General features: G+C 41.8%; 3 protein-coding genes across 5 annotated transcripts; 2 read left to right on the plus strand and 1 right to left on the minus strand.

Annotated features, from left to right (window-relative positions):
• The first annotated feature begins 7,906 nt into the window (after positions 1-7,906).
• Positions 7,907-22,958, plus strand: DDX18 (DEAD-box helicase 18). Of its 2 annotated transcripts, XM_063116624.1 has the most exons (14): positions 7,907-8,075; positions 9,319-9,486; positions 9,748-9,900; positions 10,212-10,347; positions 11,456-11,556; positions 11,676-11,875; positions 11,960-12,074; positions 12,597-12,736; positions 13,751-13,912; positions 17,050-17,202; positions 18,422-18,535; positions 19,481-19,537; positions 20,544-20,721; positions 22,016-22,958. In XM_063116624.1, the coding sequence occupies exons 1-14, from the start codon at positions 7,946-7,948 to the stop codon at positions 22,159-22,161; spliced, it is 1,953 nt and encodes a 650-aa protein (XP_062972694.1). In that variant the 5' UTR covers positions 7,907-7,945; the 3' UTR covers positions 22,162-22,958. The 2 variants fall into 2 exon arrangements, with proteins under 2 accessions (XP_062972694.1, XP_062972695.1); XM_063116625.1 differs by lacking the exon at positions 7,907-8,075 and having other exon boundaries at positions 9,418-9,493; positions 9,754-9,900.
• Positions 22,959-34,441: 11,483 nt separating this feature from the next.
• LOC134393287 (5-hydroxytryptamine receptor 5B-like) lies at positions 34,442-45,753 on the plus strand. The gene is made up of 2 exons (XM_063118317.1): positions 34,442-35,572; positions 45,424-45,753. Exons 1-2 carry the CDS (start codon positions 34,442-34,444, stop codon positions 45,751-45,753), a joined length of 1,461 nt encoding a protein of 486 aa, XP_062974387.1.
• Positions 45,754-47,000: 1,247 nt separating this feature from the next.
• On the minus strand, positions 47,001-98,550 carry CCDC93 (coiled-coil domain containing 93). 2 transcript variants are annotated; one of them, XM_063116622.1, is made up of 24 exons: positions 98,415-98,550; positions 94,133-94,246; positions 92,383-92,477; positions 91,075-91,186; positions 90,221-90,319; positions 88,432-88,488; positions 84,469-84,569; positions 81,378-81,392; positions 79,490-79,526; positions 77,836-77,928; positions 76,995-77,045; positions 74,819-74,905; positions 69,250-69,366; positions 67,446-67,508; positions 64,727-64,800; positions 63,693-63,774; positions 62,236-62,307; positions 60,078-60,149; positions 59,679-59,787; positions 54,778-54,860; positions 50,644-50,681; positions 49,157-49,241; positions 47,890-48,003; positions 47,001-47,362 (listed from the first exon to the last, which is right to left on the minus strand). In XM_063116622.1, the coding sequence occupies exons 1-24, from the start codon at positions 98,454-98,456 to the stop codon at positions 47,309-47,311; spliced, it is 1,866 nt and encodes a 621-aa protein (XP_062972692.1). In that variant the 5' UTR covers positions 98,457-98,550; the 3' UTR covers positions 47,001-47,308. The 2 variants fall into 2 exon arrangements, with proteins under 2 accessions (XP_062972692.1, XP_062972693.1); XM_063116623.1 differs by lacking the exon at positions 81,378-81,392 and having other exon boundaries at positions 98,415-98,548.
• Between the last annotated feature and the right edge of the window lie 45,629 nt (positions 98,551-144,179).

The following is a 144,179-nucleotide window of genomic DNA, read 5'->3' on the forward strand; positions in this document are numbered from 1 at the left end:
CATTGAGGCCAATCTCCTTCTCAGTGCAGGAATCTAGTTTAAAACATCCCTGAAAGATAGCTGTTCAGTTTCTGCTTGAATAACTCCAGCAGTGGGGAGTCCACCACTTCCATAGGCAGTTCTGACTTCCTGTAACTCCAAAGATGTCTTCTTCATAGAGTGAGGTCTACAGCAACCTGCAGTACTGTGGTAAATGCAGACCTACTTGTTTTAAACAATAACCAAGGATGTGTGATGACATAAAGACTATAACAGTAAAGATTCTTAGATGGTTTAGAAACATTTCTAGTTGAAAACAAAGTTCTCTACAAACACTCATTTAATCTCTGTACCTTGAATTTGTGACATTTTGATAATAGTTCAATAGCTATTTGTGAAATTCCTATTGTTAGTAATTATAAACCAATATTGGATAAGCAATTAGAAATGAATCTATGGGGCAGAAGTGAGACACATGCTTTTGAGGGGCTATTCTATGACTAATGACTATCTCAATTTCTGAGACAAAGAAACCTTCAGTAACATTTGAATCACAGTGCAGTCCTATACAAGTCAACTAAGAAGTAAGCCCCATTAAGTTCAATGCAGCTTACTCCCAGGTAATTGAGGATGACTATCTGCAGTGCAAATCTCTGTATGTCTGCTCAAAAGTAAACCACACTGTATCCCAGCTAGGTAAATGAATATAGGATTGCAGCCTTAGGGCCAAAATAGGGTTTACTTTAAAGACACAGATGCTTTAAAGCTGCATTTACTCTAGAGTAGGCACAGAGGGGCTTTAATCCATCCCTCTGCCACTATGGACCAAATCAAGACAGGCAACACACACTTCCAATTTCTATTGCAAAATAATAATCCATTTGCTTTATGGATTTACAAGTAATGTTGATTTTAGCTATTAGGGTTCAATCCTATGCATGTTTACACAGAAAAAAGTCCCACAACTCTCAGCATTCCTGAGCCATTCATACTGGCTATTGAATTCTGGCAGTTGTAGGACCCCCCCCCCCCTTTTAATCATATGTAGGATTGCTCCAGTTACTTAAACTTCTGTCATCAAAATACTTGAGGCTCCACTAAATATACAGGAAAATAATTTCCCACAAATATCCTCAAGCACAATCCACAATTTAGCTTCAGTTTTTTTCTGTCATGGTAATGGAGTTGCAGCCTGAGCCGGACCTCCCTGGATCTCCAGATTCTAGTAAAGTATACCCTTAAGCCCACCCGGCTGACTGTTTTGAAGAAAGCACTTTAGGAACTACTCTGGAAAATCTTTGAATATCCTGCCATAAATCAAACTGTAGATCTGATTTCTCATATCTCTTATGCCATGTTCATGTAGCAAAATATTCTGAATATCCAGTACCAGCTAGTTATACTGCTGAAAGGCCCTTACCCATATGTGTGTGTGTGTGTCAGATGATCCTACTGAAAACATCTGTGCTGTCTGAACATGTTGTTCAGACAGCACAATAACCAACAGTGGTTTAAATAGTCGATGGTTGGTTATTTAACCCACCGTGGTTTATCATGTTGTGTGCGGGAGTTTTTTAACCAACAATTGATTATTTAGCTGAAATAACCAATGCAAATAACCAACACTGTGCAAAGTTGGCAATTTGAACCACCGTTTGGTTATTGTGTTGTGTGGAGGGCACCGTTCATTATTTCCTCGGGCAGCATTGGTTATTTTGTCAGCCACAGAATGACAAGGCAAGAGTGGTCAAAATGGCAGCAGCTGCTCTAGTGCAGCCAGCAGGATACATTTTCAACAGCAGTTGCTGATGGGATACTTCTGGGAGTACTGAAAGGGGGAAGAGGGCGGAGGATGAGTGAGTCAACAGTGTGGACTATAGTCAGCTCAACTCTGATCCTAATCCACACTATGGTTGATTATCATGTTGTGTGGGGAGTACCCCCTAGATAAGCAACTGTTGAGTTGATTATTACCCCACCATTGACTGTTGTGTTGTCCGAACACACCCTAGGGATGCTTCCAATCAAGCCTTTTATTGTGACATCAGCCTGCTTTATTTTCGGGGGGATCCAAGACATCGTCATTTTCCAGTTGTAACTCTCCTGTGTTTTGTTTTCCTCCACTTTTTTTTTCTTCCCACCAAAAAATCTGTTAAGAAGAAAAAGATGGAGTAACTCCACAATGTCTTTTGACTGGTAGCACTAGAAACCATCTATTTGGAAGCACCTCAAAACAAAAATTGGACTGAAAATTGAACCATGTTTTATGCTAGCTGCTCATACTTAGCAAACCTATTCTAACTTAAAACTCCCTCAAACAATGTTTAGCAAGCATTATCCACTCTGGGGTCCTCAAAATATAAAGAAATAAAGACTGTGGTGTTTGTTTGTTGCATGTTTCAAAAAGTGGTCTGGGGGTTAGACACTGCAAGAAAGGTCAATTTCTTCAAGCCATCAAGGTTTACCAATGGGCTTACAAATCTCTCCAAAAATAGAGTCACTGCTGTAAGGCAGGCAAGGTTAAATTAGTTGACATCTTCCTGTGCTCCTCGGGGAAAGGATGCTTCAGCAAACTGTCAAGATTTAGAATCACAAATTGTGACAAGTGGTGCTTGAAATGTCTCTCTAAGCCAGATAGAATGAAGCTGCATGAAGGATTTGCACCTCCAATTAGCAGCTTCTTACCTTCAGTGACAACTTGAAATGCATTCCCAAGGTTACTCTTAAAAAGTTGTCATCTGGCAAGCCCTTATTCATTTAAGTCATCCCAAACTTTTCTCAAGTTTTTCTACAACTAAACACTGTGTTTTTCTTTAAGTCATCTTCAAAATCCTACCAGATCCAAGTTTAAATCAGTTTTCAAACATGATTTCCCCCACCCCAATGATTTTATATGTGCTCTCCCAAAGAGAAATCAAAAGTGAATGGGAACAAAAACAAATTGTATTGGGACTTCTTTAGAAGGAAGCTATATGTTCTTAGTTACAAATAAAAACCACCATCTCTCTGCACAGACAAGTGATATTATATAAAGTTCCTGGTTATAAATGGTAATAAATAAATTATTCCAATTTCAAGAAGATACTGTGTCAGTGAAAGCCTTCGAGAATAACTGTTCTCTTTGCTCCACCTACTGTTCAAAAGTGCGTGGAACATGTTTTCTAGCAGATCGATAGGACTGTGTCCTTTGAAGATGGCAACTAAAAGGAAGAAAGGTCACAGAATGTACACTGCCGAAAGAAAAGAGCAGCTGAAAAATTCAGGTGCCTGACCAAGTGGAAAGATGTCCAACTAACATCCAGGAATTCAACTCAAATGCTTAAATTGACAGTCCAATATGAACCTGGAAAATTTCCACTATAGGAGATCTGTTCATGCCGGGGCAGACAGTGAAATAGACAGAAACTCCTATCAATACACTGCAGTGAGGCACCTCTTTGCCCCTTAGTGCCATAGTTAGTGAAGTTTTAAAGCAGCAGGGAAATCTAGACTGGCATTTTTTCACACTATCTTCTGCTAATACTCAAGGCTAAAGCTAGACATTACCTGAAATATATGGCCACTGCCATTCCACATCTTTCAATAAAATCTTTCAAGAAAACAAATGACATGACTTCATTGTGTTCTGCAGTTATTGTCCTCCCCCTTTCTACACCACTTCATTGCCTGCTGCATAGGGGTGGAGGTGGCAAGGAAATCCTAAATGCAATGCAAACACATAATGCCACTGTTTCAGGTCAACTAGGTACTACAGGGAGATATGGGGGAGAGAAGTGGATCCATGACAGCCAAGCAACTTGATCAGTTATTTTTGGTAATGTTCAGTTTGGCCAATATAGAGGTTAGCATTCCAGCAGGAATCTTCCTCTCCCTCATATTTGCATAGTACTATGAAGAAGAGTTTGAAGTATTTCCCATACATTACCTCAGTAATCTTTACAACACTCTGTAAATCAGGCCAGTGTTACTATTTCCTTACTACAGATGAGGGACTGATGCTGAGAGACTGTGGCATGGTGTCACATCACTTTCTACTCACAACACCTGCCTTTAGCCACCATGCTATTAGACAATTTGTAATGCTTTCAATTTCATTTCCTAAACCTTATTCAGCAAAAATATTTGTTTCGGGTCTATTGGACTCCACGCCTTTTCAATAAAGGTTTGTCTAACTTGCATAACTGTTGGAGATGTAATTCATCTAATGCTTCTTTAACTCATATATTTTGGCAATGCCCAGTAGCTGTCCCCTTTTGGGAGGAGGTTATAATAAGGATGAACTTTGTACTGAAACGATCTATAATATGGAATAATGTATATCTCCTAAATTACCTACCAGCTTCTTGGAAGTTAACACATGGTCAGCGCAGATGGATCTCCAGAGCCCTTCACAGCCAAAAGACTTATATTATCACATTGGAAGGACAAATTCACACCTCCCATAATGCAATGCATCAAGGACCTAATAACATTATCAACTTTTGAACGAGTGTTAAATAGACGCAACTTGCAAGTGGATAAATATATGGATATTTGCTGTGCTTTTCTTGAAACCTTTGTAGAACTCTTTTTTCCCTCTTTTTTTTTGAACGGTTCATATGATGGAAATGATAATTCTATATACACAATGTATGGGGTTCCCCCCCCTCCCATTTCCACAATGTATTTGTTTTGTTTGTTGATATTCACACACAAAAAATTAAAAAATTAAATAAATTTTTTTTTCGTAAACCACCTTGTTACCATAACAAGAAGGGAAGTATATAAATATTTTATATAAATATGCTAACCCAGGGTGGAGCAAATCGGATTTCATGAAAATCTGTGAGAAGAGCAAATCCGATTTCATGAAAACACAGATTTAAACAGAATGCTGCTGCTGCGGTTTCCCCTCCTATCCCACTTTACTTGTTTAAAATTCAAATAAAACAAAAGCATTAAAATAAGAACATTAAAAGTACAACCCTATACATGTCTTCTTAGAAGTCAAGCCTTATTGAATTAAAGGGGTTGTACTCCCAGGTAAATGTGTATAAGATCGCAGCCTTAAACATCACCATGACAGTATAAAATTACATTTACTTGAATTTCCTAACAAATATGTCTACCCAGACTCATGTAGCCATTCATTTTCTTCTGGTCATGACAGTTTATAAAACACATTAAAATATTTTCACTATTTCCAGCAGTTACTTAAAATAATAAAATTAAGGTTGAAATCTTATGCAAAGTTACCTTAAAGCAAGTCCTATTGAAAACAATAGGCCTTACTTGTGAATATACATGCTTATAGCTGGGGTGTACACTAGAAACGTATGATGGATACGTTAAAGCACCTGGGCAAGAAATGGTTGAAGGCACTTCTTAAAGGTGAGAAAAGGGAAAGAAAAACAAATATCTGGAAAAAGTTATTTCCACACTGTGGAATACTCACATCAAAAACACTTTTTTAAAAAGGCACTAGGCTTACCACATGTGCTGGTTCTTTCCATATTATCTTAACACACCAGTGATCTATGAAGAATATGCCACTGGAATGCTAGTCATGTGCAAATGGGCCAGATCATGTAGTAAGTGCATTGAAATGTTACTGGGTTTGTGTGTGAAGCTTACCTGGGTGATGGCTTTCTATGCTGCTCATGTCTTCTATCCATCAGCCCTTATTTACACCCGTGCACTAGAATTAACTTTTGAAAAGCTTGTCCTGGTAACCAGTATTTTTTTCCTGGCAGACACTAATTTATCTTGTGTGTGTTTTTATTAATTGTACTTAATTGTACTTTTCCCCAAAGGAATAATATAAGTAAACCAAACAAAATGAAAACATAAATGCAAAAAAGATCAGAAAATGCAACGCTTAAATTATAACCAGAATGGCAAATTGTCTCCAATTAGAACAGATCTTTAAAGTAACAATCATACAAAAATCATAAAGAAATGTGCTACCTTCGAAAATATGTGTTGATGTGAGAAATGCTAAACTGAAGAATGCATAACAAATAAACATAAACCATCTATCAATAAATTGGTCTGGTTGTGTTTGTCCATCAAAAGCAGTTGTTTAATCCAAATATAAAGAATATTGAGATATTCAATACATGAAAGAACTCCCAGATGTGCATTTAACTAATGAAACCTTCATACTGGTCCCAAATTCCACCCTAAAGTCTCCAAGGCAGTATATATGCCTAAGTGCAACTAGGTTTGGCCCAACCACTCTCCTTGTCCCATCCTCAAATGTTTGATAATGTTGAGGCTAAGGATACAACTCCAGCTGGCTGGCAAATGCTGGAGCTGTAGGCCTGTTTTCTATCTAAACATGCATAGGATTATGACCTAAGCCTTCCTATATGACTCCAACCATCACCTTTGTTACTAGGTTTCTATGTTGTGGATAAATGGCCTTCAGGAATGGAATCCTGCAGTGTTGGATTACCTTGTCTGGTGTGTGTTTCTTGGCTAGATTATATCTACTTTATCTGTTTTTAGTAAATGACTAACAGCATAGTCCTAAGGATATCAACTCAGAACTAAGTCCCATTGATTTCAAAGGGACTTACTGCCAGGTAAGTATGTAGAAGACCGCAGCCTTAATCATAGCTTATTTCACCAATACCAACAATACCACTACAAATAAATTATTTAGTAATTTTCATTACTTCTATTAATGCAGAAACTAGGTACTTACAGCAACGGGGACAAAGTATAGAAACTTCTTCCATTGCATGCAAACAGTGAAACATACACCGTAATTCAGTAGCATACATTTGCTTTGCATGTGCACATCCAGAACTCTATCTACCCGTGTAAGTGTCCTACGAAGCAGTTATAGATTCTACAGGGGAGCTTTGTACTTAGTGTTGTCTTTGAGCCAGTTTACCTAACTCTGTGCTTTGTATGTGTGGGGGCGGTGTGTGTTTGTGTGTGCACACACTGGTGCTCTGACACATACATGGGATTTCTAAGACATAGTCCATTGGAGTAGTATATACCATAGGCAGGGAACCTCCAGCCCTTTTCTAAGATGCTCCTTTCCATTCACCTTCCCTAGTTTTTCATTTCTTCTCCCCATAAGACACAGGAGTTTTTTCCTCTCTTAAGGTTCCTCCTCCACTAAAGATTTTGTTTGTTTGTGACTTCTGCAAAGCTTGCAGGCCTGCCAATAACTTCCTCTTCTGTGCGCATGGAGCTGTTTTAACTACTTGGAGTACAAGTGCTTCTACTATATACCACATGTGGAGAGCCTTTTTGGCCAGAGGGCTGAAATGTTTCTAGGTGAGCACATGGAAGGGCTGCATGCGAGGAGGTGGGGGGCACCCTACATATCACATGTAGCCCCTATACCCATCCACACACTCATAGATACAAGCTCATGCACACATACGCATATGATGCTCGTACCAACACGCGCACACACACACACGCTATATATGTTCATACAAACAAACACACACACTCATGCATACACACACAGGCTCATATAGGGCCGGCTTCAGACATTTTGCTGTCTTGATGCGGAGCGGTAAATGGTGCCCTTATGCGCACGCTTCCCCCTCATGGAAATGCCTTCCTGCCCCACACGCCGGCAATTCGGCTTCACAAAAACCCTCCACTACCTGCCTGCCTGTTTTCATTTTGTTACAACCCCTGCTACTGAAATGCAGAAGGTAGTGAGAGAGCCGAGTTGGGCCGGGCCAGGTTACCAGCCAACCGCTCTCCGCCATCTTCTTTTGGTGCCAACAAAACAGGCGCCACGGATCCCTTTTCCTCTCGCCCCGCGCTCTGCTTCCTCCGAGGCGCCAGAGGTCGCTGCTCGCGCTACCTTCGCAGCGCCGGAAGCTACAGTGCGTCAGCTGATGTCACCATTTCCGGTCTCTCTTCCTCCTGCTCCGTCTTCTTCCTCCTCCCCACCGTACGCACACGTGGGCCTCGTTGGTCGCGTTCAGTTCGGCTCGGCAAGGGCAGGATGGCGGCGAACACCGGGAACCTGCCGATGCGGTTGCTGCGCAAGAAGCTCCACAAGCGCAACCTCAAGATACGTCAGCGCAATTTGGCCCGGCAAGGAGCGGCCGACCCACTGGCCCCGGGGCCATCCGGTACGGGGCGGGTTGGGGACGTGTGGCGAAGGGAAGCCATTACGGGATGGGGGTGGAAGATGGAGGAGGAGGAATGCCACGCGCGAGTGGTTGTTGTGAGGGAGCGGAAGGGGTTCCATAAAGTACACTAGAGTGTGAGTTTGTAGGGTAATGGTTAAGCGAAGGAGCTGCGAATCAGCCAGTTCCCGGCTTCTGTAACATCACTCTCAAGCCTACAATTGACTACAGGTCCTTGAGTGAAAGTTATCTCTCAGCCTCATTCCCTCAATGCAATATGGAGATAATGATGGTATTGACCTACTTTAATGGGGTTATTGTGAGCAGAGCTAGATTTAGGGGCAGGCGACCACCTCTTTCTTTCCAGAGTGGAATGGAGAGAATATTTATCTACCTTACATGGTTGTTGTAGGCTTGGCTGGAGTTAGGCTGTGGTTCCAGATTTGAGGATCACCCAGCTTGTCGTTCGATCATCTACTCATTTATCTAGCAACAGAAAAGAGTAGCATAAATAAAAGAAGTAAGGGCCATAGCTCAGTGTGATAGACTCATGGTTTGTATGCAGAAGGTTCCTGGTTTGATCCCCAGCTTCTCCAGGGTTCTGACACAGTATAAGGCAGCTTTCTATGGTTTGACTAGGTCCAGGTTTACCGATCCTAGTATGAACATTTAACATACAAGAGGGATAAAACATTTAACAAACTGTATCAAAGCCTTAAAATGGGCTACAAATACAGGTGGGCAGACCTCAAGTTTGTCAAGTCTGTGTTACTTTTTTTTCCCCTAGAATCCCAAGGTTCACTAACCAGAGCCGGGTGCAAAAGTCATACACTTAAATCTAAAGAACACGGTGCCTCTGAGCACATTCTGAGTCTAGGAATTTTGTTTTCAGTACAACAACTGAGCAGGGCTCTTAAGTCTTTTCACTTAAAAGTTCATTCCTGATTGTTCCAAGCTGTCTTCATTTCAGCAGCTGAGTTTAGATGAAAAATATGTGTCAATGTGACAGATATCTGATGTCATTTTAACTTAAGTCCTGTTCATTTCAGTAAGAAAACCAGTGCTACAAGGGGCTTCTTGTATTTGAAGAGAGTTGTCTTTGAGCGACTTCACGTATATGTCTAGTGCTGTCATATGGCTCTTCCAGATAGATGAGTCTGTGAACTGTCCATTAGAATTTATGTTTGTTTTAGAAAAAAAATGGGTCAAACAATGCTTGGCTTATCATTATGGTTTCCTTTGTTAGGAACAACAGCTGAGGACATCTCAGAAGCAGTGATGGAAGATAAAATAAAGGCTGTGGAGCAACCTGATGTAAAGATAAATGCTGAGGAGGCTGGATGCACACAACCTGAGCTGACGAAGAAGAAGAAGAAAAAGAAAAAAAGAAAAATAGTGAATGATACAGAAAATGGTATTACGTCTTGATTTTTACATTGTTTTGAATGAATGATCTTCAGTGTTATTTCTTTGCTGGCGTATGGTATTACTGCAGCTGCGATGCCTTCAGTATAAAATGTATGTTGAGATGGTATAAAAGAAATAGTTGTCCATAGTTTAAATGTATAAAACTAAGGATCAGTATACTGTGTTTTTTTTCTGCTTTAAAATTATCAATTATACCAGTTGATTTGGAAATATGCACTGTTGACAATACATTGCTTTCCTTGTACAGGTACAGAGACTAAAAAAGCAAAAAATGAGGAAGAGTTTGGTGATGTAGAAGAGGCCTTAAATGGAGAGCCTAAAGAAGAAAATAGTGACAGCATGGATGAGAAAGAGGTGGATGGAGATGCGGATGGACCTGTCTTGCCTCTAGGACTAACAGGCAAGCCCCCCCCCCTCTTCTATTTCTTATGTAGTGGGATTTTGTGCATTGAGATATTTCTGTTTAGATAGAATTTTCTCTTTTAAAACATATTCATTCATTTTCTAGGCAACCTTGGAAGTAAGGCTGTATAGGATTTGTGTGCTAAATTTAATATCACACATGTCATAGGGACAATTATTTTCTGTAGTCTATAGAAATTAGACTTGATAGTCAAATACCACATTGTCCCAGTTCAGACATTTCAACTCTAGTCATTGGTTTTGGGCAGACCATTGAGGGAAAAAGACTGAGATTGTTTCTCTCTTCAGGTGCTTTTGAAGATACGTCATTTGCTTCTCTTAATGGCCTTGTCAGTGAGAACACATTGAAAGGAATAGCTGAAATGGGTTTTACACACATGACAGAAATTCAGCATAAAAGTATTAAACCACTTCTGGAAGGCAGGTAAGATATGACCTTTAAAAGCAGTTGTGTCTTGTTGAAACTCTTTTCTTTTTCTTGAGACAAACTCAGTGAATAAATAAAGATAAGGTATCTTACAGTTCAGAAGGTATCTTACTGCTTGTTTTTGTTCATCTGTGTGAGTGTTTTGTGTACTAAAACTGGGAGAAAATTGCACCACCTGAATGCATTGGCCACAATCCTGCACAAACATTAGGCACACTGAAGCATGCAGACATCAGTGAAATTGAGGCTGGAATCCCTATGCATACTAACTGGGGAGCAAGTGAACACAGTCCAATATAATTTTAAAAATCACATATAGGATTAGGCTATATTTCTTTCTAACTTACTGCTGGATTGTTGTCATTAGCTTACATTAAAATCAAGTAAGCTTTCAATAGGGAATGACATAAAACAGGCAATTTAAAGTAGTCCACTGCTCCCTTTTGGAAAACAAAAGCATCCTTTGTATAATGAGTAGAGATCTTGTGAGTAGCATGTGGTTTAGCCTGCACTCTTGTGCCCACTTACCTGGAAGCAGGCTTCAGCAATATCCTCTCACCATGGTAAATATGGAGCTGCACTCTGGCAAGCAACCAGTCTTCCTTATAGTTTCAGAGGTGAGAAGAGGTCCTCTGCCAATCTCTGTCACACACACCCTCCCCCACCTCTGAAGCTTTGGTAGCTTTGTAGCTAAAGTGACTTAAGAGCTTTGGCCATGCAGGGCTAAACCAGCTGGTTTGGTGGGCTTTCAGGCAGTGGATTGTGACTCGATATATGCTCTTCTCCACCTCTTTCCCAGAAAATGCAAAACGTGAGAGAGCATTGGAAGCCACTGCTTCAAGGCACTTGGGGCTTCTTGAGGCAGTGGTTCCCAACAGCATACATTCCCTGCATCGTAGGGTTAGCTGACAGGGTGTGGGATGGCAGCAAGTACAAGCGATTATGAGAGAAACTACCATTGATTTCAATGGGACTTACCTCTGAATAGACATTTACAGGGCTGTACTGTTACCCTATGTTTTTATTTGATGTTGAGTTGTTCTGTTCCAGTTCTCCTGGTCTGCTATACCATTCCTAAACTCTGTTTTTGTTGTTGTATACGCAGAGATATTCTAGCAGCTGCAAAAACCGGCAGTGGCAAAACACTTGCATTTCTTATTCCAACAATAGAACTCATCTACAAGTTAAAATTCATGCCTAGGAATGGTGAGATTTTCTTCTTTGGTTTATCACTTGAAACTCTGAAGAACAATTTGGGGATAATGGTTTGTCATGATTTTGGCTTAATAAGCACCTTTCTAAACGCTCTCTCTCCTTCCTTTCAGGAACGGGCGTCCTCATCCTTTCCCCTACACGGGAGCTTGCCATGCAGACGTATGGTGTTCTCAAGGAACTGATGACACATCATGTCCACACCTATGGCTTAGTAATGGGAGGCAGTAATAGATCAGCTGAGGCCCAGAAACTGGCAAATGGTATAAACATCATTGTGGCAACTCCAGGCCGACTTCTAGACCACATGCAGGTAGGAAGAGCAGTACTGATTAGCATGTGATTTGTTTTGTGTGTGTTTCGATAGCTGGCTAGCAATGTTTTTAATGTCTTGCAGAATACTCCAGGGTTTATGTATAAGAACCTTCAGTGCCTGGTAATTGATGAGGCTGATAGAATTTTAGAAGTTGGGTTTGAGGAAGAAATGAAACAGATCATAAAACTTCTGCCAAGTAAGTCAAGTATTCAAGTGGTCTTCACTTTATAGTATTTAATGGTGAAAGCAGCAGTCCTTAAATACTTCAGTTTTTGTAACTCCTGCTCACTTGTTCAGTGTGTCTTGTGTATTTGTTTTTAAGCACAGTACAGAATATAAAATAAGTGTAGCTTGTACTAGTGGGCTTATTAATAGATTTACAGTGGAATCCTATGCAAATTTACTCAGAAATAAGACTTAGTATGTTTAGTGCGGTTTACTTCCAAGTAAGTATGTTTAGGATTGCAGCCTTAAAAGTGTGTTTACTTTTATTTGCAGCAGCACATGCTAATAAGTAAACATTTTTTTAATGTACTACTACTTCAGTTGTGATCTGAAATGATTTGGCTTGTAGTTGAAAAACCTTGTGAGCTACTAATTTCAGAAATGCATATTAAGCTGCTTGCATCATTTGGATATCTCGAAAGAGTGACAAGTTACCTTGTAAATGTCTGAGAAACTTGTTGCTTTGTTCCATTCCTGTTTTTCCCCCTCGCAGAGCGAAGACAGACCATGCTGTTCTCTGCTACGCAAACCCGAAAAGTTGAAGACCTGGCAAAGATTTCTCTAAAAAAGGAGCCATTGTATGTCGGGGTTGATGACAATAAGGAGACTGCAACTGTAGAGGGTCTTGAACAGGTAACTTGAGGAACAGTGATGAGGCATTAATGTCTTAGCAGAGATTGTTTTGTTATGCTTTTTATCTTCCTGCCACTGTTCTTTCCTTTCTTCATCCCTCATTTCCTAAAATTGAGATTAGTGCCCAAGTACAGATATGTGTCTCTATCTTTTTTTCAGTGTGCGCTTCAGCAAACTGATATTTGGTAGTTTTTCTTTCAAATATGCATTCATCCTTTTATCAAACGTGATTCACATTCACCTGCAGTGGCAAGGATATTGCTGCAAATGGCTTTGGCGTGGCAGGGGTTTCACTTTCTGCCTGAACATATGAATTGTGGACTATAATGTGGCCTAATTGTGTGGAATGTTCTCATGCCAAATTTAATCTATTCCTATCATAATTATACAATTGGGCTAAATTTTTATACTTCCATGCAGCTTCTTTTTATAGTCCTGGTTCATAATGTACTGTAAAATGTAGAATTGTATGAGATAGAATTGTAGTGACTTTGAGATAGCTTTCCCCAACCTTGTGCTTTGAATGTTTTGGACTACAACTCACATCAGCTCACCTAACATGACCAATGGCCAGGAATGCTAGGACTTGTATTCCAAAGGGCATCAGGTTGGGGAAGGCTGATTTAAAAGGTAAAATTTAGCTTCCGTTGAAACATTTAAACAGGTAGTGTGCCCCATTCTAAGACTGTAATTTTTGAATATCTTCACTAGTATATCTCACTGAACCTGGTTGGATTGTTGAGTAAAGTGGCGCAGGATGGAGCTGTAAGAACTGTACCTTTTTCTAGTTATACTTGTATTGCTTTTTAAAAATAAAAGCTTTGTCAATCTCTTTTCTTTAATTAACAAGAGTCATTCTCACCCCTTAAATTCTAATGAAACCCTACATAAAAGAGATCAGGAACAGGGTTATCAGAAGCTAGGTTTTTTTGCCTGATTTAGATTGACTGTGGGTTTAAATGCGTTGATTTAAAGGGCTGCATGTAGATAAACTGTTCTTCAAATAAATTTTAGGGCTATGTAGTGTGCCCTTCAGAGAAGAGGTTCCTCCTGCTGTTTACTTTTCTCAAGAAGAATCGGAAGAAGAAGCTGATGGTATTCTTCTCTTCATGTATGTCTGTGAAGTACCATTATGAACTTCTTAACTATATTGATCTGCCAGTCCTGGCCATTCATGTAAGTATGCACCTTGCAATAATCTGTTTTAAAGCTGTCATTTTTTACCCATGACTGTTTGTCAGGCGTGGGCAGTGATTTGTTTTGGGTGAGTTTATACATGTACGCCCATCCTCTGAAGAACTAGCATCTGGCAATAATACATAACGTCTTCGTTTTAACATGCCTCCTTTTTGCTGGATCGGGTTCAGTGTTTTTACTCCACTGGCTGGAGCATCCTGTGCTACCTCCAGTATCCGAGGCATTAAACCTATATGCACCAGTTGCTGGGGCACATAGGTAGAAGGGTGCTGTTGCATCATGTCCTGCTTTGTTGGTCCCTGGTCGACAGCTGGTTGGCCACTGTGTGAACAAACTGGACTAGATGGACCCTGGGTCTGATCCAGCATGGCACTTCTAAGGTTCTTAAGTGGAATTTTATTCAGAACGCTTCCACTGCTGGAAAGTGGGAAGGCAATATTGACTGATTACTCCACTACATCTTCAGCCCTCAGTAGGGCCGGGCAAAGCTGGTAGTAGGCCCGGGCCAGATGGGAAATGTAGGCCCCATTTCAAACTACTCATTAAGTATTTTTAATCAGTTCTAAATACATATGAACTAGAACGATTTATAGAAAAGGTAACGGCAAGCACTTTTATTCAAGATGTATATAAGACATCACTTCTTCACATTCAGAAATGCTTTACATGCTTTTCTTTGGGCATATTCATCATCAACAACAGAAAAATCAAGCAACTGGCCCCACTGCCCCCCCCCCCCTTCTGCCCAGCCCTGGCCCTCAGTGCCACATCAAATTTAACATATTCCTGCCATAATTACACAATTGTGTTCAATTTTTACACAGCCATGTAGATTCTCTTTATAGTCCTAGTTAAAAATGTACTTTAAAATGTAGAAGTGTAGTGCCCTCAGTGCCACGTCCTCCACTGTTTTAGAGGGTCCCCCAACCTCCAGAGCAGATTTTTGGAGGACCTAGAGGACTGCATGCATGTGGAATTGGTGAAGATGGTCTCCTCTGCCTCTTCTCTCATCCACCACTACATCAAAAGCCTCCTCTTGCTAGATCCAACACACTATCTGGTAATAAGCCATGGTTTATTTACCAATTGAGGAAATGATCCAGTGGGGAAACTCACTGTGCTAGCTACTGCACACCGGTTTCTGCTAGCGCAACCCCATTGGATCCTTCCCAGTATTTTTGGCCAGCCAAATGCCAGCCTTCACTGATAGCTGATCTCAGGCTTACTTTGCTATTATGAAGCCCACTTTTGTATCTATAGTCAGGTGTCCTAATCTGACTTCCAAACTTGAGTTATGTGTGCCGCTTTGAAGTTACTGTAAATTGCAGGTGGCCTTTATGAAGGCTGGGGATGTATAACAGGAATGTCAGCATCTCAGCAAGATTTCAGCAGTGGAGTCATAAATTAACCTTTAAATGCCATCAGGAGAACTTTTCTCTTAAAGCTGTCTTTAAAATGCTTATCTGAAGAACTGGGTTCTGTCAGCAAGGTTGAAGTTGTTTGTTAGAATGGTGTTTGCTGTCAGTTAACCATTATAAGTGGCTCCACGCTGATATGCTAAAATTATTTTTCCACTGTCCGTGATGTGGAAGAGATGAAAATTCCTTTGTTTCTGCATAAATTAACATAAAAACGAAAATTAGATGTTTATTCTGTGAGCAGATAACAGTCAAAGCTGAGTGTCCTGTTTTTCTAGAAGGTTACAAATGCTGTGGGACGATATATACCTGACCTGTAAGGCTCTGAGTAGTCTTCTTGAAATGCATCATTGTAACAAGGAGCTTTACAGAATAATGAAATAACATTTTATCAGGTGCCTCATGGCAGAGGATTTCTAGAACGCATTCCCATGAGTGGCTCCATTGTATGTGCTGCTGCTCTTTTCCCTTCTTTTCTGCTTTGTCATTATGCCTCATAATATCCAGAGCTTACTCTTTTCAGGCAATGTGGAGAACCTATGAACCAGAATGGTTTTGCCATAGGTAAACTAGAGGGGGGCATGCAGAGCAACTGGTTATGGTTCAACGCATGTGTGAGCTTTTAAGTAGTTCAGTACTTTCGAGTTACTTTCTCACGAAGATAGAATGTCCACATGCAACAGACATGAGAAGGGCTGCTACTGTCTGCATTCTGTGACCGAAGTGTGAGTGGAAGAATTATTGACAGCTGAGACCAGACTGGAATGTTGGTTGAAGTTAGTTGGAGAAAGTCATTTAGAAGGAGGATAGAAACGGAGCGAGGTCAGGGATGGAGAGAGACAACGAGAGGAATGAGGGATCAGAGCAGTTAGTTAAGGGTACAATCCAAACTCCCAGCATTCCCCAGCTAGCTGCGCTCCCCAGTTGTAGGCCATTTTTTCTGCCTAAACATGGAAAGTTAGTGAGTTGAATCGGAGACAGGTTTTCAGTGCGAAGAAAGGAAGAGAAATTATTGAAAGCAGAGGTGTAGCATTAAGTTTTTAGAATCTTTATTATGGTTATTTATCAGTTGTTCTGAATGTTGAACTGTTGGGGTGGGCGGCAAACATTTATTTATTTAACACCTATGTTCTGGCCTGAGTGGATTTGAAGAATGGCATATCTCACTCCACATACTAAGAATAGAAGAAGGAGGCTCCTGCTTCTCTCTGTAAATTAGTAGTGGGTGGCAGATAGTGTTTTGGGGAATCCTGGGAGAAATCTGGGGTCAGTGACCTCCAAGGACAAGGGCCTTATAAGGGACCGCTAGATATGTCGCATATTCCTTCACAGAAAGCCTTGGATAGTGCTGTTTTTGGATGTTATTTAATAGCTAGTAATGGATAACTTATGAACACACTGTGAGTTGAATCTAAGCTGGACCTCTGCCAGAACAGAAATCGCTGGCAGAATTGATGTCCCCTCCCTATTGCAGCCCCTCACCACTACAAGTCTTTGTGGAGGGTTGGAGGATTTGGGGTGCTGCAGGAGGAAGGTAGTCATGGGCTTATAATAATTATGTAAGCAGATAAAGATTGCAAATTACTTTGAAGTTTGCCTGATATTTGCATATTTTAAAACTGTGTTTGCTTTGAAGTTCTCTTCAAGGAATCCTGCAGTTCTTGCTGAACTTCATCTTGAGTATCTTTTTCCTTCTAGGGCAAGCAGAAACAAACGAAACGCACAACCACATTTTTCCAGTTCTGTAATGCAGATTCTGGCATACTCTTGTGCACAGACGTAGCTGCCCGAGGACTGGACATTCCTGAGGTCGACTGGATAGTTCAGTATGACCCACCAGATGATCCCAAGGTTGTACAATTTCTAGAAAGCTGTTCCATTTTATGCATTTAAGATTCTGTGTAGTTCTAAAATGTACCTGAAACTTCCATTACGTTTTGATTCGTGTTCAATGCAATTCCTGCAAACCCAGTTTAAAGTTTATTCATTACATTTATATTCAGCCTTTCCCCCTCAATGCTCTCTGCCAGGCACTGGCCCAGACAGCAACCTGCTTAGCTTCAGCAAGTTTACTCTCCTTCATGCTGTGCCCTGGCCCCCTTCGTAAAGTATTGTTTAGAGCTTTTTGTACAATATAATAGGTTTCATTAGGGGTCTAGCAATCTGGCAATTATGATGGAATCTGATATAGACTGATAATTTATGCAACTTTCTGAAGAGTTAAAAAGAGTTTTTATTTTAGCTTAGAGCTACTACAAAATCTTTTTTTTTAAAGAAGTTCTAGAAAGTCTGGTAAATGGTGGGAAGAGACATTTTACATTTTAGAATTCCTTGTTCCTTGGAATCTTCACACATTACTTTGCTCCTCCTTCTCTTCCCTCCACCACCAAATCCCTATCCCATGGTGTTCTGAAGACTGACATAGACAGAGGCACAAAACTGGTATCCTCATTGTGGATCTGTGCAGTTGTCTTGTGCCAGTACAGTAATAGCAGCATCCCAGGCAAGGCAGCTGTGGCATCGCTATCAGCGCTGCTGATTTAAATGCCATCATGGTTAGTGACTCACATTTCAGGCACACAACGTCTTAGCATTGTAACTAGCTCCAGTGGGGCCGGAAAGGTAGGTAGAGTGGCAATTAAGGGAGTAGCGACCTAAAAGGAAAGAGCAGGTTAGCAGATGTTACCATCTGCCCAAGTGAGCAATTGGTGGCAGAAGAGGAGAGTGGGTGGGTCATCAATGGGACTGTTGCAGGGTTCTATGGCCTTGGCAGCTGCCTGAGGAGATGCTAGCCCCTGAAGTTGCTTGTGGCTGATGCTGTTCCAGCTACTGCCAGTCAGAAAGAAATGCTTCCCCATGTCCAACAGCACATGCTTTTCTGAAGCTTCTGTGCTTCTGGTTTTGTTTTCCATAATTGAAGTAAGAACTTCATTTGGGGAGAAGGAAACGCTGTGTCTGGTTGCTTAGCTGTCTATCAATGGACTTCCTTGCTAAGCTTTTGTGATTACCTTAAAAATATCAACTTTCCTCAGAATGTTAATTGCTCTCACATTGTTTGGTTTTCAAAAAGGAATACATTCATCGTGTCGGTAGAACTGCCCGGGGTATAAACGGAAGAGGACACGCTCTGCTTATTTTACGACCAGAAGAATTGGGTTTCCTGCGTTACCTAAAGCAAGCCAGGGTAAGTCAGTATGGAATACTACAGCAAAGCTGCTTGTAGTTATAATGATTAATCAAATATTTCAATATTCCACTTTCTAATTGCCTAGAGAATATTTGATGGAATAAACTTTGGAGAATTTCAGAGCAGCTGCCATTATGAAACTGCATAATTAGAAAATGCTTTCCATCACGAGTGTGGAGCTTAAAGGAATATAGAGAAAATTAAACACATGCTGCTTTAAAAAGTAGTTTTTATCATTCAGTGCCCCAGTTTGAGATGCTGGTTCCACTGCTACCAGAATAGAGAGAGCTGGCTTCTGCCTCCCACGATGTCAAGAATGGTCATGAACTGACTGGAAAAATACTTCTTTGTATGTCTTTCATAGGCACGCAAAGGCCTTAATGGCAGTAATAGCACTCTGGAGATGCTGAGCAGTCCTGCTGCACATACTGGGTAGAGCCCAGGGGGGTCATTCATATAAACTTGTTTTCCCATCCTAGGATGACTCATACACATCTTTTATGGGAATTATGCAAATGTGGAAACTTTTGTGACGCATTTGCACAGGAATTCATCAGACTAATTGTCCCGTGGTGGGTATAAAATGTGAAATGCCCTTAGTTACGAGGGCACTTCTGAAAGCAATTGCAAAACAGCTGCCCATGCTGCAGGTCTACAATTGTCGTTACTCCCTGAGACATCCTCTTGTAGAGTCTGCAATCCAGATTAGAAGGCTACTCCATAAGCACTAAATTAGCTAGTATGTAGGAACAGGGCACAGAGGTGCAGAGAAGGATTGGACTCCAGAGACTATGTCAAGTTGGCCAGAGGGGTGGGGAGGCACCTTGTTCTGCTCAGATGCTTGTTTCCATTTTAGGATACAAACTCTCTGTTAGAAGCTGGTATTTAAGCAATAACTCAATAATGTTTGCATATAATACTTTTGCTTAATGATTTTTTTAGGTACCATTAAATGAATATGAATTTTCTTGGTCCAAAATTTCTGACATCCAGTCCCAGGTAAAATAGACTTCCAGTATTCTTAATCTTACTGATTTTGTGTGTCTAAGGCAGCTAGCAACATAAATATATATTAAAAAATCCATAACACAAACATTTTAAAATCACATACGGACAAAGCGCCTTAACTTTTAAGCTACAATGGATTGTGGTGGAATTAAATTTGGATGGCCTTTAATCCTGTTACATTAAGATGATTATAGCAATCTATTTTAAAAATGAGTTAGCATTGGCTGGGTTCATACAGCATGACAACCCACACTCAAGGTTGAGTATGGGTTGAATGAAAGTTGTTGTTGAACTGTGGGTTGTTGTGTTATGAACCCAGCCACACTAACAAACCATGGTTTGTAAGTATGCTGGGTTCACATAAAGCAGGAACCCACTGTTTATCAACAATCCATACTCAACCTTCAGTGTGGGTTGCTGTGTTTTGTGAACTCACCTGCTGTGTCATGAACCTTATGTCTGATGGTCTTTCCATTCTCAAGGGCATGGCCCTCATGGGTAAAATCATAGCATGTGTATGTAAACAGCTGACAGCAGGGGTTCAGGCCTGAGAGAAACTGAGAATTGTGATTTAAGAAAGCTCTGCTTCCTTAAGCAGTGTGATTTGTGATTTAAGAAAGAACCTATAGGTGGCAACATATGCAATGTGTAGTTTAAGGATTAGGGAAGATAAATGGAAGGATATTTTTGATGAAGTTCTCAAAGCCCATCTATACTAGATGGAATTCTCACATGTTATTAAACAAAGGAAGTACATAATACTCAAATTATATATTACTTAGCCTTTTTATCACAATTTTTAAAAGCCCAGTATTTTAAGGTAACTGGTTTTGTTTTGTTAAATTTTAAAAATACACTTAAATTTGTATTCTAAATGTATTTCCTTATTTGTGGAAATGATAAATGTCGGTGTCATTTGCCTGCAAAATGTTATATTTGCTAATTTATTAAGTGACAGGGTTTAATTGATGGTGCCTCTTTCCTTTTTAAATTTCAGCTGGAAAAATTGATTGAGAAAAACTACTTTCTTCACAAGTCAGCCCAAGAAGCATACAAAGCCTATATAAGAGCTTATGATTCCCATTCTCTGAAGCAGATCTACAATGTCAATAACTTGGATCTGCTCAAGGTTGCTCTGTCTTTTGGCTTCAAGGTTCCACCATTTGTGGATCTCAGTATCCTTTTATTGCAAGTTATTAACTCTTTCACGCCCACTCTTGTAATGTGTTCACTGAAATATGCTGAAGTCAACTGGTTATATATTAATCCATTTTATAGGCTGGTGAAATACTAGTAAAGCAGCTAAAATGGCATTTTTCAAGATAGAAACTGCAGCTGTAAGTTTTATTTATTTATTCATTACTTTTTTTATATACTACCCAATAGCTGAAGCTCCAACTGCTCCAACTGTGTGAACAATGGCTGGGAGTGCATGAGCTTGAAGCATGCACCTACTTATTCCTATTGCAACGTACCACAGTTTATTGTGATGTCTCAATATGGCCCTTTAATTTGTTTTATTTATTTCTGTTTATTTATTGCTATACTGATTATCTGAAACCAACCAAGGCAGTTTACAAAACTATCACAAAGTAAAAACCATAATCACATAAAAATACTGAAACATTTAATCATCAGAACCATAAAAGCAATCTAAAAAGTCAAGTTAGAAAGATGTCTTGACCCCTTCCTGTATGCAGAGAGTGTGGGTACCAGTTACAACACCAGAAATAGCACGTTCCAGAGTTTGGGAGGAACACAGGAGAAAACCTGTTCATACCTGCCCAACAAGCAGACCTCTGCAAAGGCCTCTCTTGCTAGTCTTAATAATCGAGGGGTTTGTATCCAAGAGAGGTGGTCACTCAGATAGCCATGCCCTAAGCTGGTTCGAACTTTAAAGGTTAAATTGAGCTCAGAAAGCAATTGGCAATCAACGCAGGCCTTTCAGTATTGAGGTGATGTAGTCACCTTCAACGTGGGTTAGCAGCATAGCTGCCACATTTTACACCAATGTTGCAAATGGTAGTTGGAATGAAACCAATCAGTTTTACATTGGACACAACACGATGTTGCTACTCTAGGGAAGGTCTGCCATAGCATATTTTTTGGGGGGATGTGCTGTGTTTCTTTTGTTCTCTCTTGAACTGGAAATATTTCCTCTGCGTTCTAATTTGCAAACTGTTCTGTTTAATTGGAGTAGTTGTGCTTGCCTTTGGAAGCATGACTGCTTTAATTACAAGGTTAACTTGATGGTGGCACCTAAAAGGGTAGTGAATTTGCTCCCTGTAGGAAATTCAGAGGAATGACGACCACTACTTCTCCCTTGCCACAATCGCAAGTTTATTCTGAACTGTGCATGCAATGGTTTTCACCACTCCCACCCCCGAAGTAGGCACCATCCTTAAGAATGCTAATATCGTAAGCTAGTTTTTGTTTTTATGAACCTGCATTCCTTGACACAATTCTCAGATGTAAACAGCAGCCATGGGAAGAGATTGCAAAAACGAGGTGGCGGTGGAGGGTTTGGCTACCAGAAGTCAAAGAATGTCCAGAAATCCAGAATCTTCAAGCACATTAACAAGAAAAAATCGGATAGCAGACAATTTTCCCGCTGAAGTGCTTATTTGGTTTTCAATGAAAGAAAAAAACACACATTTTTACCCCCCATACTATCCAGCAAAGTGCATTCAGCATAGAATTATGTATAGAATTTAAGATTTAGACTTCAGCATATGCACAATCCAGGCCATGGTGAGCAGGGTGCTTGCACATGGAAGATGCACATGGGTTCCCTCTCCCAGCCTCTGCTTACATAGCACATCCATAGAAATGGGAGAAGCCCTGATGTCCCATCATGGAAAACAGAAGGCCTATGCTTGTGTCCCACAGCCCCATGCCATCTTCCCAGCCTCTCTGTGCAGTGCAGAATACTGGTCCTCCTGAAACAAGGCTACATTGAATCCTCTGCAGGCAGGAGTTTGTGTTCACAGTGGAGTGGCTCAGATTTATGCACCCCTAGTGTGCTATGTTGTGCTATTTGCATTTTAAAACGTCCTATATTTCCTTCCAAAATCCTTTAAGTGATGTGCTATCTTTGGGAATCTGAACATAGTAGGCTATATGTTGCTTTTGCAGGGAATAATTAATACAATTCTTTTTTCTACTCAAATGTTTTTGTATTGCAATCTTCCCTCTGTTGCCCTACAAAGCAAAGGCAGATTTCCACTTGCTACACTATGGGATGTTCAGAAGCTCTTGAGAGGTTTGACTGACCACTGGGACCATACTTAGAAATTCTAGATGGGCTTTTTTTTTTTCCCCTTGCCTTACCAAGTGGCACTTCTTTTCCTCCAAACCTTCAAAACATTCTTTCTGCTTTTTGAAGAATAAAGGATGTTTGAAGAAGAGAGAACCTTTTATCTGAGATGGATATAAAGTAATACCTTGAAATGCTTTAAGTTTAGAAGTATTGCACTCTGTATGAATTGAGTTAAATGGTTAGACCTCAGAAGGGGAAATCAAATGGAAAAACTATGTGGTATGCATTCATGCTTTTATTGCTCTTCGCTGATACCATACCATTTCGAATGTTGGTTCTTGTCAACAAATACTTTTCTTTATCCCTTTTAAGAGAAGCTTCACACCCTGCTGCAAATATGGTCATACTTTGTTTGCATTAGGGCTATACACAGACTCCTCTTTCTGTGCATCGCCCAAATGGCAACTCTTTCTGAAAATTAAGTGTTGCACAAATGGGGACCATGAGGCCATCATGGGCCATGACTCTAGGTAAAGAGCAGAGCGTTCGCACAGGGGGGTTGCGCAACTGGTCTGACAACTGTCCTGATAAGTCTGACCAGATCCACTTTGAACCAAATCAGGCTGATCCCGACTCGCTTCGGATCTGGCCTGATTCAGTCCTAATCAGCGTATTTTGGCTTGGAATTTGGATCTGGAGTTGAAGCAGTGCTCAGCCATCTTTGAATTTTACCAGTGTGAATTGCCCTTTTGGCATTGTTGCAGTCACACAACACCCAGCAGCACAAGGCACTTGTAAAGCCAAGTAATTGTCATTTTCAGCGACATTCATGCGTTTATTTGTGGAATTTGTATACCGCTGAATATAATAAAATCAGCGGTTCACAATATTAAAATATATTAAAAACACATCATTAAAAAATAGCAGTAAGATACAACATTAAAACAGTTCCAAATTACAGTAAAAAATCAAGGAGCAGTAAAATAGAGTGGAATAATTAATTTACTTACAAACCAGGGAAAGCCTGGGTGAACGAGTACGTTTTCAGGAGGTGTTTATAAAATGTAACATTTTCTACCTCCAAACTGCATGAGGGAAGGTTTTTCTCATGGTGGGTGCTGCTACAGAGAAGTTGCTTGCATGTTCATGACTTGCTTGTAATAAGTCATGTGGGAATGAGCTGGTGTAACTTTCTAGTTAGGACAACTTCCAGCTTCCATAACCAGAGTGTCGGTTTTGAAGGCTGCAACTCTTCCTGTAAGGACTGACAAGAGTGAAGAGACAGCGGTATTTGTGCACCCAGTACCATTATGAAGAGATTAGTAATTCTTGCGATTTAAGTATTACACAAATACCCAGACTTCCAAATGGTAACATGTGAAATCCTGAATTATTCCTATTTTTATTCTCTCTGAACGTAGGTTCAGTTACCTTAAGACCAGATCTTTTTTCCTATTAAAACCCCCCACCTCTCATCCATAGAAGTCAAAAGTTAGTCTTTCCCCTCTTCTGTCCCAAGCCATCCCACACCTCAGAGGATGTAACTTACAGTAAATGTTCATAGGGGCATTCAAATCTACCTGAGGTGGACACAGGAACTTTGTCTTTCTGAATCCCCACTTGTCTCATTTCACCCCATGGCATTAGGGAAGAAAGTTGCAGGCACTACCCTTGCCAGGTGGCTCAAGCTCTGAATTTACACTTCTTGGGAACTTCTGACATGCCCAAAACCAACCCACGAAACTGCTCACTCCGCTAGGGCTGCCGTAACTTTAGCTGCCTTCGGCACTAGTGCACCCCTGAACCAAATCTGTAAGGCAGCTACCTGGTCTCATCCTATATTTGTAAAAGACTATAAGCTGGATCAACCTGTCTTAGCACAAACCGCCTTCGGACAAAGGGTTGTGGTAATCCTTGCTAAGACTCAGCCTGAGATTCTTCCCACCCTGTGTAAGTTCTGGGTCTGTGGGCATCCTATTTTGGTCCTCACACCAGACAGTGAATGCAAAGTGACATCGTGAAGCTTCATCACAGTCCTGTGTGAAGGAGGCATCAGGAATACAAGTGGGAAAAGAAGGAAAACCCCATAGGGGAGTAAAAAATAAGCGAAGGTCAAGGGCGGAACCAAGGAATCTTCTACAATAATATTGTTAGTAAAAAGTTTATTAAAGTACCTGGCACTTTAATAAACTTTTTACTAACAATATTATTGTAGAAGATTCCTTGGTTCCGCCCTTGCCATCAGGACTACACCTTAAAGTAGGCTGAGTCAGCTGAAATTTGAATGGTCATATGTACACAGTTTTGGTGAAGCATGAGCTTAGTTCTCCTACAGATTGCTGCGTCTTCTCAGAGGGTACTGCCATACATTAACATAACAAGTTGTTCTGATTTACTGAACTTGCTCCTCTATTGCAAATCTGCCTTGAACTTAACTAGGATGGAACTGGATGGGAGGAGCCACACATACAAAGACCTTAGCCACATCTTCCCTGCTTTCTTGGGTAGTGGGGCCCATTCTGGTGCCTCCTTCCCTCCAGACTAAATGAAACTTCACAGTAAATCCCAACTTTCCATTTCGGGCTATGCAGCAATAAATGATCAGCTGTTGAAACACAAACATTCTGAGTGGCAGAAGCCTTTGTTGTAAATTTACACAGAAGCCTTTTCTGGGTTTCTTATGAATCATGTCTTCCACCTTGCAAGAAGTTGGAATCGCAAATATTTTGTAATCCTAGATATGCAGCACAACTAATGCAGGCTTGTACCATGCAACAGTCTCCAGCAGAGCAAGCAGAGAAGCTCCACAAAAGTTGTGCTTGGTGTCTCACACACACCATTCAATGCCACAGATGACTAACAGACCTATGTAGACAGGCGCTGCAATTATTGTTTTTAAAGTGGGCTAATTAACTTTTGTGGGCTTTCTTTGCAAAGCTGAACCTAGTGTAAAAATTAGGGATGTGCTCCGCTTCTAATCGGACCGGCGAATTAGAAGCGGAGCGGGGTGCTTCGCCTCCCCTTAAGGCGGAGGCGAAGAGGATTGGGGGGGGCGGAGCGGGGTGAAGAGGATCGAGGTGAAGGCGGATCCTTCGCCTCAATCCGGAGCTCCACCGGAAAGGTAAGTGGGGTTTACCGGGCCCTGTCGTTGTCGCCCATGCGGCGAAAACGGCAGGGCCCGGTAACCCCCCCGCCCTCCTCTCCCTTACCTGCCTCTGTCCGTGGTCCGTTGGCTTCTTCAATTGAGCCCGCAGTTCAACCAGGAAGTCTAGGCTGCACTTGCGGCCCAGACTTCCTGGTTGAACCGCGGGCTCAATTGAAGAAGCCGACGGACCACGGACGGAGGCAGGTAAGGCCCCCCTCCCCCTTGGTCCCTTATCGGGCTCTGCCGCCGTCGCCGCACGGGTGGTGACAGTGGCAGGGCCCAGTAACCCCACCGCCCTCCTCTCCCGGCCTTACCTTGGCCACTCCCCTCCACTGCGGAGCTCCGATTCGGAGCCGGAGCTCCGCGGCAAAGAGGAGCGGAGTATGGGCGGCGCGGAGCGGAGTGGGCCGATCCGAAATTTTTGGATCGGCCCGCAGGGCGGAGCGGGGGGTCCGTGCACAACCCTAGTAAAAATATCCTTTTGTGTATTTCCCTATTTAGAAAACTGACTAGAGATATATTGATCTACAGAGTGCTTCCTGTTTGATTGTGCAGATGCTTTTGACTTGACCTCTGTATTTATTTATACGAGAGTATGAACAACTGTGATGTTAGTTCTTTGATGTGTTTTCCTTGAACAGCACTATTTCCCCTTTCTTCATAGCAAACCGTTTTTGAAATGAAGAGGAGTTTGAAAACATTTCTGCTATGGCATTTGAGGGTGGCGTGGGGGGGGGGGGTAGGTTCCGCTGGTTTTTTTTTTAAAAAAAGATCCATTTGGTTAGCGTGAGCCAAAGCAGATCTCTGGATCCCATCTAATATATACAGTTAGATTACAAACAGGATAATGGCTTAGTGTCTATTGAACATCGTCTCTCATACTAGTAGCATTACAGGAAGCTGTAATAGACTAAAAATGAATTGGAAATATAAGGTTTCCTGTGCACTTTTCCTGTTATCAATCTTCCGGGTATTTAATAGACCTCAGCCATCACACACTCAAGGCTTGTCTCATAAAGATGACTGATGGTTTGGGTACTAATACTGAATTTCTTGAGGAATTGCCTCCCACTCAGAGAACCTTGACGAGGAAATTGGACTTTGTAAGCCAGTTAAAGAGAGGTGATCGAAATGATCATGTGGGGAGATTTTAAAAACATTGCTGCTATAGACCCATAAAAGAGAAAACAGTTGCCTTCCTCCAGCTCCTAATAATAATGATGAATAAGCTAAGGATGATGCAGGCACCTCTCCTAGGAATGTTACAGTGCTCTGCTGTTTTGAGCAGACATAAAATACCAATTACTATCAAAATCATTCAAGATAAAGTGGTATAGATGGAAGATTTACTGATCACACTGTTTCATAAACTGGATTCAGTAGGGCTCTTGTCTGTACTTTCACAATAGTAACTGGGTGGTGGTGGACGTTAAGTCCCGATAGAATTATGAGATGTGATGGCTCATTTTTCCAAATGAGCAAAGTTGGCACGTTGGAAGATTTGATTATGAAGGTCACTTGTAAACTCTGAACCTTAAAAAAAAAAAAATGTTTAAACTCCGAACAAATGAGGTTTTGGCACAATGTAGTACTGATTCTTGGAGGTTGTACGATTTTCACAATATTCTCTAATATGACACTTGTTCATACCTTACACTCCATTTGCCTCTTTTTTACATGTACCTTGTAAAAGGGATACAATCCTGTACAACTAATTTGGCTCTGAAATCCCCTGCCGTCCCTCTTTGTCACTATTACCTGTCCACTTTCTCCCATCATCCCTGCTGGTGATTTTATACCTGTACATTCACATAGATCTTTTAGAACATGCATTTCATCCCAGCAGTCAGCTACTTCATGATCCATCCTCAAGGTTTCCTCAATCTCAGCCCCACCACCCCCACCCTCTGTCCTCCTTCCTCCATGTGGAGAAAAATTGCAATCTGCCATTATTTGGAGGTGGATCTAGAGAGTAGACTCATTGAAACCAATGGGACTTAAGTTAATCATGACTAAGGTTCAATTTGCTTCAATGGGTGACTAAATCTGGATTCAACCCTGTACGTTTGTATTTTATCTTGTCCTGCTGCAGGACATTACTAAAATATCTGAAATAGCTACATTCATCTGTTATTTTTCTTTTTTGGGGGGATAAAAACATTTTACCCATTATTAATGCACAGAATTCACTGCCACTTGTTTAGGTGGCTTTAAGGGATGATTAGAATAAAGATTCCTTGGAGGACGAGTCTGTCAATGGCTATTAGTCTATATGAAACCTCAGTGTTCAGAGGGGATATGCCACTGAACATCAATTCTGTGATGGGGTGGTGGAGCCGTCACAAAGATATTTGCATATTTATCCATGCACAACACATTGCAAGCATCGTAACATGTGCTCAAAGTAATTTCATTTTCCTAAATTGGATGTATCTAGCACTTGTAGATTCTGACATATCTAAGAAAAACCAAAGGCTAGGGTTACAGTTGTGTACATCGCTACAAATCTATGGCAGTTACACTAACTCAACATTGTGCATTGATTAGTATTTTAAAACCAAACAGCAAAGCAGAGAACATGTGAAATGCAATTACCTGAGACTAAGTTCCATTAAAGTTACTGCATGTGAACTATTTAAGCATCTGCCATCACTTTGGTCTTCTGTAGGTTACTGTCCTTTGCTAACCAGAAAATGAACAGGTAACAAGGAGCAAATTCATCTAGTAAAGCTGTGAATCTTCAATAGGTAGCTCTAACTGTGTTATGGGGGTCACAGTACAGAAGACAGGAATTATGAAAACAGGTGAAATGTCAGTGGAAAATACAGGTTTTGAGATATTGATGCTGACATTATATAAGTTTATCACAGTGTAATTTGAACATATATTCCTGAAAGCTTCAGCTTTTATATGGGATTCTGAACTTTTGTACAAAAGAGAAAGTGGTGGATTTGGACCATGACAGTGAGGAAAAAAAGAAAAATAATCACATGTGTTTGCAAATGAGGTAACAATTATTTTTCAACACTAACCACATCTCAGAATCTCAGTAAACTGGGGAAACAGCTCATGGTTTTGGACTCAGCCTTTCCACATGCTTTTCCGATTTCTGTTACCTTCTTTTGCCCTAAGCCTTCTCCTGTATGCACATTTTCAGTGACACACTGACAAGAGTTTTGCAAGGAGATCCCCATTTTTCATTTGCTTTGACGCTATCTCTTCCCACCTTCCCCCTACTTTATCTGGGGAAATATGGGTTCGGTAGAAGGTATGCTCATGCTATTTTGCATTCGCTGATCGCCTTACAACAAAAGAAATGATAAAAGGTAATGAAAAAGTTGATCATATCGGCTGCCAAGGCACCAGTCTTCTTGGAACAGACAGGAAATTGAAGCGAGACCATTCCACAGATTATGACTGCAGTCATCATGGAGAAGAAGTGAATTCAAACAGTAATTCTACAGTGCCGAATAAAAGGAGCATTTTGCATAACAGTAATTGCAGATATGAGAACTGCTGCTCCCCTCCCTTCTTTTACTTAACAATTGCTTTGTGGAAGAAGTAAAGCCCTCCTGATTATTTCCCCTACATTTCCGTTTAGCGGAGCAATTGTTTTCCATTACTTATACTTTATTAAAAAAAAAAAAAAAAAATCTGGAGACTTTCACCTTCATCTAATTCTGTCTTCTTTTTCTCAAAATTACAGCCTTGTCCTTGAGGTGTTGTAATGGGTTACCATAGTAACATGCAACATGATGCTCGGTGACGATAAAGGCAACTTTCTCAAAAACATTAAATTGTTATTGGGAAGAAAATAGTACCAACATTATATAAGGTGAGATGCCTCTCAAAACAGAAAACCAATCGAGGGAGGTCATTCCCCCACAGATACAAATCCTTCGTGCCATTTATGGATAGCCCTTAAATCCAACTCTGCCAACATTCTCCATTTTCCAGTAGTGCCATGTCTTGCCCATTACCAACTTCCCTACTGCTACTTTCTCAAGCCGTACAGCTGCTGCATTCATTTTATAATCCACCCCTTTAAAACTGATTTTATTGTTGTTCTCTCCAATAGCAAACTCAGTTGTTGAGTGCTGGAAGAACTGAAGTCAAAACAGAGTCGCAGAGAAACAATAGAGAGGTACCCAGAACACACTCAAGTAAATCCTGAGATTTGCCAAAGTACAAAACGTGAAAAAAAATGGGGTAGGGGAACCTCCCCAATAGACAGCCCAATAAGGGTGAAAATGCTCGGTGGTCTCCAGGAGCCATGAAATGTTGAGTGTCTGGTGGAAAACAGAAACAAGGGTGAGTAAATTGGCCATCTTAAGCCCCTTACAGCATATACTTTGTATCCCTGAGGAGGGCATGGTTGGCTTTGACAGGAATCTTGAACAGGAACAGAAAATTAAGAGTGTGATGATACTGCAACATTTTGTTGCTGTTTCCAATATTTAAAAAACCCTTAATAAACATTCATCTTCAATGTAAATATATAACTTATGGAAATCTCTAAATGTAAATGTCACCCCTCCCAAATACCAAACAAACCCATTGCCATTCCACCCAAACACTTGACATATTGAGTTTTCCAAGAGATATTTTACTGCTGGGAAATCTTATACGACAGCTTCTCACTTCAGATTCTAATAACAGAATTCTATTCCACTCGTGACTTCTGTTTCACTGGCAGATGGCAAGCACTGGATACAAGCCTGTGTTTGTGGAATCAGGAAGCTGCTGTAGCATCGTGGATTGGATCCAGACCCATTGAAATCAATGAAACATAACTTAGGCACGACTAATTTAAGGCACATTGATTTCAATGGGTCTATTCTAAGGCCTTTTCTACACCTAAGGGCCTTCGGGGAGGCAGGGGCTACGATCCCAGACTTACCTGCTTCTGGGATTGTCCCTGGGCATCTAAATGGAAGCACAATGTCCTGGAAGGGAAGAGGGACATCACACCTGCCATTTTTTTTAAAAAAATTAAATAAACAAGAGCCAGAGCACACTTGTGCTCCAGCAAAAAGTAAAAAGAAAGAAAAGAAGCCTTGATCTCCCCCCCCCCCCACCCCCCTGGACAACCTCCAACCCAGCTCCTTCCCTCTGCTGACCACCGCTAGTTGCAGGGAGGAGAGAAGAAGCCAGGACAGGCACTACCCACAGTCCTCGGGATCATCCCAGGACCATGGGTACAACAGGGATAACCGAGGTCTCGGTTATCCCGGAAAAATGGAGTGTGCCCCGCACACTCAGGACCTGTGGGAAGAAATTACTTCAGTCAGCAAAAACTAGATTAACAACTATTACTCAGACTGGGACCTTCTCTTCTGCCGCTCTGACTGTAGAATGGCCTGCCAGGAGAGATCCACCAACTCAACAGTCTTTCTGAATATAAAAAAGCAATAAACACTGATCTCTTCCGGCAGGCCTACCCAGTCGAATTTTAAGAAGTCTGGCTGTTATTTTAATAATGCATTAGTTTATATGTTTTAATCAGTTTTATGTATTTTATAGTATTTTTTTATTCTATGTTGTTCCCCGCCTCGATCCAGAGGGAGGGGCAGGTAAGAAAATTATTATTATTATTATTATTATTATTATTATTATTATTGTTGTTGTTGTTGTTGTTGTTGTCCCTGCCTGCTCTCGGGATCCCCTGTGCATCATTTGGATGCACAGGGATGATCCAGGGGAAAAGGCAGGTGTATAAAGGGCCCAAGTATGAGTAAATATGCATCCAACACACAGACTAGGGCAGCCTGCCCCTCCTGGTGCCATCCAGGGGGCAACAGCAGCAACTATGTGGGTTACCACCTATTTCACATCCTCCACAATGTCGCATCCCTTGCACCATTCCGGGGCATCGTGGGGGAAGAGAGGGAAGGTGGCCACATATAAAACTAATTGAAGTGCAGGAAGTTGAGTAGGCAGCCAGAGGTGATTGAACAATGAAAGACAGGACAGTCACACACATTCCTCAGCCACCTCATAAGTATGTTAAGCACAAGAACTCCCAAATCCAGCCCATGAGTTTCTCTGAAATTTTCTTCTCTGAATTTCTTTTCGAAAGCAATTTCTTCCTGTCACAGCACTAATAATGATACTTACCTTAATGGGTTATTGTAAGGATTCCTGAGCTAATGTATGCTAAGTGCTTCCATTACACTTAAGTGTAACATACATGCTATGTGTTATTATAATACATTTTTAAGAAATAGCTAGATAAACAGAGAAAGGACCATCTCCCTCTAGATAAAGGACCATCTCTCTCTGAAAGAGCCAGCTTGAAAACTGATAGTTTTGCTATCTGTGTCATCTTCACCAGAAATTCAAATAGCAATAGAACTGTGGAACGGTCTCTCTGCGCTAAAGACATTCCTTGTGTAGCTTAATTAGGTCGCTGACTAGCTAATCAGAAAAGCATTTGTATGTTCAGGAGTCCCCATACTTTTGCATACCAGCAAGAATTGATTAGGTTAGAGAAGTTGGCAAGAACTAATTAGAACTTCTATTTAATACTTCTTCACACGGTGCATAGTTAAATTATGGAACTCACTACCACAAGATATGGTGATGGCCACCAATTTGGATGGCTTTAAAAGGGGGTTGGATAAATTCCTGGAGGAGAAAGCTATCAATCGCTACTAGCCCTGATGGTTATGTGCTACCTCCAGTATCCCAGGCAGTAAGCCTGTGTGAACCAGTTGCTGGGAAACATGGGTGGGAGGGTGCTGTTGCACCATGTCCTGCTTTGTTGGTCCCTGGTTGACAGCTGGTTGGCCACTGTGTGAACAGAGTGCTGGACTAGATGGACCCTCGGTCTGATCCAACATGGCTCTTCTTGTGTTCTTCATCCCGATTGATCCTAAGCCTTTGCTTGTTCAGCATGGAGATTTTAGAGACAAGGGATTGCATCTCCAATCTGCTTTCCATGGATGGAAGGGCTCTGCTCGTGAAAGGCACCTCTGCCTGATTTTGGGGGAACCTTCCCTACCCCTTGCACCACAATTCATTCCATTCAGCAGAGTCCACTCTGGAGGAGAAAGCAGGCCAGGGAAATCTGCTTCCATAATCCCAGTTGGATGTGGCTAAATATAGATCCAACCTACTGTGTGGTAAAGTATACTTTCATATGGTAAAGCTGCATTTTTTGCATTTGGTTTAGAATACTGTTTTCTATGGCTGTGTATATGGTGTTAGGGGTAATGTTGGTCATTTGTAAAATTGTATTTGTCTTGTGATGTAAACTTTGGGCTTCTTGCAAAAGTGGTACATACATATTTAAATAATAAAGAGAAAAACTTTGTGATAACAGAGGGGTTTGATAGTTTGCCTGAATTGTGTGAACTGTGTTACTACAAACCAGTCAAATTTGTGGAAGTGGCTTAATGACTCTGCATGGTGTTTTCACCATAACATCTAAAATTGGTTCCAATGTATTTTCCCATCTGTTCAAAAATTTCTCATCATCCCATAAAGTGTGTGATGCAGGGCACAGATATATATTTTCTTGTATGCTGCTCTTGATACAATTGTAGAAGAGAAGATATAAGCAAACAAACAAACAACAATAATAATCCATAAATTACTGAAGGAAGAACGACGGATGGTTATTTTGAAATCCAATGAACTGGCAATATGAGCAGTTAGGATGTGAGTGAATTTAGACCAGAGAAGGGATTTTAAATTTTCAGGTTTGGTATTATCTAATGAGGTAATTATGGCCCAGTCTACGACGATGAAGGATATGGTGGATACAGAAAGTGGGTATCGTTGAAGATGAAATGTTAAAGTATATTGATAGTCACAGGCGTGTGATAAAATCTGTTCTGGGCTAATGATGAAAACTAGAACCAGGATCCCAGTTTGCGAAGTGTAACTATCACATGGGGGAAGCTCATTTGGGAGGACAGAGAATCCCTGTCCCCATCACAGACTCAGCATCGTCTTTCCATTTGTTGGCACACAGCCCTCTAAAAAACCCCACACATGATTACTTCAGTCATACTCGTTTCAACCTGCAGATGTTCATGTCTCAGGAACGACTGAAAAGATAGTCCAGATCTGGGACGCAGTGTTCCCACTTGTGCAAGAGGTAGAAGGCATTGCTTTGAGAGGATGTGCAAGATGTTGCCATTGTGCAAATAGAACTGGGTGCACTTGGGGAAGAATTCATTCAGTGGAAACCAGAAAAGTTGAAGGACGCTTGATGTTTATAGGCAGCGGTTGAGGATTCCTTGTTTGTTTGGGGCACAAAACGTCCCCGATCCAATTCCCTGGCCACATCTCCAAACAGGGCTGAGGAAATGGACGTCGTCGGGAAGCCAAGGGTAGACAATACTGAACTCGTTGCATAGGTGGACAGGGTGGGGGAGAGAGGAGGTTTCTCTCCCCCCACCCCGCCCTCCTTCCAGCTAGCCAAGCACGCCTTTGGCCCTGACCCACTCCTAGTCCTACTGGCAGTCAAAGCAGAGCGCGCCCAATGCCGACCGGCGAGCAGGGGCGGCACGTGGCAATGGCGGGAGCGGCTCTTCCGAGGGGGAGGAGCAAGCCGGCCGCCGCTGGCGCTGTGCTTTGCCGCGCGAGGCTCTCTGCAAGCATCTCGCAGGCTGGCTGGACTTTCAAAAGCAGTTTCCCCAAGAGGCAGGCGGGCGGCGGCGGCGGCAGGTGGCTTGTTTCGAGGCGCGCGGCGGAACGGAGCTGGAGGGTGGGCATTGCTGTGCACCCCGCCACTCGCGCTCGCCTCTCCCGCCGCAAGTCCTCGGCTGCGCTTAAACCCGGCGCGCCTCAGAGCTTCATGCGCGCAGCGGTGTGGGAGAGCGCGTCTTCCCGCCCGCCGGCCATGACGCTGAACGGCTCCACAGCCGCGGCGGCGACAGCGGGGGGCAACCGCTCCTTGGCGTCCTCAGGGCCGGGGAGTGGTGCCGGAGGGGCTGGCGGCGGCGGCGGCGGCAGCAACAGCGGCGAGCCCTTCACCCTCTTCAGCCTGCTGGTGCTGAGCCTCCTGGCGCTGCTGACCGTGGCCACGTTCGTGTGGAACCTGCTGGTGCTGCTGACCATCCTGCGCGTGAAGACGTTCCACCGGGTGCCCCACAACCTGGTGGCCTCCACGGCCGTGGCCGACGTGCTGGTGGCTGCGCTGGTGATGCCGCTCAGCCTGGTGAAGGAGCTGTCAGCCGGGCGGCGCTGGCGGCTGGGCCGCGAGCTGTGCCACGTGTGGGTCTCCTGCGATGTGCTCTGCTGCACGGCCAGCATCTGGAGCGTCACCGCCATCGCCCTGGACCGCTACTGGTCCATCACGCGGCACCTGGAGTACACGCTGCGCACCCGCCGCCGCGCCTCCAACGTCATGATCGGCCTGGCCTGGGCGCTGTCGGCGCTCATCGCGCTCGCGCCGCTCGTGGGCTGGGGCGGGAGCGCGTACAGCGCCGAGCAGCAGCGCTGCCAGGTCAGCCAGGAGCCCTCCTACACCGTCTTCTCCACCTGCGGCGCCTTCTACCTGCCGCTTTGCGTAGTGCTCTTCGTCTACTGGAAGATCTACAAGGCGGCCAAGTTTCGCATCGGGGGGCGTGGCAGGAGGAACGCCGTCATGCCCCTCCCAGAAACTGGCCAGGTAAACGGACAGGGGGGTGTGTGGGTGGGGTGGGGTGGAACAAGGGTTCATTGGCATCGGAGCTCTCATTAGCCCCCAATGCTGGAATCAAGCACGTGACAAAGCGGTGTGCAGAGTTTGTGCAGAAGGCACCAGAGCACAGCTTCTTAGTATACACAGGAGCAAGCCAAGTATCCAGTTGGAGAAGTTTAGCAAACCTTAGCATTATTTGGAGTAGATTCACTGAAAAGAATGGGACTTAAGTTAGACCAACATTGCATACAACCCTTCATTTTAGTCAGTACTTAACCCCAAAAGAAGGCTCACTCACCAGAGATGTGGGTTAGCATCTTTCCAATGGCACTAGCTGAACGCTTTTTATCTAGGGCTTAATTTGAACCAGGGCAGACATCAAACTTGTTTTCAGTGTCAGGCCATAGCCCCAGAACTTAAGACTGTATCAAAACAACAGAGCGTATGGAGAAACCAGGTAACTGCAAACCCCCCCACCCGCCCACAAATCTTAGGGTGGGGATGGGGTGATGGGGTTCAAGAAGCAGAGCCAGGAGTGCACATGGAAGTTTGAAGGAAGGAATGTTTCCTGTTTGGGGGGCAGGGAATGACACCCTGCCATTTGCAAATGGGAAGTTGCAAAACAGCTGCAATTAAAGAGGGAGGCACGGGAAGGTGCTTTAATTAACCACTGCTTAATTTATCAAGCTTGCTTGGAAGTTGCACTTTCTGCCTTTGGACTCCTTTTTATCCCAGATGTGTGGGGGCTGGGTGAGGTTATTCAGTGATGTACTATGATGTTCCAGGACTAATTCTTAACCTTAAGAGTTCTAACTCTGCAGAAGGACAGAAAGGTTTGGACTTACATAGCTGGGATCTGTGAGTTGGTGGATCGTTGAATAATTACAGTGGGATAGCAAGGGCCAGACTTGCACACCTGGGAGGGAAGACAGGCAAGTCAGACATTAGGCGACTGGTGTGATTTGGCAGAAATATGTACAGCTGAACTGGATATGATCTATGTCTTTTATGTTTAGGTGCATGTGCATACATTGCCTTTTTTCTGTGGTTTATCATCAAAGGCCACTTTAACTGACATTTGTTATATAAAGAAAGAAACTCATAAATAGGAAGGATTTTTTTTGCTTACATAAGTTTTAAGATGAAGCCAAAAAATAAATTTTGGAATTTTTTTGGTCCTGTTCCACAACCAAATTTTTTAAAAGAGTGAATGTTTATTTTATTTTATACACATACAGTGTATAAAACTTCCTATGCATGTTTACTCAATGCAGTGTACCTCCTATGCATGTTTACTCAGAAGTAAGCCCCACCATGTTCAGTTGGACGTACCGCCAAATAAGTGTACATTAAATTGCTAAACTCGTATACATATCTACTCAGAAATAAGCCCCACTGACTTCAGTAAATGGGAAAATGGCTTCAAGACAATTTCCAAGCCCATATCAAAGTGTTGGTGTTGACTTTAAAGACCTAAACGGCTTGGGACCAGAGTATCTAAAGGAATGTCTCCTCTCACATGTACCTGCTCAGACCCTTAGGTCATTTTTAGAGAGCCTGTTCCTGGTGCCTCCTTGTAGATAGACTGTAGGCTACAAGAGAGGGCTTTTTCAGTGGTGACTTCCCAATTATGGAACAAACTTCCAAAGAGGTTTGCTTGGTGCCTATGTTGTTATCGTTTTGGTGCTATGCAAAGACCACTTTTTTTTCTCCCAGGCATTTTAGAGTTCTAGATGTGTTTAATCAATTCCTGTGCTGTTTGTTGTTTGTCTCCTGCTCAGTTTTTGTGGCATATTTTGTAGGTTGAATGATTCTGTCATATTGCATTCATTTGTGTGTATTTGGAAACCATAACCCCTTGCTTCAGAGCAAGAAAGACCTTCTCTCGGATTCAACAACTGTTTACTCATCTATGCTTCATCATCTTCATAACTGGAGCTGGTATAATGGGGAAAAAGAATGAACTCTGCATGTTACATACAGGAGAGGCAGGCTCCTAATGGAGATAAAAAGAGCCCTGTTGGATCAGACTGAGGGTGGCATTTAGCCCAGCCTTCCTGAGTCTGTTGCCCTCCAGCTGTGTTGGACTACAACTCCCAACATGTCCCAGCCAATCCAACATATCTAGAGGGCACCAGTTAGAAGAAGGCTAATTTAGGGTGCACGGCCGGCTGGGGAATGCTGGGAGTTGTAGGACATTTTTCAGTCTGCATAAGCATTGCAGTGCGCCTTTAATGACAAAATTTTAGTCCAGCATCCCCTTTCCAACCATTGCTACCCGGATGCTTTTGGACAGAGTATGAAGGGCAGCAGCCCTCTATTGCTGCATCTCCCAGCATCTGGCATTCAAAGGCATACTGGCCCTCAGTATGAAAGTCCTATTTAATATATCTGTCCTCCATTAATTTGTGCCAAGCCTTTCTCATACCGGACACAAAGCCAATGCTACTGAAATCAGCGATGAGCTTCTCCGTGACTTGAATTGACCTGCATTGCTTGCTACATGATCTCAATTGCTTTCAGTGCAGCTTCTTTGGATTAGCTTGCTATTAGTGACTGTGTTGAATTTCAGTTTGAAATTATTCACACTGTGTTTGTGTCTCTTTTCCCTTGTGTCTCAGATCCGTTTGTTACACATCAACACACAGCCTCCTCTGTTTCCTGCGTGTGGGCTTAAATTCTCCAGAATTTATTTCTCAAGTGTCCTCCTACCACTTAATTTTTTAGGCTGTTATGGTATATCAAAGCTCAAGCTTCCTGTATTACACAGAGAAGAATATGTACTCCCTGCTTTGCTGGATAACTGATCTGTGCAAGCAACATTGCTTCATGCTGGGGTCATGGGAAGCCTCTAGTCTATTGCCACTGGTGGAACTAAGCACTTACACAGATAGTTTGAAGGAAGTGCTTTCCATTTTTTCCCCAGAATGCGTCATTTATGTTTAGGAATAACAGACATTTATGACCAAAACTGTTTTGCAGTGGTGGAGTATGCTGTTTCATCTTTGGCACGTAAATATAACAATAATCCTCAAAGAGATTACACTTTAAAGCCTTTAGGAGTGTGTATTATCTCTGTTGTGGTTCAGTGCCTAACAGTTTGCTGAAAGTTACTTTCCTAGTCATAAATATATAACAAATGCCTTGCTGAGGTTTTATCTAAGACAGATACTAAGGCTGCCATCCTATCCCCATTTCCCTTGCAGTAAGCTCCATTGAACACAGTGGGTCTTACTTCTGAGTAATCATGTATAGGATCACACTGTCACTAGCTATTCATATTCAGCCTTTTTAGAACTGTGAAAATGGAAGTTCCATAACAATGCATCCAGAAATGAGATACAGACACGCTCACAAACACATAGAAGGTAAAGGTCTGAGTTACTGATGTCTTACTTATAGGCAACAGTTTACGCTGCAGGAGGAAAATTCCCATATTTCTTACAGCAAATTTCCTTGTGATTTCAGAGGTTGTAATAATAAGTTTTCAAAATCCCGTAATTGGTATCACATTAAGTTTATAGGAGTTTGCTGATGGTTGCCAGTGGAAACAAGATCAAGCCTGTGAAAATCTGAAAATGTAGCAGGTGTTTTAAACAGCTGATAGTGGGGAAAACATACTTTGCATGAGAACTCTTCACAAAACATAACTACTATGCAAAGAGTAAAGCAAAGAAAATAAATAAATCGCAAAGAATATCCTGATACATCTTTTACTAAGAGGAATACACACTTTAGTAAGGATGGGAAAATCCCAGGCGCTCTGTTGCCCAGCAAATTTATATTAGCCTGGCAGTTTGAAATGTTGATTCAGCTCTGTGCAAGCTGAATATGCTGTGCAGTCTGTGTAGTAGTAGTAATGATTTTTAAATATTATTTGCATTCAGAAATAAAGATTAGTATTAAAATTCTTATGTAGAGAACATTGATGTAATGTGTTTATGTTGATCTTAATCTGTCATTTTCAGATGCTCTGGTTATGATGACTTTGCTAGCTTCTCTCTATCCTTTAAGCTGCTCCATGTCTCATGTTCCATTTCCCCAGTTCTGCTAGTTTCAAAATTCATTTGGTTTTGACTTTTAACAGATAATTCCCCAAACAGGGCCAGATTAAAGAATTTGTAGGCTCTGGGCACTCTCATAATGAGCTGTATGAGGGTCAATACACTGAAAGTGAATCCTGGCAAGATGGAACCCCTGTGAGTGAGTGGCTTCTGAGTCCAGGAGATAGGCTCATTGCATGTTCTGGACATGGTTGGACTCCCTCTGAAAGACCAGCTCTATGGTTTATGGTTATTCCTAAATCCATCATTGTTGCTAGAGGCCCAAGTTGTCATGGAGGCTCAAAGTGCCTTTTAGCAGCTTCGGCTGATTCACCATTTATGGCCTCTCCTGGACAAGGATAGCTTGGCCACAGTGGTAACCTCAAGCCTGGATTACTGCAATGCGCTCTAGAGGGGCTGCCTTTAAGGCTGCTCTGGCAGCTGGAGCTAGTGTAGAACGCAGTAGCTTGGCTGTTATCGAGAGCTGCCCCTTTTCCGCATGCAACTCCTTTGCTGAGCAAACTGCACTGGCTGCCTATTTGCTACCGGACCAGGTTTAAGATTTCAGTCCTAGTGTACAATGACCTAAACAACTTGGGACCAGGATACTCCCTTTCAAACCTGCTTAGCCACTGAAGTCATCAGAGGGCATGCTCTTGGTGGTTCCACATGGGCCTATGGCCCGATTGGAGACCACTCGGAGAAGTGCCAACGGTGTGGTGCCCCCCTTTCTTTGGAACTTACTGCCCCTGAAGGTCAGGCAATTGCCTACACTATGTTGTTTCTGGTGCCTCCTGAAAACAGTTGTGTTTCAGGAAGCATTCTTTAAATGCCAACCATGGTTTTTATTGGTATTATTTTTTCAAGTGTTTTAATATGGTGGTGGGTTTTTTGTTTTGTTTTTGTCTTTGTATTGTACTTCTTATGTTCACCATTCTGGAACCTGTTAGCTATGGAGCAGTATACATAAATAAACCTCATTTAGATTTATTTTTTTAGTTTCTAAGGCTATAGTATGCACACTTTGCATGAAAATAATACCCATTGAACTCATTTGGTTTTACTTATGAGTAGACATGCAAAGAAGTGCGCTGCAAGTCATTTTATTCTTTTTAGAAAATGAGTTCTGATATTTCTGAGATTTTGAAATCTCTGATTATATATGTCAGAAAATAAGATTCTATTACTTGTATCTCAGCCATGAAGTTAACATGATCGTACAATTGTAATTCTTAAAATATCTAGTGGTGCAAGTAACATATGTTACAGAGTATGGCTTGTCTGGTGATTAACTGTCAATCTGTTGTTTTGAGGATTACTCACATTCGTGTGAAGTGTTAATGTGTTAAAACAATTGCTAGTATGAATAAGATTTGCACTGTTTGTTTGTACCCCACTAGTTGAAATGATAGAAATAGCTAGAGCGTCTTGTTTATTTTTTCCCAATAACTTTTGCATAGCAAATATTGCACAACATTGAAAAACTCATTACTTCAGTAGAGAAATAATTTTATTAAGCATAATGACGTTCTTGACTAGGTGATATTTTTATAGCTACATGTGTATTCAGTGAAACAGTCTCATTTGTGGCCAGAAGAGTTGTATTATTTACTACTTCAGCCATATTCGTTACTGGAGAGAATGGAAGAAAACTGATCTGAGATCTTTAGTCAGCTGAACATGTATTTGTGCATTCTCACCTTTAAGATATAGTTGTCTGCTTTCAGATGCAGTGGGGAATTAAAAATGAGCTGATAAGAAGAAATATTGTATTGTTGGTGCAAAGTGATGGGAAGACTAATATAAAATTAGCCCTTCTTTCAGTCCCACCATCTTCACAGGCGCACTTGGTGGGAACATGGGAGAGGGCCTTCTCAGTGACTGCTCCAGTGCTTTGGAACTCTCTTCCCAGGGAAGCTAGGCTGGCTCCCTCCTTGATGTGCTTTCGGAAGTAGGCAAAAACTTGTTTGTTCCGGCAGGCCTTTGGAGAATAATCTCCATCTGTGTTAAGGACTTCTAAAATTGTCATGTATTTTAAACGTTTATTGTATTTTTTAATTTTTTTGTACATTTCTTTTCCTAGGTTTAAAATGAATATGTTTTAAATTTTGTAATGCTGCTTTGAGGCCCAGTATTGGGCAAAAGGCGGGATACAATAATAATAATAATAATAATAATAATAATAATAATAATAATAATAAAAAATATGTCTGGGTTTTTTAATATTTCAAAAAGCAATTGTTTGCAATTTTGGTTTGATACAAAGCTAACCCCGAGATCTTCTGTAATTTGCCACCAATTTCAGTGCTTCATGATTTGTTTTGAAAAGTTTGAAGCAGGATTGATATCTCACTTTGAGCCTTTGACACAGGTTATCTCATCTTCATTCAGATTCATTTTGGAACTAAAGAAATCTATATGCTTTTGATAGGTTGGCAGAGATGAACAATAGCTGTGGACTCTGCCAATGTGAAACATGACTACTGAAACAATTCCTAGAGGCCACTGTCAAGGCGAGAGTCAGATTAAACCAAACACTCAAGATAACTCCTGTGCTGTGGTGAATATAAATATTCAGGACGTTAGAGATTTATTTATTTATATTGTTATTCATTTGAAGTATTTTTATGTCACTCCTCAGCCAAAAAAGGCTCCCAGAGCAGCTTACATATAATCAATTAAACAAGACAGGTCCTGCCCATAGGCTTGCAATTTAAAAAGTCATGGCACACAAAGAAAAAGTAATGGGGAGCGATTGGGTGGTTGGGAATAATTCTTTCAGCAGGGCTAGTGGAAGGTTCCTGCTTCCTCCTCTCATTTCCCACAGTGCCCCCTGCTGGAAGGGCTGCTCGTGGTGACAGTTGAGGGTAGAGGAGCCTTCATGAGGGAGGACTTTAGCAGGCCCTGTTCTCCCTCTCATCTCCCTCAGTACAGACTGCTGGAATGGCTTTCCGATGTGGGTCTCTACATACACAAGTGAAAACAGGCAGATGCAGTGGGGGAAGGGTAGAAAAAGAAAGACAACCTGAGTGGCAGGAGATGCTGCAATAGGAGGAAGCAGGAGAACAATAGATGGATCAGACTGTTAGTGAATTCCATGGCTGTGGATTCCTCTTTACAAGTTGGCATTCACTCAATCTAATACAATTAGGGGGGACGGTCTGCAGTCACTGATTGGAAGCACACAACACCAGTGGCCATTATGTATCCTTAGTTAAACACTTATTTGAGAATTGTGAAGCATCTTCAAGGGTATCCATGCAGAGGAGGGGGAGCAGGGTGTGTGCAATGCCCTCTGATTTCTTAACCTAGGAGCTAGGCTTGCAGTTTTAAGAGATGCCTCTGTATATTCGCTCCTTCATTCTTACATTCCTTCTGTAGGAATAGACAGTGTTATCCATCCTGATGACTGATAGTTGTCGTTTGCTAAACCTAGCCTCTCTGGGGCTGCTACTCTCTTGTCATACTAAAGAGGTTCATTAGCCATTATGAAGCTTGCACAAAGGTTGCATACAAATGGAGAAAAGACAGCACCCTTGAGATAGGCAAAGCAACATTAAATGCCTATTAAATTCTCACTTCAGTGGAAGTGTGAACAGTTCTGTTTGTTTTGTTCCTTCACTGTCTAGTCCAGTAACGTAGCAAATTTGAGGATGGACAGCAGATTTTATTCAGGCCAGAACAATCTTATATAAGGGTACTTTATGCAGGAGTACTGTAGGGTCTCTACTGTTTATTTCTTTGATTTGTATCCCACCTTTCTACCAGGAAAAACAGCACTTAAGGTGGCTTTAAATCACCAATAAAATTTGATTAAAACAATAAAAACAAATGCTTTAACACACAATTAAAAACACAACAGCAGAATAAAAGCTGCATCCATTCTATGAAACCCCTTTACATGCCAAAGGCCTGCTTGATTAAAATATCTATGAATCCGACCTGTGGATTCTGCATGTTACTAACTTTTTCTGAGCCACATATACTCTGCGGAGTTTCAGACTGGTTTTTCACTTTGGGAGAGGATTTGTGGTAATGGGCACTTGTGTAAATATGTTAATCTGCATTAGTTATTGGACATTTGAGTAAACCACATTAACATTTTTGTAAACCGCCCAGAGAGCTTTGGCTATGGGGCAGTATATAAATTTAATACATAAACTAATCCGGATTAGCACATTTGCACAAATGTGCACTAGCGCTAATGTGAATAAACATAAGTAGAATGTAATTGTGGTAAATAAAAATCTGATTCCCTCAATGAACGAATGAGGAATTAAAAGACACCCGAGAATCTGTGAAACAGATGGAATGGATTTAACAAAATCTGTACATCTGTATTTGCTAGTAATCACCAGACTTTATTGGGGAAGTCCTGTAACACCATTTCTTTTTTCACACACCAAGGATACTAAATTGAGTATGTACTTAATTTTTACTTTCATCAGAGTTGGTACCACATAGGCATACAAGATTCAGAGAGAGAGAGAGAGAGAGAGAGATTATCTCACAGATTATTATTATTACTGAAGAACTTTGCAAACAGCTGCCCTGGAACTAAAAAAATTAAAGGGGGATAGGTGAGTGGGTAAGTAGATATGTTGAAATTTATGGTACAGTTGCAACTAGACCATACTGAGCCAAACACCTTGGTGGGGGACAAGGAAATGCATAACTTCTTAACTGTAGAATAGGAGGGTAGACTAAGGTAGGGTATAATTAATTTAGCATTCCCAGCTTCTTTCTATACCAGCTTTGAAATCCAGAATACTACTTTAGTCATTTAGAGTGTGTGATAAATATTGCCACTCCATTAAGAGATATTTTGTACAAGATTTTTTAATCATAAACATTTACAGCACACACCACATTGCTCATTGTAATATTAACGTTCAGTAGTTATGGGTGCTGCTGTGTGTGGCGTATCCGGTTTGTGGGATATAGTTTTGGCCAGGTGATGAGCTTCCCTGGATTAAGAGAAAGGGCCAGCTTTCCATCTCACCAGGGCTTAGCTAGGATGACCATACAAAAAGGACAGGGCTCCTGTATTGTATTGTTGTATTGAAAATGAAATTTCAGCAGGTGTCTTTTGTATATATGGGGAACCTGGTGAAATTTCCTCTTCATCACAACAGTTAAAGCTGCAGGTGCCCTGCACTCTTTTAAATCTGGTCACTCTAGTATAGCCCCTGCAGCTTTAACTGTTGTGATGAAGAGGAAATTTCACCAGGCTCTCCAAAGACACCTGCTGAAATTCCCTTTTCTATGCAACTGTTAAAGATACAGGAGCCCTGTCCTCCTTTTCATATGGTCACCTTAGCTTAGCCAAATGTTGGATCACTATCTTAATAAAGCCAAAACAATATGGTTGGGATCTTAAGAGTCCTGGGCTTACAGATGGATGTACTCATGGGGGCATTGCCAGTTTTGTTTTCTGGTATTGGCCCCTGATACTGCTCCAGATAGTTCCCAATGGTCAGGAGCAGAGGAACCTACGGCTTGAAAAGCTGCAGTGCCTACTCAAGAGGGGTTTGGCTCTTTGGCTTCCAGCCTACATGAAATGGTAGCACATGAGTAATATAGGACAACCTGAATGCTTCAGGCTTGCAAAATTCAGCATAGAAATTCACCTATTCCTTATTTATTTTTCTTCCCCACGTCTAATGCATTTATAGTGTTCAAGGACTAGAGTTTGGGTTCATGCACACATGTTCTGTTGCCATTTTAAACCATCATTTTTATTTTCATTCAAAACAAAACTCTTCATAAGAATTCCTGTTTGTCTTTTATGTCAAGGTGAAAGAATCTTCTCAGCCACAGATGGTGTTTACAGCTCGTCATGCGACTGTCACTTTTCAGACAGATGGAGAAACATGGAGGGAGCAGAAAGAAAAGAAAGCAGCTATGATGGTTGGCATTTTAATTGGTGTGTTTGTACTTTGTTGGATTCCCTTCTTTGTCACAGAACTAATAAGCCCTCTCTGTTCCTGTACCATTGCACCTATCTGGAAAAGCATCTTTCTCTGGCTTGGCTACTCCAATTCTTTCTTCAATCCTCTTATTTATACAGCATTTAACAAAAATTACAACAATGCATTCAAGAACCTTTTTGTGAAACAGAGATAAAAGGCTGCCAGAAAAGACAACAGCTATGTTTATTTTGCCGTATTAACTTAACGTATGCAAAGTTTCTTTGCTATGTGAAATGTACAACAGCATTACATATCCATGGGAATTAAGCAATAATGAAGAAGTGCTAAGGAAACGAAAGCTGAAAAGTGACTTAGCTCGCTACGATCTTGCATTGCCATGCAGAAACACAAGTCTAGAATGTTGTAGGGGGTGGGAGAATTTAATAATTGTAAAGGTCCTCCCACTCCATTAGATGCAATTCTGTTATGTAAAGTTTATGTAAATCCAAAACTCCATTTCTGGCCTCACTCCTGCATTGTTCAGATAAACATATCACATTGCTTGCTAGGTGAACAGCTATGACTTCACATTTTTGTCTCATTTCTGGGAAATCAAAAAGCTCTTTCTGAATTGTATAAAATATCTGGTTGGGTCTCATGGCAGATGGCTGCTGCATATAATGAGTTTCTGAGAAAAGATAAATGACTGGTTGGCTCTTAGAATCATTGTAATTGTATGGCAGAACTGCTATAATTTATAGTCAACAAAACCAAACAAAGATCAGTGATGCAAAATGACCCAAGGAAGTGAAATTGGATGCAGTTTCCGAAGGCTACAACAGAACAGGATTAGGACCACATTCCCATGTGGCATGAAAAACCAGGAGCCCTTCATTGAAATCCAGATTTTTTTCAGGCTTGCGTAGATATTGGCCCTGTTCAGAAGCCACCTTAAACCATAGCTTTAACCACTGTGAATAAGGCTTTTTGCCTTGTTCACTGTGGTTAAATCTGTGTTTTAAGATGCCACCTTTGAAAGCAATAGCATTTGCATTTGGTGGAGGTCTTTTCACTTGGTTAATCGATTTACTGTGGCTGCCCAGAAGGAATACATTTCAAATTCCCTTCAGTCTAAAGTTAAAACACACATTATTTCCACAGTGAACTTGACGATGATTTAGATCCTGAAGGCGCCATCCAATTCTTCAGGTTATATGTGGAAGTTTCTAGGCAGAGGTCTAGATGTGCCAAGTTGTAGCTCACCAGAGAAGTTGGCAAAACTCCATTTCCTCATTCATTGCTTTTGAACAAGAGGTTCAGATTTTTACTGTCTGAAAAAATTCTGTAATGAACATTGTATATATAAAACAAAGTGATCTAAAATGTTTCTTTTCTTATGAACTGGGGTGGGGGTTTAAAGAGCATTTTTTTAATGGTAAATTGACTAAACAAGTCTGGAACTTTTGTTCAATGCATCTTGATTTATTCTTTTTGTTTAAAACTTCATACATGTTTTCTAAAGCATGTGATTTTTACTGAAATGTTAACTAGTGCATAGGTAAATCAAAGTAAGAAAGAATGTTATTCTTTAGTGTCTTTAATACATATACACACAAAAAATCAAATAAGGTAATACTTCCCAGCTGCTACTATACTGCATTAAATCTTCACAATTAATAAATCCTAGTCACTGGATGGATCCAAATGAAAAAAAGGGTGTAGAAAACGATGAACTCAAATCATATAAAAGAACCACTATCTGAATTTCTTCAAGAACACCTGGCCTTTAACTTGGAAAGAAGCATTTCATTTTTGCGGCATTCCTGTTGATACAAAGAAACAGATGGAAGCTTTAAACATTTTTTAAAATATACTATTTAAGATGATACTAATAATGCTAAAATACATATAGCTATTCAGAAATAAAGCCCAAATAAACCCATTTTCAACAAATTCAATAGATACTGGTGAATGTAAGTAAGCGGAATCTATTGAGGAAGGGATGCAATTGAAAAGCAACAGGATATCTGAAAAGTGACACAATCTCCCTAAACTCTTTTAGCCTTCAACCCAACAATTGGTTCTTTTCATTTCCACCATCCCTGCAACTTTACAGTGCTAGAATGTGAGAAAAATGCACACAACATCCCCAAATCCTGCCGTAACCAATCCAATCCAGGATTGATCCTGGATTGGATTGATCTCCACATGTTTTAGACTTTAATTCCCAGCACCCCCTGTCAGCATCACCAATGTTAAGGAATGTTAGGAGTTGAAGTCCAAAACATCTGGAAAGCTACCTTCTGTCCACCCCTGCTGTACAGGATAACCTTCACCTTTCCCTTATTACCTCTTTAAATTCTTTGACTGTTTTGAAGTAAAGCCTCTGTTTCTCTAGTAGCTCCAGGTATTCATCATTTAATTGGTCCCTTCTCATTTTGTTTTCTTGCTTCTTCTTTTCCATCTGTTGATAACGTCAAGGGGGGAAAGAGCTGAAGTGCCATGGAATGCAGAGCAACTGCATCCAAACAAGTAATGAGCAAACACAAACTAAATCCAGTGGTTTCCCCCTTTAAAAAAACACACACCACAAACTTGCAGCACCCTGGGCGCATACTTCTTCAGATAGGGGAAGCATATTTGGAGTATATCCTAGTGAAGAGTGCACAAACATCAAGGATTAAAAAGTGATGCTGCCACAAGTCAAGTCATCACTAGAGCAATTTTGTTTACACCTCCTGCCTAAAAACCAGAAAGTCAAAAGGATCGTGAGAATTTGCCTTTCCTTTGCACTCTTGGCAAAAGGAAAAGTCATCCCTCCTACTCAAGGTTTATTAAGTAGAAATAAGTACAGAACACTTCAATACATCTAAAAGTGTCTGCTCTCCACCACTGAGTATGGAATTTCTTTGAAGAAAGACAATGGGCTGGTTTGCATGACTGAACAGCCCACTGTGAATTGTTTAAGCCACTGTGGGCTGCAGCACATGCAGGATTTGCATATTCAACAGCAACATCCATTCACTAACGCACACTGCCTGGGTTTGGATGACACAAGAAATCGTAGTGAGGCCCTGAATATGCAAATCCCACCCAGCAAATGCTGCAGCCCATTGTGGCTTAAACAACCCATGATGAACTATTTTGATCATGCAAACCAGGTCTCTGGTTTTCTGTGAATGAAGTGAAGACCAGGTAAAAGAAGAGACTTGAAGAAGTAATTGAAGGGAATTCTAGCAGAGAAAAATCCTAAATCTTGTTTAATTCCCATCTTAGCTAGAATTATGCATGTGTTTTAACAAGTGTTGTAGGAGGATGTGTTGCAGAAGAACATACATTTGCTGCATTCCAAGGCACAACTTCAGGGGAGGGAACATGAAGGCAAACTACTTCCACCACACTTGGCATGCATGTGTGTCTTTGCCCTAATAATCTGGCTCTATTTAAAATAACACAGTATTCTGGTATGTTCATATTTAGAGGAGAAAGGACAATGTAGCAGCAAGGAATGGGTATCTACCAGATGTTCAGTTATTTGCACCTTATTGCACATATTTTAAAGATTCTACTGAGGTCTCAGAAAACATCAAACGTCTGTGAAAAGGAAGTGCTCTAACCTTCATTCGATTCTGTTTAATTCCTTCTACGATCTGCTCCATCTGCCGCAGAAACTGGTCTCGAGTACTAGAAGATGCCATGGCTCTGTAAGGAGAATAGGTACCAACGGTCAGAGAGTGTTAAAAGAAGTAATGAGTGTCCACACTTGATGTTTTCATTCTGCATGGATGACTTTCAAGATATGCCTTGGAAGTCAAGCTTTGCTTGCAAATGACAGATAGAAAACTAGAAACCAGAATGCAGTTAGCTGAGATTAGGGCCTAAAAATGTGATATTTTCCCAGATCCTTTCCTTACTGTAATGTACAGTTAAAACCAAGGGTGGACAGACTTTAAGCTTACGGGATATATATTATTTATTCACTACATCTCTAAGGTCACCAACCAGAGCCAGATGCAAAACAGTGGCTTAGGAAGTCAGGCATAGAATTGCAAAACAAGGTGTCCCTGAACACATGCTCAACCCAGGAATTGGGTATTGGTACTAAAGCTTGAACTCTCACAAAAAACCCTTTCACATACAAACCTTCTCCCATTTCCCCCTCCCTTCTTGATTTCAGCAGCCTAAGTAAGGAGGAAAAAAGGGAAACCACTTTTGTGGTTGCTATTGTAAATCATTGGGAATCAAAAACCTTGCTGATCTGCTGCAAATTACTCTTGAGATCTACCAGTAGATTCTGATTTAGCCTGCCCCCTGGTTTAAACGAGGGTAAGTAAGAAAACCTGTCATCTATTATTATATGTTACTCAAGGAGTCAGTCCACTAAGCTTAGGAATTGTTGACTGATAATAAGCAAACTTTCAGAATGCAAGACAGTATGTGGGCTTTACTCCTTAAAATATAGTCTTCAAAAAAACCTAGCAGTTAATTACACATCCTACACTTCCAACGGTCTTCAATGGGGCTTAATCCGGGGTAAGGGAATGGGGGCTGCCTTCTGTGACCTCTGAAAAATTGCCCCAAAGGTTAGAAAATCCTCTGGAGCAGTATTCCATGAGGTGTAAGAGCAGTGTCTAGAAAAAGAGAAATGAGCCTGTGTATACTGACCTCTCTGGATCTCAGTGAAATACTACTGATTTCCTTTGAAATATATGAATGCTACTTCGATTTAAGACCACAATATTAAAGTGTGCCTTTCTGTGGCAAAAAATTAAAATTGTTTTCTATGTTTCCCCCTGAAAACAGCAAGCAGCATATCATAAAACTCCAGAGAAAAAGAATTGAAACAAATATTACATGAACAATTTAGGAGCAAAATAATGGTATGTCTGTGTAAAAAAATAATAATAGCCTTTATTATTAGTAGTAATAGCTATTAATATTATTAATAATAGCCATTATTATACATGGCTTCCAATGACATATTTTAAAGGCATGCAACTGTTTCTTAAATCAAGACTGATCATCATATGGAAGAAAAAATGCCCAGCTTTGCCAATAAGGGTTAGTCTTATGAGACCAGTAAAGACAATGGAGGACTACTTACTGCTGGAAATTGTCATGAATTGAATTAAGCAAGTTAACCTGGAAAAGACAAAAATAATGTATTTATATGCCAAGTTTCCTTGGTAAAAAGTTAAATGTAACGTCAGTCAATATGACTGGTTCATAAAATTGCTTTATACATAACTATGCTGATTTCGCAGAACTAGATTACTCTTTACTGGACAATTGGCAGCTGAGCGTGTAAATCTTCAAAGCATTGTGTTTGAGGACATACTGAGTTATGTGAAAAGTTTTTTTGGTGGTTGTGATAGCTTATTCACACATGCCTGAAGTCATCAAATGGTGGACAAGTACGTGTGAACCAGCACTATGCTTCCCTAAGTTAAGACTACTGCATGAAATGCAGCAGCAGTACTAATGCATTCAGAACGCTACACACAAAATTTATTTATTTATTTATTACATTTCTATACCACCCAATAGCCGAAAATGTGTTGGCAAGGAATTTTTATTGTTGTAAATAAAAAAGGACAGACATTTATTATATCAGTTGTATATTGGCACCATTTGTGAAGCATTACCTATATTGATAAAGTGTACAACATAACACCCTAAGTAACTGTGTACCCACTAACTTCCTCTTTCACGATAGTATATTCTAAGTCTTTCCCGTCTTAATCAGCATATATATTGTCGATAAAACAGGCTTAAGTTGTTAAAACAAATGGGAATACTACTTATAGAGGGATATCTATCCATCCGCCCACCCCAGAGTTATAAGATAAACATACATACGTTAATTCAAACAGTAAGGGCATTAAGCTCCTGACAGGTTGGTGGAACACAGGTGGAAGAAAAACAGAACATTAAAAGATTACGATTTGTTTTACTAAAAAATTACTTGAAGCAGACTCACTTGAGTAATTTCTTAGTAAAACAAATTGAGATCCGTAACAGACTGTGTTTCTTCCAAGGTTGACATCAGAGAGCAGTAGTAAAATGCCTCTCTGATGAAAAGCACCTAGAAAGAGGTGTCAAGTAGCACCAAAGTTTAATGTTGCAGTCATAGTTGTCCCACCCACCCTGATCCTTCACGCCCTTCCAATATTTGCTTGTGGATGCCAGCCACACCAATTCAGAATAGATGTTCTATCTTGAAGCAGTTAAAAAATTCACGGGATAATTAATCTTGTTACACCCAGATAAGGTGCACCCACACCAGTTATAATTTCTCTCACTAATCCTTATATAATGAGCATAACCACTTGGCTGTTTTAAATATCAATACAAGTTGAGATCATTATCCTGTGCCCTGCTGTGCAGAGCATAAGATTAGGCAAGCCTTCTTCTTGCACTGCAACAGCTGTTGAAAATGATTCCGGTTATCTGTTTGCCCAGCAGAACAATTCAAGCCATGGCAAGTCTCAATGATCACTGGCTTAAAAAACAACCCGAAAACCCCCACTGACATGGAGAGACACATCACCAAATTCAACAGGGCAACTGAAGCCTTAACTAGGGATGGGCAAACAAGCAGTTTTTTGTGATAGCCGAGATTCCCTGAATACTACCTTTGAAGCTCTGCTGGCCTCGTTTCCTGTGTTTTGATTCTGCCCTTTTCTTTGTTTCACTTGAATGGGAAAAGTGCAGTTTCAAGTGGGGAAAATGTGCATTTTTAAAAAGAGTGCATTTAAATGGGCATTTTTGGACGTGGACGCAAGCTTGTGAATTTGCAAACATTGTCAGAGAACAAGCACACTCCTGCATGTGTTAGAAGTTACTAACAAGATGGGCTCACACGATTTGCAAATATAAAAGAAATGCTCATACATTCCTATCATTAACTCTACCCAAATCACAGCCTTGGAAAACTGCTGTCAGAGCACTCAAAACTGAGATGGATTGACTTAGTGTAAAGGGAGATTGATTTCTACACTGTTTTAGCAAAGCCTTGCAACAGCTGCACTCTGCCAGGATTAGATGAGGAAGCCCACATTAGACTTCACTGTCTGATTTGACCCATGCACTCCAAACCAGACACCTATTGGCTTTGTGACCTCCTCCCCCTGCCCCACTGCCACAATTGGGTTCAATTGCATGAGCAGAAGGCGCTTCCATATGTGCAAGGGGGACGCGCCAATTCTTCCAATGCCCTCCCTGGCATCACAGCAGCTCTCCGCACCACATTCCACACAGTTGCTTACGATGCTCCAACCCTCAAAGGACTGCAGCAGGAAGCAAAAGATACAAAGCCCTCTTCTGTGAACAGAATCTTGCTCAGGATCCGACCCGCTGTGTCTCCCTTCTCCCTTGCTCCCACAAGACACGTTCTTCCAGTTCATTTGCTTCTCTCCTGGAAGGTGCAATTAACTGATGATGACTTCAGGAGGGGTTGAACTCATGGAGCACCAAGACTTTGGCAGGTGTCAACAGAAGATGTTCACATGAGGCATGCAGAGCAACAGGATGTTGGGTTGGTTCTCTCATTAGGCCAGGGGGAGGCAGTGAGGTGCCTGTGGGCAACAATGTGCCCCCAGATACCTTCCTTGATGCAAATTGAAGCATCCGCCTCCCAACATTTAATTTAAAAATGTTTGTATATTTTCTTATTGGAAGCTGCGATTGCCTCAAAATGAAGAGAGAGCCTCTGGTTGCTGCTATCTTAATCTCTTATGACCACCTCTGGGAAAGATTGCCCTTTGTCAATAGTCATCATGCTCATCTGGGGCAGCTCAGGGCAGTTTCTCAAATTCCCAGGTGTACCCATGGGCCCCAACGGTTTCCTGCCCCTGCACCAGGCCAAAATAAAGAATGTAAGGATTACCACCAATCCCTACCCCATGCTTCTTTTGGACTTCCTGTCCCACTTCAAGACTGGATACATTTGGCAAATCTGCATGCGGGTTGGATTTTTAAAGAAAAGACAGAGGACTTAGAGGTCATTGTTGAAATGCAAAGACTATTGAACCTCTTGAGATCTATCCCTTATGTGTCCATCTCTGAAGGACCAAGACTTAAGAGCACAAAAATAAAATAAAAATAGAATGTGCTAACAATTTAGTGATATACTGCTCTCGGATCCAGAGATCCTCTTTCTGCTCTTGGGAGGGGGTTTGCCAATTGCCTCCTTGTCTGCATCCCTCCTCCAAAACTGGCTCAACAGTGTAGGGGAGGGATCTTCTGCAGTGGCCTTTATGACATAGCTCTCTTCTTTGAAAAGAGAATCCAGCATCTATCTATCTATCTATCTATCTATCTATCTATCTATCTATCTATCTATCTATCTATCTAAAGGTGCCTTGAAATGGAGGGCTCCTAGCCCTAACAATCAAAAAGCATTGTGGAGCAACTCCCTATTTTTCCCCTTAACAGATTTTTTCCCTGATAAGATAAAAAGACAAAAGAGGACTTGGTAAAGTATAGGAGGGGTACAAATTAAAGATGATGATGTCTGCATCTTCCCCATAAAATTTCACGAATGACGCAGTGTGACTGCACAATAAGAACCTCATCTGGAAACAGCCCTAGTTCCTAGCATGAAAATGGAATGCACAATTTTCGATACGGAATCATACATCAGAGCAATTTTTTCTAAAATGTACTACTTAATTCTCCAAAGATGATTTTCAAATAGCTGCATTACCAGTGCTGCAATTTCTTCTCAAGAAAAAGAATAAGTAATGAATATTTTAACTATACTGCAATTACAGGAATCATCTCTCTCTCTCTCTCTCTCTCTCTCTCTCTCACGCACACCAAGAAGCATGCTCAAGTTGGCATCTGGATTTTCTTTCATCTCTTTTTTCTTTTTGCAGCAAAATAATATTTAATCTTTGCAGAAACTCACAGGTAAAGCAAGCAACAGAAGATGTCCTACCTATGCTAAGCTATTCTGTAACCACACTAAAGCATTGTGTGAACTTTAACAATAACAAAATAATGTTGCAATGTCAATACCTTTAGAAAAAAATGCCAAAATACATAAAGCAAAGAAGGAAAAACCAAGCCAAAGATATTTGCCTGAGTTCCATTAATACATAAAAAATTAACCTCATGTGAATTTGATATATTTAGCATAATGCTTATTTATTACCATTGTTTAAGATATACGGTAGCAGCAAATAAACATATTAGAGTAAAAATACTATAAATAAATAAAATACCAGCAGCTTACCTCTTTTTCCAAATACACTTTCTTATCATCCAATGTGTTATAGAGGGTGAAGAACTGCTTGGTTTCTTTGTGAGTTGCTGATACTGCAAATAATTTTAAAGAATTTAGCCAAGAAAAACACAAACAAAAATATAGTGTACTGTGGGCATGGAAGTGAAAGCCAACTTCCTTGGGGATCTGACAAAGTCATCCAAAGTCAAGTGCAACTCTGTGTATCTTTCAGTAGGACTTGCTTCCCAGAAACTTGTGTTCACAATTCCAGCCTTAGAATTTTTCCTTATGTATGTGTTCTTTTTCCTATACCAGTTCCACCAATGGTCCCATTAATATTCCCCTTGGCTTCCACAATGCCCAAATCTAATTTACCCTGCTGTGCAAATTATTTATTGGTTTATATTGCCTGAATTGATTTTGTCTGTACGCTGCCCTGAGATCCCAATGAGATAAGATTGGATACAAATAGTTTAAGAAAAAATTAAAAATAAACAAAATAATACTCACCAGCCTAACCGCCCTTGCTGGTGGGCAAGTTTGTATCACAAATAAACAGCCATTGGAGCAGGATTTGAATATGGAGGGGGGAACCTACAGACTAAACTTAATAGAAGGGTATAAAAGCCTCGCCATGTGCTCACAACAGTTTTTCAACCCCCTCCTACATATGCCCCTTTCCTCCTATAAAATCACTCCCAATGCTTGGCGGTTTGCTGAGCTGGTATTCCCTGGAAAAGGACAGATTGGCAAAGCATCCTCCAGCTGTGGGGAAGCACTGTCAGAGCACGCACACGCCTCTCTGGATCCCAGCCAAACTGTAGAAAATGACGGTTTTGTCAAGGTTCTTTTAAGTTTCAGCATGTTATAAAAACGTAGGGAGGGAAAGAACGCACTCCCAAGTACTCAGCCAGCCTACAAAAGCCAGGCAATATATCTTAACATAAAACCAACATTCTGTGAATTGTAGCTCACATAAATTTATTGGAAGTGACAGGATTTTAGCTTGTAAAGCAAAAAGGGTTATTCTAAATGATTTGCAATGCTCGTTTAGCATAGATCAGGCAGGCAAAAGGTAGAATTCTCCTAAACCATCAATTTACTACATTAAGCATGGCTGGGACAGTGATACAATGATGGTTCCGGTATAAAGAGAAGTAATGCACTTTCTGACACAGAACACTCTTTATAGCCATTAATGGTACTGAATAGCGGTAAAACCCATATATTATTTTGCTTTAGCTACTGATAAAGCATCAGTATGCATACACACACATACACCAAGTAGATTTTTTGGGAGAAAAATAACAAAATGACAAATTACTATTGTATAATAGTAAAAATTCAGGCTGGGGGTGTAGCAGCAGTGGAAACAATTTGTTCAATACAGAAGAACACATTGCTAAATTTTTGCTGGCACAAATTTAAACATTGTAACTACAAGGACTAGACATTCGTTTTTTAAAAGAAAAAGAAAATAAAAAAACCAAGTGCCAATAGTCCCCCAAATCCTGAAGTCTTCTAGTGAGAATCCTGGAGGTTTTATCACAATTGCAACATGCCTATTCCTTGGGTACAAAATGAAACTTCTATAACAGCAGCAACAACAGAAAGATTAGGTTCGGACAACACAATAACCAAAGGTGGGTTAAATAGTCAGCGGTGGTTTTAATAGTCAACAGTAGGTTATTGTGTCATCTGCTGAGACTTGTTCACACCACAGTTATTCAGCCAAAATAACAGAGCTGATTATTTGAACGATCGTTGGTTATCGTGTCGTGTGTCGGGCACCGTTGACTACTTCATCATACACAGTTGGTTATTTTCAGTGGCTAGAGTAAGAGCAACCAAAGCGGCAGCTGCCACTCTAGTCCAGCCACAAGAACTCACAATGGCTGATGGGATATCAGCGGGAAGACTGGGGGGAGAGAGAGTGGGGGATGTGTCAATCAAACACACTGTGGACTAATAGTCAACTCAACGCTGGCTTTAATCCACACCATGGTTGATTATAATCATGTTGTGTGGGGAGTACCCCCTCAATCATCAACCATGGAGATGACTATTAACCCGCCATTGACTATTGTGTTGTTTGATAGACAAATTCCAGGTCTAAATACCAATGCAGCAGCAGCCTGCACGGGAAAACTTAGTTAATGTCTAACACCCTAGTCCTCATGACTGCATGACAAAAACCTGTAATGACCTAAATTTCCAGAGATAGGTAAAAAAGGGATTGATCCTTTCCTCCCTTTCATAGTGAACAGTATTTCAACCTTAATCGAAGCAAAGAAATTAATGGCAAGAAATAGTTCATCCAAGGCGAGCAGCAGTTACTCAGGAGGGTTTTAAATTTTGTTGTGTGCTACTAAACTTCTGAATTTGTCTACTGGACTTCTCAAATGCACTACAGAGAGTTTTAGAACCCTGGATAAGCTCCTATCTCCTCTTCTTTCCACTCCTCATACTGTAGCGCCCCATCACTCAGCCAACAAACGGAACATCAAGGACAGAACGGGACAGATTTTTAAAAAGTAAGAAAAAAAAATATTTTTAATTTATTATTATTACTACTACTACTACTACTACTACTACTACATTTTTATACCGCCCAATAGCCGAAGCTATCTGGGCAGTTCACAAAAATTAAAATCATGAAGAGCATATAGGTGGTTATTATGAGATTGTGTAATACAGTGGTGAAATCTATTTTTTTGAAACAGTTTACAAATTAAATGATCCTAATTTTATACTCCCAAACACTCGAGGTGTTGACTTGACATACACAGAGTATCAAATCTCCAAAACTGAAGGCTTTAAAACACACAGGGCAAAACTGGTTTTGCAATCCCCTGAAACGTATTGCACACAGACACAATGGGTTGTATCCAATGCTGCAGCGCTTTCTGAAAGAGGCAGTTCTGTCCATGGAACCAGGAAGGGGGTTGATTTCCCCCTTCTCCATGCAAATCCACTGGAGTAGATTTCAGGGCTGCAGGGGGAAAGGGAAAGGGGGGAAGTCCAGTTGCACTGGAGGACATCCTCCCAAGACAGAGTTCAATGCATTCCGCCTTCGGTCCCAATAGAGCCATGCTGCCTTTGCTTTGCCACCTACCCCCATACGCACAAATCGTTTGATGGATTCCCAGCTTTTATGCTTGTTTTTCCTCCATTTTAAAAGTTTGAAAAATGCTGGTATATTGCTGTTCTTGTTGTTGTTGTAATTTGGGCTCACTCTTCTGTATCCGGCCCCACCCTCTTTTGCCTTCCTCCCTGTCTACCACTGGAATAGAACCTCTAAAAGTTCATCTGAAATGGAATCCAGCACTCGGGTTCTCACTCGGGTTCAGAGAGGTTCAGTACCCCTGCGCTAGCATGACTGATTTAACCCAAAGTTCATCCAGGTGACCAACTATCCCAGGGTCCACTGGTCGCCTGTAGCTGCCTTCTATAGTCCTGATCCACAGACAGGTCAAACGGATAAATGAGCTTCCTCACCAGTGCATCCCAGCCTATTCCAAAGAAGATGTAGCAGTATGTCTTTTCACATTTTGTCCTGTAGATATCACCTGTCATAAAGGAACACCTGCTCCCCCATTTTTGGAAATGGGGAGGGAGGGATATCATACATGGCTTCCACAGTAAAGAAGTCAAGTGACAGAAACAGGTGAATGAAACAAGGTGAACAAAGGGAACAAAGGCAGAAGATGGAGGACCAGAACAAAGAGTTCTTTGTTCTTGTTAAATCCATCTCGGGATGGGTTTTCACATGGGTTCCTGAGCCAAGAGGAACCTTACTGAAAGTTCCTCTTTTGATTTCTTCCACGCATGTCATCTGTGTTCTTTCCCCATTTTTATTTGGATGCTGCATCTCATGAGATGGTCCTCCAGGAACAAAAAGCTTCAGCACCTGAGTAACCAGCTTTTGGACAACAACTACAAAGGGCCCCCCTGTCATCTTGCACACTAGTGGTCATTGAATATTGAATAGAGGAGCCTCTCCAAAGATCTGGGTGTTGCTGCTGAAGAGGTCTCCACTAAAGTGGTCAGCCACCACAGTACATTTGGGGCAGTGGGGCCAGCAAAGCATCCCGAGCTTACCCCCCCACACACACACACATACTGCATGTACGCAAATCGGTATATGCATATATACATCTGTTTGTGTGAGCCTCAATGGGCAGTGTCCAATGCTGCCCCTGGGATCAATGCTGCCATCATGGGCAGTGTCCAATGCTGCTACTCTATCTCTACTGGCTGTGTTGCACCAGTGAGACCTGCTGCCAGTGCAACAGGAAGATAACATTTCCTAGAGCAACCCTGGAAACCAGCTGAAACTCTCCTTTTCAGAACAGGACAGGTCAGCAGAGCTCCCTTCTGCTAGCATTGCTGACCTGCTCCATTCTGGAAATGAGGGGTTTGCCTCATTTCCAGTTGCTTTAGGAAGTGCTATCTTCCCATTGGGCCAGTGATGTGTCAATACGCAAAGGCAGCATTGGATACTGCCCGGTATTCCCTGCTTTTACTAAAGGGGATTGGACACAAGTATGAATGCTCCACATTACATTACCTGATCAGTGGTGGGGGCAGTCCTTATATTCCACTACAAGTAATTTTGCCTAGTGACAGGATAAATAGGCCCTGCTTTAAGAAGCAGTTATTTAATACGGATTGTTTATCTAAGCGGCTTAGCTAACTACACAGATATTAGAAAACATTTCAAAGGATCGCAAGATCTTCAGCCTCACGGGAATTTTTTATAGGCACTTTGTAAAACCTTGCAAGTAGAGGTGTATGATGTGAATGTTAAAGAGCCGTCAATACAACAGCATTAGCAAGGTGCGGTCGTCATGCTCCGTAGGTTTTAAGCACTGAGCTGTGAGGAATACACCTCCACGTGATATACATACCCTGGCTGTAAAGTTCAATAAATCTCTTCTGGTACTGTGTTAACTCAGCTCTGCTGGGCACCTCATCAATCTTGCGTTGTAAAATGGCTATTTCTCTATTTCGTCGGGCCTGCAGGCAGGAGGAGGGAGTTAAAACAAAATACAAGAACTGATGAGGTTTTTAAAAATAAGACTGATGTTCGAAAACAAGCTGATAATGGAACCAATTGCTACAATGCAGCCGCCACCCCGCCAACCCTCTGTTGTAAAAGGTAACAGTTTCATGTAATTACTCAGGAACATCATCTGCGCTTCAAAACATTCATTACAAAAGTAGTTTGATATTCGCACGTTAACCAGAAATTATATTGTACAGGATAGGAATGCATCTGGCAAGGACATCCTCCAACCCCAACTCACCAGAAGCAGCCTGATCTTTTGCAACTTCTCTTTCTCAGATTTGTATTGTTGGTCTATAATTTTAGCAGGTTCCTAGGGTTTGAGACATGAAAAACACATACAAACATTTCTGATCCGTATATACCGACCCAAAAAAGTCAATTAAAATCTATTATTACAATGAACTGAAGTCAATTGTTTCAGTTATGCACAAACGTGACTGAAGAAGATACCAACATTTTAACTTTTTGAATGTTTCCTGTCTTCTACTTAGTGCTTTGCCTTGGGAATTCCTGTTATACATTTCTTCTCAAAACAAGAGTTGCATGCAAAGGCCAACCTGTTACAATTCTGGTAGGATGAGTTTAAAGCGGGAGTGCAGAACTTCCTTCAAACTGAGGGCTGAAGTCTCTTTCGGGGAGGGTCTTGTAAGCCACATTCCAGTGGTGGGTGGGGCCAAAAACACCTGCATATTTTACCTTAAACCTCTCACTCCCAGTAACTGAGTCTTAGGAGACGCATTTCAACCTTTCAGTATGGGGAAAAAATGGCACAAAAGCTGGGAAACCACCAGTCAATCAGTCGTTGGGGGAAAGCAAGGGGGCGTGGTCTTTTGTGACCCACAGAGGGCCTGAGGTTCTGCACCCCTGTTTTAAGGCCTGCTTCTTTTTGGTTTATAATACTTGCTTGCTGTGTAGCTGTTACAAGTCACTGTCAGGAAAAACCCTATCAGAAATATATTGCTCCTGTTCACGTCGTTTTCGAGTTCTGCTTTGCTCTACTTTCTGGACATGAAATATCCTTTTTGTCCACAATCTGGATCATCAAAAAAGAGCTGCAGGCTTACGCCCCCACTTTTCCCTTTCATATGCAGCTTCTTTTTCAGTTTCTCGTTTAATGTTAACCACAGTTTGCTGTGGCATCCTAATAGGCAAGCTATGGCTAGCGCTTGGCCTCCAAATTAGAATCATATGAGGCTTCTTTTTCAGTTTCCTGTTTAGAACTAACCACAGTTTGCTGTGGCAAACAGGCAAACTATGGTTAGCACTTGGCCTCCAAACTAGATTCGGAAACCAGAGTTTGAAAGGGGTTTCTCTGACCACGAACTGTGGTTAGTGCTAAACAAAAAAGCAAAAGACAAGCTGTGTGCAAGCTGTGCGCCGGAGGAAGGGCAAGTTCTGGAGTCCAGGCTCACGGCTACTCCTGTACTTTTAACTGATGAAGGTAACTTCTCAATGAACTATTTAGATATCGTAGCCCAACATGCATGCTATGTCAGTTGTGAAATATGCACCATGTGTATGGTGCCCAGAAAAAGATGTGCCTCTGTGATCTCCAAAGCAATCCCATGCGGAGGGAGAGGGAGAACCAAAGGCAGGAAAACCATCTTTCCTGATGCCCTACCAAGCTTGCATGGGCAGGGCGGAAGACGGTGGACCGGCATTGCTTTCCCTCCCTTCTTCAGTTAAAGAATTAGTTTTTCTTGAATAGTTTCCTTCCCATTGATTCCCAAAGGAAGGGAAATAAAACTACGCCAGCTCCAGGACTGACCTAGTCTCCCCTTTATTCTAGAGGCCCGCTAGAAAAATGGAAGGTATGTGTGTGTTCAAACCGTGTAGATCTACAGCCTCTACTAAAACGTCCCCCTTTTGCCCACATCAACATTGGCATTTTAGCGACAGGGGAGCACTGGCTAGGAACATCTCTGCAGGCTTATGAGGTTAACTCTCCTTCTCCAATGGTGGACCTCTGTCTCCTTTGCGCCTCCCCCATGCATACCTTTCTAAGACACACAGGACTGCAGCCGTAATGTACTTCAAAAGGGACACAGTGTTCCCCACCCCGGGGGGAAAAATACATGCACCCCAGGAACTGACATAGCTTGCATCCACTAAGTACCCATTCTTGTGTAAGACGTTTCTGTGAACATAGTTTTGTTAAAATAAAACAAGGTGTTCCTTTGAAAATGGTTGAGACACAGTTGCATTGTCCATCTACATTCAGTGCCCTGCCATCTAGCAGATTAGCAAGAGAGGAATGCTGTCAGCATTCCAAATGAGAAGGACACTTCACTAGAGTGAGGGGGCTGTGGGTATTTCACAAATCTAACCAATTAGAATTAGAAGAAGACGATTTCACAGCACTGCTTCATAAGAATGCCCAACTATTTGCCATTTACCTTTTCCTCGCCAGTTTCGGCTGCTTCTGCTTTCAAACTTTCAATGTTTTGCTGGAGGCGTCCCATCTCTTCCTTGAAGAGCGAGAAAAATAATAATTGTGTATTTTCATTAGAAAGAACTGTACTCTTTTGTGGAAACAGAAGCCAAAGATGTGCTCTTTTCATAAATTATGCATTCGAAAAAGCCCGAGACGTACATGCGCTGGCAACAAAATTAATTGTGGTCTTCTATGCCCAGAGCACTAGAGGCAAAGGTTCTTCATTATGTAAAACAGGATGCTGAATTGCCAGTGGTTTCATACTAGGATGGTGGGAGGGGGAGGGGAGGGGAATAAACACACAGTCTATTTCGCATGCAAATGAAGCTGGAGAGAAAGGGAAGGCAAGCGTGTGAGCTTTCACATGCCACCATCCCTACACCAATGATAAAACACAGCCAGTGCCACTTCATTTTCCTTTCTTTTATTATATTTCTAAATCGCCCAATAGCCAAAGCTGTCTGGGCGGTTTACAAAGATTAAAAACCATTAAAAACACATTATACATAATATAAAACCCCATTTACATATGTACATGTAAACAGACAGCACACATGCAGGCATACACATATCTAAAGAACGTTAAACGATCAGTAAGAAAAAAACAGTACCTGATTAAAACCTCATCATACGCTGCAATGCCTGAGAGAAGGTCTTAACCCGGCGTCGAAAAGATAACAATGTTGGCACCAGGCAGGTCTCATCAGGGAGATCGTCCCATATTGCGGGGCCACTACTGAGAAGGCCCCCTCCCTTGTTGCCACCTTCTGAACCTCCCTTGGAGGAGGCACCTTGTTGCTGAAATTCAGCGAGAAACCGCCAATCTTTCTGCTATCCCAAATTTGAGCAGCGGAGCCCGCATGGGTGGGGAGGGAAGCACGTGGCCCACGCGTTGCCCACCCCTGATGTACATCCTGCTTTAAAACTACAAGGTCCCCAGAGTGGATTACACATGCCAGGAGTTTAGACTTCAGGCTTGTCAGTTCTACTTCGTTTTTTACTAGAACACTAATATCTATCAATCAGAGGCAAGTGGAAAAGACATACAAATAAAGAATGGGTGTGTCTGATTTAAGTACAGGAGCTGAACTGATCTTAGTCTTTTCACTAAATTAGGCTGCTGTCATTTCAGCAGCCTATTTTAGGTGGAAAAGTCTTTTTTTTTTGTCGCTATTATTAACAACTGGGAGTCAGAAACCATTGCTGATCTACCTTCTGCCCAATGATGGCACAAGTTACCTTTGTGACATGGAGCATTACCATTACTAAGCCAAGAAAAACACACACATACATAACAGATCTTAGAAACAACTGTTCATACAGTGTTCAACTGTGTTTACAGACAAACACAGGAACACATCTGGATCTTCGAAGGAAGGCCTGTGCAGACACAGCTGGGAATCACTTTCTAAAACTTACCCTACAATGCGCTCTAAATTCTTGCTCTTGGCTTTTGAGGTTCTCATTCATGGCCACCAGTGTCCGCAGCTTCTGCAATACACTAAATGAAGATATTATTTATTCTCAGGAATTTAGAAAACATATTCTAAGAAAATGTACATGTTTGGAGGGGGGGAACCCTTCCCAAATATTTTAAACAAGCTATCTAGATTTTGCTACAAAATGTAAGGTAAGAATTGTGCTGAATACAAACCTAGAACTTTGTGGGGAAAAACAATGGTCTTTAGTGCAGCTATTCACATTTTCAGTGTCTCCATTTTATCATCCAATATATTGTATCATTTTCAAATGATTTCTTTAAAACAACAACAACAATGGAGGCAACCAAAATATGGGATCATCCACTTTGAATGACAGGATAGAGTGGGCATGATTAATCTGAACCTAGAAGTACTTAAGTACACTGATTTCAAAGGAGGAAATTAAGTAAATGCTTAATCCTCCTAATCAAAGTTTAGTTGGATCATAGCCACCGTATTTTTAAGGTACACAGATAGCATACATTGGGATGAAAACTTTCAATGGAAATGTGGGGGGGGGGGGCTTTTTTAATTTGGGAAAGTCCTAGTTCAATCAAGTCTCAAAGTTTATTTATTTGTGGCATTTATATACTGCTGAATGTAGTAAAACCTCTCAAAGCCACTTAAATTCCATAAATGAAGATGGTTGATCGCACAATAAAAGCCTCACATGGAAGCACCCTTAGTAAACAAATTTATCTGGAGCCAGGTCTACCTATCTGAGCCATTGCTCAGTCACTAGATTTTGTTTGGAAGCATATCCCCACCCCTTCTCCTCTATTCTCCAATGTTTGAATTTTCCAATGTTTTTTTACTACGTCATTGCATGAGGATACTGTGAAAGGAAACATTTGGATTGAACACACACACACACACAGACACACACACACACACACACACACGACTAAAGAATTAACACAATGCATACAAAGCAAGTTGGTAACCCAAGGAGGAGAGGAAGTGAACACATACGTCGAATCTGCTTGGGATTCCACTATTTCTAATGCCGCCAACTCCTTGTCCAGTTTTTCACTATGGTTCTTAACCTAAAAGATTGGAATCAATAACTGATTATGTAAACGACATTGAGTAGGTCAAAAGTTGACATCAACTTAACCTGAGAGCTAACTCCTCCAAAACGCTCTGTTAAAAAATCTTGGCAAAACCCACCAGCGTTTTCATCTATAACCTGCATGACTCCTAAAGGTGTGGCCAGATATATATTTTTTTCTAAAAGGGATTTTAGTAGTGGCTCTCCAGGCCTAGTGCAAGGCCTCAACACTGGCACAAGTGGACTTAGGAACATAGGAAGCTGCTGTATACTGAGTCAGGCCCTTGGTCCATCTAGCCCAGCATTGTCAACACTGACTGGCAGAGGTTATCCAAAGTTTCTGGCACGAATTTTTCCTGCCCTACCAGAAGAAGCTGGGGATTGAACCTGAGACCTTCTGCATGCAAAGCGGGTGTTCTACTTTATATGCTAACAGCTAGGTCTTGACTGTTTCAGGCAAACTGAATAGGGACCATATTTGGTCATGATGCAGAGTGGTCCTCCTAGATTCTCTGCCTTAGCATTGGCAGCACAAATGCACGCACCCACACAAACGTTCTGACATGACCTGTGACAGTGCAGCCTGCAAAACTGAGCATATGAAATTCAGGAAGCAGCCTCTCCAGTCATTCAAAATGATGCCCTTGTTCAGATAATATGCTAAGACAGTGGTTAAGCATTTTGAGCTAAACATTATGGCATAGCATGTCATGTGAACCATGATTTAGCGTGTCGTGTGAACCATTCCTAACCATGGTGGCTACATAACCATGGTTTAAACATGCTCACTAACCATTTGCTGCAAAAGGGTTAGTGGCCTAACCATGGCTTAGGGCCTTTCTACACCTCTCAGCGTTCGGGGAGGGAGGGGGGAGGATCTTGCGATATTCTGCTCACAAGATCCTCCCCTAAATCCACATGCCGTGAGACATCCCAGGAGGAAGGAGGGATTAAAAAAATGGAGATAAGCGCACATGTGCTCCAACTAAAAGTTTTTTTAAAAAAACTGCTCCCCCCCACCCCTGATGGGCATGGAGCACCCGAAGAGCTCCATGCCCATTTCCCGCCTCATGTTTACTCTTGAGGAGGCGGTACAAAACAGGGGCAAGCAACCACACACCTCTAGCGGTCTCGGGACAATCCCAAGACCGTGGGAAGAATCGAGTTTTCCCAGGGATTATTCAACCCTGGGAAAACCCGTGTTCATGCCCCCCTGCCCCTGGGAGTCCTTGTGTGTAATTTGGACACACAGGGAGTCGGCTGTGACCAGCCCGGATTTTCAGCCTGGTGTAGAAACGGCCTTAGTGTGATGTCTGAACAGGCCCAATGAGGATTCTCATAGAGGTACTGAAGAGGACAACAAACAGCAGCAAGTATCTGGAAGTAACTACTGGGGAGGGACTGTCTCTTCTCTCTCACTGTGGACATGGCCAGTCAGGCAGGGGAGTGCTGCCACATCCACATAAATACACAGACCACCCCTGATTACAGGAGAAAAGTCTATCTGCCATTACACTTGTTTGTTACTGTGAAGTCTAGGAAGCATGAAACGTGAACCAAACATGACACTGATTTTGGCAGGAAACATTTCTACAGTTAAGTGATGCAGTGTATACCCAATCAAGTAGTCCATTAAAAAACTCCAACAGTGGTTGAATGCTAATTCTTTTAGATACAATTACTTCCACTAGCTTAGATATAGAACTGATTGGAAGCACCAACATGTCCCGCACCAAACACAATAGAGCGTGAATTTAAAAAAAGGGGGAATTTTAATTACTATTGAGGTTAACAAGCTATGTTTAGCCTGCAATTCTAAAGATAATTACTTCAAAGTAAATCTAAGCTAAGTACTTGGACCTTCAGAATAAACACAGCTTGGACTGAGCTCTCTGTCACAGTTAATGGGGGAGGTAAGGAAAAGAATCTCTATGAACTGCAGCAATTTATACATCAAGATTCTTTTTGTATTCAAAATAAAAGCTGTATAGTGGGATTCTTCATCAGATGTATTGGACATGCCAGGCACACCATGCTGTAGTTAGTTGCAGGCCATTCACATAGTTGCCTTTACTTAATAGACAACTTATTTAACAGGACCGTATGGTAGGCTATGAATGCAATAGGTCAACCTGGTAAGGCATGACTGCAATCCTATACACACTTAGCTGAGAGTAAGATCCAGCTTGTATAGGATTGCACTGTAAGAGGCATTATGAAAAGTTGCTCCTGTTGAATTTCCCCCTCCCATCCCAGGCAGGAAGAATGTGTACCTGAACAGGGATTTCTACCTGTTCAAAGCTTGTGAGCCTCTGTCAAAAACAAACAAACAAAAAAAGGACCAGCAATCATAAAACCAAGGATATTCTCATAGTATTAAGAGAGTTTGAACACTACCATAAAACATTATGGGAGAGATGCAGTGAATTTGGATAACAGACACAAGGCAATTGATAGTACAGTACTAAAGCATTCTTTAACCTGCGACAATGAAAACCGCAGTGCTACAAGAGTGCTTACTCCTTTTATTTGTGTATGTGACGGCACTCATTTCTCAATTGGCCCTGTTCATTTTTTTCACAGCTCACAGACACTGATCTAAGTAAAAGAAAGTGGGGTGGGCAAAGAAAAAGACTTTACCTCATTTAGTGTTTTCTTGGCCTCCTTACATCCTGATTGCAGGCTGGCACATTTAGCCTGCAACTGTTATCAAAGAGAAAGACGAAAGAAAAGCCAAGTTAAGTGATAACAAATTTGGTTAGTCAGGCTTTTTAATCAAGTACAGCAAACGTTCATGGTAATGGGGTTTATATACATAAGAACCACGCTGGATGTATTCTTACTTAATGGCTCCTCTTAGAAGCAGCATTCAAACAGAACTATTCAGTCAGAAAACTTGTATCAAAACATTTAAAAGTTTATCAAACATAGTCAACATAAAACATAGATAAAAACAAGTAGTCACGCTGTTCTATTATACCAAAGCTCTCAGTAGGATATAACATTTATTAAAGCCAACATCAGCTTTCAAGATACACATAACTATTGTGTTGGTTGGCTGGCTAAGAATTTTTTTAAAAAAATTGAAAGACCCTCAGAAACAACTATTCCCCCCTTTATTTCTTGTACATTCAGTTTGCAAGGAAAGGTTCAGTGTAAAACATTCATACTGTACGTCAAACATTGCGGGGCCATAATAAAAAGGTAGTATTTTCCTACCTCTTTTAGACATGGATACTTCTCAAATTCAGGTTTTACATTCTGAGGTAGCCTTCCTTATACTAGTGCCTCTAGAAGTGTTAGACTACAACTCCCACCAGCCCCAGCCAGCAGGGACAATTGTTGGGGATGATGGGCATTGTAGTCTAAACATCTGGAGGGCACCAGGTTTGAGAAGGCTACAATAGTGGCATCACACTAGCAGAAAGGGCTTCCGCTCACACAAGGCAAAGCACCTTACTTCCACTGATCTCCTTCACCTACTGCAGCCCTCTGTGCTCTATGCAATACCGTTCCAAAGCATTTCCCCAACTCAAAGGAGCAGCTATTCAAGGGTCATGGGGAGGGAGGGCGCCTGCAGCAAGTGTGTGTGACTCAGAGAGTGAGAGATTGGTGAAAATGGGTTGCTCTGCCTTCCACAAGCAGAAGTACTTTCCACTTGTACAAAGCCACTAGCAGATGGCATACAACCCAGTGTCTGCTCACCCCACATCCCATCCCAGACACCCCATGAACTGAAATGAAAAAAGCCGCCAGCATAAATGAATAAATACTGAAGAAGCCCAAGGAAATACCATACACAGAAAATTCATACTGGAAAATCAGGCTGAAAAATTGCATACATTGTGACAGTCACAACAATCATTTTAGCAGTGGGGTAGTGAAGTCCAATATAATATTTTCACAGGAATGGATAGTGAGCTGTCACAGGAGGTCCTCCTAGCATCTGAACAAAGAAACATGATCTTTCTGAAAGAATTTGTATAAACTAGACCAGCTATCCCCAACCTGTGCTCTCTATGTCTTTTTGGACTTCAACTCCCATCAGCCCTTGTTAGCATGGCCAATGGTCAGGAATGCTGGGAGTTGTAGTCAAAAACATCTGGATGGCATCAGGCTGGGGAAGGCTGAACTAGACAATTCTATGCAGCTTTTAAGTCCCAAATATCGTTTATATTCACACTATGCCATTGTTTGTGCATAAACAGCATTGATGGCTTTCATTCAGAATTGCTGGCAATTCTGTGAAGTTCATTATATTAAGGAAGATATGCCCAACCTCTCTACTTATGCATAGGAGTACATAAATCCTTATCAGGACTCCGATTTCTCATCTCTTGATTCTCCTGGATTGAGCATGAAGTTATAAGCTAAGTTTCCTCATCCGTTTGGAATAGTAGAGTGAATATTTTAAAGAACTTTATAAAAAAAATAAAAACCGTACTTCATCCAGCTGTTTAGTTTTCTGCAAGATCTGCTTGTTTAGAGATGCCACTTTCCTTCTGTGTTGCTGGGCTGCTCCGAGTCTTTCTGGACGCTCCTCTGCAGAAAGTTCTGATTGCTGGGGTGGGTGGGTGGGTGGATGGAATGGGGGCGAGGGAAGAAAAAGGGCACACAAACGGATTACCACTCCACACTTTGTCAGATTCCCCAGGATACTTGCTAATCTAATCTTTGCACAGGATGGCCTTATATATCACTAGACAGCCTCATGCAAGAATGCACAGGTTAGGGTTTGGAAGCTGTGTGCCTTTGGTTACAGAGAGCAAGCAAGTGCTAACGTTGGCAAAGCTTTTCTGTTGCAGCCTAGCACTGAGACCCAGAGAGGTCTTTTACCCTGTGAAGAAGTTATTTTGGAGATAATGCCTTTCAAAAGGTCTTTGCATAAGCCATTTGCAATCAATGCTATCAGGAGAGCAAATATTGTGATAATACCCTCTGTATCATTTTTTCTGTGTCTGACTGGTCATTTTGATTACTATGAAGATTGTTCTGAATTTATATATAAAACAGGAAGCCTTTCAAGTCTTTCTCCGACTACAAGCCAGCATTCCACGATTTATTTTTCTTTGGCGCCAGTAAAAACAACAACAAACTGTTGAGAAGTGAATACAGCATCTGACCTGTTATACTAAGTCTTATGCAATTGACCTATGGAATTACAATTTGAATCAAAGCTGTTAACCCTTTAATAGAATCTGTACATGAAGCTTTGTACGTTCTATCCTTGGTCTCCCAAAGTGTGACAATACCTGCTCTCTCGTTGGAAACTGGTCTACTACAGTCTTATCACCTTGAGAGCTTGGTTGAGCGTACGAAAATTTTGGATTCGTTTGTATGGTCCTGGTTCTTTGGGCTATGTCCACAAGATACATAATGACCCATACTTCACTGAGTGGATGAAATTACTCTGGAATAAGATCAACTCTCTGGACTTCTGCCCAGAGTCTCTGTTAACGATGGAAGCAAAACAGGCCCAAGCTCTTCCGTCTCAAAGGGTAACGGACTGTGATCTACAAGTTTTAAGATCTGCAGCGGACAGAACTTGTTCTCCTCGGTCCTTAGGTGTTAACCTGAGTTACAGAATGGCAGAAGCAAAATATTTCTCAATGCTAAACATCCCCAAATATTGGCATGCACTATCTCTGGCAAGATTTAATGTCTTGCCATCTGCTCTCTTACAGAGGAGGTTTCAGAAAATCAGTATTCCTGATCACTTATGCCGAGGTGGAAGCAATGAAATTGAATCGGTCACGTTCTACTCTATTGCTCTTTTTATAGAGAGATTAGAGAGAAATTATTGCTTGACACCACATTAGAAATTAATGCACTCCTTCATTGCTTCAGGGCCACAGAGGACAGAGACATAATCAAGGCTTTTGCTGAATTCTTTCGGAATGCTAGGAAAATAAGGTATCTCCAGAATTCATTTTGTTGCATATTTCTCAAATTTGTATGTAATTTCTCCCTACTCTTTTGTAAGTGTAAAGTCTGGTCGGTGACCATAATAAAGTTGATGATGATAATGGCTGCCAACCAGAACATGGGTTGCCAATACTGTGAAAAAAGCCAGCATGCTAGGACTACAAACTAAAGAAAAACACAGCACCGCAATGGGCCTGCTCAGAAGTCACCTTAAACTCTGCTGGTTAAGGTTTTCGGTTAAGCAGCAGGGTTTAAGGTGTCTTGAGTGATGCATTTTGCTAAACCCTGCTCACTCACTAACTCTGCAGCAAGGTTAGCAGCTCTAACTGTGGTTTAAAGTGTTGTGTGCAACAGCACGGCTTGTGGTTAGTGCTAACCCCAGAGAACCACAGTTTCGCTAACCACAGAGCCTGAAGTCTCCTCTGAACAGACCCACTGGCAGCATTGATTAGCAGGGCATGGGGTCAGTATCTAGAGCCAGAGCTAAACCATAAGTAGCTAACCTGGTGCCCTCCAGATGCTTTGGACTACAACTCCCATTGTATTTTTATTCATTGTTTTAAACTGCCCAAAGAGCAGGCTATGGGGCATATAGAAATCATCATCATCATTATCATCATCACCTAGAAAAATTGCCACAAGCGAGAAAGAGATATAATAATGCAACAGGAAAAGGTTACAATTATTCTGTTAGTCACATCAGTCACCGGAATCACATCAATTCCACCCGCCACGCCCAGAAAACCTTCAGAAATTAGGCCTACCAAAATACATCCACACCAACATCCAGAAAGCAGTCATGCTTAAAACATGCTCAACATTCAAGAAATTCCTGAATTAGTAAAAGCATTACTTGGCAAAGACCATCATGTCCATCAAGAAAAAACGCCACAAGCGAGAAAAGAGATGATAATGAACATCATCATCATCTCCAGGAAACATGGCCAATGGTCAGAGCTGATGGGAGCTGTAGATCAAAATAGCTGAAGGGCCCCTGATTCACTATCCCTTAGCTAAACTACAGGAGGTGGGTGAGTACGAGACTGTATGATTTCTGATGTCTCTGTTCTGAGACCATCTTGCTGCAAAGTCTTGAACTAGAAAGAAATTGAGGAGGATTTTTTATTTTGAAAGAAAGTGGAAAAAAGGGATTTTAAGCCTCATAATTCTATGAAGCACACAAAGTCCAAGTTTAAGACCTAAGAGTGAATGTGACCATCTAACCTATGGTGTCTTCCGGACCACAAATCATTGTTCACAAAAGCTGAATCATGCATCTGGCTTGTGATGGCCTCGACGGCCCCTTCCAACTCTACTATTCTATGATTCTATGAACACATGAAGAGACTGCTTTTTGCTGTAGGGCCAGAAGCATTGACATTTGATAGCAAAATAGATACCTGATCATTTCTGCCCTCTGCCTGCAGCATGAAGGTATCTCTTTCTACTCATTTTTAAAAGTTGTCTTGAGGGCCCTTGCTGGCTTAAACGCAGGGCAAAAAGGGTTAAAAACCACTTACATAAAGCTATCTTTCTTTCTTGACTGCTTTGCTGGACTACATCTTTAGGCTGACTGATGAGGAATACTCTGAAGTTAGGAAATATATTGAGTGATACATCATAAGGCACTGGGGTCGATCCAATAAACTCCAACTCCCTTCCTGTCCTAAGGCTACTAAGATGTTTCTGCTCTATGTGAACACAGAGATTCCCTGATTTTTGCTGGAGCTAGATGACTCTGCAGTTAGTATGGTGCTTTTAAATCCCCAAAGCACTTAATCTTTCCCTTGTTTGCCCCAATAACACTGTTCAAGAACACTGCCCACTCTTGGAACTTTTTATGTTCCATAACATTATCTGATCAATTATGTACTGTCAAAGAGTCCCACATCAGTCCCAAAGGGGTCAATGTCCTTAGATGCAATCCTTGGACAGAATTTTCACTGCATTTTCTTTTCCAGAATCCCTAAGATCCAAAGGGGCCAAGATGCCTCCCACCAGGAAGAGAAGGGCCAAGATTAGAATCATAAAGAACTTAGTTCACTTTAAAGTGCTTTAGAAATTAAACACAATATACTAGCTTCTAATGATGAAGCTTCTGACTCAGGCCCAGATTCCAAATTGTCAGCAAAATTGCTACATTACACAATTCCGGGCTAAATCCAATGTCATGCAAGTCAACCTCCACTCAGGCAATGGGACTTCTGCTTGCTCTCCTCCCTCCTGGGCCTCCCTGTGTGCTCCCCCAACATTTGCTCCCTGGAGTCTCCATAACCTCAGCATAACTGCTACAGTACATACTTCTAGTCTACATCCATCACACAAGTGGACTTCCTCTTGCTCTCCTGCACTCCGCCACCGAACCCTCCAGAGCAGATCCAGGGGACTACAAGGGGCGGGGTGGAGGAGACAACCAGGTCCGTCAACAGCGTCCATTCCGCTGGTAGATAAACACTGTTGGAATGATCCACTATCTTTATTGACGTCCTAAAAGCACGTCCAACATTTTTCCTATTGCCTCTGGTCAGAGGTACGGATGGCTTCATTCATTCATCTCAATTCAAGAAAGACTAAATTTATTCCTATACCTTCTTTCCCAAATGTAGCTTCCACTTCTTTTGATTCAACGATAACCACAAAAGATGGACTTACTTGAATTTAAGGTGTAATGAAGTGACAGCTCTATATTAACCAATGTGCTCAAAGACTTGAAGAAAAGGACAAAACAGAAATTGCAATGTTTTAAACCATCTTCATTACACACTGGCAGGAAATCCATTTTATCAGCCTAAAATAGCAGAGGCAGATTCCTAAAATCTATAACTGCAGAATGATGGGAGGAATGGGCTGGGGAAAGAGATAAAGAGGATGAAATAAGGATGTAACGATCTGTCTTCCTTACAAATAAAACTCGGTATGGCTCCAAACGCTATATTACTGCTGTAAAAAACTTTTGCAGGTAAAAGCAACGGAACTGCTTTATTAAGTAGCCGCATAAGGCCTCTTCTAAATGTGATACTCCACAGGCTACTCTTCTGCCCAAGTCCATAATTAACAGCAGCAGCAGCAGACATCTGCTTTTGACAGCTCCTGTGTTCACTTAATATGCCCCATTGGGTACAAAATATCTCTATGTATTTCTGAAAACTCATGAATACAGACATCTAGAGCAGTATCCTCAGAAGCTGTTCTACATTCCTGGCAATCCAGTAAGGCAGCGTTCCCCAAACTGGTTTCCGAGGCAGTAAGCCTATACATGCCAGTTGTTGGGGAACATGGGAGGGAGAGTGCTGTTACCCAGGTCCCTGGTCAACAGCTGGTTGGCCACTGTGTGAACAGAGTACTGGACTAGATGGATCCTTGCTCTCATCCAGCATGGCTCTTCTTATGTGTCCTCACAATATTCTGGACTTCAACTCCCATCAGTCCCATTTAAAAAAATACCACCCTATTTGCATATTCCTGAGGCACTGGGGAGGGAGGAAGCCAGGGAATAAAAATGGGTAGCAATCAGAACGGGGAAGGAGCCAGGATGAGGAGACCAGATGGGTTCTGCCGTAAAGGCTCCTGGGATATGTACTGGAGCTAGTTGGAGGACTGAGGGAGAAAGAGGGGGAGAACTAGCCACGGCAACTGGACATACCGTGGATAGTTCTGCAAACAAACAACCCACTGTGGCTTATTCGCAGGGTGGCTTAGTGTGCTGTGTGTTGGATCCAGACTATGCTTCCACTGGTGTGGAGAGAGGAAGGCCCTCCAGAACATTATAGGAGTTGGCAATGGGAGAAGGGTGAAATCAGCAGAAGCTGCCCTTCTCCCTCTCCTATGCCAGCAATCAAAAGCTTTCTCTAGACGAAGGAGATTTTTTTTGTCTATGCCAGTTGAGGTCTAGGTCTAACGCACAAGAGCACAGACCTAATGAAGAACCTTTGGTAAACTGAGATCACGCTAAGTAGCACTAGTATTGCAGGAAGCAAGTATTTTTAAAAAGAGAGAACCCAGAAAGCTGAAGCCCCATGCAGTTGAAGACTTTAACAAGCAATTCTTCAAGTACAATTAGCTTAAAACAAAAGCCATAAATCACCTACCTTTTCTGCATACTCAGACACAATCTGCTTGATCTTATCAGACTGAAGTCCAACTATCTGACCTACAGTGCTTGCGGTCAGTCTGCCCTGCAAGGACAACACAAGCCTTATTAGGGCAAGCGAATGGGCCGCTTGCTGAAAACCTGTGCAGTTCAATATAAGAGGCAGTCCTCGTTTCAAAAGAGATTGTCACTAAGTGCATTTTAATTAGACAATTAAAAATGGGGTCCGTAGTGGTTGTGGAACACCAAAAGGATTAAAATGAGCTTATTTGCAAGCAATTTTAAGTTTTGGGTGCTCCGTAGCCACTAGGGGTGACATTCTTTTCTTTTTAAAAACGTTGTTCCTGAATTCAAGGAGCAGCGGAGGCGGTAGCAAAGGGCAGCAGGGACTGTATGCAGCACACATGCGGGCTGCATGTTTCCCAGCCCTGGTTTACAAGAACAGGATGTGGCCACTTTTACATAGCAAAGGTTGTCAAATTTCTTTTAACCTAAGATGTTAAAAGTCAAATTCAGTTTTGGGGAAGCTCTCCAGGGCCAGGTTCCAGTTTGGGATCCCCCCCCCCGCTCCCCGAAATACCACAAATGCAAGTCAATGTTATAGCTTGAAGCTCTTACTCCCAGTAACTAGGCCTCAGGAGAAGCATTTCAACCTTTTCGAATGGGAGGGGGAAAATCATGCAGAAGCTGGGAAACCATCAAACGATTGGTGGCCGGAGGAAAGGAGCATGGCTCTCTGGGGAACTCCACTGGGCCAGACTGGGACCCCAGAGGGCGGAGGATTGGCTCGCAGGCCTGAGGTTGGGCATCCCTGATGAATAACCATGGCAAGGCGTTCCACATCAGTGGTTCAGCTACACCAGGGGACAACAGCTGCTGCCAATTCACTGGACAGGCGTCTCGCTTAAAATATATGCAGAAGGTAATGGACGTTGTGGGCCTTGCACCCCAGGAATGGGTGCAAGGCATGCACATGTACATAGTGACCAGAAGGAGGAATCCCTGTGCCTGTCCCATCTGCTTGTCACTGAAAGCAAAGGGTGCTGGTGTCAGCAAAACATGCTTGCCTAGAAGGAACAGGCGTCAATGCGAATGGATGTGCGACCATCCCAGAGTGCAGGACATGGACTAATGGGCTCAAGTTACAGGAAGCCAAATTCCAACTGGACATCAGGAAAACTTCCTGACTGTTAGAGCAGTATGACAATGGAACCAATTGTAGTGGGCTCTCCCACAATAGAGGCATTCAAGAGGCAGCTGGACAGCCATCTATCAGGTATGCTTTAGGGTGGGTTCCTGCATTGAGCAGGGGGTTGGACTCGATGGCCTTGTAGGCCCCTTCCAACTCAACTACTCTATGATTCTATGAGTATCTTCACAATGCTGAGGCACATGTGCTGAGTAGAGGAGCAGAAGGCCTTGTGCCTGGCTCAGGAAGAAAGCTCTTGAAGAGCAACAGAGGGTGATGGGAATCAGAGTCATTCCACCCCCTCTCCTGATTGGCCAGGTTCTTCTGCTCCCTGAACTGCTTCCATGCCAGCTGATCTTCGTAAGAACTATTTAACTGTAAGAACTGGTGCCAGAGTTGGTTCCCCCCCCCTTCCCTCTCCATCCCTTTTGGGTCACATCTCTTAGATTGAGGGTAGCCAGTGTCTTGTTTTAGTAACGATATGCAAGCCACTCTGGGAGCCTTTTCGGTAGATGAGTGGGATACAAAGGATGATGATGAGTTTGGAAACCTAGAGGATAGGAATTTGCCATTTCCTACTATTCATTTAAAACTTAAGTTTGCCTCTGTAGGGCCACCAGTTGATTCAGAAGCTAAACACTGTATGAGAAACCCCACCTTTTAAGTTTGATAGTTTTTTCCTCATATCAGTTCACACCATAGCTTAATGCCTGTGGTAATCTCACTCCAGTTAACCCTAATTCAAGGGTTGTGTGACAGCTTTCAAGTCAACATGCAGGTGCTGGCAGATACAACAGGGATGTGAATAAGTTATGTATGCTGTGCTACCAAGTTGGTTTAATGGGTACAGAGTGCAACTTGACAGACTTCCTTCACCAAGTTCCAAATGATCTCAGTTCATAGCCCCATGAAGGAGGAATGTGTATTGCAAAAGTACTTAAAAATTAAAAACAGAGCTATGACTAACAAACCAAGAACTGCTTACCTCTTCTGTTCCCATAGCAGCCATCTCAGTCATCAATGTTTTAATACGAAGCTGATGAAAAATAAATGACAAGATCAGAAAAACTGATTTCTAAAGTCCATGCTTATTAGATAATAATTCTTATGTGACAGCCTTTCCAGTGTGATGTATGAAGCTTAGCAAATTGACACGGTCTATTGAAATGTGCACAGGATTTCCAAACAGGTTTTTAAACTAAAGTAAAAGCTATGCAATTGTTGAATTCCACTGTCAACAGTCCTTGGGAGCAAGGTATACATTACATTATTTATAATTATTCTTTTTTTATTTGCAGCATTACTGCCTTGGACCATTGGTTCATCCAGCCCAGTACTGTCGACATGGACTGGCAGCAGCTCACCAGGGTTTTACATAGGATTCTGGGAATTGAAGTCCAAAGCTTCTAGAGATCTCCTTTCTTCTCACCCCCACCCTAATCTACCAGATTTCCTTTATCGAGTGCAGGGGTTGGCAATATGCAGCCATTTTTATGTATTTATTTTACAAAATTTATAAATTGCCCTAAATTTAAGAAGATTCCTAAGCGTTGAACAGTAAAGCAAAACCCGTCAGAATATAAAAGAATACAAATTTTTAAAATCCAGTTATGGCAATAAAATCATGTTATGGCAATAAAATCATGCCTTAGCAGAATTGCTGTGATTTCAGCAGCATCCACCACTTTGGCTACCAGCCACTTCCAGCAGTGATGGGGAGCAGTGTGAGCCTGTAGGGTTCCCAGGGGGTTAATGCAGCCTCCCCAACCCTATGGCGAGTAAATGTCCCTGGGTTAAGCCTGTCCCAATGTATTAGTTTTGTGCACCTCTTCCGCAGCTTGAAGGTCATCTTCAGTATAGGCCTCAGTTTTCCCTACTGGTAAGAGCCCAGCAGGTAGCGCCATTTTCTTGTCTTCAGCCTATTAAAAAGAAGAAGAAAAAGATGTCTATAAGATTAAGATGGAAAAGTGTGGAATATGATGTCTATAAATCAGAAGGGTGGGGAGATACAAACAGTGAACAACCAATATACTGTACAACACATATGTATGTACCAAATACATTAGAGATATGAGGCTGGATTCAGAAAAGGGTGAATGATGTTACTTCATATGGAATGTGGCTTTCCCACAAGCATAATTTACAAATATATTAAAGAGGCACCACAGAAACAATCCACAGAGTAAAAAAACACAAACAGCAGCATATGGTACCGAATGATCTGCCTGCACAGGATTCTGAACCCCCTTTCCCTTACAGGGGCTTAGTTTGGATGACAAGGTTTTGACTGTCTGAGGTACAAGTGTACAGCATCAACGAGATGTAAGTTGTCAAGAACTCCGTTTTCTTTTTGTGTCTTATCAATCTGTAAGTTTCCATTTCACAAGGCTGAAACTGCACATAGCGATAAAACACCTACGTGTGGGTTATGTCAGGATGTCTCTATCCGCAACTTCAGAACGGGACCCAGTTAATTGAAGTCAGTGATGGGAACTCGTGTTCCTGTGGTTACTCTCACACCACTTCCTTATTGGGCCTGAGAAAACTGTTCCAGCCAGCCCATGATTCGCTAACAGGCATCACCTCAGAATTAGAAAGGACTTGAGCATATAACGGGGTGGGTGGGTTGCAGCTGCCCATTGACTTCATCTTTGCCTTCCATTTGCCTTCACTTTGGACTCCAAGTATTTTTGTCTGGGCCATGTTCTATCTGAAGACCCATGCCCAGGTACGTATAGACAGCTTTAGGTAGCTTTGTGATTTTTCCCCCTTTGAAGTATTGTTTCCCAATGTACTCTGGCTGTTGCGTACCTTTTATTTCCATTTCCCCTTTCCCAATAAACTTACTGTCTCTTATTGTTGGTTGTCTGTGTGCTTCATTCCTTACTAAATCCAGAACTTTCATCTTGGTTAATGCTAATGTTTAAGGTTAAAGGCCTGGGCCTTAAAAACAGAAGGGGCTGGTTTACTTCCCCCTCCACTCCATTTCCTAAGCCTTTTGTCCCTGCCTAGACTACTACAATCTAGGCCAACCCCCTTCCACCCTTCACAGTTGCAAAGAATTGTGGCCACATTTTATAGAACTTAACAAAGGGAGTGGGATACGGCTCTAGGAACAGGTTTTTTTTGCTACCTGGGACTATAGCCCCTTTCACAACATTGTTGGACTTGGACCTTCTGCACATGTAAAACATAATGCAACTTGTTTTATTCTCAGCTGGATCAAAGGCCAGAAGCGAAAAAGGGAGAACACACATGCACAAAAAGATTCATTCACTTTAATTACCTAACGGTCATAAGGCAACCTTCCCCAACCTGCCCTATATTTTGGACAACTCCTAGCATTCCTGCCAATTGAGGGCTGATGAGTTGGAGTCCAAAACACCTGAAAAACACTAAGTTGGGAAGGCCATTCTAGGCTAAAGAGCTCTTCATTTTCCAAATCCCCATTGTTTCACCTAGATCAAGAAACAAGCTTACCTTTTCCATTTTTCCTTGTCTGCTGAACCCATACCTCCTATAGCATACAAGGGGGGTGGTTGGGTGGGGGCAGGAGGAAGAGAGAAAGAAAGAGAGAGAGAGAAACAAAACAAGATTTTGTGGCTGGATTCACTTCAAGTTCATAAAACGTCCCTTTTCCGCACATGCACGTGAGAACTTTCAATTGTTTTTAGAGAAAACAAACACAAACCAAAAACCAGCTCAGGGTTAGTCGTATGCTCAAAATAAAGCTGTGAAAAAGTATCATAATATTGATACACAATAACAAAACATGATTTTTCTGTTGCACTGCCTTTCATCATCATAGGAAAGCCTTATGGTGCTTTCCAAACTTCTGCAGGGTGCCAAAAAAGAAGGAAGTGCCTCAAGACTCCTGGGATTTTAATACAACGCAGCTCAGAGGCCTGTTGCTGATTTGCTAATGAAAGCCCATTTTCTTTCCCAGAGCTTTTAACTTTTGCCCTCTAGGGCACTAATTACCCAATTTTTATCTCTACCTCTGTAATTGACAGACTCAGGCAATCCAGGTGTTAATATGTTGCAACACTACAAAGCAAAGTGTTTCTCTCCTACCCACTCAGCCATCCCTCAGAGTGGTTTCATTTTCAGGCTGCTCTTGGTGGGCACCTCTGTTTCAGGGCAGACAGCAGTGCAAATAAGCCAAGGATAAACCATGGTGCTGGGTTCAGCCATCATGACAAGCCATGGTTTGAAGAAGCCAGTCGCATCGCACTGCTGGCTCCTGTTCAATTTAGATTAACTAAGAGACCTAGATCCTTTTCATACGGACTGCTGCCATGCCAGGTCTCCCCATCCCAAATTGGTGCCTTTGATTCTTTGTACCTAAGTTCAGGACTGCACATTCATCTGCTGAATTTCATCTTGTTGGTTTCAGTCCAGAGTTCCAGCCTGTGAAGCTCAATTAACAGCTTGCATCACGGGTACGGATGTCATGAGTGCCCGACTGGGTTCGCGAATCCTGCAGACCTCCCCCCCCCCATTTGCCACCCAGTCAGGCACTCCTGGCATGAGCACATACTCCGATCGAGAGGCCGAGAGGCCCCTAGCACATACGGCAGCTGCCCGTCCTCGTGCCAAAATTGCACACTTTCTCCAGTTACGTCAATGGCAGCTGCCATTGAAGCAGGGGGCAAATGTGCAATTTTGGCGTGAGGGTGGGTGGCTGCCGAGCACACGCCAGGCCAAGCCGAGCCTCACACGGCCCAGCGAGCAGGGGGCAGACAGTGGCGCTGAGGCTAGCGCCCTCCGAGGCAGGCACGGGTGAGTTCGCCCACCCCTAATTATGGACAAGGTAAACTGATGGGAAAGGGTGTCATATTAAGTGCATTTTAATATGTACATTGATGGTGCTATATAAATAAATAATAATAAATAATAATAATTAAAAGCCCAGATTTGCGCTTAAATGCAAATGTAAGTGCAGCTGAATAATTGGATACGTTCTTTCCAATTTATTTCTGAATACACATGACTGCGAGCTTCAGAAGGAAGGCAATGCAGGTTTGTTTGCCTTTACTGGCAAGCCACACACTGAAGTCAAATCCCTTTGGTTCCATGCTAGTATTACATTTCCTATGTGATGCAGAAACAGATCAGGGTAATAGTTGTAAACTGATTCCCAGCTCACTGCTCCAAAAAAGGTGTAGAAATTGGAATACTTTGCACTCTCTGCCCCACCTCCCATAGCAACGTTTGCATTGAAAACCTGAATCACCATGAACTTTCATTTCATTGCACTATTTAATGCCAAGCATAAAGACGTGTAAACAAGAAAAATTGCAAAACTCAAGTGCCACAGCCAACTGCAAGGAAAAAGCGCACACGCACGCAAAGGAAAAATACTCACAAGAAATCAGTGAAACTAAGAGAAGGGATAACAAATCAAACACAAAAAGATGAAGCAGATGAAAATATGGTTAAGAAGACTGTAGTGGAAAAGCTATTAAGGGTGCAATCCTACAGACGTTTAGACAGAAAAAAGTCCTACAATTCCCAGCGTGCCCCAGACAGCAATGCTTTTCTATCTAAACATGCATAGGACTGCACCCTAAGACAAAACATTGATAGTTTCTCCCCCCCCCAAAAAAAAATGACAGAAAAATAATTAAAAATCCTAAAAATACTTGCTAAATTAACTTGGTCTTTGACACAACACTTACATTTTTTGCAGGAAATTGGAATTTTCTAGGAAAACATTTGACACAAGTGTACTACATATGCCTGTTCGGCTCTTCACCTTCAACAAACCCTAAAGAAGCTTCTCACCATATCCATGGCTTAAGTTTCCTTAAGGGCCAAGTAGAGCCACCATTTTGAACCAATGCCACCATCATCGTCACTGCACACGATTCTCTAAACAGTCAGTAAACGCGTACTCACTGGTTGTGTATATGTATGGGCAGTGAATGCATCCCAACAGCAACAACAACAACAACAAAAAACAGGGAAAAACTATTGTGGAATCAGGCCTATCTGTATACTGCCTAGATCCTACACCATGGGGGGATCTACACTACTGCTTTAAAGCACTTTATAACAGTTTTTACAACTGTTGGGGCCCAGGACACACTGCATATTCAGTTTTCAAAACGTTTTCAAAGTGCTTTAAAGCGCTTTAAAAGCAGTAGTGTAGATCCCCCCATGTCACAGATACAGTTGTGTAAACCAATGGTCCTGTTCATGAGCCACTAATGGCCCATTGTACAAATAGCCAAGTGGGTATTGTTGGGCAAGCCTGAGAGGCCAGGGATCTTTACATGAGGCTCTCTGATAACAATGAAGGAAAACAGTACATAAAAAACCTAAAATATCACTTGTACATCACCAGTTGTTTTTTGAGGCCTTGAAAATGAATATAAAATAAATAACCTCTTTGGGAAGGGACTGGAAAAAAGACAGGTAAGATGAAATGGGCACACCACCTTTCTCTCATCCTACATTTCTCACTTATCTGCATTGTTTTATATTTGTTGAAACATTTTCTTGTCCTACAACCATTTATGGAAAGGAACAGGCTGTTCTACTCACCACCTGGATTATTCTAGAAAAGTATCTAATTTAGTCTGTTGTTCCAAACCAATGCCCCTTGACACCCTGAATGTGTCATAGCATGAGTTGGCTTGCAAGAGCCCGATCAGTATGCAATACTAAATAAACAACCTTTCTATCCCAATTTTCTTGAAAGCTCAGGGCTACATACACGGTTCTCCTTGCCCTCTGCCCCAGTTTTATCCTCACAACCTAGTGAAGTAGTTCAGCAAAGATATCCTACGAAAACCAAGGTCACACAGTGAGCTTCGTGGCTGGAACATCCAACAAACCTGGAGGGCACCAGGTTAGGGAGGGATTCTCTAAGCACTATGCCACACTGGGACCCACATTTGATAAAGTATGTTCTTCTCTCTGAAAGCTCATACTGTGGCAGATTCATAAGCATTCATAATTCCACAGAACTGTTTGCTGTTTTACCTAGAATGTGTAAGGTGAACATTTTGGTAGGAAGAATTCTACTTCAATGCAGGGATTAGATTACTTTCAGTCTCTAAAGTTCTATAGATATGAAAAGGCTTACAACACTTGTAGTTAGTTAGTTAGTTTGCATTGTTTATTGTTTGTAGCCAATGGCCATCACAACATCATAAAACATTAAAACATTTAAACATTAAAAACATTAAAACATTAATCTGATTAAAACTGTTGAAACGGTAGGGCAAGTTAACACATTAAGCAAAATAGAGCAGCAATAAAACACGTTATCTTAAATCAATGCCATACTCTTTGCGTTATTGTCTGCCTTACCCAAGGTCAGAATCCAGACCTGCCACAAAAGCTCTCCTTAACTTTAATGCTGCTAGGGCAAATAGGGCCACCCTGTAGCTTGCAAAGTTGTCTGTGTCTGCCAGCAACCACCTGATTTTGAACTCTTCCATGTGGCCTTCAAGGAAGTTTAGAAAGGGGAGGATGAATTTGGTCCGTGGTGATTTATAAAGGTGGCAGTGAAGAACATAATGAGCCAAGTCCTCAACTAGGCCTGCTCCACATATGCATAAATGCTCATTTATGGGACAGTTACCATATCTCCCCTTCAGGAGTTCCGTAGGCATCTGTTGAAATCTTAATTGAGTGAACGCTCGCCTGACAGGGAAAAAGGTTAATTCCTTGAGATATGAAGCCATTTTGTGGTCCTGCTTGAACTTAGGATACCAGATGGCCAACTTACATTTCCTAACCTGTTCAAGGTCGATCCCAATATCATTACTGAATATTATATCACAGATTTGGTGAACAGGTAGGGTGTGTAAGGTTGTGACTAAGAGAGGTGAATAGGATGACATCAGACTTCTACCAGTATGCACCCATCCCTCCCTATCCTGTAGGTCCAAAAAGCACATTTTTGCCAGGTGATGCTCAGGCATCAGGCAGAGCTTTTTCATATAAAGAATGACAGATTTATGTACACGAGCTCTCAGGGAGGGGATGCCTATTTCTGTTCTTAATAGTGCTCCAGGCATATTATGTGCCACTGCCAAGAGAGTGCGTAGAAAGTTATTCTGAATAGGTTCTAATTCATTTTTGTAGTAGGCGCCCCGTATGGGTGCACCGTACAAAAGATGTGCTATTATTTTGGCAACATAGACCTTTACCGTGGGTTCGACTAAGTGGTGTCCCTTTGTATAATACAGCTTTTTAATAGGGCCCAAGAGGCGACTGTTAGAGGTTGAAATTGCTTTAATGTGGGCATGCCACAGGGTGTTCTCCGAGAAGTGAAGACCCAGGTATTTGAAAGAGCGTGTCTGCTCGATAACTTGTCCATCTAAGATCCATCTGTGATGAACGTGTCTCTTACCACCACCTTAGTCTTGTTGTAATTGAAAGTTAGGCCCTCCTGTTTGCAATACCCTCCAAGTTGTGTAAGTAATCTCCTCATACCCATTTACCTGCCATATTCCAAAAGTGTAGCATGAACTTTAGACTCCTCATCTACTAACTTCTCTGCTCCTGCTTGTCGTTGATATTTCCTTTGTGGCTTATAGACCTCCTGAAAGACAACAAATGAACATAATGGTTTAAACTTCTAATGACCATAAGAGAGCATGACTGCCATTGAGTGCCATTTTTTGTAGAAAGGCGAAGTACAGATCAAGTACCAATCAATAAAGTAACAGACCAGTCTCAACAGCCTTTCTCCACAGAAACCTTTGGACCTTCCCAGAGGGCTTGAGGCTCATTATAGCCAACCCCCACAGCTGACAAGCAACTTAAAGGTTATGGGCAAAAACTAATTTTGAGTAAGTGGGCGTCCATTCCTGTAATAGGGGTGCCATTTCCAATACAAACATCACCTTCACTGTCTGGCTACTGATCTAGACTTCCATACCTCTCACACAGAATTTACAGTTAATAATAATAATAATAAAAAGATGGTTAATCCAGAATTCATTCAACACGGTCTCAGACATATCTGCAAGACATCTAAAAACAGCAAGAAAAAATGAACTTTGCATAATTAAACAGGTAAGTCTTAATTTTGAGTCACTGAAATTAAGTGCTCATTAATTTTACTTCGAGCTTCTTCTTGAATAATTATGCTAATTACCAGCCACTTAATTATGGCTGCTGCAACCAGTCACATCATCAAGAAAAAATTATTTTAGCACAACTGGGGTGGGGGAATGAAGAAAAATGATTCTAGCATGTCATTAGCTATCAAAAGCATTTGAAGAAAGTGGGAATATTTCAATTTAATACAAAATATTCAAATTGGAACCAGTATGGCCAATACATGAATCCCATGCATCTACTCCCCCCCCCCCCAGATTATAGTTTGCAGCCTGACACAACAGCATAACTCTTGGAATTGCCCCGTCTTCTACACTTTACTGTTTCAACCCCACATTCCTTCAAAGGCTCTGGATTATGGACCCCAGCCAGAAAAACAATCTTTCCCTGTGCAATTATTCAGCATTCCTGGATCTTCCTAGCCTCCCATTCCCTTTTTTTTTTAATGAAGGAAAGAATGCTTTGTATCAGTAAACAACAGAACTGGCGGTCAGAATTGGTTTGAGATAAGCAAACATGTACAGGACAAAGTCTCATGATTCAAAGTCTCTGGGGAGGTTGTGGTGGGGGAGCACAGAAATACTCCAAAAAATTATAAGAATAATTTCAAGTAGATCCTTTAAAAAAAAAATTCCTGTTTCCATACAGCCAACAGTTCTTGTACAGTGCACCAAGAAAAAACACCATCAATGCCAGGCACCCTTTGTAAGGAAGACAACAGTAGAACTGGAGCGTCTGATTCCCTTCCAGTGACATTCCACACTTCCTTCCAGACACAATGACAAAGGCAGTTTACTTTCTCCAAGATACAATGACAAACGAGAGCATTGTTTCCACAACTTGGCTTCCCTACTCTGTTGACTCTGCCCGAGGAAGATATGTCAAGCGCTGCTTTACTTCCTCCCGCCTGCTTTTTCTTTTTTTCTTTTCTTGAAGGTTTTGATCAATGTTGGCAGTTTCACAAGTGGGAAATCTTTTTAAACAATAGCCTATCAGTGGAGATGCAAAAGCCATTCGAAATCCTGCATTTCCAAGTTCACAGCAGCATAATGTGCTATTTCGTGTGGTATTTTAAACTGACATCACTTCATACAAACAGAGACAAGAGGGAAACATACATACAAAGAGACAAGAAATAAAATACATTTAGCTGGAATTTAAAGAATCAGTACAACGGGATTTCAATTTACAGGAGTCAAAAACAAAAACCCAAACATCACGTTTTAATACAAATACTTTAAAAAAAAACCACAGGTGCGAAGCAGCCTCTTAGGAACAAAGGAAGCCAAGTCAAACCATTGGTTCATCTAATTTTGTATTGCCTACACTGTCTGGCAGCAGCCCTCCTGGGTTTCAACAAGAAAGGCTGATTTTTCTCAGCCCTACTTGGAAATTCCAGTAATTGAACTTGGGACCTTCTGTATGCAGGGATTGTGCTCTACCAATGATCTCCTACCTTAAAAGAGGCATTCCCCCTTTTCCTGTCACACTGGAGTGAACGCCTCTAAAGTTATGCCTGCTATGACATGTGTCATCGGCTCAGTTCAGACAACACATTTCTCAATGGTGGTTTTAGATCTCTACGGTGGAGTTTTTACACCACTATTGAGAAACGTGTTGCCTGGCAGGAAAACTCCATGCAATGGTGGAGGTTTTTTTGGAAAACACTCCACACTGAATATACACGCTGTGCAGAGGAGAGTTCCTGCACAACCGTTGTGTTGTGTGGTGGGCTCTGTGTTTTCTGTTGTGTGGAGTTGACTTTTCCAACTGGCTACAGAGTTCTGTGGCAAAAGGAGGGAGTGCCGCTCTAGGATTGGGGGTGATCTTTTCAGCAATGGCTGATGGGTTACCATCTGGAAGACCAGGGCAGGGGAGAGGGCAGAGGAACTGTCAATCAAATGTTGAGATGGATTTTACTCAACTCTACGGTAGCCCACAGTGACACAATAATGGAGTCAGAACATGTTGTATGGGGAGTACCCCCCAAAACTCAACCCTTGAGTGGAGTTTTCACATTACGTTGACTGTGTTGTCTGAACAGAGCCATTAACTATAAATATAGCACACTTCATACTTCAGAAATATTTTTAGCCCTATTGTAATAAATAATAGATTTTTAACGGCAGTTGTTGTTTTTTGCAGTTGTCTCAGAAAAGTAAGAGCCAGTGTCTTCAGTGGGACTTACTCCCAGGTAAACTTGCACAGGAATGCAGCCTACGACAACAATCCAAAACACAGCTTCCAAACCAGTAGTTTACTTTTCCTCCTTTACAGTTGAGTTTTTTATTCAAAAGCAAAGATGTCAGAGAAATCTGCAATAGAATCAAATGGGTTAGGATTTCTGTGAGTCCAACCTACATGGATCCTGCAGACTTGCAGATTGATTTTTTTTTTTTTACTTTCTGGAATTTTAAGCAGTTTTAATTGTAGAAATATACATTTTAAAAAAACCAGCAGCTAAATATGCCTATTTCCCCCATAGGATAAAGCATGAAAATGTGCATTTGGGAGGATTTGCACATTGGAAGGGCATCTGAGCGAATTTGCACAAATGTAAATTTTCAGAGATTCTGGAAATTGGAGGAAATTCAATTGCACCAATGAGCGGGTGACAGAATGAAAGGCACCTGACAATCCATGGAACATAGAGAGAACCGATTTTACAAAATGCGCACAACCCTGCTCAAAAGTAAGTCCCGCTGTGTTCAGTGGGGCCTACTCCCTAATAAATGTTTAGAATTGCAGACTTACAGTGAAATACTGTACATGTCTATTCAAAGGTAAGTCTAATTGAGTTCAATGGGGCTTACACCCAAATAAGTGGGTGCAGCCTTTTGGTCGTACATTTCCAATAAATTGTCTGACATCTGCCGCAAATCAAGATATTGCACACAGCATCTAAATGAGGCTGCATTGTGTTCTAACCTAGAAGGAGTACCCATTGGAAGGCTGTATTTTAATTACTGTTAATGAGTGCTGGGATTCTCTTCAGCATTCCATAACTTTGCCAATGATGTGGGATGTAAGATTTTCCACCGTCTGCGAAAAGAGACACTTCTAAATAATGCAGTCTTCCATAAAATTAATTAGGACATAATGAATGGATACAATACCAGTCAAATTGGGCAGTTTCAAAGTTGTAATTCACCTGAAAAGAGTTACCGTTCGTAGGAAATAGAAAGTCTGATATATCATACACACACAGCCTATTTAACTGTAAAAGTGAGGGGGTGGATACACATATTCGAAACAGACAAAATCAGATTTCGATCAATTTAGAGAATACTTTTCGGAGGGGAATCTTCCAGAAAACCGACATCAGTGTATGTTATACTTACAGAGATCTCAGTAACTGCTTTGACAGCCTTCTCTTTCCTTTGCATGAAGTCATCATCCTACAAAACAATTAAGGTAACTTTAAGCAGCAGCGACACACATATATACAGTCAGAGACTGAACCTTGACAGTGCTAACAAAGATAGGTCAATGTGCTCATAACTGTGATGCTCAGATATACAAAGAATGAAGATGTGTCAATTCTGTACACTCACAATGAGACTCACACTTAGCTGGGTGTAAGCCCCACTGAACCCAAAGGGACTTACTTCTGAGTAGACATGTATATGACTGCAATGTCAATGTTTGCTTTCTACACTAGATAAACGGGGCTCATAGAAAAACATCAGAAGCTACTTGGTCCAACAGTTAAACTCTAGACTCAGACTGTGAAAACAGTCTGTAAGGGAAAAAGCCACTCCATCTCAGTTAGTACTTGTGATGTTTTACCATTTATTGCTAATTATATATGGTGTGTTTGTAATGTTTTACTGATTATTGCTATTTAGGACGTAAGTACTCTTTGGAGGGGGAGCGAGTGAATAGAATGTTGGAGTGAGTGCTGATTGGCTGTTGGATTCAAATGGTTTGAATGACAGCAGTTGGAGGCAGGAGTTAAGAGAAGCAGTTGGGAGTTGTATGTGGAGAGAGTGGGAGAGAGTCTGGCTTTGTCTGCCAAAGAGGTTAAAACCGAGGAGGATCAACGTCTTTTATTATTTTGCGTGGAGAAGTGAATGGGAGGAGATAGTGTAGACCAGTGGGTAAAGTAGGCAGGGTTACATAGGATACTGTATTGAAACAAACAAGTATTGTGATAAATGAAGCCACAAGATTTGTAAACTGCATGAACTTATTCTTAAATAAAAGTTATTTCAGTTTCATAAACTGGATTGGATTCTTGAAGTACCTGAGGGTAAGGTACAGTGTTATATGGTGGAAGCGGTGAAAGAAAAGGGTGAATAAAGAGTGCTGGGCTGGTTGCTGTGAGGCCAAAAAAGGGTCAGTGAGTCACAGAATTAGCAAGCAGCATTCTGATAACTTGTTCTACTGTTGGGATCCTTTCAGCATAGAGAGAAATAAAGGAGGCTCAAAGGGGAAGGCATCACAGTACTCAATAGAGTGCTGCCTTAAAAGGCTTGGAATCCCAGATTATTATTTATTATTATTATTTATTGCATTTTTATACCGCCCAATAGCCGAAGCTCCCTGGGCGGTTCACAAAAACTTAAACAATTCAAAGTGTAAAACAAACAGTATAAAAACATGAGATAAAATACACATTAAAACGAATTAAAACATACCATACATGATTAAAACATCCTGAAAACATTCTAAAATTTCGCTGGATAGGCCTGCCGGAATAGATCAGTCTTTATTGCTTTTTTAAATTCTAAAAGACTGTCAAGTTGACGAATCTCCTCCGGCAGGCCATTCCACAGTCTGGGAGCAGCAGAAGAGAAGGTCCTCTGGGTAACAGTTGTTAATCTAGCTTTTGCTAGCTGAAGTGGATTCTTCCCAGATCATCCTATGAATGCACTTGGATGCACTGTAAAATTCATCCACCCTCATGATATACACAACTGGACATTTAAAGAATTCACTGAATTACTCGACAAATGTTTTCGGCTCCAATACCAGCTCATAAAGTTTGATCCATTAGCCAATGTCCTAAAACCCATGAACCAAATCAAGTGAGGCAGGTTTGCATCAATCCCATCCAATTTAAAGATGCTGAAGAGAATCAGTTTTGTCTCTAGTTTTTAATGACAGAAGATAAAGCCGGACGTTTACCTCGGGTAGTCGGTGTGTCTTTTGAAACTGAGATATGGAATATGAGCGAATATAATCTCCCATTTCTTCCCGGGTTTCTATTGCACGTTTCACCAGCCACTGGGAAGGAAAAGTGGGAAAGAAAGGAATGACAGGCATTAAAGGAATGAATTACACATATACACGGAATATATTGCATCTATCAAAAAGGCCATTTTAAAAAGGAAAACCAACCATTGCCATAAAAGAAAATGCTCCAAAGGAATTCTCTGAGAAACCAGTGCCCTGCCAGGCTAATGCCGGCAGGGCGGGAGGAGCGACAGAGAGCCTCACGGTCCTCCTTTTACGAAATTACTCTGTAGATGGGCTTCTAGAGACAGCTTGCTGGCAGGTTTGGTTACAGGGAAGAAAAACACCACTGAATGGATAGTGGATGCAAGCTCTGATGCTGCTGAAAACAGTTAAAATCTTTAATAGTTCTTTTTATATAAGGCTCGACGTTTCGGATTTAACAAAATCCTTCCTCAGGACTTGACGCTAGATACAGGCTGCTGAGAAACAAACTGTTCTTGTGTATTGAAAAATCTTAAGCTTTCCTTTCTTCTAGGTGTTCTTTAACGAACTGCATTTTGCCAAAGAATTCTTTGTCACAAAAAAGTGAATGTTGCAAGGCTACAAGACAGGTAAACTCCTAAGTCTTAATGGAAACATTTGTTTGCCTTTAGGGAAATACATCCTACTTCATTCTACTCACACCCTTTCACCAAAAGAATCACTCCCTACAGGCTACTAATTGTAGGTACCTCTTATTTTCAGTATGGTACTTCTTTTCATCAGCTGCGTACTACAGCAGGGGAGAAATCCTTACAGCCTACCTGCACAACAGGAAATATATGAATGAAGTCCAACCCCTGTATCTGATGAGGCTCCAGACGATGTGGGCACTTCATTCTGGGCAAGACTGATACAATTTTCTCAGTTAAGGCACTGGAAACAAGTAAAATATGAAAATAAAGTCAGAGTGGGCAAATAAAGCTGTTACTAGCCTGAAAGTGCCCTCTAGTGGTCAAAACCAAATAATAGGTTAAAAAAAGAAGTGAAAAGAACAGTTTTTAAAGTACCATATTTCTTCGATTCTAAGGCGCCATCGATTCTAAGGCGCACCCCATTTTTAGACCTGTTTATTTAGGGAAAAAAGTGAAGAATCTATTTCTTCTTAGAATCGAAGAAATATGGTAGTCCTTCAGGTAGGGACATAACCTACACAAAAGCCTGCACACTCTTAGTGAATACATACACCCCGAAAACATTCAAGGGTTTAAAATTATTGTTCCTTGGGGTGTTCTGGGATCACCCAACACTGAAACATTCATGGAGATAAGCGGGTGTGAGCCAGTGCTTGGATGGCAGACAAATGGGAGCCCTTTGTGGAATCCATTCGGAGCTTTCCAAGGTAGAACCATGGTTTTATGGTTCTATAGAGCTGGCAAGGAGCTATTTGGATGTACGTCCACTCCAACCCCCTTGTTGATGCAGGGAATCCACGGCTACAGCACTCCTGATCAGTGGCCGTCCAGCCTCAGCTTTAAAACTGCTAATGAAGGTTCCCCAGCAGTCTGTTTGACTCTCACGGAGCTCTTTTACCCCCTAAAAAGGCTAAGAAACACACATTGTAATGTAACTATAAAATATATGCAATTCCTTTTTTCAATTATTTAATATGGTCTTTTAATTTTTAATTGCATATTTTCTGTTCACCACTCCAGGATCTGTATAGATATGGAGTGATTCACAAATGTGTAAGTAATAAATAAATAAAATTCATTACACAAAAGGTGAAAATGTGCAAAAGCAGCACTAAAAAGCCCACATACAAAGAACAATAGATAGATGGCAGCATCTGACACGTGTAGTCTTCTACATATTCTTACAGTGCTAGTTAAAAGTTCATCTTATTTTCATGGCTACTTTCAAGTTCGGAGGAGGAGAAGCTTTTTAACTGGGGCAGAGGGGTGGGGTCATTTAGAAGACCAAGAGGCAGAAGACAGAATAGACTGAGACAGAACATTCTTAAGACAGGAGAGTTCTAGAACTTCAGGTGACTTCTCACAAAGTTCTGCTGCTAAACATGTCATCACACAACTCAAGAAAATGCATTCCCAACAGGTTCCCTGCCAACTTACATTTTTTGACCAATGGTCGAATTTTCTTGGAACAATAAGTCGACATCAATGTCGAAATTACATGTTGTGATACACCACGTCATGCCGCCAACCACCTAGAAAAAGGCAAAAACACATTTTAATACAAACAGATGTCAGAGGGAAGAGTGGAAAAAGCTCTATGAAGAGAGACTGAAACAACTGGGCATGTTTAGCCTGGAGAAGAGAAGATTGAGGGGAGACATGATAGCACTCTTCAAATACTTAAAAGGTTGTCACACAGAGGAGGGCCAGGATCTCTTCTCGATCATCCCAGAGTGCAGGACACGGAATAACAGGCTCAAGTTAAAAGAAGCCAGATTCCTGCTGGACATCAGGAAGAACTTTCTCACTGTTAGAGCAGTACGACCATGGAACCAGTTACCTAGGGAGGTTGTGGGCTCTCCCACACTAGAGGCCTTCAAGAGGCAGCTGGACAACCATCTGTCAGGGATGCTTTAGGGTGGATTCCTGCATTGAGCAGGGGGTTGGACTCGATGGCCTTGTAGGCCCCTTCCAACTCCGCTATTCTATGATTTCCATATCTTCAGTCTAATTTTTCCAGGCACATGATCACTACACTCACACAGGGATGCACTATGCAAACAAAGGAAGAAAACACAGAATAGCAGCACAACGCCTTTTGATTGTTCATGTTAGGAGCCCTCCATCTGGAAGCACCTCTAGTGAGTACAGTTAGAACTGTCTTCAACTTAATTTCTTAATTCCCTCAATTCATTTCCTAATACACTATTGAGCAACCCTGTTTAAGATTCATGTATGCCCGTGGAATAACACAAGTTGCTTAGAGAGTGAGCACTGGTCTACATATTACAGCCACTACATGTAGCATTACACCACAGAATACAAATATGGGACGAAAGAGTGGGAAATTTACTCCAGAACAAGAACATGGTTTCTGAAAGTGGGTCTCAATCAACAAACTGGCTCAGTTCAGACTACACATTAGTCAATGCAGTGTGAAAACTCCATTCAACAGTTGAGTTTTTAGGGGTTACTCCCCATATAACATGTTTTAATTCCACCGTTGTGTGACTGTGCGCTACCGTGGAGTTGAGTAAAACCATTGTGACATTTGATTGACAATTCCTCCACGCTCTCTCTTCCCCCAGTCCTCCTGATGGTATCCCATCAGCCATTGCTAGGGGGAAAAAAACAATCCTGGTGGCTCTCCCTCCTTTCGCTGCTCTTGCCAGAAAACTCTGTAGCCAGTGGGAAAAGTCAACTCAACCCAGCTACTCCTCAGTACTGGGTATCTTTTTGAGGTAATACATTCCTCTTAATAAACAAAATCTTCCACCTTTTGCTACAACAAAAGGGCAATTTTAATGTTTTGTTTTATATTTTCAGAGATGGCCCAGGACGTTTTGATGCCTGAAGCAGAAAATCTAATTGGTGCCCTGTTACTTCCCACCGGCCACAGTGGTAAAAATGTAATGGAATGCTCTTTAATGGTACCTCAGAATCTGATACCCAAGGAAGGTTGCCTTGCCCTGCCTCATACTAGGGCGGCCCTGCTCATTCCCCAACACTCCAGAGAACAAACATGAAACAACTGCACTCTTAACCCACAACTCCACTGATTGACATTTGCAGTCATCAGTTAAAATTGCCCCCTACTGATGAATCATATTTAGTTGACTAATTTACTGATCAAAGCATGCAGTCTTGTGCCCAATAACATATTAGCAATACATGATTATAGACTTACTTTATCAAAGGGAGACAGCCCTTTAATTCTTGCCCTGAAGTATCCAGCTGCCACTAGCAGCTCTAAAATTTCACTCAGTTTAATATTCTGCTCTTCATCTTCTCGGGTTTCAACCTAAAAAAGGTAACAAAATTATTCTTCTAGAGCATGGGTGGGCAACTTGTAGCTCTCTAGCTGTTTTGGCCTACAGCCAATGGGGATTGGTGGCACCAACATCAGTGAAGCAGTAAATCCACACTGGGTTTCAGTCAGTACCAGGCACAACCTTGAAGGAGCTATCCAAAGTGCTGGACATGTTTTGGGGGCAGCATTCAACTTCTGACTGAAACCCAGAGAGGATTTACTGCCCCATAACATCAGAGCTATCAGCCTCCACTTCCTAAATTTCCCATCATCCCTCACCACTGGCTATGCTGGCTAGGGCTGGGTGGAGTTGCAGGTCAAACATCTAGAGGGCACCAAGTTGCCCACCCATGTAATGCACACAATATTAATACGTTGTTGGAAGACATTTCCTGAGAGCAGACACATTACAGATTCACATCAAAAAACTGTGTAATATTATCATAACCAGTTCTACCCAATTAGAAATTCAGTATATGTTAACTTTAACTGCACATACATCAGAATTATCAGCAAAGCAAGGTGGTAGAAGTCAATTGCCCCCCCCCCCCCCAACCATTTCTATATATCAGAATTGTTCAGGCATTGCAGTGTTTTCTTCCACTACTTGAAATGTCTATCCATTTTTGCCAACACCACAAAAAATTGAAGAAATCAGTTTTCCTCAACAGAATGACTATAGACTTAAAATCATGTGTCTGTTATAAAGACTACAGAACTAAGTTCCCTTAAAAATAAATAAATAAAGCATTTAAAAGGTTTTAACAGCTTATTTATTTACAATCTTGATATACTCCGGCTATTGGGCGGTATAGAAATGTAATAAATAAATAAATAAATAAATACCGCGCCCCATTGAAAATTTCAGAGCGGTGTACAAGATCCCAATTGTTAAATTTCTATCAAAAATATCACCACTGTGATGCAAGCACATTTTTGTTTCTAAAAAAAGTAAACAGATTTCATGCATTTTGATGTTTGCTGTCCAAGAATTTAAAATTGGAACTAGGTCTTTGGCACATAATAGGGGTAGGTTAGGATGAGAGATGGCAACTGGCCAGAACCACCCCATGAGCTTTGTATCTCAATGAGGGAGTTGGACACAGGTCTTTCCAGCCCTAGTTTGGCACATTAACGGCTATACCACACTGGATCTCTCTCTGACTCAACTTCCAATATTTTTTAATAAGAAATAGCATGGTTTACCGAATGCAACTCATGATATCATCATCATCATAAATGCTTTTCTTACTCCTTAAGCAGGCTAACAATAGGTGCCAACCATCCCATTCCTAAAGATCTCTGATCTGGCCATGACTTAGGTGCATAGCATTTGGACTACTGCAATGTGCCTTATTTATTTATTTATTACATTTTTATACCAACCAATAGCCGAAGCTCTCTGGGCGGTTCACAAAAACTGGTGGGGCTGCCTTCAAAAACTGTTCAGAAACTTCAGCTGGTCCAAAATGCTGCAGCCAGATTGTTAACTAGGGCTGGTTACAGCAGCTTCACCACTTCTGCCCAGTCTGTTTCTGGGCAGAATTCAAAGTCCTGGTTATGACCTATAAAGCCCTACACAGCTTGGGAACAGGCTACCTGGAAGACCACTTTCTCCATATAAGCCTGCCTGGGTCATAAGATCTTCAGGATAGGCACTTCTTTTGAGACTACCGCCTTCGGAGGCACATCTGGTGGTGATGCTGAAGAGGGCCTTCTCGTGGTGGCTTCTCCCACACTGTGGAACTCCATGCTGAAGAAGGCCAGCTTTGCTCTCTCTCTGCTGTCCTTCCGCCAAAAGGCAAGGACTTTTTTCTTCAAGCCAGCCTTTGGCGTGTAAGCAGGTCTGCTGGGTTGGATTTTATTCTGCTTTTGTTGTGCTTTTAATTGTGTTTTAATGCATTTATTTTATTATTATTGTGATCAAGTTTTGTTTATGCGTGCTATTTTTCTTGGTAGAAAAGCAGGGCACAATTAAAATAAATATAGAAGATCTTCTAATCTTAGTTAGATTTAACAAACACATTGCATCCTCACTGCTCAGAAACCTCCAAACTCGGAGGCTCCCAAGATTCCTATGCCCTACTGGACTGAAGCCGACAGGGCATAAAGGACAGCAGAGGTGATCTTTACACACACCGTGCTCCATCTTTGGTGATTTTCACTAGACAGGCTTTTCACTTTACTTCAGAGTGCACTTCAGAGGGATGGAAGGTGGCTTGAAGTCTCCTCCCCTTCCCACGCACCAGAATGTCCCCTTTCCTCCTCTGAGGTCACTTTTCCAACAGTTCTTTCCGTGGTGGCCAGAGGTGGGAGGATCCCCAACTTCTTATTCCGAGGTCAGAGCACTGTCTCCAACCTCGGAAGTGGGAATCCGAACAATCCTATGGCCCCTGGGACGCTCACCCGGGGATCATAGGATTGCTTTCTAAGAAATTAAAGCAGTACAACACCTCAACTTTTGTTACTGTTATTGCAGTAACAAAAGTACTGTGTATTGTTTTGCCACTTCTGCCAGAACCTTCTGGATTGATGAAGACAGCAATTTCATTCAATTGCCCAATCCTCTGGAAAAAAGCCTCCTTAAAACACACAATTATGTATGTTTATTCAGGTCAAACCTGGAATGTGGTCAACTTCATATCCATCTAGGGCCAATGGTAATGTTCTGTTTTCATACATACTGGTCTACGCTTGAGTGCAATAACACATGTAAATAAATAAATTGCAAAAAGCTATGCTGGCTTGGTTTGTTTTTGTTTTACCAATCCCATTTATGAATTGTAATCCTATATATATGGACAGAGCAAGCCTCAAGCTGCAAACAAACGTTTGAAGATGTAAATAATGTCTGTCTCTCAATCACACACACCCCCTCAAAAAACAAAACAAAACAAAAACCCCTGTGATAGCTTATACACAAAGGTGAACAACAACCATGAGCAAACCATGGGAGCAAACTCCACTGAACACAAATGCATAGGATTGTCACAACACAGAATTTCTACCCCCAGGATTACGAGATGTGATATAACATAGAGAATTGTCATTTCACAATCCTGTCACACAAATGTCCACAGGAAGAACACCACTACCCAGAGTTCTGTGGTACAGCATGATGGATTGCCATTGCACAATCCCTGGTCACACACAACTGTTCTATAGAGAAGGTCCACAGAAAACACACAGCTGCACAGAGTTCTTTAGGACATACATATACGCCAGCTCAGATTTCTGACCAGTAAAGGAAATGTGGTATTCCTCCCCTCCATCCCATAGAGTAACGGGGTATTCAAAGGGCAAGGTATGACATCCATGGAAAAATGCTCTGGAACAGGTCACACCGTATTAAAATAAGTAATCAAGCCAAAACAACTTTATACAATCCCACACTCTGAGCCTCATGATATCTGGGAGGCAGAATTTGAGTCAGGACTTGCCCAACACAAGCTGAAGCATTGTTATTCAGTACTAATCTCCAACCAATGGCACTTGCAATAATAACTAAAAATCCAAAATCCACAGATTAAAATAAAAAATCCAAAATCCACAGTTAGGCAATACCTTTTGGGGGATTCCCCCCCCCCCATTTCTTACTTATAGATCGGCACAGCTATTTTTGGTGTGCGTATTTTTCTAATAATTAAAAAGAGTGCCTTGAGCATGTACAGAGTGACTTTGGTTCAGCAATGAGACCCCCAGGTCAGTTCTCCTCCCCCAGACTCACACCACAGACCAGTGGCAGATTTACAGGCAGCCCTGCGCCCCTGCCAGAGGAATCCTATGCCTTGGGGAGAGGGAAGCTGATTCGGAAGCAAGCCCAAAGGCCACCCGTGGGGGCTCGCCCCAGGCAGCTGCGCGCAGGACGGCAGCCTGCCCCTCGCCTTTTACAAAAGCAAGCGCTGCTCCAAAGGGCGCACCCACTGCAGAACTCTATCGGGAATCCACACGCCCACCGCTCCAATTTTTAAAATTGTGATCGTTTACTTTCCTCTTCCCTCTAATAAGGCATTCTCCACCCCACCCCACCCCAATGCAAGACAAAAAGCAAGCAGAGCGGAGGGCAGCCGGCGCAGGGCCACGCTGCTTTACGAGGGTAGGCTGCAGTCAAGGAAAAGCACCCCCACCCCTGCTGCGAAGCACGATCTCCCCCTTTTACCTCCTGGGGAGGCTGATGCTCCTGGCCCTTCAGGGCACCCATGCCTGCTCTGCCTCTCCGGCAGCCCGGTCACTTCTCCCTCTTCTGTCACACCCGCTCGTTAAAGTGCAAAGAAGATAGATAGACTTAGGTGACGCTTTTCTGCTTCCGCAAAATTATTCTCTCCCCCTTCCGCTCATTGGTTTATCCCTCCTCCTCCGCTGACGCAGCACTCCTGGTTCATTCAGACCGCACCATTCTGTCCAAAAGGGGGGGGAGCGAATGAGCACGGACTGCTCATGTGACTGCTTGCAACGGAAGACGCGGAGGGGGCGGTGTTTGGGTTTAGCAGCGGGCGACTGGTCTGGTCAGAGTAGACGAGAGTTTAAGCGAAGGGCGTGTGGGGAGGATGCAATTAGGATGGGGGGGGCGATTGCCTGTATTTATTTAGCGTAACAGAACATCTGGACCGCTTATCAGAAAGCAGTTTCTAAGTAGGTTCTAAAAGTCAAGACACTCAGTGGGTCACAGGCTAATAAGGCGCCCCTTATTTTCATGCAGGAGTGCACAACGTCTTTCAGATCAAGGCCCAAGTTTTGGAGGCGCCCTTGGCAGTGGTGCATTCTAGACCCTGGACCTATTGACCTTATGGGTCGTTGATCCAGTTGTGAAGCACACAATATTCCCTCTTCTCAACATCGGCTCCACCGGTACACCCCAGCGCCCACGTGTTGATATCGGCCCCATGTGCTGCTGTCCCAACTCCTGCTGTTCTCTGAAGTATCACTGGGGTGCAGAGCCTGCTGGACCTCAGTCCCATTCGCAAGATCCAGCCCTACTCACACCATTAGCGTTCAGAACGGCATTCTAGCAGTGGGTAGGACCAAAGGAGAAATGGGTGGGGCTAAATATTCTAGCCGAAAACCTGCCAGTAACTAAGCCTCAGGAGAGGTATTTCAGACTTTTAGAATGGGAGGAAACCTGAACAAAAGCAAACAATTGGTGGTTAGGAGAAAGAAGGTGGAGCTAGGAGAAGGTGTGGCCTGGCCTTCTGGGAACCATGGAGGGCCAGGTTCAGCCCCCCCTCCCCCGGGCTTGAGGTTTGACACCTATGTTTTAAAGGCTCTTCCTTTATCCAGGAAAGCGGAACTCAATTAGGATTGGCACTGATTTCCACACTGTCCATCAAGGGCTGTTCCCACGATAGCTCTGTAAGTGGCAATTGGTGGACCAGAATTGGCTTCCTTCTCTAGACAGGTTTTGTTCAAGATAGGTCAGATCCTGATGTTTTGCACATGTTAGGACTAATAAAAGTTAAAAACCCACAAGCAGCTTGCAAAAAAGCACAACAATGTATTCCCAAAGGATCTCTTACTTTTTAGATGTCCTCCAGCAATCCATAATAGCCTATTAAATCCTATCTTAGACTTCTCCAACCTGGCACCTCTACAACTCCCATCATCCCCAGTCAGCAAGCTAGCTGGGCCTGATGGAAGGTGTAGGCCAGCGCATCCGAAATGTACCAGGTTGGGGAAGGCTGCCTAGCCTATCTCACTAATTTCAGTTTGGCTTACTCCAAGGATGTATGAAATTGCAATTTTAAAACTTCACTCCTAGAGGAGTGCCTTCCACATATTTTGGACTTCTCCATTGTATATATTTTTCTTAAGTTGTTCTACATGGTGATCTGTGATGGCTGTTTCAACACATACAAGTTAGCATTTGATGTAGCACTCATCAACTGAATAACATGCCTGTGTGAATTCAACTTTTACTTTCCAAGCAGATGCTTTTAGGGCATATAAGTGTATTCACTACCATAACTTATTTTACACAAAGAAGATGCAGGGTGGGGTGGGGAAAGGATTGAGGACATCTGCTGTGTACAGAGTAAATCAGCCCTGAGATCAAGAAACACTGTAGAAATCGTGTTTCTTGATGTCAGGGCAGGCTCACTCTGTATGCAGCAGTTATGCCTGCTGTATGTAAACTGTTGTTTGCCACAGTGAACTCTGGGCACAGAGGTGGTGGGCACTGCAGCCTCTCCTGGTATTTCACTTTACAGTGCCAGGCTGAATACTGCTGGTTGGCTGTCCTATTATAAAAAGGATGGGATGCCTGTCACTGCTCCTGCCTACTACTGCTTAGATTGTAAGCCTATGCGGCAGAGTCTTGCTATTTACTGTTTTACTCTGTACAGCATCATGTACATTGATGGTGCTATATAAATAAATAAATAATAATAATAATAATAATAATAATAATGGTAAGTTTACCGAAGTTTGCGGTTCCTTTATATGATATTGTCAACCTCCAGGGCCTCTCCCGTACTTTTTGAGTTTTATCTCACTTTCAGAAAGTTTGGGGAATACCTGATAAGAAGACTTCAAAGTGCAGTTCTTTCCCTTGAAATTCTGGAGTTGTGCTATAACCAATTTGCCATCTAATGGCTGTAAAATGAAACTTATGGAAAGGTATTCCTCAAATCAAAGCATGTGTCTCTGTGTGTTATTCCCACAAAGAATCTGGAAGCAGAAGCCTCAAGGATGCAGGATTTTAGCCTTGTGTGATGAAACCTTTAGAACCCTCTGTTCACCCTATAGCATGTGTTGGGCCTGTTCAGATGACACACTAAGCTGTGGTTAGGCTGCTAACCCTTTTGTAGCAAGTGTTAGTGAGCAAGTTTAAACCATGGTGATGTACCCACCATGGTTAGGAATTGTTCACATGACATGCTAAGTCATGGTTTACACAACACACTAAAGCATAATGTTTAGCTCAAAATGCTTAACCACCATGGCTTAGCATGTCATCTGAAAAGAAACACCGAAAAACTGGAAGGATGAAAGCCACCGTTTAACCACATTAGTCATACTGGTTGTATTTATTACATATTTATACTGCCCAATAGCCAAGGCTCTCTGGTCAGTTTACAATTAAATACCAGTATGCTGTGAGTACGATAAGGTGGTTAAACAGTTTCAGATATTACTAACCTGCATAGTGATCTTGAGTGTAAATTCTTACATACTTTTTCAACCCAGTCGTAAAATGTAAAGGCTTATTGTCTGAATTGGTACCAAAATTATTAATTTAGGCTACAATCTTACACATACGTATAAGCCCCATTGCCCACAGTAGGACTCCCTTCTGAGTAACTATGTAAAAGATTGTGCCATTAGAATGACATTATAAGAGTGTTAAGGGGATCTAGACCCATTATTTCTCCTACCTAAATAAATCCAATCAGACTACTGCTTGGTATTATCAGTACACAAATTTGTACTAAGGTGCCAACTGCCTTTAAACATTTATCTAAAAGCAGATGGATGCTATTTCAGCATCCCATAGTTCCATATTCATATTTTGCTCATTTTATAAGATGATTTCTAACTACATCCAAAGCAGAAGTCAACCCAGTATCTGAAAATCGAGCTGTGTTCTTGCTGCTTCATAGCTCACCACTTGCTATCAGCAGCACCTGTAATTCTGATTTGAAAATCTGCAACGTGACGGCAATTTCCTTGTTGGTGCATGGAAGAGGCTTGATAAACTATCTCCCACTCTTCTGCAATGATGCTGACTTATGTGCTCTTCAGTAATAATCACTGTTTGTTAGAAAGCCAAGCAGGTCGCAGGAGCTGCTGTGCCACATCCAGCTAGCATCTTGCATCTGGCAGGAGCTGATACCTGATACTTCAAAGGAAAACAGAGAAACAACACACCTAATAAATGTAAGACTTGTTCACACGTGGATTTACCTTTGTGAGTTGCAACCTCAGCTAAGAAATCTTGGGAAACAGCAACATCAGCTATTCTAACTGCAAGCAGAGCAGCCTTCCCCAAGCTGGTGACCTCCAGATGTTTTGGACTACAACTCCCATCACCCTGACCATTGGCCATGCTGGCAGAGCCTGATGGGAACTGTAGTCTGAAACATCATTAGGGAAGGCTGGGGTAGATTATTTGGGAGCATTTACACAGCCATATTTGTGGGTACCTACCACAATGCAAGTGGTCCGAACCTAGAGGGCATTGATGTGGACTCAAATCATTTTCAACAATCTTGCTGTTAGTGAAATTATTAGCAGCTGTAAGGGAATTATTCTGGTGATGGTTCCCCAGCCCTCCCCAATGGATGCGTAAACACTTAATTTTCTTTTTATTGAAAAAGTACACTTATACCCAACATTCCCCCCAAAACAAAAACACTCAGTGTATCATATATGACTTTAAATAAACCCTGATTGATGGATAGAGGAGGAGGAGGAGGAGGAGGAGGAGGAAGAAGAAGAAGAAGAAGAAGAAGAAGAAGAAGAAGAAGAAGAAGAAGAAGAAGAAGAAGAAACAGCAGCAACATTAAATAACAAAATATTAGATAATATGGAAGAAAATGAAACATACAAATATTTAGGATTCCAACAAAACATGAAAATCAACCATTTCACAGTAAAAACTCACCTATCACAAATCCTAAAATCCAAACTCAACACTAATTTTTTTTTTTAAGTCGTCAGCACCTATGCAATACCCGTCCTTACATACTCATTCAGAAACATACACTGGTCACACACTGAACTCAAAGAAATAAACAGACTCAATTGTACCGAACTCACAAAATACCACATGCTCCATCCCAATTAATGCATTGAAAGAATAACAATCAGCAGGAAAGAAGGAGGAATAGGTCTGCTAGACATTGACACAATTCATGCTAAACAGATAAAATCACTCAGAATTATTTCACACTAAAAACACCCCCATGCACAAAGCCATAGTAAAAGCAAATAAAAATTACACCCCACTCAAGCTAGCACTACAAAATGAAGACCAAATACAATCTCTCACACTCATAGAAAAAAAATGGGCGCAAAAAGCACTACGTGGGAAGCACTACAACATAATAAAGAACACACAAATAAACAAAGAACAATTGTACAAATGGCTCAGGAAGGGTGAGCTATTTCCTGAAACAGAAGGATTCCAAATAGCTATATGGGATCAAGTTATAGCAACCAAGAACTACCAAAAATACATCATAAAAGATAACAGTGTAACAACAGATTTATGTAGGAAATGTCATCAATTCCAAGAAACAATAGACCATGTAACAGGCAGATATAAAATTCTGGCAGGAACGGACTACACAGACAGACACAATACAGCAAAAATAATTCAACAACTGGCCATCAAATTCAACCTCATCAAACAACCTACACCATACTATACATACTTACCCGAAACAATCTTGGAAAATGCAGATCATAAAAAATACTGGGACAGAACAATTCATACAGACAAAGACAATACCTTGCAACAGACCAGACATCGCAGTTACAGACAAAAAAGAAAAACACACATACCTCATTGACATCGCATACATAATGACAAAAATGTTGCAGAAACAGAAGAAAAGAGAGGAAAATATACACCACTGAACATAGAAATTAAAAAAACACCTATGGCAACACGAAAAGGTCACAATTATTCTGTTAGTCACATCAGTCACTGGCATCACATTAAAAAAAACCAACAACTATACAGAAAATCTTCAGAAACTGTGCCTACCAAAACACATCCACGCCAACATCCAGAAAGCAGTCATACTTAAAACATGCTCAATTGTCATGAAATTCCTGAATCAGTAAAAGACAGCATGAATTGGCAAAGCCCGTAATGTCCATCTAGAAAAACCGCCACAAGCAAGAAAAGAGATAACAATAATAGCAACAACAGCTTGAGATTCGTGCAATAATTTTTCAAAAAAGTGAACATAGTTTTGAAAAACAAGATTATTTTATGCAGGATGAAGCCCTTTTATGCTTGAGAAATAGAGACATTGATGAAAAATCTTTCAGCATTTTGAAAGTGACAGTTATAGAATCTGGATGAAGGCTTTGTTGATTTGTAAACCAGTGCTCAGAGCAAGTGAAGCTAGAGGATCTAGAATGTTCAGAATGGGAGGAGAGTGTTAATCAGGAAACAATTTGAGACAGTTTTCAGAAACAGATGAGGACGAACAGAAATGGCAAAGCATGCTGTAGATACAGCTGAGCCTCCACCAATTCTGTTTCCACCTTATAGAATTAATAGAAAGGTTGACCCTAGGATATTGAAAAGATGGTAGAGTTGGGATTCACCCAGACATCTTTAAGATTATAGGCATCACCTGTAATTTTAGTATTCTATGTAGAATATGGTCTTGCATGGATTTCGGATCAGTGAATCTGTAGTATAGTATCTTCCATAGATGCTCTGGCTATATCTAGTAAAGAGTGGAACTAGCACCTTAGTGCTGAGTACGATTCAGGAAGTTCACTATCAATATAAGCAAGTGTCAGTTAGCTATACCTAGAGTGGAATTAGGGGACATTACTCAAATATGAAATAAAGTAGAGGCAATAAAGAATTGGGAGCCTCATTCTCTTTGCCAATACTGAAAGCTCTGGACTATGATATCATCTTTTATATAGCTCAGCCTTCCCCAACCTGATACCCTCCAGATGTTTTGGATGACAAGTCCCAACACTTCTGACCATTGGCCATGCTGGCTGGGGCTGATGGAAGTTGGCAACCAAAACATCTGGAGGGCATCAAGTTGGGGAATTCTGATATAGCTACAGATGCCTGTCTTTGCTTCCAGATGATGCTTTTATCCCACCAAGATCCTTCCTTATTTATAGAATTTGTGTGTGTGTGTGTGTGTGTGTGTGTGTGTGCGTGCGTGCGTGCGTGCGTGCGTGTATGTGTGTGAGGGGCAGGGGAGATGATGACGTCTTCCATTAGTAACCCTTCCACATTTCCCGATTGCTTTTTCCATCTTTTTATTTACCACAGAAAAACTGTTAAGAAGAAAAAGAATCATAGAATAGTCAAGATGGAAAGGGCCTATAAGGAATCAATGTAGGAATCCATCTAGTTCAAAACCCTGCTCAATGCAGGAAGAAAAGGATACCTTCTAATTGAGAGTGCAAGGAGGCCTCCATGCCCTAGTAGTATTGGACAACAGGGGGGAAAGTTCCCAGTTACATATCTGATTAGAAAACAGATTCCAAGATATTAAGGAAGGAATCTATCTACAATTCAAGAGGAGTGCATTGAAATTGAATGGGTGCGAGAAAAGCTGACCCAGTGCTTGAGAACAAGCATTCACCATTCAGTCTGAGCCTTTATCGTTGTAATAGGTACAGTTTATGAAAAGCCCTAATATCAAAACTACAGGAATTCAATATGAACATTCAGCATTCAAAAGGAAGCCAAAATGTTACAGCTGATGCATTGTCTAGGAAACATGCTGAGAGGGGCTAATGTGTTCTCCCAGGCAATGACTGACTCATCACAGCAGAATTGTCTATACTCGAATACCAAATTGTGTTGTTGTTTTTGGATTGTTGTACATTATTTACCCAGGTATCCAGTGGAAGATCTTTTTACTCACTATAGAAAGAACGTACTGGGAATAACTTGTCCTTTAGCCCCCAAACAATGTCATTTGAGTTCTTTCAATCTGAGATTCCAAACATTCACCAACCAATCATATCTACTTTGCATACAGCAGCAAAAATGATTACTGCCAAGAACTGGGGGGGGGGGGGAAACCAATTACATGTAAGGAATGGTTTATTAAATTTTAGCACAATTATTGAAAATTAGTGAGGTAGTTAGATTAAGAGATGTTACGTGGAAGAATCCCAAATTTATGGAACAGTGGAAACCTTTTTATTGAATATTGGAAAAATAATTAAAGTATAGAAATTAATATATAGTCCTGCTTTACTATTTCCTAAATAATTGGCATGAAGGCAAGTACTATTTGATGTTTTGTGTTATTTATCCTATTTGGTATTTAACTTAATGATCAATTTATATATGTAGTATTACACAGGTGTTTTTGGCTGAGTAGCTAACATTTCTCAGATAATTTGACGTGATAGATTGATAGTAATTTAGTGTGTATATTGATTGTATTCTATATTTCTCTGTTGTACATTGTTTTGATGTATAAATAAATATTCTACTGGGGGGGGGGAGGATGGAGCTATACTTTTAGAGGAGTAAACTGGAGGGGGAAATGCCCAAGAGATAGAGTAGGTGAGCAGATCCAAAGGACGTAAAAAAGCAAGGTATGTGGGCAACCTGATAGTTCACTTTAAAGGCTACAAAACCTGACTAGGAACTGATGTTTCTCTGTGATATACATTACTTGTGATCACTGTAAGAGACCCATGCAGGGTGAAGTGAAGGCCAGTAGTCATAAGACATGCTGATTCCAGCCTTATGGAATCTGGAGTGCTTTCTTTATAGGGAGAGAGCAAATTTTGGACTGATTGTCCCCTGGACCCTAGCCTCGCGGGCTGTAGCAGAACAGGGAGAGAAGCAGGGAATGCCCCCAAGACAGTGACAGGCATGCATATTTAGGAAGAACATATGGAAAGGAGGATAAGGCTCCTGTATCTTTAACAGCTGTATAGAAAAGGGAATTTCAGCATGTGTTATTTGTATGCATGCAGCACCTGGTGAAATTCTCTCTTCATTACAACAGAGTGACGAGATACAAAAGAGGGCAGAGCTCCTGCAGCTTTAATTGTTCTGATAAAGAGGGAATTTCACCAGGTGCTGCATGCATACAAGTGACACCTACTGAAATTCCCTTTTCTATACAACTGTTAAAGACACAGGAGCCCTGTCCTCCTTTTCATATGGTCACCCTATGGATATTGCATGGAGGTTTCTTGGAGCAGTTGCTTTCAGGGCTGGCAGTTTTGTTTACTGGCCCTGCTTTTATATCTGTACCTTTTATCAGTAGTCTGGCATGTAAAAATTAAGCTAGTGACGCTTTCCCTCTTACTTTGTCTCAGATCCATGAAAACCTTTCTCTTCTAAAGGTCTGTGGGTCAGGCTACTGTTAAAAAGACAGGAGCAGGGCCAATGAATAAGACAAAAACTGTGGCAGCTTTAGGGCAGCTCCGTCTCTTTCACAGAGAAGCATGTTGTTCGGGGTTTTTTTTAGTTGGCATTTATATTCACAGTGGAAAGTTAAAATTAATTTTTCATCATTATTGACGTGGCTTCCGCTAAATTTTTCCAGTGATTTCCTCTGAATCAACAACAGATGGCGCTGAAGTTAAGCAAATGAATGGTCCTGACCCAGCAAAGGAGCAATCCATTCTTGGTACATATTAAGAACAATTGTGTTTGTCTTTGAAACGAAAAATAAAAATAAATAAATCCCAGCGTCTATACTGATCACATAGGAATGAATTTTTTGCCTGTTCATTTCATTCTTTATTATTTATGGTAACACAGAGTCATTTAATATTCTGCTAAGCATATTCCTTGTCCTACAGGCAACAGCACTGTCACTTGTGCTTCCAATGAATGACATAGTCAGAAGATGCAGGCGAAGTGTTAGGACTTGATGACCCTAAAGAATTCATGGAAATTATGAACCTCTCCCTCTCCCTCAGAAGCACTTATGAATCGTCTTGATGGCCCAGGCCATTTGTTTGTATTTGTCCAGCATTTTACGGATCTGATGCCTTTGAGAAGTTCATAAGCAGGGCATGATTAGACTACCTGTCCTCTCAGCACCTGATAATCAGGGGTATGTTGCCCCTGAGAGCAGAAGTTCCACATTTAGCTTTCCTGTCCTCCATGGATTTATCTGATCCTTTTGAAAGCCATCACAGCTCAACATCTGGTTGCAATGATTCTCTGTCATGCACACAAAACACAATGGTACATAAATCCCATTTTTCACACATAACCTAAATTCCCTTCTCTATTAGCAGTATGAGCTTGGTTGGAGCTTCTGCAGAACAACTCCAACCACATGGTTCACATGGGAACGCCCTGCACTCCTGATGGCAGTCTGCAACTGGAAAAACACAGAAAGCATCTTTAGAAAAGGTCATGTCTCTTTTTTCCTACAGAGATCTTCCGCACTCAGAGCAAGAAGCCAGTTGCCTGGAATTTCCATCTTGCCGGCACTGGCGGGGCCTGTTAGCTTTGTAGGCTGTGATGGGAGCAGCATGGATTGATGCTTATGGCACATGTGTACTGTTGGGGCTGGATGCTCTGAAACAGTAGACCTTGTTCCTCAGTATTAGTGGCCTGCAATTTCCCAGGCTTGAGGTATTTTAAAAGGACAACAAGTTTATTTAAGGCTTTTCTATAAGAGGTATTTATCATGTGCTCGGCATTCCCTACTCACAGTTGTTTCACTTCTGTGTCTACCGAGTAAGTTTCAGTAAGTTTTTTTAGATCAAGGAAAATGTGGTATTTACTTGTGAAAATGAAAGGAACTACTTTTCCCCTTGTGTGTTTGCATTAGTCTTCTATACCGCAGTGCCACCTAGTGGTTATGTAGCAGAAAAGCAGAAAAGGAAATGCTTTTCATGGAGTGCTTGGATCTCAGTTCTTCAACGGAACTGAAAGTAGATACAGCAGATTAACAGTCGAGTGTAGAAAAGCTCTTATTTGGGGGGTTGTTTGTTTACCGAATGCAATGGCCCACTTGGCATTTACCGCACATTATCTAATTTCCCTGCAAGTGACCCATTGACCCATCCATCTCCTTTCCCCTGTCACTGCCACTGCTATTGGTCAAGGAGAAGAAAATTAGGGTCTTTCTTTCTTTTCCTTGTATCCATAGCCATACAATGGACTGTAATATTTTGTGCAGCCTATCAGTGCATTGAAACATTTGAATTGGTTTAGCCTGCAACCCTATGCATGTTTAGACGGGGAGTGGGGGTGGAGAGTCCTACAGTTCCCAGCATTCCCTAGCCAGCTATGACTGTACTTGTAAAGGCCCTTTATAGATGATCTCCAAACTGGTTCATGCTAAACAGCTGACCCTACCCTGCTGGAGCTCCCGCCCTGGCAGTATGTGCCCTGCTCCTATTGCTGCTGAGCCAAGGATTTGGATTATTTTTTTACTTCAAAAGGAAGAAATGCACAGTAATATGTTTTAAGGTTGTTGTTTTTTTTTAAAAAAGTAATAGAGCATCAGGGATACTGTCAAGATTTCCTCCCAACCACTGCAGTGAGTGAGGAGAAATTCCTTTGCTGCAGCAGAGAAATTGCCAAGGACTTTCTTTAAGAACCATCTAGCAAAGAAGAGAGGGAGGCAGTGAAGATAACTATGGAGTGGCAGGCAATGACAAGAGGTGGGACTACATACCATCATCAACCGTAGCAAAACCCACACAACTGCAAACCAGGTGAGACAGTAGTGGTACCAGTTCACACCTGAAAGTGCTTTGCTGCTATTGTGATAAGTCTTGCTCAAAACTAGCACTTTTTTTAAAAAAAGGAGATGCCACAGGAATGTGGTGGTTTGGAAAGAATATCATCTGGATTCACAGGAAGAATTGACCGACCAATGGAATTAATAATACTGGTGGGAAACGTTAGTGTGGAAACACTTTTCTTGCTAGTGTATGCACGGCATCCTGTCTCAGAGCAGGGTGTTAAAAACTAAATGATCTTATATCTCTTCATTATTATTGATTTTTTAAAAAATCATTCAAGTACCAGAACATTTTAGACCATTAAACTTCTGAGAAGGATGAGACAACAAGCATTCTTACCCTCATATGGAGCCCTGTATTTATTTATTTGGGAAATTTCTATACTACTCTATATCTATCCCAGAGCAGTTCACAAATTAAGTTAAAGCAACAATAACAGCCCAGTATCTAATAACATGAAATGAATAAAAGCAACATACATTCAACCATCAGTTCAAAGTAATTCAATGATGTGTCATAACAGTATATGACAAAATGCCTTGCCTAGTGTGTTTTTCATTCCTATGTAACTTATTATCTGTGCAATCCTGTACAGCGACACAGAAGCAGGGCCCATTAAGTTAAATGCCACTTACTTAGGGTGACCATATAGAAAGGAGGACAGGGCTCCTGTATCTTTAACAGTTGTGTAGAAAAGGGAATTTCAGCAGGTGTCATTTGTATGCATGCAGCACTTTGTGAAATTCCCTCTTCCTCACAACAGTTAAAGCTGCAGGAGCTCTGCACTTTTTTGTATCTGGTCATGATGGCAAGACTCAGCAGCTTTAACTGTTGTGATGAAGAGGGAATTTCAGCAGGTGCTGCATGGCACCTGCTGAAATTCCCACTTCTATACAACTGTTAAAGAAACAGGAGCCCTGTCCTCCTTTTCATATGGTCTAACTTACTCCCAAGTAAAGGAGAATAAAATATCTTTGAGCTCCATCAGACAAGCATTTTATTGCATGCTCATTACTGGGCACTCATGGATTTTCATGAGTACCATTCAGAGGTGCCTCCCGCCCCTTCTATCCTTCTTCACATTACAAAAAAACACCCCAGTAAGTCTGACTTATTTTTAAAGATGGAAGTTGCCACGATCTCCTGCTGTGTGCAGGAGAAGCAGCGGGATCAAAACAGCCCACTGAATGGGACATGTGCATGTTGTTTACTTCTTCTTTTTCCTCTGGGAAAAATCTACTTAAGCTAGCAAAAACTAGATTAACAACTGTTACCCAGAGGACCTTCTCTTCTGCTGCTCCCAGACTGTGGAATGGGCTGCCGGAGGAGACTCGTCAACTTAACAGTCTACTAGCATTCAAGGAAGCTATAAAGACTGATCTCTTCCAGTAGGCCTATCTAGTGGAATTTTAAGATGTTTTTAAAACGTTTTAAATATTTTTTAGGATGTTTTTAACAATGTATATTATGTTTTAATTGAGTATTATGTATTTTATCATTTATTGTTGTTCTCCCCTCAATCAAAATGGAGAGGTGGGTAAGAAATAAATTTATTAGTAGTAGTATTAGTTATTAGTATTCATATTATTATTCCTCTTTCAAAAGCGGAAGTGATGAGGGACAAACACACGGGTGGAGAAGTGATGATAAGCAAACACAATTTTCCCTGGTGTGATGGTGCTCATAATTTTGTCAATTAAACTTAACAAAATGAAACCTGGCGAGAGGTTGGGTTTTTTCTTTCTGTTGGCCAAAATAGGTAGATGAAAGGAACAAAACAACAATAAAGTATGGTTAACTTATTTATAGGAAATAAAAATTCTAAAGATCCAAGCAAGTTTCTTTCCCTTTTCTCTCTCTTCCTGAAGTTTCCCCATTTAAGTCCCCAATGTGAAAATAATGGTATACCAGACTACATATTTGTCAGTATTTTGGAAAAAAAATCCTGCACAGGGGAAAAGAGAAGCAAAAAAGTCGAACTTCATTTCCTTTTTGAATGTAATTTTAAATATTGATTTGGCAGCCTGTTTAATTCCGATCCCATGTCCAAAGTAAATAGAGGTACATAAAATATATCCATTAGGAACAGGATTTACCATTTCAGATCAAGCTAATTGTCTTTCACATTCATTGTCCTGCTTACAAGAAGGCTGGTATATAAGCCTCAAGAAGAAATGACCTCCCTTCTCCTCGCCCATCCATAATGCATTTAGCCAATGATGCAAGGTTGTACTAGAAACACTTAGCAGATATGCCAGAGATGTGACACCCAGAGCATATCCATTACAATTGGGGGATGGGGGGGGAGGAGGAGGGATCTTATTGAGTTCAACAGGCTTTTGAACAGGCCCTAGAAAACTCTAATAGGGAGTTTCACATGTAGATGAGTAATTGTGCCTGATAGTGCCTGTCTGCACTATCATCTCCAAAATGGATGGAAGTTGATCAATAAAAATGGTTGGTCATCATCCAGAATCCCTTCCTAATTTTATTATCTATATCATAGCATCCTTAAATACGTTTCCCCCTTCTTAGTTCTCTATCTATAGAGATCATATTTCAAAGATGCAATCCTATATATCTTTAGACAGAAAAAGACTTACAACTCTCAGCATCACCCAGCAATCATGCATAGGATTGTGCCTTTAATGTGCTTTTAACCTTGTGGTTATATTATAATCTTCCATTTAAAAAAAGGGTGCATGGCACACTACTTTCCAGAGGGTGCCATTTCAATTACATGTGATGGAGCCAAGCTTTGGGCAGGGTAATCCTATACTCCTATTATGCCATGGTGGGGAAAGATGTAGTGCCACTTTGCTGTGAAGAGAGTTGCTGAATCTGTGCTTAGCCTGGAAGAGAAGGAGGGAAAACATGCAACCAGAAAATACAAAAATGGCATAGAGCTGACACCCCAGTGTCCCTGGAAACACTGTCAGTGGCAACTAATAGGGGATGTTCACATTGTGCCCACACCCTCATCCTGTTCAAGTGTTTCCCTGACCATGTGAGGGCTTAAAGTGAGTAGAGGGTCATCTCTGGGCATGCTAGGAGTGGCCAGGACATGAAACAAGAGCAGCCAGAAGCACACACAGATAGCAGAGGACTTCAATCACTCACTGCATTGGGAAGGGCTTTGGGAAACAGAGCATGGGAGTTTGAGCCTAACCAGTGGAAAGGGGGAAATGCAATCCTGGTGCACACACATAGAATCAGGATGCTCCTCATTTCAAAACCATGCCACAAACAACACAGAGCAGTTCCTTAACCACTGAGCTGCAGCAACAGACAGGAATCACACATATCAAGGGGCTTCCCCTAGACCCAGCACCTAATCATAGATGCCAGGAGCACAGGGGCTACAGCCAAAGGCCAGCTTTGGTGGATCAGCTCACATTTTACATGCTGGAGGCCCCGGTTTGAATCCAGGCTCCAGCCCCACACTTGGAAAGATGGGAGAAGCCCCCACACCCAGGCAAACCCAAGCCAATTAGGAGGAATGCTTTGGGTCTTCCTTTTGGGCCTTTGGACCCACCCTCTCCCCCTGACAACTCATGTGACAAATCCACACCCCCTTACATTTTGCTTGATAGGCCAGCCCGGGGAGCATCCCAGCAGGCTTCATTGCCCCTCCCCCTCATCATTCCTGATAATCCCTCTCTTCGCCCTCCTCTCCAACCCCGGCTGAATGCTTCAAACACCTTGGCTGCGGCACCCATCCAACCTGGACACCCTGAAAGACCTGCCTCCTTATAGGTTAGGGAACCTGAGTGAGGGGCAACTGCCTTTGAGCCCATCAAGCTCCCTCATTCCCATCTTGATACCAGGGGCTGTCTTCATGGCATTAAGTTGGCCCTGCTCTGCCACTAAACCCCACGGTATCGCTGGTGCAGGGTGATGGCAAGTTACGTACTTGGAGGGAGGCAGCCCAGGCTTTCCAGGGGCCATTAGGCCACCAGGCCCTTCCCCTCCTGTGACCAACGAGAGGTCACCTTCCGCCCAGGAACAGCCCCCGACACAGCGCCCGAGTGAGGACATACAGGGAAGACCCACCTTTTGTGCTGTGGGTCTTCAGCTCTTTGTCCTGGGGTGGCTCCGAATTGGCGGCTACATCATATAACCGATGCAGCACGGATTCCGAGCCACCCCGGGGCAAAGAGAGCATATGGACAGCCCTCAGCTGAAACTGGATCATATTTGGGTGAGGGAAAGGATTCCCAGCAACAAAGAAACAATGCATGGACTACTGTTGGAAGGGAGTGGGGTTGAGTTATGGGTATTTGTGTCTGGAGTACCTAGGCAAAGTACCTGTTGGAGTTCTAAATGGAGACGTGCTCAAATGCTCTATGTGCTCAAGTTTCCCTGTGTGTTCTGAGTTAAGGCTGTATGCTGCAAAGTGTAGTTTCTCCATTGTTTCCCATCACCAGAGGTCTTCCTTGTAAGCTCTAGGTATACATGGCATGGGTCCAGAGAGATATAACCCCATACCACATGCCCTATCGTCTGAGATATGTGAGATATGCTGATGGTGGTGTGTTGTGATTAGGTACTTAGTTACAACATACTTTATGATCTGTCATGGCAGAGGAGGAAACTTCTCCCCCTGCCCCGGAGGGAGGGTAAATCTTGCATGCCGGTGGCCTATCTCAGCATAGCACGGCGGCTGCCATATCCAAAGATCCTCAGCCAGCAGATCTTGAGTACAGGATTGTGCCTTTAATTTGTCAATCAGTCCATGTCAAAAAAATAAAATAAAAATGCATGGAGCATCAATTGCTTCTTAGGTTATTTGCTCTGACTGATGTATCTGCCAATAAATCTCAAGTACAGGTCAAAGAATATGTAGCTCAAGTCAATCCATAAATGTAAGTGAAAAGCTTCACTAAGTATCCGAGGTTTGCAAACGATGAGGCCATATTCTTGGGGGATGAGGGTGGGAAATATCAAAGGTCCATTCATTATTTTTAGTTTTGTGGATCAGCAAGGTTACCACGGCACAGAGAACTTAAAAATGCAGGATGTAAAGTCTGGCTTGTTTTTGTTTATGAATCATGTGAGTGTGACTCCAAATACATATTTGTCTTACTTTACATAGCCCTGACCTCACAATTTAGATCCCATCTTAGGAACATGGGAAGCTGCTGTATATACCCAGTCAGACCATTGCTCCACCTATTTCGGTAATGTCTGCACTGCCTGGCAGTGGCTACGCAAGGTTTCAGACAGGAATCTCTCCTGGCTTACCTGGAGATGCTAGGGACTGCACTTTCTTCCCCATTCTACTATATGTGCACATGTTTTCTGTTGCAGACCACCTTCCTCACTGAGGTCAAATGCAGATCCTTCTAAAATATATATCCAGATTTATTTATTATTTGTTTATTTAATTATTGCATATTTACACTGCCCAACAGCCTAGGCTCTCTGGGCCGTTTACAACAATCCAGACTAAAACTTCAAAAAGTCACATTAAACCAGAATAAGTTACAGTCCAAGGAAGGCTTGTCTAAAAATATATGCTTTTAGGAGGCATTTAAAAGATATTACATTTTCCACCTCCCAAACCACATGAGGGAGGGTTTTCCAGAGGGTGGGTGTCCCTACAGAGAAGGCCTGCTGTTGAGGTTCTTCATGACAACATCCTCTTCATCTTGGAATGACGAGCACGGCCTCCTCTGAAGATCGTAAATGACGCCTGGGTGTAGAGTTTGTGTAGTGCACTCAGGAACATGATTCTGCTTCCAAATCAGGTGTGCGCTCCCCGCGCACCTGCCCTGGTCCAACACGCTATTGCTACACCATATTTGGTATCTCATTATTATTATTATTATTATTATTATTATTATTATTATTATTATTATTTATTTATTTATATAGCACCATCAGTGTACATGGTGCTGTACAGAGTAAAACAGTAAATAGCAAGACCCTGCCGCATAGGCTTACAATTGTAGTGCAGCACTAATACCACCACTACACATCTATTTAGCTCCTATCTTGGGCAAGTACTGTAAAGCAAGGATATTTACTAATGCCATTCACATGGTGGAGACAGGTCCTTCCTTAAGAGACCAGAGGGAAGCAGGTAGAGTCAGCCAGGTTCCCCCCAAAATTGTATGAAACACTCCTCCTCCCGCCCCCAGATTTTGTTGGAGACGACCCTTCCAGGAATGGTCGTATGATCCATGATAATGGAATTTGTGACATTCCTTGTCATAAGTCATCCTTTACATCGCTTTAGTTGGCCTCTAATTCTCATACCACCTATGTCACATGTGCCTCACTAAAGCTAATGGGATGATTCTGCATAATCGGCATGCCATTCAACACTTCACAAGGCTGGCCTTTACAGCATACACCCTGAGCACTGTAGTACTGCTGCAAGGGATTGTGACCGTGAGGCTTGGGATGGATGATGTGGGCTTCCCTAAACAAATGTTTTAAAATATATTGGGCACATGAAGAAAGTAGAAAAGAAAAGAAAAGTGAACATTCAGCTGAGAACTTTATAGAAAACACCACTGAATTAACTTACAGTACATTTGTTAAACATGAATAGCTCTAATAATGACATTTCATTTAACAATGCCCTTTGTCTTTTCAGTTCATCAGTTACCTATTTCAGTAATGAACTGCAGTCATACCATTCTGATTTTCTCCTAATGTAAAGGCTGAGATCACTTCGCTGCCAGTGGAGCATGATGCTATTATTCAGTTTGTGGCTTAGGGGGGAAAAAAGCTATAGAATATAGCACTGTTCTAATTGGCTAACAGATACCGACATCTGGGATTGCTAAGGGCAGCTGGTAATTCTGTTTAGCTTCCGATGGGAAGGAATAAAGTAAGCAAAGGAGAGGGAATGGGTGAAAAAGTTGCATATGCAATTGTAAGCAGCGAATCCAGCATAGGGGAGCAAAAAGACCAGGAACCGTATATTAAATGTCATTTCTATTGTTCTTCAGTGAACAAGCTTGGTGTTAATGGGAAAAGTTTTAGCCGGAGTCAAGGAACTGCAGCATAAATGTTTAACCAACTCCAAAAGAGGCTTCATGGACTGCTGATGGAAATATTAGGATTCAAGGGTTCTTAGTAAGTGAAGTCCCATTCTGATTCAATGTAAACGCAAGGCCATCCATCTACATGACATGATCCAGAAAGCTCTGAAGGGGGTAATAAAACCAAATCCAAAGACTGCTGCTGGCCTCTTTTTCAGTCCTTGCATTTCTATGGAGTCTGCCATTGCTCTGGAGCTCAGAAAATGAGACACTTTAAAGTGTAAGCTATTTTCATTTTTCTACCACCAAAAAAAAGGGGCGTGGAGAAGAGCTCCCTTAAAACATCATAATCGGGATAAAGAGTGGTGCTTTCCTTCCTGCTAACCAAAATCCCAGCAATTCAACACAGGCCTTCAGAGAAGAGGGGCGCGCGCACGCACACACACACAAAAGCTCCCCTCCAACTCTCTGTGCCGTGTACTGCTGCATCTATAGATCTCTCTCAATTACCCACAGTAAATTTAGGCATTGTACAAGAGCAAATTTTACAGTCCATGAAGAGATGAAGTGAAATCTAGATGAAATTCATTGTGACAGGTTCTCCGTTACTGCCCTGATGTGTCTGTATTACAGAAGATAGACATTCTATTAGCATGGAAGCTCCCATAATGGACTGTGAATCATTTCAGGTAATAGAGATGCCAAGTGGAATGACTGAAAAAGCACTATTGAATTCCATTAGAGGTCTTTGTTTTTGAATCAGTCATTTCTTTGTGAATAGCCAACTATATACTTCTTGACCCTAACGGGGAGTAATAATTGTGAACTAATATCACAAAACATTAATCTGAGTTACTGTTCAATTAAAGCTACTTTCTCTGGGATTATTTCTGTACGACCAAATGTGAAATAGCCTGTGATGAGTATTGCAAATATGTTTTTTGGACTTGTGCTACTGAAGAATGCACTTTCTTAGTTATCCTTCTCCAAAGTCTCAGTCCATTAGGTATAGGGAAGACCAGTATATTCGTTTTCTTTTTGAAAAACAACAACAACCACAACTTGGAGGAGGAGAAGGCTATCAATGGTTACTAGCTCTGATGGTTATGTGCTACCTCCAGTATCTGAGGGTGTAAGCCTGTGTGCACCAGTTGCTGGGGGACATGGGCGGGAGGGTGCTGTTGCACCATATCCAGCTTTGTTGTTCCCCTGGCCGATGGCTGGTTGGCTACTGTATGAACAGAGTGCTGGACTAGATGGACCCTCGGTCTCATCCAGCAGGGCACTGCTTATGTTCTTAACAACACGCAGCCATATTTGCCAAACAGAAATAAAGGTAAACACTTTTACAAGAAATTCCGTGAATTGCCCATGCATACTACTTGGTTAATTATTACTAAAATCAATAAATAACTCCCCGTCTTACAAGCCAAACAGTACCACCTTATCTATCCATCACGTATGATTTATCCAGCTTCATAATTGCTTGGATAATTAGTACAGGATTTAGGTTCATTTGGCATGCCAAACCCTTTGGGAATGGCTGAATAATTACCATTTGTGGAGGCGATCAAGTTATGAATTATTCTTTCCCGTACAGAAAGGTGGCTGGGGAACTTAGCAGTATGTCTTTCTTCACTCACCAGCCTTAATACAAATAGGAGTTTATGCATCATTCCATGTCAAATGTCCTTCAAATTAAATATATTTTAAGATGATTTTTTTTATAAAAAATGTCTATGAGCTGTCATGCTGTCAAATACATTTTGAGATGGGGTGTACTGAACTAGACAGAGAGGAAGGGGAGCAGCTAGCAGGAAGGGCAGCTGGACAACCATCTGTCAGGGATGCTTTAGGGTGGATTCCTGCATTGAGCAGGGGGTTGGACTCGATGGCCTTGTAGGCCCCTTCCAACTCTGCTATTCTATGATTCTATGACTGTTTATGACCCACACCCTTTATACACTTACGCATTGACACTGTAACTGCTTTTCCTTCTCACTATAAGACAAGTAAGAATGGGCTTCAAGAGTCCCAGATCAAAGTGATCCATGATTTGTGTGTGTGTCTTGAGCAGTGCAAGTCGCACTGGTCCCAGAAAAGGATAAGAACATAAGCAGTCTATTTTAGCCCTGCATATTTCACCTCTTTCATCTATGTTTAAGAGGCTACTTGGAAAGTAGGGAGGCAGAGAAAGGAAGAGAGATGCTTGAATAGGATTCATGAGTGTGTTTTCCTGTTTCCAAGGTATGAATTCTGATCTTCACATTTTGTTTTTAGCTTATTGTTACACCAAATAAATGCTGAAGAACTCTTACAAAATTTCCTAAGCGAAACCCCTCCTGACCTTGGCCTTTGTTCTGTATCATTTGTTAAACAATCATAAAGCTATTAAAATTTAGCAGAAAACATGGCTATATTTTTTTATAATAGGAACCGTCTCTGCTTCTGCAGGGAAATCAGTGATGATAAATAGGTGTCCTATGCAGGATTTCCCACAATGTCCCAGGCATAGTATTGCTCTGTGGCAGGGGTCAGCAATGTAGTGGCCTGGGACACCTGTCTTGGTTCCTGCGAAGACGTCCTACACCTGCCACTTCCCCGTCCCTATATTAACACATTTTCATACTGACATCTGGATTTGCTGTGAAATAGGTTTCTGTTGCTGCTGAAAACTGTGGGTTCAATCAGTTTTTTAATGTGTTTGGACTCAGACTATGCCTTGTACTCATTCGTTTGTGCAGGTTTCTTGTCCTTTGCCATGCCTCCCAAGGCAGCCATTTTGTGGCAGTGACCAGGACAGTTTTCAAATTGCCAAATGTGCCCACGACCCAAAAATGCTGTTTGTCCTTGCTATACAGGCAGGCTTCAAATATCATTAAGCCATCTGTGTTGCCCAACCTTAAGCTTCTGGAGAAAGATCTTGAGGGTTTCCCATTCTCTTTCCTGAAATGAAGCCTTTTTGCAGAATCACTAGAGCAGGAGTAGGCACAGTGCACGCTCGGACATCTTTATCCGCACCTGACAAGGTGCCCAATCCCTCTTCTATCCTTTCTTTTTTAATAACAAAATGTCTTACTAGCAGCTGGGATCACTTCAGAGGAAAGTGAGGGCCTGTAGCTGCTTCCATCTTCTTTTTCCATGGCCGCCTCTGGGCCACACATTGGGTCAGTAACTTTCTTAGGATATGAAAATGGGAAGTGACTGCAGATCGATGCTTTAATCTGCAGTGTGGCCCTTTTGTGGTGGTGCTCAGGACAGTTTTTCAAATTGCCAAATGAGCCCATGGGCTCACAAAGGTTGCCTATCCCTGCTGTAGAGTGCATGAAAACCTTTTTTTGCCATGTTTTATTATGTTCATTAGCAAACCGCCCAGAGAGCTTCGGCTATTGGGCGGTATAAAAATGTAATGAAAGAATGAATGAATGAATAAATAAATAAATAAATAAATAAATAAATGTGGAATGCTCCCGTGCAGATAAAAGTGAATGGGGAATACCTTGCATGCTTCAAAGCCACTAAATTGTAGCTCCCCTCTTTAACAGTAACCTTTCCTAAATGGGATAGCAACAGACAGCACAGCAGACTCGTGGGGGTGGGGTGTCCACATAAGCCCATTGTCACTTCCCTCCTGCAGGGGTGGGGGACCCATTTGCATGGTCTACCCCAGGAGACTGATGGAATCTGATGGGTTTCTGAATGCTTGGGGACTTTCCAGTGGAGAGAGCTGGCGATCCAGCTGAGGCCCTATCATCACTGTGGAACAGTGAGATGCGGAGGGCCATTGACTTGATGGCACCTGAGGGCCCTCTCCAGCGCTGTGGAGCCCTCTCTGCTCCCTGGTACACTGGGGAGCTGCAGACAATGAAACAGGCTGGACAATGGCTAGAGCGCAAATGGTTCAAGACTCGAAGTGAAGATGACAGAATCGTGCCTATTGTGCAGCAGTGAAAGCAGCAAAGAAGGCTTGCTTTGCTGCCTCCATCGTGTCCTCAAGTAGCCATCCAGTGGAGCTCATTTATTTATTTATTTATTTATTTATTTATTTATTTATTTATTACAGTTCTATACCGCCCAATAGCCGAAGCTCTCTGGGCGGTTCACAAAAATTAAAATCATAGTAAAATAATCAACAGGTTAAAAGCACAAATACACAATACAATATAAAAAGCAATACAATATTTGAGTGGTCCGGGGGTTGTTAACACTCTCCACAGCGAATGGGACCCTGGTTCCCTCAAGGACCAACTGTGACCTTTTTGCATCTCACTTTGAGGACAAAATCGCTTGTTTCCACAGCAAACTTGACATTGTTATTAGCGCAGTTCTAGTCGAGGTGTCTGATACCACCATCTGCCCGATTTTATGGGATCAATTTCAGCTGCTGCCGCCTGATAATGTTGACAAGGTACTTGCAGCAATGTGAATGACTATGTGCCCTCTCGATCCTTGCCCCTCCTGGCTAATAAAAGCTAGTCAAAGGGGTTTGACTGGGTGGATCCAGAGTGTGGTGTGAATGCTTCTCTACCTGCCATCCTTAAAGAGGTGGTAGTGTGACCACTCCTGAAGAAGCCCACTCTGGACCCAATGGTATAAGACAACTATTGCCCAGTTGCAAATACCCCTTTCTTAAGGTGGAACAACTGCAGGCACTCTTGGAGGACACTGATTATCTAGACCCATTTCAATCTGGGTTTTGACCTGGTTATGGGACTGAATCAGCCTTGGTCACCCTGATGGATGACTTTTATAGAGAGAGATACAGGAGGAGTGCAACCCTGTTAATTGTGCTCAATCTCCCATTGGCTTTTGATACCATTGACCATTGTATCCTCCTTGATAGATTCCATGGGACGGGCGTTGGAGGCACTGCTTATACCTATGTTCACTGGTCTGGAATCTATGTTAGATAATTGAGCAGTATATAAATATTGTAAATAAATAAATAAATCTTGCCTCATTTCCCTAGCCAGCTTACAGTGCTCCATTGGTAAAAGCCACATTATGTGCCAATGCAGCTATAAGCATAGGTGGGCAACTCCTGGCCCTCCATATGCTTTAGCCTACAACTCCCATCAGCCCAAGCCAAAATAGTCAATGGTTGTGGGCCAGAACATCTGGAGGGCCACAAGTCACCCACCCATGATCTACAAAATTGGGCTAATTGTATTCTCCTGTCTTTGTTTTCTTGACTTATAAGGAAAATAACGAGTCATTTGGGGAGAGGAGGGGAGGGGGAGCACTCGTTATACAGAACTTATTTACATGCTGTTTTGTTTTTTCTTGTCATATATCCCATGAGATACCTTTTTTAAAAAGAGAGAGAGAAAAAGAGGAGAGTCTACATTTTCCAAAGGCAATCATCCATTTTCAAACTTAAACGATCCCCGCTATACCTCCGCACTGGAGTTATCTGTGCCCACGGCTTGAGAATGAGACTTTCCTTACTGTTGTAATGACAGGTGTAAGATTAACTTTGTTAGGTGTTGAACCGCTCATGCAAACTAAATTAAATTAATGGAACAAATTTCTATCATAATTAAGATAAAAATTCATGTCAGCTGTAACCTTGCTGTACACTAATTATGTACAAATGATTTATCATCTGTTTCGCCCAGAATATTAATCCTCACCTCATTGATAACTCCAGCCAGTGTTAAGAGATGAGAGTTGATGAACAATGACAGATTGGGCAGCCACACTGCAGAGAGCCTGCACAACCGGGGAAGCCAATAAGATTTAAATGGCACTTCTTATTTAGAAATCCATCCCCATGGAAACAGATGCATGCTTAATGAGGGGAATGGAGATGATTTCAATAATGATGGATATTGGAACAGTGGGCAGAACCAATCAATAACAATTAACCACTTAGTCTACTAAAGCTATGGTTCTATAAAGCAGGTTATATACACATTAGTCGAAACTCAGTTCAAGATGGCTTTTACAGAATGTCTTCATGCTTTGCTGTGAACGTTATTTACTTTAATAATTGTGGAAGGCAACTGCATAGATTATGCATGCTAACAAGACATTTTTTTATCCCTGTTTTAAAAAGAAAAAATGAATACAGAAAAAGACCGTCACACTTGGAAACTCTTGGAATGGTCCACATGGTCCAGATACGGCATCAAAAAGTGATCGTCACACCTCTCTGCTTACTGATAAATCCTTTGATGATACTCTAGGTTTTTATACCTGTTTGGGTTCTTCAAACAGCTATGGGAAGAAACAGCAGATGTAATCAGCTTTACATCTCATAGGCTTCTTTTTATACACAACAGAGCCTGGGCATGAACAAGGACTCGAGGTCACGATGATGGATTCACACCAGCATTTTGATCTTCCTCCACAAGAAGGAAGAACAGAGGCCACAGCAACAAAATATTCTATAGCATATTTTGGAGCATGAAGAAATATTCCATAATATAACCACAAAAGCACTGTACTCAGGATGGGCCAAGCTCACCTGAGAGCATAGGCTGAAAGAGAGAACCACTATGAGCATATGAAACCTGGCCTGCTTCAGGGGCCAAATGGAAGAAAGACTGTTCTATCTCTCTGTGGTCTTTCAGTGGTGTGGGCAAATCTTACGTTACTGGAGGTTAATAACGGAAAGGCATAAAGAAGGACTACAAATGATCCCTCTTGGCTATAAATCCCTTCCTTTCATTTAAGAGCCATTCTCTCAAGTTTCAGTCCACATTTTTTTTCACTTCATTCCTACTGGTGAGGCCAGTTTTGGGTGCCCCAAAGGCTGAACCACTAATGATGAATGCAAGATCCCTGACAAATGTTGAAAGCTGACAATGGCCCATTGACCTCAAACATTTTAGAAACCTAGCAATGTGTGAATGCCCATACAAAACTAGACTGAAATTTTGGATTCATTTCATTTAAATGATCAAAACAAACCTTGAAGCTGAACAACCAGCCTAGATGCCAAAGTTACAATCTTGAATGAGCCCAAGTAGGCCTTAGCCTATTGACTACTGAAAGACTATGAATTAATGCATGGTTATGCAGTAGAGACTCAGTTAAAGCCTCATTCACCAAACATTGGCCATCATTTCTTCTGGTTATCTGCAACCATTTTCCGCCACTACCGCCACTTTTCCCTTTGAAAGCCAGAAAAGGGATACATAGCCATTTTGTGGTAGAGACTGATATCAATTGCTCTCCATGGTAGTTCTGTTGAGCAACAAACCACTGATGAGAACAGTGTTTCAAAAGTTAGCAGTATTATTAATATAGAGGAAAATCTCTCAATGCCAATGGTAAACCTCTTCATACAAGTAGAAAGAGTGTCCATGAGAAACAATTGCAAGTAGGGTTGCTGCTAGCATTAGGTAGAGTGAGGAAACTATCTCAAGCGGCAAATTGTGGTGGTGGGGCAACAAGGTGTTGGGAGGACAGGGTTGTGTGCTCTGTGTGGCCTGCCCTCAGGTACTGTGGAGAACACGGTCTCACCACCAGCATTGAAGTTAGATTTAACTGCCAATGTAGTTGGCTCTTCTACATGGAATGGGAGGCGGAAGCCATCTTGTCCTTTGTCTCATGCAGCAAAATGTATCGGACCAGCCCTGCCTGCAAAATTGCTGTTTCATGTGTACCAAATTTTAACAAGATCCCAGGGAAACAAGGGTCATGTTATGTATTTTTCTGTTATCAAGATATTCAGATAAATAAGAGTCTACACTAAGCCAATGATAGCCTTATGAGCCATTCGGCTTTGCATTAGCTTTCAGTTTGTTAAAATCCAGCTTAAACTAAGAAAGAAACGGAGTTCTCACACTTCCCAGAGAACAGCATTTCTTTTTCTGCACTTCTAGCAATTTCAGGGCTAATTGCCTTTGAATGCGTAAATGCAGATAATTAGAAGAATCATATGTAGTAAGGATTAGACAGAGTGTATGCAGAACAAGTCAAGTATTTGATTCTCCAATTTAATTCTGGATCTAATATCAACTTTAAATAACAGAAAGAGCCATAAGATTTATCGTCCTCTCTTCTCTAGGGGAAACACATCTGCTCTGAACCTAATCAGCCACATTCTATCTCCAGAGCTGTGCTCTACACAAATGCTAATGGGGGAACGTTTATGTGGCAGAACAAAAATGGATCATAAACACTACAAGTCAGATGTGGCAACTCAAAATTGCCCTACACATTCTCATGAAGATTCAGTGCCTGCATTATGCAATGTCTATTACTTCTCCTCCCCTCTTCTCATGAATAAAAATTAGGAAAGGGAGGGAATCCCAAAGGAAAGTACATTACAAACGAAAATCACATAAGTGTGTGGACACCTATAAACCGCCACACGCTCACCATCAGCATGCAGAATAATAGCTCCTACGGTAGTTTAATATTCTTTACATGTGCTCTACCATTTAGTAATTCGGTGACAGCCCATTGTTCTGAACAGCACCAAGCACAGGTGAAGCTACCTTATATTGAGTCGGAGTCTTGGTCTGTCTCTAGCCCAGCACTATCGCCTTTGACAGGCAGCAGCACTCTGAGATCTCAGGTAAAGGTCTTTCCTGGGCCGGATCTACACTACTGCTTTAAAGCGCTTTATAACAGTTTTGAAAACGGTATATGGAGTGTGTCCTGGGCCCCAACAGTTGTCAAAACTGTTATAAAGCGCTTTAAAGCAGTAGTGTAGATCCTGCTCTAGTCAGAGCAAATTTCCATATTCTCTGACATCCATTTTTAGGACAGGGAGCCTGTCTTGATGAGGGGTTTGCCCCGGAGTGGATTTGGAGTGGCAGCAGGTCATCTATATAATGCAGCTGCCATCCCAAAGCAATCCAGGGGCAAACCCCCTAAGCTCTGCTTTAAAAATGCCAGGCACTTACCCTGACTTTTTAAAAGTGGAGGTGTGCCACAGCCTATGGTGCTCCCTGATTGTTCACCATCAGCTGGAGGAGGGCCAGTTTGGGCACTGTGCGTCCCTCTCTTCCTCCCGCTCTGGCTGCCCCATTGCTTCCCTCCCCCCCATTTTTAATTTTTTTTTTAAAAAAATATCTGTAGATGTGAACCTTCACATCTACAGATTTTAAAAAATGGGGAGGGGGGAGGAACAAGGCAGCCAGAGGGGGACGCACAGCACCCGAATCGGCTCTCCTCCCTCTGGCTGCCCTGTTCCTCTCCCCCACCTTTTTTTTTTTAATTAATCTCTAGATGTGAAGGTTCACATCTAAAGATTAAAAAAGTTTTTTAAAAAGTTGGGGAGAGAGGAACGGGGCAGCCGGAGGCAGGTGAGCTGGCTGTCCCATTCCTCCCCCTTCCGCAGTGTTCAGCCCGGCATCAACACTTCATTGGTGCTCCTTCCTGTGCAGATGCCAGGAAGAAGCACCAATGTGGGAGCCTGAGGCCTTGCGGCGCCAATGCATCGCCGTCAAGATGGGGCCAGGGACTGAACGTGGGATGTTCCACATGCAAAACACATGTTCTACCATTGGATAAATCCTCATGGATATGCTAGGGCCAAAGAGTACCCTTAGAGAATGAGGATCTGATAGTGAACGATCAAGAGTATAATATAGAATTATTGTTCCTGTAAGTCTCAGTACCATTCCCTGTGCTATTGATCTCTGTGCAAGTCAGGATGCTGCTCCAAATGGTTATTTTTGGGATGCAATAAGCAGAGGCTGCTTTTGCAACATAGAAACTATTCTATTCAAGGCATCTCTGGTAAGTCTGGTCTTTCGATCTTGAGTTTTTAGGTTAATTTATCTAGATATGGGAACACAAAGTTCAGTGCAGAATATAACTGCAATGGCTGGCCCAACCCAGATCCATTTAGGACCCCTGTCATGTCTCAATAAGTCCAAAACATGGTCGGACTGCACGCTCAGGATAGATCACTCACTGATGTTTGTGGGTCCTTTACACAATGTCGTCAACCTCCTGTGTGTTTTGACCTTTAACCCACTTTCAAAAAAATAGGGGGGAACCCAATAAATGTTCAAAGGGCAATTCTTTCCAGTGAAATCCTGGAGTCACGCTATAACCACAAGGCCTTCTAGTGGCTGTAAAATGAAACATATAGAAAGGTATTCCGTGAATCAAAGCACATTTCTGCCTGTGTAAGGGCGGCAATCTTATTCCCACAAAGAATCCAGAAACAGAAGCCCAGGTAAGGATGCAGGATTTTAGACATGTGAGGTTTAGCCCATTGGGTAGTCTAAGAAGATTCTTTCTTTCTTTACACTTTGCTTTCTGTTTACACCATAAATTGTCTCTTACCCAGTCATTGGCTAGGCAGGAACCCCGCATGGAATGGGTAAACCTCTTGACAATATAGATGTCATTATTATGGCTCAATATAAATGAACATTCATAATATTCTGTTGTATGGCAAGGTGAATTTTATAATGTATTTGTAACTAGCCAGAAATGTGGAGCAATATGTACTGGCAAAAAGAGGCGTGGTAAATTCTGCCTCATGGTGTGACTAAATGGTATAGCGGCCCACATGATTGAAGTTGCCCCAAAGTGATTTTAGCAGTGGCCACTAGGGTTGCCAACTTTTCAATTGGCCTCTGTAGCCAGGTCTTGAAAAGCAGCTTGTTGCATTGGTGATTGTGTTCATCTCCACACTGTGAAATTTTTTGCCTGAATATCAAACTGTTGTTAAAGGCATAAGAGCAGGCTACACCATTGTTTTCTGGTCAGTTGACAACCCTAGCAGTCCCCATGGGGCAGATATCTGTCTGTACACAACCTAAAGTTGGGTAACAACTTCTCACTGCCAATATCTAAGTTTGGATCGGTTTGGCATAAGAAATAAAACCTTGCGCCTCCTTGCATTCCTTCTTATCCGCTTGCAAACCTTCCCTGCCAGAGATAATTATATGAGTCAGGCAATGCAAACAAACAATGTTATTTTGGGGATGCAATATGCAGAGGCTGCTTTTGTAACACAGAAGCCATTTCTATTCAAGGCATCCTCTGGTCAACAGACATCTTTAAAAGAGGAAATTAGCCCACTGCACAGCTAGGCTTTAATGAGGATTTCAAGACAGGGTCATAGGTGTATTTCTCTCTCCTTTTCCTCTCTGCTAGCCTAATGAGGAAAGTGACAGACACTGAAACACTTCACAGTTGGGTAATTTCCCAGGCATCAACAACTGCAATGTTCCTCGAAGCCCATGCTGGAGAGTCTCCCCCGAAAGGTATACAATAAACATGGACTGGATGTGTTGGCCAGAATAAGTTATCACTAGGATAGAGATCTTGGGGTAGACTCCCCTAGGAGATTTAAACCCAAAGAGTCAATTTAAGGCATTCCAGCAGTGCATTCAATTAAAATTAAATTTGAAAAAAAAGAAAGAAAAAGATTGGGGCGGGGAGGGAAGAGAGATCAGCTGCTGTTTCACTAGACCACCTGCTCAAACAAAAGAAGGCAAGGGGGGGGGGGGAAGACAGGGAATGGCGTTGCGCCATTGGTGTCTGCAAGCTGTTTGCAAATGGCTGAATAATATCCACTTTTCACTACTTTTCACCATTCAGCTTCCATAGAAAGAAAGGAACTAGTTGCAATGAGAGAGAACGGCCTTTCATACTTTTCGAAGACACTTGCAGTCAGGTTTTAGGTACTTCCATAGAGAGAAAGCTCTAGGGTGCAATCCTATGCATGTTTGGAGAGAGAAATGTCCTACAACTCCCAGCATTCCCTGAGCCGGCTGCGGAATGGAACCCTGATGCCAGAGTGTTGCTGGCTGCCTCCACCACAGAATACTTGACTCTCTCTCTCTCTCTCTCTCTCTCTCTCTCTCTCTCTCTCTCTTCTTTCTTCTTCCTATACACTTTCAGCTGTCAAACACCTCAAGGCCTCAAAGATCTGAAGTTTAAGAAATAATTCTAAAACAAGTTGGATACCTCAATGGCCACTTCCTGAGGTCTGCCTCCCTCCCCCCACCTCTCTCAAAATATCAGAAATGGTCCCATCAGAATATAAGATATTGGGTGGAGTGGTGTTTTTAAAATTTATATTAAATTTATAAATGCAATACAATTATTTTTGCATTTATATCCCACCTTTTTTCCTCTTCAAGGAACGCAAGGCGGCTCACATAGTCCTCCTCCTCTCCATTTTATCCTTGCAACAGCCTTGTGAAGTAGCTTAGGTTGAGAGTCAGTGACTGGCCCAAGGCCACTTAGGGAGCATCTATACGGCACCACTGTCCTCACTTATTTCCCCAAACTCTGCTGCTGCGAAGCAACATTGATAGACTTAGGCCTAATCTACACCAAGCAGGATATTGCACTATGAAAGTGGTATATGAAAGGCAGGAGCCACACTACGGCTCTATAGCAGTATTGAAGTGCACTGACAACTGTTGGGACCCATTGACACAGACCATATACTGCTTTCATACCATTATATCCTGCTTGGTGTGGCTCCTACCTTTTATACACCGCTTTCATACTGCTTTCATAGTGTAATATCCTGCTTGGTGTAGATTAGGCCTTATACAACAGGAGGAAGCATGGGCTATCCAGCCAGGAAAACCTACAGGGCCATTGTCAGCAATGGAGTGGGGAAATGGAGGACTAAAAAACTCCCAAAACCATTTGCAGGGGTGGGTGGGTGGAATCCACACAACTTTTGTTTAATTTATTTGGGGAGTGTGTGATATCTGAACTCTCCTTACTTTCCTTCCAAGATCACCATGGCAGCTATTCGGCCTGTCAAGCCCACCACCGCCCCTGCGTTCCCATGTTTGCCCTGCATTGGGATCCACCCTGAGCTACACCCACTTTATTAATCTGAACCCAAGCCACCACTAACAGACAAGAAACAACAGTTGGAGCAATAGGAAACGTTGGGGGAAAGCCACAAGTTGGCGGCTGCGTCATTTAAAAGATGGGGTGCAACTGTGCAGCCACTACAGGCTATTTAGCACATATAGACAAGTCCCACTCACCCCAGTGAGCTTCACAGCCAAGTAGGACTAGAACCCAGATCTCCTGAGTTCCAGTCCATCAGTCTAACCACTACACCACACTGGCTCTCAATAAAGACTTTTTTAAAAAAGAATTATGTAGTTCAACAAAAAGCAGGCTGAATGCCAGGATTTCTGCACACTGACAGTGATTCTCGGGTTTTTTAAAACCAGATTTTGTTTGTTAATCTGGATTTTATTGTTAGCTTCCTTGAGGCAGAATATAAATTAATAAAATAAATAATAAATGTAAAAGCTTGGCCATTCTCTTAAGCACAGGCTATCTGCCCCAGCTACGGATAATGGAGAAATTCAAGACTGACTAAAATGAGTTCGGATTTCTAGGAATCTAACTTGCAGAATCTGCTATGGACTGGCCTCCCCAGGCAAAGAGTTTTTTGTTGTTGTTTTTGCTCGAACATATCGGGAATGTAGATGCAGTTGTGCATCATGGAATGGTGGGGAGAGAAGAAGAGAGGTAATACATATGTTTATCTAAAGGGGGGAGGGGCAAAAGACCATTATGTTCAGGTTCTAAAATTACCTAGCTGCACTATTATTCGAAAATGAATACATATGGTATATAAGCAGCACCTGAGTAGTACCATCCAAGCTGAATCTGAGTGAAAATCCCAATGTGATTCCTGCCTGTGTGTAGTTATCCTGTCTATATCAATTACATTCTGGAAGCTGGAAATGTATGTGAAACGCATCATCCAAAGATATATAGAGAAATAACTTCCACTGTTCTAGGAAAGTCTAATCATTCCTTGTTTAAAAAAATAAAATAAAGGAATGAACAAAATCAATAAAAATGTGCCATGTATCTTATGTGAGTACTATAATTAACATGAAGCCTTTTAAAATTCCTATCTGATCCCATGCTAGTTACAGAACACATTTAATATATGCAAGAGCGACATCTTTCAGAGGTTTCTTTTACTTTATTCAAATTACTAATCATTTAGATCCTATCTGAAAGCCTTTCCTCCCTCGCTCCCCGTGCATGCTTAACCTAATTAACTATAAATGAAAAAAATGCTATTCGCATAAAAGGAAAATGTTAACCTATAAATTATCCAGCTTTCCTGACTGAAGATGGAAACGCCTTCCTTAGAAAAGCTAAAAATTTGGTGCAGTATTGTTGGCACACCGCATGGCTAGAATTACCAGAAACTGTTACAGAAAAAATCCCAGCCACCGCCATTTTGTATAACTGAAGGCAAATTTTGCTTGTGTCAAATTCTCTCTGCTGTTTTCAAAATCATAACAAGCTCTACATTTTTCTACAAATATTTTCAGTCAGACTGAAAACACCAATCAGTTGGTCAGTATGACGCAGGGCTTACTTTGAGCTACATTTTTTATTTTGGAGACTGATTTCTATGTCAGGGCTTAATTTGCAAACATATGAAGTGTTTTTGAGCATGTGCAAGAGAGTTTGCGGAAGAAACCAGAGCTCAGTAACAGAGCACACACTTTGCGTTCAACCCCTGGCATGCGAGTTAAAGGACCAGGTAGCCAGCTATGGAAAAGACCTCTCCCTGAAACTGTAGACAGCCGCTGCCAGTCAGAAAAGACAATACTGTGCTAGATGGACCAATGGTCTGACCCAATATAAGGCAGCTTTCTATCACTACCAGCGGTCTTATCACTGAGTGATTACTCAGCTCTTGTGATTCCAAGTCCTCCCTCTTTAGTATATAGACATCTCTTTACACCTGAAGAGAGTTTGAATGCTAGGAGCTATCCTCTAAGCTTAATTAGCCTACAAAGCAAGGCAGTTGCCTTTCAACTAAAACTGGACAGTTTCCCTGCAGTGCCCTAAAGGCTTTTTTTCTGAATCCCTCCTTCAGGGAGGGTCCCTCAGTTGAAGCTTCTGCCGAGTGGCCAACCTAGCAGGCTACCTCCCACCTCCTTTCAACTCCACCCACTTGAACCTGCAGCAGATTCTGGGGTCTGGTCACTCCGATGTTTCTTCCCCCTCCGACAAAGACTTAGTTCCCAGGGGGAAGGTGATTTCTGAGCCTGGACAAGGGGATAAAGAACTCGTGGGGCCCCACAAGTTTGCTGAGCACTGCTCGGCTGGCCCTGTTCTGGGAGCTGGCACAGTTGAGCACTCGGCGAACCACACTTTCTGGGGCCTCTGGAAAGCGTGCTTTGCCTCCCTCCCCTACTGTGCCAATTGTGGCCTTAAAGGCCCTCTTAAAAGAGGGCCTTTAAGACCACAATTGATGCGGGGGGCACGGGGGAGAAGCAAAGCATGCTTTCCAGGACCTCTGGAAAGTGTGCAGTTCCTCTGGACATGCCAATGGTTAAACCAAGGTTTTAAGAGGGCCTTTAAGGCCACAATCAGCATGGGGACAACAACATGATTTCCCCAAGGCTGGGGACAAAGAGCTCCCACAGGTCGAGGGCAAAACTTTGCCCTTTGGCAGCATTGGGGCAAAAATTCCCCCAGGCAGATTTTCACCCCATCGCTAGCCTGGGCATCTAGTCTGATATGTTCCTGGGAAGATTCCACCTTGACTCCTGAATAGGGTGACCATATGACCGGATTTGCCCCGGTTTTTGATGGCAAATCCGGGGGGGAAGGGAAATCCGGATTTTTTTCGAAGAGCAGCTTTAATGGGAATTAACAAAAATGCTTATAACTCCGTCATTTTTTAAGATAAAGACATGAAACTTGGCACAATGGTAGCTCTTAGGAAGGGCTTTATTCATGCCAAATTTGAAACATATCCATTCATCCATTGATTTTTTAGGAATTTTTTAAAAATTGAGGTTTTAAAATTATTATTTTTAAAATCGTCATTTTTAAAGATAAAGAGATGAAACTTTGTACCATGATAGGATTTAGGTAGTGCTTTAGCCACACCAAATTTGAAACAGATCTGTTCATCCATTGATTTTTTAGGAATTTTTTTAAAAATGAGGTTTTAAAATTATTATTTTTTAAGCTGTCATTTTTAAAGATAAAGAGCTGAAAGTTGGCACCATGATAGCTTTTAGGTAGAGCTTTAGCCATGCCAAATTTGAAACAGATCTGGGGCCAGTAGCAAACCCTGTTAACAACAACAGCAGCTTGCAATGAGTGAAGATACAGTCAGAAAAGATATTTGAGGGAAGGGGAGACTTCCAAGCACGTCAAAGCTCCAGCACCTCTAGTTTTAGGGAAGACCATGCTACTATAACATATCTACAAAGCCATGATTGGCAAGCTTTACAATATGGATTTTTAAAACAGCTCTGAAATGGAGCTATCAGATTTGATGGCATCCTTGTAAACAATGCATATACAGTTTTGATTCAGTCAAAACTGTACATGAGATGATTTGGCCAGCAATGAATTATTCTAGCGTGTGATTTAGTGAAGAGAACTCTTAATTAAAATATCCTCAAGATATCACCTGCATTGATATATTTCAACATCTATATCAGTCAGTTAACAAGCCATTTAATTGGCTAAAAGCTAAAATGTTAATCAGCTGACAACCTTAATTACTGGCCATGCTGGGTGTGGAGTGGAAGCCAGGAATCAGAAGCCAAGAATCACAAACCAGTAGCCAGAGCTGGGTGTTAAACACAATAATACTATTACTGTCTAAACAAAGTACCAACCTGACCTGACAGCCTTTATAGTCCTTCTAGGTCAAGGGAAGCCAACAACTAGTTTGGGTGAGTGGAGATACTCCAGTGAACACTTCACAGCCCAGGTAACACCCTGGCCAAAAGCTCCAGTGGTAAGTGGTTTATTATATAGAGCATCAGTATTTAGATCTTTGGGTTCCTGGTTCTTGCCCTGGCAGCCACTGACAATGACGGAAACTATAGGTCGCCTCCACACCATAGTTGTGCTACAGTTTTGTTTCCTACTTCCACCCTCTAAAGCAAGGTTGCACAAATTTTTTGGCTCTGAGGGGTCATACACAACATACATCTCTCCTCCCCTCTCTCTCTCTCACACACTCACATCAATCACTTGCTCAAATCCAATTCCTGCCCAATAGCATTACAAAGATATGACATTTACTTCAACCAGGTAAAACCAACACTTCTCTTCCAATAAGCCTCAGTTCTCAAACCACCTGGCCATCCAGGAATCCTGGCTCCTAGCCCTTCTTCTTCCTCTAATCCATTCTCCTACTGAAGGATTCTGACATCCCAAACCCTGTTACTGCCCCCTTTTTCTGGGGGGAGAGGGGACAGAACAAAATGGGGGGAACTAGGAAGAGGGTCTATGGTTCCTACCATAGATGCTCTGGTCCTAGAATAAATTAGAAGACAGGCAGAAGCCTTGGAGAACCGCTTCCTGAGATGCTCCAGGGATGCTCTACATATGAGGCTTCTATGGCAGGAACCAACTGAATTCCTCCTAACATACTTTCTTTTCTCCACTAGGATTTTTCTGGGGTCCTAGGGAGGGTGCCAGAAAAGACAGGGCTTGAGGAGCCATCTGTGGCCCATGGACCACACTTTTTGCAGCCCTGCCCAAAGCATGGCCATTTTTCAATGATGATGATGATGATGGATATGTGTGTCTGTCAGCGCCATAGCTTCCAGACCATAAAACCTAGAGACCTGAAACTTGGCATGCATACTAAGAGGACCCTAGAAGAGTGCACAACAGGGTGATATGGTTTTTACGATGCGTTGATTAATTTTAATTAATTAAAATGTGTCTGAGTTTGAAGACTGCAGTATCATTTTGATCACTAGGTGTCAGACCTCCCTAACCAGAACATAGCTTTACAAGCTGGGGGAGAAGGCGTAGTATGGCCTGGTTCAGACAACACGCTAAACCATGCTGCTTAACCACAAAATAGTTAATGGAATGCATTGCAGCATGGTTTAGCGTGTTGTCTGAACCAGGCCAATGAATTATAAGGCTGCCCCTCCACTTGCTGTGGGGCAGCCTCCCTCAGGGGAATGGAGTTCCCTCTCTCAAGGCAATATAGAAGTGCATTATGGCAGGGGCTGCACCTAGAGCTTCATTCAGACAGGGTGGGCGCAATTTATCCAACTCTGGATAGCTGTGTCACTTTGCTTGAAGGCTTCACTGTATGTAAACGTGTAGTGGAGTTATACCAATCTGTGTTTGTTCCATGGGGTTCGATATAGAGCAATGTTGTGAAATCCATTGTATCCTAAGGTTGTGGGAGTCTGAATTTAAACAGGATATTTGACAGCCCTAATTTGTTACAACATTTTGAATCCAAAATCCACAGTTGGCCAATACCATTGTGAGGACCAACCCAAATTACACAAAAATGTGCAAGCTTTTGGGTTCTTGGCTTGCGCATTGTTGTGAAAATTTGGTTGGTCCTAGTAAAGGTATTGCCCAACTACGGATTTGGGATTTTTCCTCCCTTCCTCAAGTTTCAACACATAGCTCTTTGTTTTTTAAAAAAACACTTTAAATGTAGGCTTTATCAACAAGATACACTCCCCCCCCCCATTGCCAACGAATGTTCAATATCTTGCAAACCCTGCTCCACCACTGGCTCAATCTATAAGCAGAATAACGTGTAAAATTTCCAGCTGCAAGTGAATATCATTTGGCTACCTTGCTATCTGTATAGTAACCAATGAAGAATGCAGTGGAAGTGGATTGCTAAGAGCGCATATTACGCCAGTGATCCAGCACTTGCACTCGCTCCCTGTGTGTTGCATTCCAGGCACAATTCAAGGGGCTTAGATTGCCTTAGAATGATCTAAGCCTCCTTGACCAAACATACCTTAGGGCAGAGTCCAATGGGGCACTTATGGCCCCACCAATTCTTTTCTGCCCCACTGATTCCCTTCCACAAATTGTGGGTCCTGCCAACTTCATTGCACAAGCAAGACCCACCACTTACGCAAGGAGATTTACCACTTCCTAAAGGAAGCCCTGAAATGAGTGGAAGTCGTCATTTATGGAAGGAGGAAGGTTGCCAGAGCTTCCTAATGCAAGCTCCATTGGCCTACCTCCTCCTAGAAATGAGCACTTCTGCTCACTTGGGGTTCCCCCAGAAGTGATAAATTGCCATTGCACAAGCAGTAGGGGCTGTTTGCTCAATGCAATCAGTGGTGTATATGGGAATTAGTGGGGGGGGGCATAAGAGAATTGGCGGGGCATAAGCACCCCATTGGATTCTGCTCTTAGACACCACCTTAAGAACATAAGAAGTGCCAGGCTGGATCAGACCAAGGGTCCATCTAGTCCAGCACTCTGTTCACACAGTGGCCAACTAGACGTTGACCAGGGACCAACAAAGCAGGACATGGTGCAACTTATAAATGAAGAGAAGACCTAATAAACAGCTAATGGTCAAACAGGCTCTGTAATAAAATAATTGTGTTTACTATGAATGAAAGCTTATAAACAAAAGCTTGTAAACAACGAAAGGAGATTGTGTTACCTACTGCAACAGCACACTCCCACCCATGTTCCCCAACAACTGCTGCACATAGGCTTATTGCCTCGAATACTAGAGATAGCACACAACCATCAGGGATAGGAGCCATTGATAGCCTTCACCGCCAGGAATTTATCCCACCCCCCTTTAAAGCCATCTAAATGGGTGGCCATTACTACATCTTGTGGTAGTGAGTTCCATAATTTAACTATGTGCTGTGTGAAGAAGTACTTCCTTTTATTTGTCCTGGAACTCCCACCAATCAGCTTCATGGGATGACCCCGGGTTCTGTTATTTTGAGAGAGGAGAAAAATGTCTCCCTATGCACATTCTCCAGCTTCTTCTCCATCATCTGTTCTAATCTCTATAGCACATTCAGCCCTCGAGCCTGGATGTTAGCCAAAAGAGTGGAGCTCACCCAGGATAGATTGCAGGCCAGACGTTGCTAAAAACAGCTGCATGGTGAAGGCAAAATCCTATTATGCGTTGAGGAGTTGCCACCATTCAGTGGTGGGCATCTGCTTTGCACAGACAAGGTCCTAGGTTCAGTTTGTGGAATTTCCAATTAGAAAAATCAGGTGATGGGAAATACATTTGTGTCGACCTGCTGCCAGTCAGAGCACACAATGTATAACCCAGTATAACCCAGTTTCTTATTATCTTTAAGCTCAGCCAAGGATAACATGACTATGTTATCTTGTATGAAGCCTTTATCGCAAAAGCTCTGAAAACGAACAGTTGTTTTTTAGACAGTTAATGATGGTATGACAGAATACAGTTGTCTGTGCAGTGGACAATTTATTAATTTCTTTATCTCGTGGCTGCCTCTTATCAAACAGGTTTTGCAGGGTTCTGAAGCATTACAAAAACTTGCAAAGCCTGTTCACCAGAGGTGGCAGTAGCTTGACTGCAATCGCCATGAGTAACCATGTCTGCTTCAGCTCTTTGAAAAACTCAGAGCATCATCAGACAAGTATTTTATCACACGCTCATTACTGCCCACGCATGGTTTTCACAGATTGTTTTGATGATGCCATCAGCCTCCCATGTGTCTCCTGCTCCTTCTGGCCTTTCCATCACAAAATAAAATCCCGGGACATCTGATTTATTTTAGAAGCGAAACTTGCCACAGTCTTCTGCTGTGTACAGGAAAATTGGGGTGATAAAAATGGCCCCTGAATGGGCCACATGGTGATCATTACTTACTTCCTCTTTCTTCGCCGTGAAGAAAGAGGAAGTATTGTGCGTCAGAAGCGTGGGGTGGGGAGCGGTGGTAGGGAACCATGATTTCCCCCGTCTGGTGATGAACACAAACACAAAGTTAGCTTTTAGCTGGAAACATAACCTTTTCTTGCTTGTTCACAACTGTGTGATTACCTTTCCTTGCAATTCATTATAGTGCCTATATATTTTGAGAAAGCATTGGGCAGTATCCAACCAGGCTGAACCACTAACATAAACAATGTTGCCCTAGTATAAACTGTGTCTAGCACAATGGCAATAGTGTCAGCTGGCATGCCGTATTTCCCCAGAAAACTCAGTGCACCAGCTGTTGGTGTTGCACTAGACATAGCTCACGCTGGCGCAATGTAATTTTTGTTATCGGTTGCGTCCTTTTAATACTGTCCCTTATCTTTTAATGTCTGGAGTTAAACAGTTATATGATAATTTTAATTCTGAAAATATAATTTAGGGTTGGGTCCAATCATAGTCATACTTAGATGGGATTTAAGTGATATTGCCTAAGAAAGTCTTATTCTGGCTCCAGCCCTTAAGAGTTTAATTTATTGGCTTTATTGAACAATGATTGTAGTGCTGTGTTACCTGCCTTGAGCCCTCAAAGTAGAAATTCAATTCGCTATATAAATGAAATAAGTAATCTTTTCGTAACACTGGTCATTTGCAGTACTTACGACTCTTACTAGTGTGTTTTTTCCTAGAAAGCTGATAGGTCTTATTCACAGACGACACACTCCAGCAGTTTGATAAATACATAACAACTTGAAAAGGAGTTTCTTGGGACATTGCATGTTATTCATCAGGTCTTAGATTCCCTCGCCACCTCCCGATCCATTCTCAAAGTTGTTTTTATTATTTTTATTATTATTATTTGACATTTTGAGCCGACTTCCTTGATCTTCCCCTTTGCCAATGTACACAAAGTAAAAGAGCATCAAGGACAAACAAAACCGCACATACAGTGCGGTGAAAAATATGCTTATATACTTTTACCGTATTATCTCTCAGCCACTATCTGACAAATGAGGGTGAGGGAATATTGTAAAGTCATATTCTATAGCCGGCATAATGCTTATCAGTTTATTTTCCTTTGACCTTCTGCCGTAGAAAATTAATTCACTTGAGCTCTCCTCACACTCAGAACATTAGGAGGGGGGAAAAATAATGTTAGCGCTAGTGAATATAATCTCTGCAGGAAAGCTGTGCAATTATTCAATGGTCTAATCTTATCTCTTGTTTCGTTTTTTTTATGGCAAGTCTCCATTTAAACACATTAGATATACTGGGCTATTGCCCTGCACCTTCAAACCGCAGTAAATAAATGCAGCTAAGTGCCACCAAGAGTGAAAGAGCTGATAATGAGAAGTGTGAATAGACGTCCGTGCCATTCATCATTCTGTTCCGTCCAATATTGGGACTCTTTTTTATCAGCGGGATCCGTAGTAGTGTCATCACCTCTGGTATAAATCTTCTGTCAGTGTCTGTCGTCTCAGTACCCTATTAAACCCATGCTCTCATATAATCACCAAATGACCTTTGGATGTCTTTCATTAACCCCTGACCCAAACCTTGCCAGTGTCTTGTTGGTAGGTAAATCTATGACATGACATTTGCCTATAGCCTTACATTTATCTCCATTTATTAATTTGTGCCTTTTCAGTGATTGCTCCCAAGCTGAAACCTGGCAGGGATTTTAAATAAGCGTGGCTTTAATGCCCTTGAATTTTAAGCATATCATATATACATTTCATTCTCTACAGAATACCCTCAATGAGGCTACTTATATCGCCCCCCACCCTCCAAAATAGATCTCTCTCTTGATAGTAAGTGATCTCAATTATTTCCATTTGTAAAAGCAGGGCTTTTCTCTAGTAAACAAAGGGCACAACCCCGCTGCAATGAATGGGAGTTTTTCAAGAGCACCATCCAATATGTTCCTTTCTTTTCCTTCCGATAGTTCTGCCTTCCTCAGTTCGATTCATTATTATTATTATTATTTATTTATTTATATAGCACCATCAATGTACATGGTGCTGTACAGAGTAAAACAGTAAATAGCAAGACCCTGCCGCATAGGCTTACAATGCAGCCATGACACAGCTGAACCTAGAAACAGAGGCTTTTAGAAGCGCAAATTGACCTTTTGCACCATTTGTTGGATATTTTTTTAAAAGTTGTGACTGCAGAAGGCATGCAGCCTGAACCTGTGCCGAGCTAGGAACACCTAAAACCCGCAGAATACAATGGACTTGGGTGTGCCTAACTTTGCAAAGCATAGGAGCCTAAATGCGGATTTACAGTAGCAGCCACTATTGGGCTAGCAGTAAAAAAAGAAAGAAAAGTGGTTTATAAAATCCATATAGAAGTGACTACATTGTTCCCAATATCCTCAATAAGATCAAGGAAATCTGGGATACCTTGCCATTTAATAAATAAAAATGGCCACATATTATTTTTGTTTATTTTTTTCCTTTCCTAATACATTAGAGACAAAATGGCTTTGAAAAATATATATAAAAGAAGGGTGGCCCTCAGCTTTAGGACAACCCGTTAAAATTAACTATTTACTCTTGGTGCACCACAGGCCTCACAGGACAGTAGTGGCGGTGACTGGAACACCAGACAGCCGGGTCTCTCCAGAGTCTCTGTAAGGCATGTTATTATTAAACATACGTTTATAAGATAGGAATGTAATTATTAAACATGTGTTAGCCCGTACAAAATTGGGGTGAGTTTGTCTTGCCTTTCTGCACTCTAAACCCTTTTCCTGCTGCCTAGCTCTGATACTGGAGCTGAGCTAGGTTAGGTGAACATGGCTTGAAGCATTTTCTAAATGCAGCAAGGTAAGGTGATAGGTGGGAACACCTTTTATTCCTGACTCATTTTGAAATAAAAACAGTAGCCCTCAGCCCTGCTTTATTGGTAAGCGGGCTTAATAGTTAATCAAGCTATTAAGTCATCTCTTGATGTTAGGATAGCTAAGGGCCAAACCAAACATATGCATGTTTATTAGCTGTCCTTCATCAGGTTTTCAAAGAAAGCAGCTGCACCCCAAGGGTGCCTCAGTTTAGCCAACTCTAGCTAAAAATGCAGCTCTCTCAAACTCTACTCCAGATTTGAACCGTAAACCTGAAACACCATTTCTCTACCCCTCCCACTAGCTAAGGGGTGAGCAACTTGGGCCCTCCAGATGTTTTGGACTACAACTCCCATTATCTCTCACCATTGGCTATGCTGGCTAGGGCTGATGGGAGTTGTAGGCCAAAACCTCTGGAAGGCCACAAGTTGCCCACGCATGCACTAGCTGAAACACAACCCTAACCCTAACCCTCAGCAAGCAATTCACTTTGCAAGAATGGTCACCGCCCATTTGTAATAAGATCAACCCAGATAATCTTCCATCATTTATTCTAGGTTGTTTCACGTGAATTCAAGAAAAGCTATAGGTTGATTGGGCATGAAGGCTGAGACATCTGAGTTGCAATGGCATTTCCTTAACACATTGGACACATTTAAGGAATTTAACCATATTAATTCATTTTTTAAATTACTAGTTTCAGCAGCTTTCAGTAAATTCAAAAATACTTTGGTTCAAACTTTGAAAATGTTCACTTCAAAAATTTTAATATGAAAATTTGCACATCACTGTTTAACATGTGTTTAATGTGACACAAATTATTTTCAAGGCATATCTTCATGTCACACATATCATGTGAACCCTGTACCCCAATTACAGTTTAATGTTTAGTAGCAAAAAGATACCATGCGACATCATCACATTGTATGTTTCTCCATCCCTGTTCCACAACATTAGCTGATATTGAGCGGAATTGGGGAGGTGTAGCATGATGAGATGATGTACTAAACAACAGTGGCAAAGAAGAATGTTGGGGTTCTGTTTCCAACATCAGTTCTAGTACCACTCTGTCCTGTCCCGTACCATTGGTGTTCGTCCAATGCTACAAGCTGCATAGCAGTTTGTTACTTGGCTCAGTTCAAAATGTGGTACTGACCTTTATGGCCAAAATGGCCTAAGTTCACGTTCACCAGTACAAATCTGCCCAATTCTTAAAATACTTGTTTGAGCAACCTGCACTATTCCCCAGTGCAGTGGATGAGCACAAAACACTAGGTCTTTTTCTGTGGTGGCCCCAAGGCAGTGGAACATACTGCCAAAATGCACTGGCCTCGCCTCAGCTGCTCACCTTCTGAGGAGCACTCAAGACTTTTTTTTTTCAGAAGGATTTAAAGGAATGGCCTTATGAAACTAATTTTGACTGCTGTTCTTGTTTTATTTGGGTTTTTAAGCTGCAACCCTAAATTCACTTACTTAGGAATGTTCTGTTAATTGTAGCTTTTACTACAATTAACTTTAACCTACTGTTTTACAGTTTGCATTTCTCTTTGCCACTTTGAGTACTTTTTTAAAGGCAGGAGATATATATATATAGTGTGTGTGTGTGTGTGTGTGTGTGTGTGTAATTTATTATTTATTTATTACATTTGTAAAATACATATGTAAAAACAAACAAAAATGGGGATTTGAGAGGATTGAGAATACCAAATCAAATACAGTCTGCATGAGCAGTAAAGTGTGAGGAGATGTACAAGAGACAAATAAAGAACTTTAGTCTTCCCAGCTGACTATCAAGAAATCTTTCATAAATGGTAAAATAAGTCAATGCAACTCAAATTGTGTATTCTGCCTCTATAGCTAGTGATGTGAGCTGATGATTTGATGCTGCAGCTGTTTCTTTATCTTTACTCTCCAACATGTCAACCTTGTTGAAAAACCAATTTTATATGACTTATCTCTTGTAGGTTGTAGTCTTGCCAAGATGCTAGAAATGTTAGCTGTGTGCTGTCACTCCTTATGTACAACAATGTTCCTACACATTGTACATCAGATCTTTGATCATGACGCTTCACATGCTGTTTGCATTAGCTATCCTGCCTCATTTGTGGTTTGCTTAAAATTTGGCAGCAATTAGAGAGGTTAATGGGTCAGGTTACAAAGGTAATGAAAGGCCTGAAAACCAACACTAGACAAGTGAGACTTAATATACCATATGTCAGTCAAGGAATTCAGTCCAGATATAGGAGGAGTATGTGACTTCTTTTTTGTGATATATTTTTAAGTAAGCAAAGACTGCATTTTGTATGTGACATGCCAATGTCTGAAAATACAAATTGGAAGGCCACAGGTTCCTTCCAAACTGTGCTGTTCTCTCTCACTGTTCAAAGTGAAGCTAAAGAACCAAGATAAGTATTTCAGTATTTGCATGCTTTTGGATCAGATCTCTAATTATATGCTAAAAGCAAAATTGGTCAATATATGCTCCCAAGTTTAGATTGGTGCTTTCATTGATGTCTTTTACACAGGTGGTTAAGGCTGCAATCTTATAACATTTACCAAGGAGTAACCCTCATTGAACTCTGAAGAGACATGCATAGAATTACATGGAAAGACTTTTTTTATTCTGCCAGGCTTTTGCTGTATTTTAATTTTTCTCTCTGTTGATTTATTTTAAGTCTATTTAATTGTACAGTTTTCCTAATGTTTAAAATGGACTTGGGAACGCCCTTTAGGCTTAATAGGCAGTATATCATTCAAAATAAATAAATATATACTGAATTTATATTCTGCCTTTCCACTAAAAATAGTGCTGAAGGCAGCTATAGTGCTGAAGGCCACAGTACTATCAAGATGAATGGCATACTCTGCTAGGCTTCGCTGAGTTATCTGGGGCCGGTTTGTGGCCACTGACAGCCTTCTCCTCCATGAATTTGTCTGATCCCCCTTTAAAACCATCCAAATTGGTAACCATTTCTACATTTTGTGGTAGAAAATTCCATTGTTTAACTATGTGAAGAAGTATCTCCTTTTGTCTGTCCTGAAGCTCCCACCAATCAGCTTAATGGGATATCCCCAGATTCTAGTGTCATGAGAGAGGGGGGAAAATGTATCCCTATCCATTATCTCCACGCCATGCACTGTACACCTCTAGCATGACAGCTGTTGCATGGAACTGGAGGAGGGCTTTCTCCGCTGTGGCACCCCGGTTGTGGAATGAGCTCCCCAGAGAGGTCCGCCTGGCGCCTACACTGTACTCCTTTCGTCGCCAGCTGAAGACCTTTTTATTCACTCAGTATTTTAACACTTAATTTTAACTTAAATTTAAATTATACTGTTTTAACTCTGTATTTTAACCTTATATCAATTTTGCTGTATGGTTTTATCCTGGTTGTGCCTTTTATATTGTATTTTGTATTTGTGTTTTTAACTTGTTGGTTGTTTTATGATGGTTTTAATTTTTGTGAACCGCCCAGAGAGCTTCGGCTATTGGGCGGTATAAAAATGTAATAAATAAATAAATAAATAAACTGAGTAGCTAGAGTGATGTCATCCAACAGCGCACTGATTGAGGAGGAAGTGACAACAAGGAGTAGCAGAAAAAGAAAAGTGCTGTCCCCTCCCACTTTTAGTTCTGCTCCCTACCGCCATTGGTTTCAGTCCATCCACTGCCAGAATGAAGCTCCCTGGGAGATCACCAGAGTGAATGTGACCACCAATAGAAAGACAGTTCCCCTACACCCATGTAGAGCCATGTGTGTACAACTATCCATGCTTAGGGTGCTCTGTATACTATTGAAACCCTAGTTTCCTGGGATTCCCAAGTGAGAACCTTAGACATACCCAGCTGAGCATGGATAGGCTCTATGCAAACCTTCAACTGAACATGTAGAGGCTGGAGGCAGGGCACCAGGTGGAACCCTGTTCCCCTTCATCCCAAATGTAAAATTAATGACTGTGTGAGGCTAAAATGCAAGCTCATTAAGCTGGAAAATGAGTTCCCTGGGTTTGCAAAGGAACTGACAATCTGATGAGGTGGGGGTGGGGAGGTGTAGAAGGAGCCATCCAGGATGTGATCAGGTCCTGTCA

Source organism: Elgaria multicarinata, chromosome 2, assembly GCF_023053635.1.
Source record: "Elgaria multicarinata webbii isolate HBS135686 ecotype San Diego chromosome 2, rElgMul1.1.pri, whole genome shotgun sequence".
NCBI classification, from domain to species: Eukaryota; Metazoa; Chordata; class Lepidosauria; order Squamata; family Anguidae; genus Elgaria; species Elgaria multicarinata.

Bases quoted from the DNA above. Each gene is read 5' to 3' on its own strand.
- CCDC93 (XM_063116622.1), bottom strand. From the start codon at position 98,456: ATGGGTGCCCTGAAGGGCCAGGAGCATCAGCCTCCCCAGGAG. The intron at 91,187-92,382 runs GTAAGTTGGCAG...ACTTGTTTCCAG, and splicing joins TCGACCATTGGTCAAAAAAT to TGCCTTAACTGAGAAAATTG. The intron at 84,570-88,431 runs GTAAGTATAACA...GTTGTCTTTCAG, and splicing joins AAGCAGTTACTGAGATCTCT to GAGGTCTATAAGCCACAAAG.
- DDX18 (XM_063116624.1), top strand. From the start codon at position 7,946: ATGGCGGCGAACACCGGGAACCTGCCGATGCGGTTGCTGCGCAAGAAG. The intron at 18,536-19,480 runs GTAAGTCAGTAT...TGATTTTTTTAG, and splicing joins GTTACCTAAAGCAAGCCAGG to GTACCATTAAATGAATATGA. The intron at 20,722-22,015 runs GTATCCTTTTAT...CACAATTCTCAG, and splicing joins TCCACCATTTGTGGATCTCA to ATGTAAACAGCAGCCATGGG.
- LOC134393287 (XM_063118317.1), top strand. From the start codon at position 34,442: ATGCCGACCGGCGAGCAGGGGCGGCACGTGGCAATGGCGGGAGCGGCT. The intron at 35,573-45,423 runs GTAAACGGACAG...TTTTATGTCAAG, and splicing joins CCCTCCCAGAAACTGGCCAG to GTGAAAGAATCTTCTCAGCC.